Genomic DNA, 121,896 nt, shown 5'->3' on the forward strand with positions numbered 1-121,896 from the left:
GCATAGCCATAGAAATGAGTTCATTGACACTGGAAATGCAGAATGGTTCCCTATTCTATTTTCCTCTGTGCTTTGCCTGGTCCAATGCTGTAAACATTTCAAGATGTGTCTCTTCCACCACTTCCCTTGGGAAGACTATTCCACAGTTTGACAGATCCAACTGTTAGGAAATGTTTCTTGATTTGGGGCAAAATCTAGCCCTCCTTTCTCGTGTGTAGTTTCATTCAGGCTAATGGGACTGCATACGCAAGTAAAGTGAGCAGGATAGTGCCCATTGAGTCTATAGTTGCCCATCCCATCCTATTAGTTGTTACGAAGGAGAGAATTAAGGAAGACTTTTCAGCACTAACTTATTCATCTCTGATCTCAGTGGAATTCTAATGGGCAGCTGTACTGCTCCAGCCAATGGAGCTAGAGAGAATCAATAATTAAGAATTTTTAATTGAACCTATTCAAACTGTAAATTCCCTTTGGGGAATCATTTTGTTTGCACTACATAGCTTAATATCTAGACAGTGTGACTCTTTTGCGAGTTGAACAATTGATTCTTAAGAAACTTTCCTTCATTGATTGGAACCAATCTGACTTTCTTCCATAATATGAACGACTTTCTTTCTCTGAGTTTCTTTTTTACAAAGTTAATTTGAATGTTACACAGATAAAAATACTGACCAAGAAACATTTTCTTAAAATAAAGACACAATTCAGCCTGCAAGTGAGCATCGAAAAATTGTTTAAAACAAAGCATTCTTAAGAAAGAGAGAGAGAGAGAGTGAACCTGACATGACAGATGTGTAATCACGTTGCTTAATGCACTACTGGAAGGTGCTCAGATACCTGTAATGAGGGTGGCATAAGGACCAGCACAGAATAGAATATGGGGGGGAAAGTGTCAAAGGAATTTAAAATAATGTGGGTAAGTGCTGAGGCAATTGAGTGTCTGCTGGATTAATTGATGTTCCATTATGCAGGGCTCTATGGTCCCCTTCTCTCTGAGAAGAGCAAATAAGAAGAAAAGAAAAAGCCTCAAAGGTCACAGAAGTGGGGAATGGAGCCAATGTCACATGGTACCTCTAAGCCCTTCAGTTCCAATTCTGTGCAGATGTGCAGGCATTTTGGCAGAGCTGGCAGATAGCATCCCAAACAAAACAGTTTTTCTTATAGGCGGGTCGATATCTTGGACAAAATTAATGCTGCACCTGGCAGTACTATGTCTGTCTCTTCACCAGCACTCCTCTAGAGATGGGGTTAATTCACAGACAGAGATGCCAAAGGATCTTTTAGCAATGGCGCTGTAAGGAAGAAGGGGCAACTGGTACACTGCGAGAGTGGGTTGGTCTTTCCCTGTGGATCCATGGAGCTTGAAGGCAGCATCCCTGTACCCTCCCACCTCAGGGAGAATTTGTGCAATACAATCCAAGGTTCATTTCATACCTTTCTTGAACTCTCTGTCCCACTCCTGCACTTTTCATCACATCAGGGGAAAATGTGACCTACACTGATTTACCTACATGCAGAATAAATGGGCACTGCTCAAATATTTCCACAGGGAGTTGCAACATATTTTAATTAGGGATATATGAGCAAGATGTTATTACACTCCAAGAGCCATAGTCACATTAGATGCCTAAGAAATGGAAAATGCTGATTAAATAGATTGTCATTCTCCAAATAAACCATAAATTATGCTAAACTAAGAATAATCCAGTCTCATGCTTCAGGCCATAAACTGATACTTGCAGGGGTACCTACTGCCATGTATAGCACTATAAAGCTGGTCAGGTTGTTCTAGTAGGAGAGTTTTGCATTTTTCTGAACTAACAGACAGGATACCAGACCTGAGAGACAGTTTCTTTCAACTGGTATGGCAAATCTTATACTCTTTTCTTCTCCTTTGACTTAATCCTCTGTAGACCAAAGGGTACAGAGAGATAACTATTTGATATGGCCATAAGTAAAGAGTAACACTTCTTGCACTATTTGGTCACTAGTGGGACAAACACTATCTATGCTATCTATTTATTCATCTTGGATATGTACATAATGCCTATCACCATGGTGATTTTTTTTGTTACTCAGCACGTTGTATTATTCATAATAAACACAGTCATTAATCATTCCTGTGCAGAAGCCAAGAATAACTGAAGCTATGAAATATCCAATATATACTTGATGAGCTCGTGTCATGAGGCATTGCTGACTGTGCAGTGACACAAGCAGACATGATCAGCAGAGAATCTGATGGAACATAGTGTACTCAGCAGCGCCTTGACCCACAAGTTTGTAACAAACTGTGTAGGCATTGTGAGCATTAGCATGCAATAAGCCTAGATTGCTTGCAGCTGCTAAATCAGCAGAGGGAATGGATATAGGTCTGCGCACCATTAACATATGAACATAAGAATGGCCATATTGGGTCAGCCCAATGGTCCATCGAGCCCTGTATCCTGTCTTCTGACAGTGGCCAATGCCAGTTGCTTCAGAGAGAATGAACAGAATCGGGCAATTATTGAGTGATCCATCCCCTGTCATCCATTCCTGGCTTCTGGCAGTCAGAGGTTTAGGGACACCCAGATGATGGGGTTATGTTGGCTAACAGCCATTGATAGACCTATCTTCCATGAACTTATCTAATTCATTTTTGAATTCAGTTATAGTTTTGGCAAAGGGTTCTGCCGGGTCACTCTGCACTGTGCATTGTGGAAGAAGTACCGGTACTTCCTTTTGTTTGTTTTAAACCTGCTGCCTACTAATTTCACTTGGTGACCCCTGGTTCTTGTGTTACGTGAAAGGGGTAAATAATGCTTCCGTATTGTTTTCCTCCGCCCCATTCACAATTTTATAGACATCTATGAGATCCCCCCTCAGTCATCTCTTTTCTAAGATGAACAGTCCCAGTCTTTTTAATCTCTCATATGGAAGCTGTTCCATGCCCCTAATAATTTGTGTTGCCCTTTTTCTGTACTTTTTCCAATTTTAATATATCTTTTTTGAGATGGGGCAACCAGAACTGTATGCAGTACTCAAGGTGTGGGTGCACCAGGGCTTTAGAGAGTGGCATTATGATGTTTACTGTCTTATTATCTACCCCTTTCCTAATAGTTCCTAACATTCTGTTAGCTGTTTTGACTGCTGCTGCAAATTGAGCAGATGTTTTCAGAGAATTATTCATGATGACTCCAAGCTCTCTTTCTTGAGTGGTAACAGCTAATTTAGACCCCATCATTTTGTATGTATAGTTGGGATCATGTTTTTCAAAGTGAATTATTTTGCATTTATAAACACTGAATTTCATCTGCCATTTTGTTGTCCAGTCATCCAGTTTAGTGAGATCATCTGCAAACTTGGCCACTTCACTATTTACCACTTGTTTCAGATCATTTATGAGTACATTGAATGGCACAGATGTCAGTACAGATCCTTAGGGGGACCCTGCTATTTACCTCTCTCGATTCTGAAAACTGACCAGTTAGTCCAACCTTTTGTTTCCTGTCTTTTAATGAGTTACTGATACATGAGAGGACCTTCCTTCTTGTTCCATGGCTGCTTATGAACATTTGGTGAGGGAGCTTGCCAAAGGCTTTTTGAAAGTTCACATATAGTATATCCACTGGATCCTCCTTGTCCACATGGTTGTGAACCCTCCCTTTCAGAAAATTCAAATAGATTGGTGAGGCATGAGTTCCTTTTACAAAAACTATATTGACTCCTCCCCAACAAATCATGTTCACTATGTGTCTGATAATTCTGTTCTTTACTGTAGTTTCAACCAGTTTGCCTGGTACTGAAGTTGCGCTTACTGGCCTGTAATTGTCAGGATCACTCTGGAGCCTTTTTTAAAGATTGACATTAGGTTATCTATCCTCCAGTCATCTGGTACAGAAGCTGATTTAAGTGATAGGTTACATACCACAGTTAGTAGTTCTGCAATTTCATATTTGAGTTCCTTCAGAACTCATGGATGAATGACTTATTACTGCTTCATTTATTGATTCAATTTACTTCAGTAAAAAGTCTTTCAAGTAAAGCATACATGGGACCTCATACACTTCAGAAGGAAAATTGGGCCCACATTATTTCTACAAAATCTAATTTCAAAATTAATGAAAGTTTCAAACAGGTGTTTTGAAGATTTCATTAGGAATATTTTCCCTGTTTAGACATTTTGCATATGGCGTTGGTGTGAAATCGATGACTATTAAGCTGTTAAGGGGGCTTTGGGCAGGGCAGGGAATTTGAGACTCTAAAATGTCTTGAGATCCAAAGTGTATATTCATCCTCAGTAAAGTGTACTGAGGGACTGAGGAGAAGTATAATGATCCTGCAGGCGGATACAGCTTCTAGACTTTCCCCAGGAAAGCCAAATTCTGCTTCTACTGGAGTCAGTGGCAGTTTTATCATAGATTTTAGAGGGACAGAATCCCACCCTCAGTTATTTAGCTCTCCAGTCTCCACTCTACTGTGAGAATTTAATAAGCTATCCTCTCTAGTGGTTAAACTCCCTGGTAATCCTGAAATCACATCAACTTGACTTCCCCCTGCCATTCGCAAATACTTTTCCATTCACTAGTGCCAATTCCCTTCTTCTGAACCCTCCTGGTTAAGTGCTCTGTCCCACCTCCTAGTTGCTAGGGTCTTCCTCTTACTCCCCAAACAAATCCTGACTGACCCCACCTTCCAGACTTCAGAACACTTGGAGCTAAATCCACAAAGGGATTTAGGTGCTTAACTGCCATTTTAGGGGCCTAAGTCCAAAATTTAGATGCTAAAACCCCCACTCAGCAGCTGCCTAATCCTGTAGGCACCTAAAGGCCCCAGGTGCCTAAGTTTCCACTGATAAAGTCTCTTAGGTGCCTAAGAATCTGATGATGGGCATGCACACAGCCATCTAAGTTCTGATGCCCACCTCATGCCAAAACCCTGACAGGATCCTCAGACGAGGCATTACCTCACCTATCCTGCCTGAGGGGCCCTGACCCAAAAGACAGGCTTTTCTGAGGCAGCCTTAGAACTCACTTACTGGATTGCCCCCTGCACAAAACATGGTGGCAGTGGTGCACTTCTTATATCCTGTAGTCCACTGGTTAGAGCATGCACCCAGGCTGTGGAAGATTTGGCTTCTAACCCTCACTCTCTTTGAGAGGTGCAAGGACTTGAACCCTTATCTCCCACATAAACCCATCTAACCAATGGGCACTCAGGTATTTTGGGATGGATTTCTCAGTCACTCCTGCTGAAGCTGTATTTTGAATGAAATACTTAAATATTCATTGGGCTATTAGAGTGCAAGAGCATGTGAGACTGACTCTATAGCCCCGTTGTTAGGGCACTTTCTGGGGATATGGGAGATTCAGGTTCAAGTCCCTGCTCCAATGAATAGTTTATACAAACTTCAATAGCTGCAAGAGGAGACACTGAGAACAGCTCATTATAGTACACCCCATAGCACAGTGGTTTGGGTACTCCCCTGTGAAGTGGGAGACATAGATTCAAGTCCCTGTTCCTCTTAGAGTAAAGATTTGAAAGTGGGTGAGTACTGTAACCACCAGGCTATTGGATAGAAGAAGGTTGTTACTGCTGCTTCCTTATTTTATTTGTTTTTTGTGAGACAGGGATGACCTGCCTTAGGTACCTAAATCCAGGAGTGGGGTCTCAGCTATGAACCCCAAATGGACCTAGGCACCTAGCTCCCTTTGAGAGGTGGAGCCTAGGTCACACCCCTCTCCTTAGCATTCCCTACTGGCTATCTTAGGCCGCTCCCCACTCAGCATGCTGGCTTCTGTGAATCCCATTTGCTGGTGACTAATTCTCCCCATGCATTGTACGCGGAGCCTGGCTGCTCTATTGGATTCCAGCAGGCAGCAGGAAGCCTCAAGTTAGGTGTTGCAGTGTTGAGCCTCAGTCCTCTTTGTGGCTCTAGCCCTTGGTTTCTGGGTACTACTACAGGGAAATGCTAGTATGTGGTGTTGTAAGAGTCAAGGAACATCTTGTGTTATGGTTCTGACTCCAAGTCATATGTAGGGTTAAAGAGCCTCATTTCTTGGCCACAATTTCTGAGATGTATTTCTAAAAATGAGTCTATTATCACCTGCTTCAGGGATCAACTCTTCATTCCATTTATAAGATGGTGGGAATCAAGGAATATTTTAATGGCCTGGTCAAATAATTCTCTGCATCTCAAAACATCAGACAGCAGACAACCTCAGGGATTATGTAAAGCAAAATGAAATACCCATTAAATATAATAACAACCCTAATTTCTTTCATTGCTCATACCTGGGGATTTATGCTTCTTGCTGGCTGTTTCTTGTAATACAAGTTAATGCCTTTTTTGGACATGCATGGAAAAAAAGAATGGAAGAGTACCCAACAGGCCATTAAAGAAATGTTCTTTAACTCGTCATGTTACCATCTTGCATATAGTCTCTTTACTTAATCCTAGTGGGACTTGAACAGAAAGTGGATGGGAGAACTGAGAGGGGAAAATATAGGTGTCCAGTCTCTACTGCCTTGCACTTTGTGTCATCATTTACAGTAGTTCAAAGTGGCTTCACATGATTTTTGTCCTCATTTTGCACAAGTGTAAACGGTTACACAAGATTGTAGAAAATCGTCAGGCCTGGAGCATTGTAAAAAATGGTACTGGTCATTCAGAACGCAGCACTATGGTCCCTGTTTCAGCAAAATTCTGAAATATGTAAACAGCTTTAAACACCCCCACTGAAATCAATGGAACCTGCTAACATACTTAAAGCAAGGCGTGTGTTTAAGTAACTTGCTAAATTGGGGCCTCAGTCAGTGATGCCTGAGTTTGGTTTCTGGGGCACTGTGCTGCTGGAAGTTCTCTCACTAGAGTGAAAACAAGATCCTAAATGGTTTGGCCCATTAAAGATTTGATGGCACTTTTTGCAAGCATAGGGCTGTTAGCCCTAGTGTCCTGGTCGAACTCCGTTTTATTATGGCTAAGGTTTTAAAAAACAGATGCCAAAAGTTAGGCTTTTGAATCTTCATTAAGGCATCTAAAGAAATGACCTGATTTTCATAAAGGCTGAACAATCAGCAGCACTCACTGAGGTCAATAGGAGCTGCGGGAAGCTCAGCATTTTGGAAAAGCAGGCCACCGATATGTATCTTCAATAGCTTCAAACGGAGATGGTGTTGTTTACTTTTCTGTCTGTCTACCCACCTACCTTAGGTACTTGTGTGGTCCCATTACTGTAATGTCAGAGCACCTCTAACCTTTTAATCATAGAATAATAGAAATGTATGTCTGGAAGGGACCTTGGGAAGGAGTCAAGTCTAGTCCCCTGCGCTGAAGCAGGATGAAGTAAACCTAGACCATCCCCAAGAGGTGTTTGTCCAACTTGTTCTTAAAAACCTCTAGTGATGGGGATTCCACATCTAGTGATGGGGATTCCACAACATTCCCTTGGAAGCCTGTTCCAGAGCTTGACTACCCTTCCAGTTAGAACATTTTCCCTAATATCTAAACTAAACATTCCTTGCTCCAGATTATGCCCATTCCTTTTTGTCCTTCAGTGGACATGGAGAACAATTGATCACCATCCTTTTTATAACAGGTCTTAACATATTTTCAGACTGTTATCAGGTCCCCCCCTCAGTCTTCTTTTCTCAAGACAAAACATGCCCAGTTTTTTTTAACCTTTCCTCAAGGATTGGGTTTTCTAAACCTTTTATCACTTTGGTTGTTCTCCTCTGGACTCTCTCCAATTTGTCCACATCTTTCCTAAAATGTGGTACCCAGACCTGGACACAGTACTCTAGCTGGGGCCCTCACCAGTACTGAGTGGAGAGGGATAATTATCTTGCATGGCTTGCATACCACACTCCTGTTAATGCATCCTGCATCACACTATTGACTCTCATTCAATTTATGAGCCACTAGAATCACCAGATCCTTTTCGACAGTACTACCATCTAGGCAGTTATTACCTATTTTGTAGTGTGCATTTGATTTTTCCATCATGAGTGTAGTACTTTGCAGCTGTCTTTATTGAATTTTGTCTTGTTGATTTCAAACCAGTTCTCCAATTTATCAAGGTTGTTTTGAATTCTAATCCTGTCCTCCAAAGTGCTAGCAACCCCTCCAAGCTTGGTTCCATCTGCAAATTTTATAAGCATACTCACCACTCCAGAGAAACTAAATGACTTGCCCAGGGTCACCCAGGAAGTCTGTGGCAGAGGAGGAAATTGAACTCCAGTCTCCCAAATCCCAGTCTAGTACCCCATCCTCACTCTCTGTCACTACATAACACTAACCACTTATTTCCATTTACCCTAAAGGTGGTTCAATTTAACAGCAAACTAAAGCATTCCCTCCTTATAGCTTCAAAGGTAAATATGGCGTTTTGGGCTCATTAGGATGCAAGACTCTATAGTAAACCACTAGATCAAATTCAGAACCAAGTTACCACAGAGAGATGCCAAGAAGTCATGCCCACTTACAGTAGGTCTGAATTTGGGTGATAATGACTGAGTCCTGTTGGAAATCTCCAAGAATCCCTTGCTCACACATAGTTGGGGTTTTGTTTGTTTTTAATAAATGGTAGGTGTTTTGTAAAGTTGCTAGTGATATACATATATATCAGAACTCAAGGCATCTAAGTCTTCTTGTGTGGCTTCATTCTTCCTTTCTTTGTACATAAAAATAGAACCAGATGCAGAAAAAGAAACCTGAGATCAATGACAAAGATCAATGTCTTTGGTTGTTTTTTGTAATTAGTGTTCTTTATAGAACCTGACTTCATGGCAGTTTAAAACCAAAACGGAAATCATATTTTCAGCATCGTCTCTACCCTTAAGGGTACAACAATCATCCAGCACTAATTGGGTGACAATTCCAGGCTGCAGAATAACAATGGAGCAAACCTTCCTTAGGGGATATTTGAAAACAACTCCCCTAAAAAACAATTTGCTGTTTACTGTACTCCAAGTCCTTTCACTTTGCTGGACCTAACATTTCCCTTAAGAGGATTTTTTGGAATGTCTATAAGTTCCAAACTAAGTCATGTCTAAACACAAAAACAAAAACAAACAAACAAAAAACCAATCCTAACAAACTATGTAACTTTGTTTCCTTGTAATTAAGCTCTGCTGCCTCTCATCTGAGGTGAAATTTCTTGACTATAATAGAATGATTGGCCTGTCAAATGCTTGGCAGAGTTATTTATTCCTTTCTTTCACTTGTCATGTAGCTACATGCAGAGAAAAGACACGATTAGGCTAGGGTAGAGGTTGTGAAAATGTGTTTGTTCATCTGGAAACTGGAGGGTTTATTTTTAAACCCTACAGTTGGATTTTGGTTCTATTTCAAAAGCTTTTGAAAATATATTTAGGCAAACAGGTTCGTTATTTAAATAACATTAAAAGAAACTAATTAGCACTCTTTATCCAAATAAGTAGGTGGTGAAATTGTTTGCAGAAGCTTATGGATTGATGTGACTACTCCTAATCATTGAGTTTAAATGTGTGCTATGTCTGTCTCATCAAGGCTCGTCTGTCAGCCTTGTATCTGAATTGGGACCGTGAATGAAATCAGGAAATTACATTCTATTTTGATTTACCCTCTCCCTCATGTTCAGTTTGAGGGAAAACATTTCCTCCCTTATTCTTTACAGTCACAGTAATGTTCATCCGGGGTGCACAAGTTGGAGCATTCTTGATTTAACAGAGATGACAGGCTGGGTTTTTTTCGTGAGGTGTCTGAGACTTTGGAATGTGCTCCCAGTCTAAGTCTGTTGGTCTTTAGGGCATGCTACAAAACTTTCAGAGAGGAAGTGCGTAGCTTAGGGCTGGCGTGGATGGATGGGGGAGTCTGAGAGACTGGGTAGTGGCTGTCAGGAAGGTTTGTTTTCTCCTTTGCTGGGTGAGAAAATTACTGTGTTAGCATATTTTCCTTCATTGATGTGTATTTCCTAAGATCTCTCAAAGAGGCCTAAACCTTTTGTATATGCTTGTTTTAGGTGTATAATGAAATAAATCAAATGATAATAAATAAAAATACAGCTATGGAGCAGTGAAAGTCAAGAGAGGATTTTGCCCAGTGTAGTATATTGGTTTCTGTGTATATTTAATGACAACCCTAGATTTGTACACTCTCAGTATTTGGGAAAGTTTGGCTCTAAATCTAGATTGGGACAGAAAATATTACATTGCCTGTATATAAATTCATGGTATGCCCACATCTTGAATACTGTGTGCAGATCTGGTTGCCCCATCTCAAAAAAGATATACTGGAATTGGAAAAGGTACAGAAAGGGGCAACAAAAAATGATTAGGGGTATGGAACAGCTTCCATATGAGGTGAGATTAATTAGATTGGGACTTTTCAGCTTGGAAAAGAGACGACTGAGAAGGTATATGACAGAGATCTATAAAATTATGAATGGTGTGGAGAAAATGAATAAAGAAGCATTATTTACCCCCTTCACAAAACACAAGAACCAGGGGTCACCTGATGACATAAGTAGGCAGCAGGTTTAAAACAAGCAAACAAAAGGAAGTATTTCTTCACACAGTGCACAGCCAACCCGTGGAACTCCTTGCCAGAGGATGTTGCAAAGGCCAAGACTATAACAGGGTTAAAAAAAGAACTAGATAAGTTCATGGAGGATAGGTCCAACAATGGCTGTTAGCCAGGGTGGGAAGGGATGGTGTCCCTAGCCTCTGATTGCCAGAATTTGAATGGGCAACAGGGGATGGATTACTTGATGATTACCTGTTCTGTTTATTCCCTCTGAAGCACCTGGCATTGGCCACTATTGGAAGACAGGATTCTGGGCTAGTTGGAGCTTTGGTCTGACTCAGTATGGCCATTCTTATGTTCTTATTGGGATCTGAACGTTATGACCATCTCTATAATGGGGCCAAAGCAAAATCCTGGGTTTGTATACCCCAAATGTTGAGTAGGTCCATTTCTAGATCTAATATTGTAGCTTGAGCTCCTTTGTTCCACTGTGAAATCTGAATTCTTTGCAAAACCAGTCTTAGGCTTGCAGACCTATTATATTCTGACCAGAATTATCCTCAAACCTGGGAGAAAGATACCCATTTGAATGTTTGAATCCATATTTTCTCTCATACAAACACTCACAATTACTCATACATCAAGTGTTATTCATACCCAATCACTCATGAATCAACCCTTCTAGAAATAGCAGGGTTAGCTAACCTGACTGAAATGCATGCATTATGTGTGCTTCCGTAGTTCACATTAGCCATGAATAGTATGTCATTTCCCCCCACTCTTTTTACACCGAGCCCTGCAACAGGGAGCCTATTTTTCCTATCACTGGAAAGGAATATCTCTTCCCAAGGTCAATGGGAATTACTTTTATCCTGTGAAAGAAGAACAGGGCCCCAATTTTTCACATTTCAAGGGTGGGAGGCCAAAAAAATGCTGTATACAGTGTGGCATGGCTAAGCCTTGGAAAGCTGTGAACATAGATAGGCATTCTCAGCATTCATTTGAAGGGCAATCTGCAAAGCACCAGCATTGTAAGGGATTAGCCTTGTCTACCTAGAATTAGGTTTTGAGAAGCAGAGAGCAGGAGGCTAGGTATGTCTCCATACCTAGCAATGGTCCTTCCTATACACCAACATTTCTGACAAGGGAGAAGATAGAGAAGGGGGCATTGTATAGTCAGTCTGAGTTTGTCAGCATAGGGAGGCACCGAAAGATTCTTTGGTCCCATTAAAATACTGCCAGCGAGAAAGAAATTTTCATAGTCTTAATATTTGGAAATGGAGGACCACAGGAGTTCTGATGTATTGGATTAAAGTTTTTTAAATCCTGGGGCATGTTCTTCTATTAAATGTTTTAGGAAATGTACCATCCCACCCATGTGACTTCAGGCTCTAAAATTATTGTTACCCAGCATATGCATGGCATCAGAAAAGTTTGGCCTTTGCTTCCAAAATGTGCTGTCTGCACTGAGAGTAATGAAGAAAACGTAAAGTTAGTGTGACAGTGAGATGTATTGAGGCTAGGGACAACTGCATGCCTTTGACTGAACATGCTGTAGTATGAGAATCTGTTTTATGCCAGCTTCTGTTCTTTACAAGGCCTGTGACAGACTCCAGACCTGCTGCTTTCTCTTAGTCTTGTTACAAACAAGCACTGAATCAGTGTATGGCTAGAAAGTGGAAAATGTTTGTCAAAGTGCCTGATCCGGCAAGGTGCTAATTGCACGGCACAGCTCTGCGAATCCTGTCACATAGGCGCCGACTCCATGGGTGCTCCAGGGCTGGAGCACCCATGGAAAAAAATCAGTGCGTTCTTAGCACCCACCGGCAGCCAAGCTCCCCCTGGCACCCAGGGCCTTCAGTCTGCTGGTGACTCCCTGACCAATTCCTCTCCCTCCCACTGGAGCTCAGCAGTTCTGCAGTGTGCAGGAGGTGCTGGGAGGGAGGGGGAGGAGCAGGGATGGGGCGTGCTTGGGGGAGAGGGCAGAAAGAGGCGGAGTGGAGTGCGGAGCCTTGGGGGAAGTGGTGGAGTGGGGGTGGGGCTGGAGGTGGGGCGGGGTGGAGATTTGGAGGAAGGGGTGGAGTGGGGGTGGGGCCTGGGACTGAGCAGGGGTTGAGCACGCCCAAGGAAAATTGGAAGCCAGCGCCTGTGTGCTGTCAGCCCGTTAAGGGAAAGGAACTGGAGAAAGGAGGGTGTGGATCAATTAGCAATTCACTTTTCCATTTTTGAGCACAAAAAAGAAGAAAGAGCATCAATAGCAAATCCAGTAAGTGCAAATCCAGTTTCAAATATTTTTCATTTTTGCCCTAGTACTTGGCCAAATGCCAATAATCCCTTGCTTTTCAGGGACCATAAAACAAAATCTGTAGGAATGTGAAGGAAGCCATATCCATGAGATGGTACATGACGTGACAGGTGTCCATTTCAGAGGCAAGGCATGATAAAAACAAAGTCCTCTTTACCCAAAGACCTATTTGGCCATCCATCCTTCCAAGGAAAACAAGCAAACTACAGGCTGCCTCAGTACTTGTCTACATACAGTGATATTCCTGATCAGCTGGTTCTGACCAGCTCAATGTGGGAACACTCTTATTCTGGAAAAAAGGAGTGCCTTATTCCTATTTGGCTTAACCTCCTCTGATTAAATTAAACGAAACCTTTTTAAATTAAAGAGTGACTACACATAGAGCTGGTCAGCTCCACCTATTGAACTTCAAATTCATACCCTACCTTAATCTGCATTAACTTCAAGTGTAGACAAGCCTTCAGATTCAGCTGGGCTGTATTCTAATTGCTTTCATTGTGTTTCAGCCTCAACACTGTGGGACTGGAAATTCTCATTGTCTGTAGTAAGAGTTTTGAAGAGCTGGTGCAATTACTGCTCAGGTTTGGCAGGTTTCAGCTCTGGTGGCATTTGAGGTGTGGCATACTCTTAAGTGAATCATAGCATCAAAGACATTACAGCTGGAAAGACCTATTAGATCATCTTGTCCATACTTCTGTAGGTGTAGGGTTATTCCCTAAAGTATGTTTTCTAGTGCATTGAGTGGCTGTCCCACAATTTAATTGACCTCATTGGTAGGAAGATCTTCCTGATGATCAACCTAGATTTTTCCTTTCTGAATTTCATCTCCTAAACCTTTTATGAGTCTCTAAAAAATCCCCACACTCCATGCTAGATGTGGCTGCATGTCAGTAGTAGATGAGTAATCTCGCTTTACGCAGAATCTGGGATCCTTTAGGATGAACAAACCTATATTATTCTTATTTCTTTAGATGTACATGGCACTGCAAAATAGGTAAAATGGAAAGAAAATGTAGCACAATGGCTACCTGGAATACCTGATAGTAAGAATGGAATTCACTGGATTGAAACCTGGAATAGCCACAGCATAATTGTGACATAATGAAAAGGAGTACTTGTGGCACCTTAGAGACTAACCAATTTATTTGAACATGAGCTCTCGTGAGCTACAGCTCACTTCATCGGATGCAGTGAGCTGTAGCTCACGAAAGCTCATGCTCAAATAAATTGGTTAGTCTCTAAGGGGCCACAAGTACTCCTTTTCTTTTTGCAAAAACAGACTAACACGGCTGTTACTCTGAAACCTGAAATGTGACATAATTGTGTTTCTGGATGTATGTTACAGGCACTTGTACCAACTCCACAGACTTCCTGAAAGACTCTCTTCCCATCATCTTAAAACTCATCCCACCCTGCTTCTCACCTAAATGATAGCCAAAGGGTTAAGGCATGCCATCTGTCATGTGGGATTTTGTACCCTTGGGGGAGTTCATTCCTGCACTGTCATGCTTTCCATGTGTTCCGACAAGGAAGTTACAGAGTGTCACTGGACTCCTGCTAACAGAATTTGCTGCACAATTTCCATATTTTGAAGCTGTGTTGGCTAGCTCTGGGCTTCCTGGCTGAGACAGGCTTGTGGGCACTAGACAGTGCTGCTAACTGTAGCTAACTAGTGCCAAACAATGACTCGCCTCCTCTCTCAGAAAGGGCCCTATGAATAAATGGTTTAATCCTATCCTGTTTTGTTCCAAGGGTCCTTAATCCATTTTGTATGATCTGTTTTTCATGCTATTAGAGAGCATCTTCCATTATCTAGACTATGGCATACAGAGTTCATTGTAGCACCTGAACTGATAGACTAAGAGGACTGTTTTTTTTCCCCTCAGGGAGATTTTTTGTTAAATTCATACAGTAATTACATAAAGCAATCAGGGTGGCAACGTGGTTAAATAAAGCAGTCTGGGTGGAGTATGATATGCCAGCTTAATCTCTCTATATGTATAAAGGTCTTTATTCTAATGTCTTCCTCAAGGTAGGGAGAGAGGTTTTCTAAAAGACAGTGACTGCAGATAAATTTCAGAGATATCCTTGATTACTCTTCTCAACCCCCTTAGTATTTTACAGAGATCACTGAAGTGGTTCTCACACAATATTTTTGGAAAAGTTGATGACTCAGACCTGGATCATTTCTTGTACATTCAGCATGGATAGGCTGCAGCTTTAATTTCCTGAGGAGTTTTAATAATACTAGATTTGACATGTTCAAAATGCTGTACAAACTTGAACTATTTTATCCTTCCAACACCTCAGTGAAATAGTTATAATAGGTAAGTAGCATTATTAAAGTCGAACAAATAACAGTAACTTATTAATTGCCACGTTCCACCTCTTTTTCTGCAAATGAAATGTTCATAAGCAAATTGTAAATTTTTTCGGGCACTCATTATTCATTTGTAAATTTCTTAGCATATATTTTCCTCCATACTAATAGCTCAAAGTAATGGTTTGGAAAAAAAAAAGGGGGATATGCAAACATCCCTGTTCCCCCTGTTGTATTGCTTAGCTATCCAGGTCACATGATACTGTTTCTGTTCCCTGATAGGATGATTTACGTAATTAACCAACAGGGTTTTTTTGTTTGTTTGTTTGTTTTTTACAACTCAATAAAAAATGAAATTCACTTGATGGTTATTGGAGCATAGAGTTTCCTTTCTGTGTGTATATCTGCTGATAATGCCTGTAAGCTCAAATGTCTGTAAAAAGCAAACCTAAAGGTTGCATCCACAATTGACTAGAGATGCATTTCCAAATTTAAATTAATATTCATAGGAAATATTTTCACTCTTTGCTCTGCTATAATTATTATCTCTGTTTACATGCGGGAAACTGAGGCTGACTTATCCAAGGCTACAGAGAGTTGGTGCCAAAGCAGAAACTGGAACTCCAGCATTCCTGGCTCCTATTCTTGTGCAGTCCATTGTGGATCTGGAACTTGCCCCTCAAATTCAAACTAAAATTTAAAAGGGTTCTGCTGTCCCAGAGAACTAAGAAAAAGATAAGACAGGTAAAATATAAGCTTCAGCTTCTATTGAGAAGGACACTTACTATAACAGTGCATTGAAAATGAATGAGGTATAGTATGTGGCTGAACTCTTTCCCATCATGGTATCATATTGCACAATGAGGTGCAATATGAGTGTTTTCTTCTCTCTCTGAAGTATCTGGCACTGGCTATTGTTTAAGGCAGAACCTTGGACTAGAGATATGATTGATGTGTTCTGATGTGGCAATTCCTGTTTCTAAGATTAGTTCACCATCTTATGATAGTATTCAACTCTCACTGTCCCCACACCTATTTCTCTACCCGTCTGCAAAATTATGTGCAAAACTGTGGAAATTCCCTCCACTCGCATAATTTCATGCCACTTGTTTTTCTGCCCACCCACCCAATTTAACAAAACACTGTCTTTAGAGACATCCACAATTATGCAGTTTTGTCTGTTTACACAGTGAAAAAAATTCACTCGTCAACCATATTTATTTCCTCCCAGCAATTTCCGTATCAAATGAAGGTTACAAATGTGTGAAGGTTACAAATAAAAAGATGATTTTCTGAGTTGCAAACTCAGACTTGGCTATAAGAACCAGGTTGGGTTCTTTCCATTTTGTGCATCATCTCCAATAATAAGGGATGGGCCCCCTGCAACATCTCTGCAGGCTCACTGCCTTCTAGTTGGACTTTTGGAGACACCAGTGCAGTCCCATTGCCCTCAGTGGGTTTTCAGAGGTGTAAATGATTAAAGCTAAGTAAATAATCTCTCATTGTTCCACAAGAAGGAATAGAATCTAGCTCACTCAATCTTAGCTGTGTTAACTCTGCAGGGCTAATAGGAATAAAAATCTGGACAACCCTATTGTCACTAGAGTCATCAGATCTGACTCTGAAAATGAAAAAGGAGCTGTTCTGGTGAGGAAGAAGCAGAAATGCACTCTTCTAGTGGACAGCAAAATGGATTAGGACACAAGAGACAAAATTGCTGCTGGCCTGCTGGGTGACCACAGGCAAATTACTTCATCTTCTTCATCAGTTGCCCCATCTGTAAAACAAGGATAATGATACTGCTCTTCTTTATAAAGCACTGAGAGATCTCCTGAGGAAAAGTGCTATATAAGAGCTACGGATTATTATTATTCTCAGAGGAGAACCAGACTGAATGTAAGAAGACAGGCATATTTCCTCACATTAACTTACTTGGCAAAACATAACTGTTCCAAACCAGCAGTCAATGACTATGCTTCCCGCGGATGCTGTCTCTCATATGCAATGCACACGCCTGCACCTTCCCTCCCAATTCCCACATGGAACCAGCTATTACTTTAGTCACTGAAAACAAACACATGCCTATTATGGTCTATAAAAATATCATGCTTTTCATTCATATTTACTCTGCACTGGGATCACGTACTGATGGTTAAATACAGGTTGGCAGCCAAACTGCGATTGTGCCTGTTTATATACAGAGTATGTATGGTTTAGGACAGGGGTTGGCAACCAAAGATGGCACGCTAGCCGATTTTTAATGGCACGCTGCTGCCTGCCGGGTCCCAGCCGCCGGCCCCACTCAGCCCGCTGCCAAAACCAGGCCGGGACCCCGGCAGGCAGGAGCATGCCATTCAAAATCCTGCCCGCCCCAGCCTGCTCTTCTGCGCCCCCCACCCCCATCGCAGGGGCAGGGTGAAGAAGCTTGGTCCTGCTGGCTGCTGCTCAAGGGCAGGCAAGCTCCCTCCTCCCCCACCTCTTCCCCCAGCGTGCTGGGTTCCTGCCCCTCCTCCTCTCCCTCCCTGCCACCCATCAGCTGATGGCCCTTGCGAGGGAGGGGGACAAGCGGAGCTGCAGCACACTCACTGCTCCAGGGAGGAGGCAGAGACGAGGTGGGGATGGGGCCTTGGGGAAGGGTGTGGAATATGCCCTCCAGGCCCCTGCTGTGAGCCGCTCTGGGCAGGGGGCTGGCAGCACCCCCATGACCCTAGCCCACACCTCCAGCCCTCTGCCCTGACCCCTACACCACCCCACACACCTCAGCCTCCTGCCCTGACTCCTGCACCCCCCAACTCCCAGACCTCGTCCCTGACCCCTGCACCCTGCCACAACCCCAGCTTTGACTCCAGGACCCCCCACACCCCATGCCCTGAATCCTGCACCCCCTCACATACCCCGAGCCCTCTGCCCTAACCCCGGCACCCCCCACACATACCTAGCCCCCCCACACCCCATGCCCTGACTCTTGCACCTCCCACATTCTCACCCGCACCCTGAGCACCAAATGGGAGCTCCTGCACCCCTTGCACCAAATGAGAGCTGCCTAGGTAAGCACTCCACACCTAAACCTCCTGCCCCAACCCTGACCCCCCTCCCTCATTCTAGCTCCTGGCCAGACCCTACACCCCAACCCCCAGCCTGCTCCTTACCCCCAGCCCTGTTCTCAGCACACTCCCACCATCATCTCAGTGCAGAGAGAGAGGATGAGAATGGGCTAGAATCAGGTAGAAGGTAGGTACCCACTCTATGTGGGCAGGGCTGGGATCCCAGACCGGCAGTGGGCTGAGCCCGGCCAGCAGCCGGGACCCTGGCTGGCAGGAGCCAGCGGATGGAACCCCTGACCGGCAACGGGCTGAGTGGCAGCGGGCTGAGCCGCTCAGCCCACAGCTGATCTGGGGTCCTGGCCACTGGCCCCACTCAGCCCACTGCCGGTCTGGGGTTCTGGCTGCCCGGCCCCTTGCTAGCCGGGGTCCCGGCCGCAGGCCCCGCTCAGCCTGCTGCCGGCCTAGGTGAACGGAATCCCAGGCTGGCAGTGGGCTGAGCAGGCCAGCGGCATAAGATCAGCATTTTAATTTAATTTTAAATGAAGCTTCTTAAACATTTTGAAAACCTTGTTTACTTTACATACAACAATAGTTTAGTTATATAATATATAGACTTATAGAAAGAGACCTTCTAAAAAACGTTTAAATGTATTACTGGCACGCAAAACCTTAAATTAGAGTGAATAAATGAAGACTCGGCACACCACTTCTGAAAGGTTGCCGACACCTGGTTTAGTAGGTTGTTTGTTAATGGAAAGGAAAGACTTGAAAATTCATTCCCGCATGTTTGTATTTGGTACACAACATAAATGTTGCTGTCTAAGTAACAGGGGCGGCACACATCCAGCAGTGTTACTGTGCAAACAGTAACTGTCACACAGATGAATCCAACATGATTTTGGCTTCTGTTTTTTTAAAGTAGTAACGTATTTTGTGTTTATCACTGGCTGTGAATCTGACCATGCAATGCCACCTCTACTCTCCACACAGACAGAGAAAAATGTTCATGCAACAGGTGAGCCACGCACAATGCATGTGACTGGACAAAAACCCACATTTGTGCCAAAACCTGGATGAACATATGGCCTGATCTAGATCCCACTTAAATCAATGGAAAGATTCCCTTTGACTTCCAAGGGCTTTGGATCAGGCCCATACTAGGCAACTGAGGACAAAAAACACCTATTTGCACATGCAGCTAACATTTTGCATATGTAAATGTAGAGTTTTACTCAGGCAGCAGGAATGTGTGCATTTTGTTTGGCTCATCCGTTGTGCTAGGACTGTATAATTTTGGCCCAACCATTCAAATACACAGTGTACAAAGGAGGAAGGGTAGATGAGAGACAGGACAGAGAGGTCTGGGAGAGGGGAAAGAGTATGAGATGGGGGGAAGAAAGAGAAGAGGAGGTAAATGGGTGAGGGCTGGAGAGGCTATGGGTGAGGGAGAGAGGAGGGTCTCAGAGGAGAGGAATAGAAAGGGAAGAAAAGGCAGAGAGGGAAGGAGAGAGAGAGACAAGGGATAGAATAAGACACATTGAGAGAGAGACCCAAATGTGCATGTTCCACCTATTACTAAGCTGGAAAGGAAAGAGGGACAAGAGGATTATGCAAAAAGAAAAGGAGTACTTGTGGAACCTTAGAGACTAACAAATTTATTTAAGCATAAGCTTTCGTGAGCTCAAATAAATTGGTTAGTCTCTAAGGTGCCACAAGTACTCCCTTTCTTTTTGCAAACACAGACTAACATGGCTGTTAGAGGATTATGAGGCAGTTTATACCCTGAGACATACATTTTCAGGTTCTCATTACTACACATCAGGCTTTCCCGAGGTGGCAGAGGGAATGATTCCAACCACCTACAGAGAGAGCTTATTTCCCCCCTTCCCCCGAAACTCCACATAATGTTGACTTGGTTAATAACTAATGCATTCAGTATGACTCTGCTGCATGCTAGCACACACTTCTGGCTTGTGACTGCATCTCTAGTGTGCTCTGTGTAGATCTCCCACTATGCATCCCTGTCTCAAACACACATGTAGGAAGTGGTAGATGGTGGGGAGATTATAAAGTGGGATGGGCAATCTGACTACTCTGTGCAGTGCTGCAAGCTCTATGGGCTGGCCAGGGACCAAATGCTTTGATTAAACATTAGCTTAAGGAAACTGGTGGAGGCACGTGTTCTAAAGTAGAAGGGCGTTTGTAAAGTGTCCTTGACAATAAATTTGAATATCTGAAGCCATTGCGGTTTTTGCTCTGTATTGGTCTAACTTGTGTTCGGGAGAACTGAGGCAAAGCAGCAACACAGACTGAGAGCTGAGGAGGCTGAACATGAAGGTACCGTTCTGGGTTGCTTTTCTTTTTAGAAGTAAACGGCTGGGGGCCATTGTTCATCTTCCTAATGCTGTGCAGGACACAGGCTGTAAATTACATCTGGGAACAAAAGGTTGATGGGAATAGAATCAGGTGCCCAACTTCCCAAGGGAGTGCTTTGCCCTCAAGCCAAAGAAGCAGCTTCTCCAACTACTCAGCACAGACTCTGTTATTCCCTCCCTGTCAGCTCCTGGAGCCCAAGGAAAGGTGCACTCAAGCAGTGTTTGCTACAAGGAAACTTTAGGACCATTTCCATTACAAAACCTTGTTTCAGGATTAGCCATGACAATTAAAGCTAGGCTGAAATTTAGCAAACAAGATTTCAGAGTGGGAACAGAGGAGCAAAACAGATTAACCATGAATGATGAAACAAAGAATGAGTTATTCAGGTGCTCGAATGAATGGTAAAACTTCTATCTATACCATATTCCAGATGTTTTACAGAAAAGCCATTTTAGAAAAAGTTTGAGAGAGTTTAACATTTTTAGTTGTGTTATTTTTGATGTTTTTCTGACTTTGTAGCCAAGTTCTTTTAATTCCATGAATCCAACTGTACAGAGGACTGGGGGAGTAAAAAAACTCTAAGAAATATATTTTAGAAACTTCTAATATTTTTCTATAAAAATATCCTTTTGGTACCTAATAATTTCATGGGTCCAAATCCTCAATTCTGGTAAATCAATGGCATTGTGCTGATTTACTTCAGTTGAGGATCCGGCAGAGGGTTTTTATGTGCCTATGTCATGGTGTTGTCTCAGGTTAAACATAAGTGCTGCATGTTCCACTAAAACGATAGGCAATTCCTTTCTCCAATGTCATAAAGCTCCCTTTTCTAGCCATCTAGCATTGTGGACCCTAAATCTGAGCTAAATTATGATCAACCTACCCCTCAGGCCAATGTATTTTGGGGGGAGAAATTCCACATTTGGGTGGAAAAGGAGGAAATAGTTTTGTGTCAGGTATTGTTTAAAGACAACTGTTTGAAGCTGCTTAATAGTTTGGAATGTTAGAATAAGTCCTAGGGAGATGAATTAGTGGGCAGAGGGCAGGTGAGGTGGAAAAAAGTACATACTAAACGCAATTTATCACCTGGCTCTGCAGTTTATCACATGGGGTGACATCCATGTGATAAATTGCGTTTATCATGTACCTCTGACTGCCTCTCTTGAACTATGCACTAATCCATCTATGCACCTGGACTACTACTAACATTCCAAATCCCTGTACAGTCCCATACAACAATCTACCAAAGAAATATTTTCTAACCAAACCCCACCCCAATGTGGAATTTTCCCCAAAATTACACTATTTTGAGGTGCAGGATTATATTCAGTCCTGGATGAGTGATGGGTTTATGATCTGTTGCCTTGGGACCCACAGAGACTAGAAGTGGAAGCTTTATTCCAGTAGAAAGCCAAGAATTCCCATTTCCAGAGGGGAAAGGCTTTTGAGAAAGATCCTCAACCGCTGTAAATGGGCATAGTTTCTTTTAAGTCAATGGAACTCTACAATTTACATCAGCTGAAGAGCTGGCTTTTTGTTTCTAAAGCTGGTTGGGCCTTAAAACAGTGATGTCTTATGTGTAAAAACAGCTGTTTCATGTAGTTTTTTAGAGTTTTACAACACTGGTTACATGTTTTCCTTCCAATGAGTGAAGTCCAATAGACACATATGGCCAGATTTTTTAAAATCCCAGTAGGTGCCTATCCGAGAACACCTAAACCTTTCATAATCTGGCCCATAGTCCAAAGGTAGTCTAGTTTTACAAGTGGAGAAATATAGGCTATAATACACTCACAATAGGCTATAAGCCTATGAACAATACAAATTTTCTTTTGAAACAATAAGGAGTAGAGAGGTTATTTTACCTCTGCATTTGATACTAGTGCAACCACTGCTGGAATACTGTGACCAGTTCTGGTATCCCCATTCAAAAAGGATGTTGATAAATTGGAGAGTGCTTAGAAAAGAGCCATGGGAATGATTAAAAGATTAGAAAACATGCTTAAACGAAGAGAAATCATTATATCCACTCAGTGAATATGTTTTAAGTGTGACTTTGAAGTTGTAAGCTACATAAGAAACAAAACTCTGCATGATTTGAGGAAAGGCTTCCACTTTGACCATGTCCCATTAGATATTCTAGAGCTGCTGCTAAAATTGGGGCTAGCCGAGGAAGGGGGAGCCAACCATCTTTAAGTATGATTTATTAGAAATGTTTACAAAAGCAGTCACTGCTCTCAGTAGATTCATTATGTCTGCATTGTAAATACTCCCAGAACCTAACTTCACTCTGGATTTTCTATTTCATATAATGGAATTAGATACTGGAAAGACCTATTAGATGATCCAGTTCATCCACTGTCTCTCATCATCCTGGCCTAATCCAGTGCTTTATAATACACTTCCTAGAGATTTGTCCAATCAAGTTTGAAAGGTGCCCCAGATTGGGACCTTCCATCACTTTCCTTTAGAGACTAAGAGTGTCCTTGAACCCGCCTCTATTCGCCAGTTGAAAACTTACTGTTCCCCTGTATGTGAAAGCACTGGGTCTCCTGCTAAGTTTTACAGGCACATCCTGAAACACTATGTGTTATTTCCCAAATCACATTCAAAAGTGAAAGTCCTGAAATTTCCTTACTTGTGTAAAGATTTAGTGCCTGTGGCTGGGAGAACCTGTGCTCTATACTTTTCCATTGTTTATCTTATGCAAAACTAAAAATGTATATAAAAGATCTTTAATGTGTGGAACGGATGGTTCAACAGTATCAATAGTAAAATGATATAGAAACTTTAATCTGTAGGTTTCTCATTGAAATCTAGCCCTGATCAATCATAGAATCGTAGGACAGGAAGGGACCCCGGGAGGTCTTCTAGTCCAGTCCCCTGCACTCAAGGCAGGACTAAATATTATCAATAGTGACTGAAAGCCATTGCCATCTCCTCGTTGTTAAAGGTTGATGTGTAATGGGCACTGTGGTCTCTGTCCAGTGCCAAGTGAAGCGATGTCTACTTCATGTAAACCACCACTATAACTGACATCAGCTGGGATGTCGAGGTATGGATGGACCGTGAAGCGTGAACAGGACAGGGCAGGATGGCGGGAGTTTACACTTTTAGTGCCCATGTTGTACCCGCCCATGCATAAGCAGTGTCCAAGTCTTTTCACTGGCACCTTTCAACAGCATTAAATTAACATAAAACCCAACACTGCAATGAATATATGTACATATAGAAAACAAAAAATGTCAAACTTTCACTGACTCTTACATTGTCTTTTTGGAATAAAGTAAATAAGTCCTTCCCCTCTTACACCATAAAAATAAGGAATCATTGGTTTCAACCCAGCTCCCAGTGAGCATCTGATGTCTCTGACACAAAACAACCCACCATTATAACTGGTGCTATTTACCTCTCTTGTTGGTGATGTCTGCAGAGAGGCCACGAATTCAATGGGCCATGGAGACTGAGCTGTACCCTCATACTTACTGCAGTGGTGGTCTCTCCAGATCAGAACAGAGGCATGTTGCCAGAAGGTAAGTGTTAAGGAAATCTAATCTACCTGTGCTTCACCTGGACATCGTATCCCTGTGCTGTCACTGTAGTGCTTTTTCGCCAGCGCTTAATTCATTGGAAAATGAGGGAGAGAAAATGGAAAGAGAAAAATATCATTTAGAAATGTTTTTGGAGAGTTGCGGATGCTTTGGTGGGTTTCTAAAACTCAGATATTTTATGTTCTCCTGTCTCTTATAATAAAGAGGCTTTTAAACAGGCTAAGGGAGTGGATGCTGATAACAGTCAGTCCCTTTCTAAGCTAACTTGTGAGACGTTGCAGAAACTTTCCAGCGAAGAAGCAGTAATATTACACTCATGAGTAAAAGAGTCTTGGTGCCTCTTTAAAACCCTGCTGTAGCTGCTTACTCAGAAGTAGTAGCTTCCCCCCACCCCCGCCCCTTGCTCCCTCTACTTTTGTTTCGACATGGGTGTGACTTTTGATTCAGCTCCCCCTCCCTGTTATGTCACTGTTTCAATTTCTTTAGAATCGGAATAAAAACTGCAGCAAACTTCAGAGCTCATTGACTGCAGGCTGAACAAGGCTTTTTTGATTTGTGCACCCTTCAAGGATCTCCTTAGTTTTGGCAAAGTAACTCTAAGAAACAATGAGCAAGTTTTTGTTGTGTGCAACTTTTGGATTATGCTTGCTGCAGCTTTGTTTAGCAGAGACACGTAAGTAGTGTATGAATGAAAAGTCTAATGTTTGCTAATAAGTTTATGCTTCAAACAGCAGCTGCTATCCAGCCAGCCAGCTAGCAGCCTGCTTGTCACACCAGCGCATTTTTGAGGAAAGTTTTATTATCTCTATGTTTTTTTTCCAGTGAAAATCATACCAAAATATACTTGTGCTGTTTTTCTTTTTAACATGCAAGGAAAAAAAGTGCATGTTAAGTACAGCTACAAATACTCGAGAGGTTAACTGTAGATCGTCAAAGTTAAGTTTAAACTAAGAACTGAAGTCCAATAGGCAACTGAGCTTCAGCAGAGCTGTTCTAAATTAAACTGTAGAAACAGCTATTTATTTATTTTGCTAAACCAATGCTGTAAAACAGACAGTTGGTGGTGGTGGGGAGGGACCCAACCCTCCTGGCGTACAATAGCTGTATTATTAGGTTCACACAAGCTGAACTAAAGGCTAATGAATACAGGGTTGAGATGCAAAAACTGGGACAGGCATGCTGAAAAGGAACTTAACTGCTATGAACTGTGACTGAAATCTGGAAGAGCTTTATGGCAATGGTGCATTTTTCTGACCTATCTTTAAAGCTTTCTTTTGGGGTTAACTGGTGAGGTTTTAGAACAAACAAAGGAGTTTGGAGATGAGCAACCCGCTTTTTATACTTGTATAGTGTGACTACCAATACCAGAATAAATAACTTATTTTCAGAAATAAAAGCACTAAATTTTTCAAAATCGGAAAACCAGATGCCCAGGATGACAAAATGACCTTAAAATTTGATGTGGTGCAGGCACAACAGTGTTTGCGCCTGTAACAGAGTCTCATTGTAACAGCAATTGCCTTGAGTTGCTTTGGAGGGAAACGATTTATCCTTCCACCTCAGTTTTCTACTAGCCAGTTCTTGGGAATCTAACAAAATCCATTTGTCATGGACACTGTCACCTCAGTGCTTTTATGTTTACCTCTTGTTTACTCGAGCACCAGTACATGGCTCCAATTGATGGAGTGGTGTCAGAGATCTAAGATGCAAAGAAAAAGGAGAGCTGGGAATGTCATTGAGAGAGAGAGGCAGAGTGCCCATCGGCGTAGAAGTGGTGGCCAAAGTTGCACCACAAGAGGAGGTGAAAAGAAAGGGATACTATAATTTATCAATCAGTCAACGAGAGAAAGGGATCCTACCTGCCATTTAGGCTACATATCTCTTATGCAAATCTGTACGTAAAACAATTTGAATAAGCCTTTTGTGCTAGTTTATTTCAGAAAGGATATAACATTGTATACGTTGGCTATTCTCCCAAAGCTCTCAGTAACTAGATTTTAATAAAGATTGGCTTGAACTGCAGTAGTCGTTTAATGGAAAGGTACAAATCTGCCCTTAGGCTCTCTGTGCCAAGCCAACAGACTGCAGTTGGGGATGGTATTGCATTGTCTGGAGTGGGTGCTGTTAGTTCTTTGGTCAGTGGTGGCTTCCGCAGTGGCAGCATATACAGAGGGAGCGGGAGTGAGGCTTAAATGAAGGGGAGGGAAATGGCATCACAGTGCTGAAAACCCTTTAAGCTAAGCTCTCTTATACACATGGTGTGTTGTTGGGTGTAGTGTTGTTGAAGCAACTCATCATTTCAGTTAAGATTAAGTGAAGGATCAGAACCATATCTGAGATATGTCCTCCTCTGTGGGACTATGCCCTGCACTCTTAAGGACCTGGACTTGAAACATTATTATTATTAATTATTATTATTATTGCTGCTGCTATTTATATTGCACCACAAATGGACACAGGGTTCTTCAGTTGTTAGAGTGTGCCAAAAAATGCTCAGAATCCTTGTGCAGAAGAGCTTCGAGACCATACGGAACAATAAGGTGTAGACCAACATACGGCCATTCCAGCAAGTTTGCTTTGTGGAACAGATCAGTTCTCAGGCCTATTTTCAAGGAGCAAAGGGAAGTGGGTTGTTGTCCTTAGCAGTAAAATAAGATGGATAAGAGGGATGAGAAGCAGAGTCCAGAGAGAAGAGAGGTTGCAGTAATACAGCTGGGATATAGCTAGAGCATAGTCTACAGATTTGACAGTTGGGTTAAAGAGAAAAATATTTTTTGTAGACACCGGATTTGGTGAAGGTCCGGATATGAGCAGATTCACAGGCAAAAACTAGGTAGTAGAAAATGTTCGTGTTGTTGCCAGAGAAGAGATGGTTTCATGGAAACATAGTTAATTTTGAGCATGTTAAGCTTCAGAAAACATCAGAGAAAGCGGCAGACTAAACAGAGTGGAGAAAAGTAATCCTCAGCAGAGAAGTGATGCCCATAGCTTTGAAAAAGATGGAATCTACAGGGACAAGACTCTGGGGGATTCTGACAGTTTTTTAGCAGCCCTTTTCCATTCCAACTACTGTTCTCTTGTATATTCTGTGTTTCTGGCTGTGATAGTGAGTGATCCTTTCAAAATACAGAATCAGAATTGGGGAAAGGAAATCTATACCTTAAACACTTGCGTTTCCATTTCCTATATCAATATGTATATATATCTATCTATATGTAACCTAGACTTCCATTTTAATTGCTTTATACATGTCCATAATTGAATTTGCATAATTACCTACTGTGTAATGTAATTTCACAGAGAGGATAATAATGGAACAGGCACTGCCCACTGTAATATTCTTTCCTAAATTTAAAAAGAATGCAACAGTGCATTGGCCCGAGAAATCACAATTGTCCGTCACCCATAAAGAAGCAATAATCCCTCCAAAGCAAGCCTTACCACCTCCAGTAAGTTGGTATGTAATTTATAATGGCCACTGTGGCTGTTGTTACAATCCTAGTAGCAAATGTAAGTGGGGGAATGGTCGCGCTATTGTGGGGAACTTTCTGACTTCTGCACTACCCTGGTGAAATGGGCTAGCAGAAGAATCTGAGTCCTTGCTCCCACTTCCTTTACCCAGAGGCCTCCTTGCCCTCGAGGACTCCCCTTCTACTCTTCTGTCTGGGAGAGTCCTTGTAACCCCAACAAGGCTGGGCCCAGGATTCCTGGGGGGCTCGACCCACAACCTTGCTGTGGTCACCTAGGACAGGGGCTAGTGTGTCCCCACTCCGGGGTACTCTCTCTGCAGTGGACACTTCTCTGACCCACTGATCATTACATATGATTTAAAGCAAATACAATTTATTTAATCAGCAATTAGTTTAAAAAGGAATAAGAAAAATTGGAAAGGTTAAAGGAAAACACATCACCCCGCTCTGTGGCAGGGAACATTACAAACAGTGTCTCTGTAACGTCAGGGCAGTTCACAGTCTGTTCCTTGTAGGTCCCAGGCCTTCTTCTCAGGCCCTAGCTGTGCAGCAGGGATGCTGCAGGTTGGACACTTGCTCTGGTGGTGGCCACACACCTCCGGGCTTTGGGTGGTGGGACCCTTCTTCCCAGCGTCAGCCCCCCATTCGGTTAAGATCCCTCTCACAGTCTGGCATGCAAGGACCTTTGGCTGGGGGTGTCTTTCTGCGCTGGGCCCTTTGCCCAGGGTCCCTCCTTGGCTCTCCCCAGCTGCTCACAGCACCTGGCTCCAGACTGCTCCAGCCCCAGTTCCACCACTCCGTCTCAGCTCCAGCTCCACTCTAACTCAGCAGTGCTGCTTCTCTGGCCCCTCCGGCTCTGGTTGCTACAGCTCTGCTCCCAGGGCAGGTCTGCTCTCTCTGGGCTCTGTCTCTTGCTCTGTGGCTGCAGCCCTGCTCCCAGCACAGGGTCTGCTCTCTCTGGGCTGCTTTTCTGGCCCCTCTGGATCTGGTACATCTCTGCTCCCCAGCTAAGCTCAGGCCCCTGCTTTCTCCTTAGCTCAGCCCCACCCTGTCTGACTCAGGCAAATACAGCTCACATGGAGGACGGGACCCACCCTGGCCTCCTGACTCCCTGATTAGCCTGCCCGCCCTGTCAATGAGGCTGACCTGGAGCGTTGGCCTCTCCCCATTGTTCCTGGGGACTGTCAGTCTCAGGGTCCTGATTACCCATCAACCCTTCCCCTTTTAGTACTGGTAGCTAGCCAACCAAAACAGCCCCACTGAATGTCAGTAAGGGGACAACAGTCCCTTTACACAAGGCAGTGAGGGTCAGATTTGATTTCTTGTCACTTCCTTACCCTTCAAACCACAGTCTCCCTTGCAGTGGTATCAGCTAGAACAGTAGCAGCTGGCTGTGATTTTCCTGTGCCTGCTGAAGCAGACCCCACCCAAAGCATGAAAGGGGAATTTCCGCATATGAATGAATTGGAGAAGAGTAACAAGAAATGACACAGAGAAGGAGGTTTCTTAGAGGAGCTTCTCTCAAATTGAAACTCCAGCTAATTCCAGTGCATTTGGTTGATGAGTAGTTCTATGACTTGGTTTCCTTTCTAATGATGTCTGCATCAGTATTTAGGGTCTGTGGGTAGTATTAACAAGGGAATTGAACTCTCTTATGCACCAAAGAGATACAGATCATGTCTCTGGGGTTTTCCAGTCAGTCTTCGTTACAATGCCGGTTATGTTGTAAAATGCAGTTTAACTTCTTTGTGTACAACATCCTTTATCCACTGTGTCACAAAGCAAAAAAGACAGAATTAAAACAAGTTAAAGGGCAGGCTGTAATTTTATTATTCACTCTGAAGCTGAAGCAATCACACCAATTCAAAGTAAAACTCACAGGGAAGACCTGAATTTTAAATATATCCACAGCTGGAAAGTATCTAGGTTGGCTTTTTTTACTCATGACTGAAGTCATCTCAGTAGGCTTGGAATCTCTGTGATCGTTGGAACTCCATGCACTATCAAACTACGGTTGCACACTGATACGCTGTGCTGTGTGTTTGCAAAAATAATATCAGACTGTGGTAAAATTTCCATCTCTGTTGCTGCAAATAAAGCTGTTTGAAAAGCAGCTAGTAAGCAGTGGTAGTCAACTACACCAGTGGTTCTCAACCAGAGGTGTGTGTACCCTGGTTGGTATGCAGAGGTCTTCCAGGGGGTATGTCAACTCATCTAGATCAGTGTTTCTCAACCTGGGAAGGTTGTGGGACTGGTTGGGGAGGGGGAGGGGTTGCAAGTGCAGGCTGGCGTTGGGGGGTGGAAAGCAGGGCAATTGTGTGTGGCCCCATGCCTCCGGGGGCCCTGTGAAGCTAAGATACATGCTTCAACCCTGGGTGGCAGGGCTCGGGCTTCAGTAAAGGTTTACAGTAGTCTGGAAAGGTTGAGAAACACTGAACTACACCATTAATGTCTGGTTTTGTAAATATTTAAATTGCCGCAGAATAAATTACAGTCAAGTGCCTGTTATAACATTGTTTTTGGAGACAGGTATATGTTTCACTTTGGGGAGCTGCTGAACTGAGTGGGCCCCAATGGGAAATGCATTCTTGGTACTGGATTTCCATGGAGTATTTTTGTGTTATTGGATGGGTGCCTTTAAATCAATAGGGTGTGGCATATGTGGGTAGATGTGCTAAGTATGTTCTTTCAGCGTATTCACATTCAGCAGTGAGCTATTTCCAGGCACTTGGGGATGCTTAGAATGTGACCTTTATTTGAATAGAACCCTGTTATCCTTTCTGTGAATTTAACAATAATAACGTTTAGGGCTTTTCATCTGATCTCAAACCACTTTACACAGATGGGTAAGACTTAATAGCCATCATTTGCCACTGGGAACATTGTGATTACAGAGATGTGAAGTGACATGGCAACTCAGTGTCAGACAGGAACAGATCCCAAGTCTCCTTACTCACATTCCAGGCCTCCACCTACTAGATGAAGTTGCCATATTGGGAATATGAATAGTTAGCAGGGAGGGTTCAAGGAAGAGTGTCATTATGCAAATTGTAGAGGGAAATGATTCATTAATACTGAAAACAGCTAAGGTGTGGCCTGGTTGCCTCTCCCTTTCATCTTCCTTTCCCATTTCACTTTCACTCACTTTCCTGTTCCTCCTCATCCTCTTCCCATTAGATAGCTACTGTTAATTTTTCTGTCCCTTCCCTTTCTCGTGGTTTATCTGACCAGTTATAGAATGTATAGAGTACTTTAATGTTCCTCTGTTTTGCTGAAGCTTCTTCAAATTTTCAGTAACCGTTTTTGTTATTCACCCTTCATTAATGATTTTATGCATAAAATGTAATGATAGGAATAAAGAATATATTTTTAACAGGGAAAGAGAAACTATATATATTGTGAAGTCAATTCAGATTAATTTCCTCTGCAGCAAATTTGTAAAAAAACACACTTTGAATGAAGCGTTTGTCCCTTTTGTTGACATTGCTGTCCAATTTCCTGTTTCATTGCATAAATGCTACCTGCACATAATCCTAAAACCTTTCAGCTCTTACCATTCGCTGTCATTCGATTTTTCTTAAGTAGAAGTGGACACAGGTTGCAGTTTCCTATTTAAAAGTGTTCAAATCCAAGGTTTTGATTCAGATTTGTCATTTTTTTTTAATTAGGGATGTTCAAAACTATTTGAACAAAATAAGAGCTGACCCAAACCTTTGTCCCAAATTGATGTTAAAAAAATCAGTCTTAAAATTGATTTAAATTAATTTTAAAATCATGTATTTTTTTTTATTTTTCATTTTCTAGTCCAGATGACAATTTCTAGAATGTTACAAATGTAGCAGCTACTTATATTGTTTGGTACTCATGGATTTTCATGGTAAATGACATTAAAATATCATGCCTCCCCAAGCAGATTAAAAATTGCAAACCTTGTCCCTCCTAGACTGCAGACCACCATTACATGAGCCTCATTATTCTCAGTATGCAGAAACATCTATCTTTAATTTTCTGTGCTTCTTCAGAGTAACTTGCAGCTGCTGTTGGTATTCCGTTTAAGGTAATTCCTTTGTATATGATGATCCCAGAAGTCTGCTTCCTTTACATTTCTTATTTCCATCATTGTCATTATGTTTTCCTCCTTTGTTCATTTTCCCTCTCTCTGGTATCTGGCTGAAGCAATCTGACAGTCTCTGTAGGTTCCTATCTGTCTAAATAGGTAACAGAAGGTTAAATCCAATTTGTCTAAATTTGGTCAGTACTCTCGTCATCTTCAGAAGAAATAAAAATCTACCCCACCAATTGCTCTCAAGAAATGGGCCTTGGGGGACACTTGAATGAAAGGAAAGTTTACAGGAGCAAATATATTCTGGTTCTGGACTATATTTTTGTCCCTCACAACAAATATTTCTGTTCCTTTTAATTTCAGCCATCCTGTCCACGTAGCTCTGACTTGCGTCCCTGTGTTTTTAACCATACTGATGTCATTCTGGGATCCTGGCTCCCAGTGCTGTCATGAGAATGGTACTAATGAAATGTCTCTGTCTGCCAGGGCAAGAAAGATCAGAGTCGTTTTGGACACCTTTGGAGATAAGTGAAATCTGAACACTTTCAGTTTTTAGTGCAGGAAAAAAGATCCTTGTGTGAAATAAATTCTTCAATCTCTGACTTCATATGTGCTACCAACCTGTAATGGTGCCTCTCTTCATAGCCAGGATGCAGACATTTCATTTTCTAACCTGCAGGGAATAACTTTCTGGAAGTTACAATTAACCACCAGAGGAGTGCAGTGACCTTTCAGGTGAAAAGAATCCAATGCTGTTGAAGAAGAAATCCTTCTTCACCTCTAGAGCGGTGATGCTCAGACTTAATGAGCTGGAGAGCCACTTTCTCACTGAATGGAGAAACAATTACAGCAGAACATCCTTTGTGCTTTTGTGATGTGTGTGTTGTGACAGCATCATCCTACACTGAATCCAGCATCATGATGACAATAGTGGAATCCTTTGTCAGCATGTTGCACCACGCTGATTTTTGTATCTCACTGCAGTTCTCTCTTTTCCCTGTAGCCCCATTCCCTCTGTGCTTGGTGGGATGGGAGATAACCTTAGCATCGCTAATCTATTTTCTTAGTGTGTTCCCCACTCAACAAGCTTCAGACGTGTTGTGTAGCAGTAATATGAGTAGTGTTCTCCATGAGATCAGGCAGACTCAGAGGAATGCCGCACAGATCTAAGGATTCTAGGAGAGCTGCATGGAGGGCCCTACCGAGACTCATGCAGCTGTTGGGCACAGGTTGAGTATCACTGCTATTAAGTCTCTTTATAGCATCCCAGGGCTACTGAATGTAGCAGGCCATTCTCTTTTTCTAGTCTGAAACTATTCAGTATATGGATTGAGGCAGATGGCCTGGTCCCTTTCCTTTCATAAAGAGGCATGCTCCACAACTTAGAGGTTATCCACATTCAATATGTCTATAACAGAGTGAGAGAGACTGTGTCTAGTTTGTAGCACATTAGTGGTTTTGTTCTCTATTAACCTTTGACTGAGAGTACAGTTTTACCTGTACAGTTCATACCTCAGGGGGCTGGGTTGAACAAAGTCTTTATTACATTCAATGAGTATTCACTTGGAGTCAGCACTGTAGTGGTAATTGTCGATGAAAGTGTACCGTAAATACATATACTACAGTTGAGCAAACCATTGCATCTCACAGCAACCTTCCCTCACTGTGCAAGCAATTAGTAAACTTGGAAACTGGAATCCATCTTTCTGTCTACTTATACATTATTACAGTGCCTGTTAATATAGAATATAAGCCAGAGTGGCTTTCCCAGCTGCTGCTAAGTGGGCACACACTTGCTTCAAACATATAGAATGGCCACACACAATCCAAGATCCAAGACACTGTTGTGTTGATATGGGGATGCTTTGGGCTCAACAAGGGATAAGTTAATATTTACTTCATACAACAATATTTGCTGATATTGCCAAATAGATGTCATCTAACCATATCTCCCAAGGTAAATGGGCCGGAGAGCTCTAGTAGTGTGCTAATAACAGAGCTGATGGTGAAGTAACACACCCTCAGTGTATCCTATTACATCCAGAAAATGTAAACTGTACACTACACTACATGGTGCATGATATGTACTTAGCCTCACCTATCTTGATCCTCCCTGGAACCATACATCTGAAGGAAAAACGCAGATGCCTGTACTTTCTTAATGGACACAATATGATATCTCCTCAGAAATGGCTGGAGTATAGGATGCAATTTTGCTGATATGATCCAATCTGAAGTCAGCATTTGGATATTTCCTCTTTTTTTCTAGCACTATAAGTGATTCTGTGTAACTGTTACATCATTTGAGCTAGAAGGGAAACTCTGACACAATAGCAGGGTTGGGACCAGGTTGTAGGTGAATAAAGTACCAAGGAGCTTGGAATTTCATCACTTAAGTATACACATATCATTATGTAACACAACACAGATGAGCCTAGACAATGAGAAGCAAATGAATTAAACTGTTGAAGGATGGCACATCATAATACCTCTCTCTCTCTCTCTCTAATGGCTTTCCATCAGTAGAACTCAAAATACTTCACAAAGCAGATCAGTATCATGATCCCTGTTTTACAGGTGGGGACACAGAGGCACAGAGGGGGAAGTGACTTGCCCAAGTTCACCCAGCAGGCAAGTGTCAGAGCCAGGAATAGAACCCAGGTCTCCTGAAATCCCAGTCGAGTGCTTTATCCACTTGATCTATTTCTTTTGCCTGTTTTCACAGAGGACAACAGTTATGAATTCATATAGCAGCTGTTTCAGAAATATGAGAAGGCTGTGAGGAAACTTCCTCCTAGTGCTCTCAAAGTCAACAATAGCGCATAGGGCCAGGGATGGTTTCTGGAATGTGGTGTCTTAAAAAAATTCAAACTAGGAAGGAATCCAGGAAAAAGATCTATATTAAATAGATCTTTATAACCTTTTTCGTTGGCTTGATTATGCAACTCTTGCTGCATATACTTGCTGATTTCAGTGGGACTATTCGGGTGAGTAAGTTGTCCACCAATGTAAGTAATTTTTTTTTCAAAAGCAAGGGAAGTGCAAGCCGACATTCAGAAGCAACTCTACAATAACAAGCTACTGGTTGTAGACCAGCACTTTAAGTGTTAGCAATATCAGCCAGCTAAGTTATTAACAGACTTTATCACTTACACTGTGGGAGTTCAGATTAAACTCAGTTTATCAGCATTACAGCACACTATCATCTACCCACTGACTCACACAGGAAGTTCAGGTTGAACTTCTGCAAGATGACTCATTAACCCCTGAAACACACTGTTTTTTCCCAAGAGAAAGGAATATACTCAAGACAAACAACCCCCTACAAACAACAATAACCATGGTAACACATGACTATGCCAAGGTGAGACAAGGTGGGGTGCGTGAAGTAATATGTCTTTTCTTGGACCAACTTCTGTGGGCGAAAGAGACAAGCTTTCAAGCTTACACAAAGTTCTTCCTTCACTCTTTAACTTACTGGTTTGGTGCATGAAGTTGATGAATGCCCATTTAGTATCTTCCAACCTTGCAGAATAGAGTTAGTCACCTTGATTAGGAATTTTTTCATGCATCTTCACTAATAAGCAATTGTCTGAGACAGACTTTCAACATGTGTCATTTCCTGGTGGATAGGCAAATCTTTCCCATCTACAGTTACTGATCTTGGATCCTCTGGATTGATTGTTGTACTCTGAATCAGCTGTTTCTGTAGGCCCGACAAGATGTCTCTGGTTTCTGTGAAGAACTTGCCCTTGCTTTGCAAGAACCTGACAGGATCTTGTCACTTTCCTTTTAAAACTCTTTCACTGACTTCTTCTCCCCTTCAGCATCAACATGAAACTTCTTGTCCTCACCTTTGAAGCTCTTTATAACTGTGCTTGACTGCGTCTCTGTTCAGTTCCTCCTTCCCCCCAAAATCTCTTGAGTCCGTCTAAACCTCTCGCCTAACAACTCCCTTCTCCGACTTACTTTTAACTTCATGCTTTTTTCCTATTTCATCCTCCTTTACTTCTGGTGGATGTGGGTGGATGTGGCCCATTCCCAACAGTTGACAAGAAGGGGTGAATATCAACAAAGGGAAAATTACTTTTTGTAGTGCTAACGAGGCCAATTCAGTCATGGTGGATGTGGTACATGCCCAACCGTGGCCCATTCTCAACAGATACTCAGAGACTTGTCAACTGTTGGGAATGGCTAAAATCCACCCTAATTGAATTGGCCTCGTTAGCACTGACGCCCCCATTTGGTAAGGCAACTCCCATCTTTTCATTTATATTATTCCTTCCTGTATATTTATTCCTTCCTTCTATATTTTCCACTCCATGCGTCTGATGAAGTAAGTTATAGCCCTTGAAAGTTTATGCCCAAATAAATTTGTTAGTCTTTAACGTGCCACAAGGACTCCTCGTTGTTTTTAGATGAAATTCGTTGATCCTAGCATTTCCAAGGGACAACAGTGGTTCTCCGTTTGCCGATTCCTATATTTGAAGCAAATAGTACATACTCTTGCAATAGTTTCAGTGTTTGTTTCCATTTGTACATGGCCAAAACAAAATTTCTGTGCTCTCCCGGATATTTTAATCCCAATGTCCTTCATGGACAAGCATTTCCCAACATTTAAGCAGAATATTGTCATCCTAGATAATTCTTCAGAATATGAAGAGTCAGGGAGGTTAGCACTTTGTTTCTACAGCAATTCCTGATTACTTTGATCCATGTTTAAAACATGGATTGCAGCAGTCTTAGTTCTCTTTTTCACTTAGTTCACTTCCACATTAGCTGAGAATCTTGACTTAATTTCCCCTTCAGTTGTCAAGAAGTCAATTTAACTTAAAATATTGGAAAAACTAATAAAGTTTAAAAAATGAAAAAAAAAACCCTGAAATAAACAACAACCCAGCATTGTATAATTATGCCTGCATATTGTAGATGGGCAGAGGGTGAGATGGGGCTCTGTACTACTACAGCAAACCTGTACTGGTGTAGGGTCCCGCAAGAATTTTTCCATTGACCTCAGTGAACTCTGGATGAGGCCTTTATTCATCAAATTGAGCTAATACACATTATGTGATACATTATTTGTTTACTCCGCAATGCCTTTTTCTGTGACTTTCTATACTTTTAGGTCCATCAACACCAGCTGAATTCAAATCAAGACTTTTAAGCTGCTGAAAACCAAGTTTGTCTTTAAGCACTTCTATAGTTAGTTTATGCTCCATCAGCAGCCAACACTGACACGTGTATTTCACGTTTCAATTTTAAGTGGTATGCGATGTGCTTCCAGTTGTCCTAAAGAAACATCTTTGTTTCCTTCCCCAAATTGGAAATGTTCACATGACTCAGCACCTCAAATATCTTGGCTTGCTGTGGTGAGAAGCAGCTTGAATTTCAGCCCAGGCTTCGTTTTTGTGACTGCAATGGCTTGTAGGTACATCTGGAAATCAATCTTAGCTTTTCCCCAGATTCCTTTAAGACTGTCTGTGAGCTTGGTTTCAGAGTAACAGCCGTGTTAGTCTGTTTTCGCAAAAAGAAAAGGAGTACTTGTGGCACCTTAGAGACTAACCAATTTATTTGAGCATAAGCTTTCGTGAGTAGCTCACGAAAGCTTATGCTCAAATAAATTGGTTAGTCTCTAAGGTGCCACAAGTACTCCTTTTCTTTTTGCGAAAACAGACTAACACGGCTGTTACTCTGAAACCAAGCTCACAAACAGCCGTGTTAGTCTGTTTTCGCAAAAAGAAAAGGAGTACTTGTGGCACCTTAGAGACTAACCAATTTATTTGAGCATAAGCTTTCGTGAGCTACTCACGAAAGCTTATGCTCAAATAAATTGGTTAGTCTCTAAGGTGCCACAAGTACTCCTTTTCTTTTTGTGAGCTTGCGCTCTGAGGGGACTTCTGACCTTTTCCATGATCTGCACCTTGGGAAAATGCTGTCTTCCCTCCAGTATCCCGTTTGCTTATTTTCTCTTCTATGCCCAGCATTCCTGATCTCTGCAAAGTTGCCATTCCTGGTAACATGTGTTGTTAACAACAACCAGACTGCTAAATTATTAGCAGAATTCATTTCCCAAAATCAAAGGACTCAAAGTAAGCAGAGCTTCTCAGCATTACGGTACACAGACAGCTAACTGCCTGCTGCTGATAGGCAGGTCCCTTTAGTTCCAGATCAGAACTGAGCTGATGCAAGCTGAATCCTGCACCCCATAGCCACATAACACTCATGAGAGTCCCTACAACAACAACACAGTGTGCCCAGCCCAGCATTCACAAGTCGCCTTTAATAACAAACCAGCAAGTATGAGAAAACCTACAATAACAAATCAGGGTGCGTATACCATTGTTCACAAGCAGCCAGCGTATGTCGCCCAGAGCTCAGTCACAAGGCAGTATCCTCACAATAACAAACCAGTTTGTGCAGCCCAGCAGTCTTGAGTATCTGTGGGGTAATAAACAAGCTTGCAAAGATCTGTGGCCATGAGCAACCTTACAGTAACAAATCTGTGCATGCATGGAAAGAAGGGTAAATGTTTTGGTAAGAAGAAACATAGTGGTTTTACATTTCAAGCTTTGAAGGAGCAAAAGTAACAGTGAGGCGGAAAATGTCTTTTAAAGACTTGCTGATAACTTGCTTGTGTCTCATTTTAAGACATGGTATCCAGATAATATTTTCTTCCCTTCCTCAGGTTTTGATAACATTCATTTCTGGGAAGCCAGGGTTTAAACCATTAAAGGTTGTAGTGCTGAGGTGCCTGGCCATAAATCGATCCAGTAATTTATTGGACTTGTAGCTTCTCAAGTACACAAATAGAGCCATGCTTATTCCTCCTGTGTATTCTGTACGAGACAGGAATGCAAATGTTGCCATACCTATATCAATGGCACATTCAACCTAGTATTTTGTCTCTGACACCTCTGAATCTCCTGACCACTACACATATTCAGCAGGCCAGTTGTACAATATTATACAACAGAGAAGATTAATTTTTTTCCTGCCCTAGTAGGTGACCAGCATAAACCCTAATGGCATAGATAGTTTAGTATACAATTTAATATTTTTGAATGATAAATGATTATTTGATTCTCAAGTGAATTTTTTCTCTCATATTAAAAAAAATAAGGGTGAAAATTCACAAGACCTCCAGACCCCAATGCACTTCAACTTCAGGAATGTTTGGATCGGAATCTAGACTGTATCTCTCACACCCAACAAATATAATGTTGAATCTAATTATTAAACTTGGCAGTTCAATCCCGCTCCCAATGAAATCATTTGATGACTTCTATGAGAGCTGTAGCAGGTCCTAAGTCAGGACTTCCAGTTGTGAACTTGGGAGGTCCGATTGATCCTTTGGCAACTAAATTAGATCACTGGGCACCTACGTGCTCAGATGAGCACACAGATGAAGAACCAGATTCTTAATTTCAGTGGATAATTCTGTAGTAGATTGCAAGAAAATAGTACAAAATGGGTTTTGATTTCATGTCTTTATTTTCCAGACACTTAAAAATAGGAGAGAGAGAGAATCAGTCTGTCCATGGTGGACAAACTGTGTTTGGAATGAAAAATTTTAAAATAGATCTGTTGTTTTGGGGGATTATCTCTCTTCCTGCCATTACTTGTTGGTAGGAGGTCGGAATGGGTTGCTTGTCTTTTGGCATGTCTTCCTTTGTTGGGCGTAGTCTAAGCAGTCTTGCTCTACTTAGTATCAGAGGCACCAACTTCCTGAGTTCCTGGGGGGTGACTGACCTTCGCTCAGCCCCAGGCCCCACCCCCACTCCACCCCTCACCCAGACCCCCACCTCCACCTCTTCCTGCCCCTGCTCCACCTCACCTCTTCCCACCTCTGCTATGCCCCACTTCTTCCCGCTCTGTTCCATCCCCTCCCCTCCTCATCCTGCCCATGCTGGCCTACTCCTCCCTCTCCCCACCCCAGTGCCTCCTGCACGCTGCTGAACAGCTGATCATCAGCAGGCGGAAGGCGCTGGTGGGGAGGAGGGTTGATCGGTGGGGCTGCTGGTGGATGCTGAGAACCCATTAATTTGTTTCCATCGCATGGAGTCGGCGCCTATGCTTAGTATAGTTGTTACCTTAATGTTGTGTGAGTCTATGTTAATTTGCTGGTTTTCAGAATGTTTAAAAAGCTTCTTGTGGTTTCCTTTTTCTGTTGTTATTTGTGGTAAAATGGCTCTACCGTTAAAGTCAACAGACGCTTTTGTATTCAACTTTTTTTTTTTTTACTGTTGAGTTTTCTTAATAAACTTTTTAATAAACCTGGTTTTTCTTAATAAACTTTCCACTTAAGCCAGTTTAAAACAGGGAGAATGGTTATGAGAGTTTCATGTAATACTGGGAGAAAAAATGTAGTAACTAATGTATTTTATTGATTCTAGTTAGGAAATTATCCATTAACAGATCATGATTATTTAAAATTTATTGTGTCAAATTAGTGGAAATAATTCTTAGTCTCATCAACTGGAAGCACACTGCAAGTATTTGGAATTCATAATCTGTGCCATTTTAATTGGACATGTGGATCACATATCTCACATGGCATGATTCTCTTATCTGACTGAATGAGCATAACTCTTTGGTTTCTCATGTGATCAACTTATGATTTGCATGGAAAGTGGGGAGAACACAATAAAAGAGGATTTGTTTTAAAGTTCAAACAGACATTGACATGTTTTGCATCTACCATTCCCTCCCAGTTATTCACCCCACTCTAGTTTCCTGTAAGTATCTTCACCAGGACTGCATGTAATTAACAGCAACAAATGTGACCTCCCTTATTCTACCTTTGGGATTACAATTATGTTTCTTTCCTCACGCCGTTGAGTTATTCTAGTGTGAACATTCGTGATTATGTTTTGCTCACCTCATGGTGGCGTATGGCATGGTTGTCTAATTCCAGAACAATGATTTCTCTGCCTGAGCTTTTTGGTTTTCTATTGAAGTATTTGGCTCTGCTGCACAGCTGTACCACATTCTGGTGCAGGCTGAAGACTGTCATTCTGCTTTTGGGTGAAGCAACTGAAAATAAGATAATATTTAATGTAGAGAGTAAGGAAGTTAAACATGAGTTATGACAGTGTACAGACTATCTCCGGATGTTTACCACAACAACTGTTGCCAAGCAGATAAACGATGGTTGGAAGTTCCATTTGCAGCTTTTTTTGCTGCAGCAGCTGCTGAGGAGTGAAATAAATGGCTTGTTCTGACTTGTACTTTCACAGCGAGTCTAGCCTGCTCGGTTCAACGCTATTCAATTTATTCCTATTTTTAATAAAACTAATTTACTCATCTTGAAAGTTGCCAAACTAAGAGGTTGAAGCTTTCTGTCTACCTGCAGAACAGGTGCACAACAATGGCTTTGGAAGCTGGTGGGCAGATTCCCTAACGAGGGCAGACCCTATAGTCACATGCTCAAGTCTCACTCCACATTCCCTTCCTCGAGGTGGGCTTATTAAAAAACAGAATAGACAAAAGGCTCAAAATAATGCAAAACAATGAGAAATACTTTTTTGCTTTCTTTCAGCTGGACAAATCCTTCCCCTACTACATAGACCTTCCTCGCTAACACCCCATCTAGGACCATTCCTGCTCCTGCCTTCCCCTGCTACTATTTAAAAGACAGCTGTATTTGTAGCAGGTGCTGCTTGCAACATTCAGTCACATGGCCAATATCACATGCTCCCTGAATTCAGTCCCCTCAGTTTTAAAGGGTCAGGCCAGGGTGCAGAGATAAGAACATGAGAATGGCCATACTGCAGTGGGTTCCCAAACTAGGGGCGCCGCTTGTTCAGGGAAAGCCCCTGGTGGGCCGGGCTGGTTTGTTTACCTGCTATGTCCTCAGGTTGAGCTGATTGCAGCTTCCAGTGGCTGCGGTTCACCATTCTTGGCCAATGGGGGCTGCGGGAAGCAGCTCAGGCCGAGGGACATGCTGGCTGCCCTTCCTGCAGCCCCCATTGGACTGGAGCGGTGAACTGCGGCCAGTGGGAGCTGCTATTGGCCGAACCTGCGGACGTGGCAGGTAAACAAACCAGCCCAGCCCACCAGGGGCTTTCCCTGAACAAGTGGCACCCCTAGTTTGGGAACCACTGCCATACTTGGTCACACCAGTGGTCCATCTAACACAGTATCCTGTCTTCTGACAGTGGCCTGTGCCAGATCCTTCAGATGGAATGAACAGAATAGGGCAATTATTTAATGATCCATCCACTGTCATTCAGTCCCAGCTTTTGGCATTTGCAGGTTTAGGACACCTGGAGGGTAGGGTAGAGTCCCTGACCATCTTGGTTAATAGCCACTGATGGACCTATCCTCCATGAATGTATCTAATTCTTTTTTGAACCCTGTTATAGTTTTGGCCTTCACAACATCCCCTGGCAATGAATTCCACAGGCTGACTGTACATTGTATGAAGAAATACTTCCTTATGTTTGTTTTAAGCCTGCTGCCTTTAATTAAATTGGGTGACCACTGGTTCTTGTGTTATGTGAAGGGGTAAATAACACGTCCCTATTCACTTGCTCCACAACATTCATGATTTTATAGATCTCGATCATATCTCCCCTTCGTCGTCTCTTTTCTAAGATGACCTTTGCCAGTCTTTTAATCTCTCCTCATATGGAAGCTCTTGCATACTCCAATCATTTTTGTTGCCCTTCTCTGTACCTTTTCCAATTCTAATATATTGTTTTTGAGATGGGACTACCAGAATTGCATGCAATATTCAAGGTGTGGGCATATACCATGGATTTATATAGTGGCATTATTATACTTTCTGTCTTACTATCTAGCACTTTCCCAATGGCTCCTAACATTCTGTTAACTTTTTTTGACTGCCGGTGCACACTGAGCAGATGTTATCAGAAAACTATCCACTCTGACTCCAAGATCTGCTTCTTGACCCCATCGTTTTGTAAGTATAGTTGGGATTATTTTTCTAATGTGCATTACTTTGCACTTCTCAACAGTGAATTTCATCTGCCATTTTGTTCCTTAGTTCCCCATTCTGAGAGAACCCTTAGTAACTCTTTGCAGTCAGCTTTGGACTTCACTATCTTGAATAATTTAGTATAATCTGCGAACTTTGCCATTTCACTTACCCCGTCCAGATCACTTCTGATTATGTTGAACAACATAGGTCCCAGTACAAATCTTTGGGGAACCCCCTATTTACCTCTTTCTAGTGTGAAAATTGACAATTTATTCCTACCCTTTGTTTCCTATCTTTGAACCAGTTTCTGATCCATGAGAGAACCTTCCCTCTTGTTCCATGACTGCCTATTTTCTTAAGAGCCTTAGGTGTGGTACCCTATCAAAGGCTTTCTGAAAGTCCAGGTAGATTATATCAACTGGATCATGCTTGTCCACATGGTTGTTGACTCCTTCAGAGAATTCTAATAGATTGGTGAGGAATAATTTCCCTTTGCAAAAGCCATGTTCACTTTTCCCCAACATATTGTGTTTGTCTATGTCTCTGATAATTCTGTCCTTTACTACACTTTCACTAGTTTGCCTGGTACTGAAGGCTTACTGGTCTGTAAGTACCAGGATCATTCTGGAGCTTTTTCAAAAAATTAACATTACATTAGCTGTTCTTCAGTCATCTGGTACAGAGGCTGATTTAAGTGATAGGTTGCATACCACAGTTAGTAGTTCTGCAATTTCATATATGAGTTCCTTCAGAACTCTTGAGTGAATATCATCTGGTCCTGGTGAGTTATTTACTGTTTAATTTATCAATTTATTCCAAAACCTCCTGTATTGACACCTCAATTCCTCAGATCTGTCACCTAAAAAGAATGGCTCAGCTGTGGGACTCTCCCTCACATCTTCAAATACAAGAATTAATTTAGTTTCTTTGCAGTGGCTTTGTTTTCCTTGAGTGCTCCTTTAGCACATTGATTGTCCAGTACTGTGAACCCACTGATGGTTTGGCAAGCTTTTGATAAATAATTTGCTGTTTTTGCGTCTTTTACTACTTGCGCTTCATATTCTTTTTTGGTCTGCCTAATTATACTTTTACACTTGAGTTGACCAGAGTTTATACTCCTTTCTATTTTCCTCACTAGGATTTGACTTGCAATTTTTAAAGGAGGCCTTTTTTGTCTCTAACTGCCTCTTTTACGCTTCTGTTTAGCCATGCTGGCATTTTTTGGTCCTTTTACTAACTTTTTTTTTATTTGGTGTATACATATAGTTTGAGGCTCTATTATGGTATTTTTAAATAGTTTCCATTCAGCTTACAAGCATTTCACTCTTGTGACTGTTTCCTTTTAATTTCCATTTAACCAACTTCCTCATTTTTGTGTAGTTAAATGGTATTGTGTTGGGTTTCTTTGGTATTCCCCTCCCCTGCTAAAGGATGTTAAATTTAACTACATTATAGTCCCTGTTATAGAGTGGTTCAGCTGTATTCACCTCTTGGACCAGACCCCATGCTCCACTTACAGTCGCATGCATGCATGTGCTCCAGGGTTAGTACCCTGGTACAGGCAGGGCTGCATGGGAAATGGTTTTCCTGTCCCTGGAGAATTTTTGAGATATTGAAACATTTTCCCATCACAAATGGGACAAAAAGTTGACATGTAAAAAATTTCACAAAACAATTATCTGATAACAGTTTCAGCTCAGGTCAATTACAATGTTTTTGTTTTGATGTTCAACCTTTATTTTTAAACCTTTTGTTAGTATACATTAACAAAAATTTCTAATTGAAAAGTAGTTTCAAACTGAAAAACTTAACTGTTTACTTCTGAAATGTCAGAACAGGATGTTTTTTCAATTTTGGAACTTTTTTTCCAAAATGTTTTGAATTGACCCTTTCCCACAGTTTCAGTTTTGACAAATCAGCATTTTCTGCTGAAAAATCCGTGACCAGGTCTAATATAGACTTCCTTAAACTCATCACACTAGTGGACCCAACTCTGTCCTGGTGAGACCATCTTCAGGGTAGAAAGGTAGATCATTTTACAGGCTTATTAAGCCTGGACGCTTCTGGCAAGACTGTTGTGGTGTTTTTTTCTAGTAGGTACTAAACTGAAACCTACCAACTCATTACGCTGAATCACTATGTAATACGCTAGATTGTCTAACTGATGTTGCCTATCTGTTTCTAGATCCATGGAGAGGATAAGGGACCTACATTTGTTATCTGCTAAAGGAGATCTCCTTAAGTCTAAGCGGTAGAATTCAGTGATTTTGGAACTAAAGGGACAGAGTTCTAGAGTTGACTCCCCAGGTTTATACGTATGATTTACGTAGTAGCTATGCAAGTTGTCATCAACATGCCTAACAACACTCAGTCCTTAATACTGACTTGGTTTGGATTTGAACCAATCATTCAGAACAAAAATATCAAACTTATATAATCCCTCAGCCATCTAAGGAAGCTACTCTGTTATGTGTCTATCTGAGAGTGGAAAATTCACAGGCTTATTTTTTGTTGTTATTTTTAAAGCTTAGGAGTTTTTCATTTTCTTTTGAATGTGGGTTGCATGCTTTTCAAAGATTTCCGTGCCTCATCTCATCTTGGCTGTACATCTAGCACGGAACAACGTACTGAAACCCAGTAAATCTGGTACCTCTTAGAAGTCCAACAAATGGAGAGCATCTCATGAGTAAAATATGGCTGAATTGGCACCTACTGTACAAAATCTTTGCAGGGAGCGCTTGGACTGCTTAACAGTACTTTAGTGGGGCCACTCCCTAAGGAAAAAGCTAAACTCTGCTGGGCTCCCTTTAGAGCTTGAAAATCATATAACTTCTGCTTCTTTGAAAGAATCTTTTATGTTGCTCTATGATATCAGACTGGTATTTCTCTCTGTCTCCCATTCTCTATTGTCTAACCTTCTGCCCAGCTTTTTCCTATTTATTATTTTTCCATAATATTTTTATTTTAGTATTTTGACTTTACCTAGGTAGCTCCCACGCTTTTGCTCTACAGGCAAGTATGAAGACATGGTCCCTGCCCTAATGAGTTGCAATTTAAGTGTAATCTTGCTGTCTTCTTGGGCTAGTATATCACTGATAGTGTTGTTAAAAGATGGTCTTTCTGATCACACAAAGGACAGAACTTCTTGTGTCTTGGTGCACATATTTCACCACTTTAAAGTGCTGATTTAGCAAAGCACTTATGCACCTACTTAACTTTAAACAGACAAGTAATCCTTTCTCATCCCTCTTCAGCAATGCATTTTAGTGCGTGCTTAAAATTTATTAGGATTTATGCAAGTGGTTTAACCATGTGCTTTAAGTGCTTTGATCAGGTCCTAACTCAGCCCCATGGTCTTAGGTAAATTTGACACTCTTGTACTATTTTGGTGATACCAGTACTGTACTATGCCAGTCATTAACTGAGTCACAAATATTTGTGAAAGGTGTATTTCATCATAATAACAACACTGCACTGATATAGTCCCTTTATTAACATTAAGCCTTACAACATTCCTTTGAATTATGTTAATATTATTATCCCCGATTTTTGGATGGGAAAACTGGGAGAGAAGTTAAATGCCTTATCAAGCACACAGTAAGTTAATGGCAGAGGTATGGGAATAGAACACACATCTCCTACCTCCAAGTCATCTTCACTGTCCTCTAGGTACATTTTGTTTTTGGCAATAATATGTAAATATTATTATTACTTTTCATGGGGTTTTTTAAGTGAGTGTAATGCTGGTGAAAGTTGACAGATGTACGGTCCTAGAATTGAAGATCTCTGTTTCTCTTCAAATATCACAGTGATGGGAGCAATGTAAAGATCTAAACAGAACAGAATAGCTACAGGCTAGGTGCAGCATAGATAACAACAGTGAAGCTTCCCACATATTACCCTACTAGTGTGCCTGTGTTGTCTTCTCGAAGGCATCTCTCGGAGTCAGCTGGTGTTTCAATATTGAATCAGCCTTGTAGTGAGTAATGAGAAAGGTGTCACTTGTGGTGAAGCTGAATTCTTACCTGGACACCAGTCCATCAGTCGCTAGATGTAGAATGCCAACTCACTTCATATAGGCCCCTCTGAGTCCTACAATGAACTGAACCAGTGACCTAGAGATTAAAGCCTCCTTAGGCCTACCCCAAGGCACCTTTAATTAGTTGAACTGAAGTCAGGTACTGAATCTATGAAGGGTTTCTCTATAAAAAAAGTTCTTTGAATTTGTTCCCTTTTAATTCTGCTCTGCCACATTGTAGATTGGCAATTGGGATACTGGGAAACACTGGGTTTTTTTCTGTTGCTGTCCCGAATGACAGTTTAATTACTGATCATAGATATGAATGCCAAACTGTTCACGCAAACAAAGCAGATTATATTTGTTACATTTTTAGTGGCTGATAAAGGAAATCTGCTTCTTTGACATGTCCTTGTTAAATTATTGTGGGTTCTGCAGAATTTGACTTTTTAATGTTGATCAGAATTTATTCATCCTAGTAAATTATTTCATTCATCCCACTATAGACTGTAGTGTTCCAACTTTCTTTGGCCACAAAGCCTCAAAGAGTGTCCGTGTTGGTGTGGTTTAAAAACATGGACTCTTGTCTACTACTAACTACTTAGACTAATGACTCATTTTGCACAACCTGACAGTCATCAGTTATTTTTCGGGCACTGCTGACCTGGGCTTTATTCTAGCCTCTGACATAGAGGTGGAAGCCTCTGTATTCTATTACCAGTTGGCTGAGCCATACATTCCTCTAGTGCATATGTTTTGATAATATAATTTAAAGAAATACTGTGTTACTCAGGAAATAATAAGGTAAAAGGTAGTGAAATGTCATGATGTGACCTTGCCTTAACTCCACATCTCAGTCTTTCTGATCTTAGTGTATTAATAATCACTGACTGATGGAGTTGTTTGTTCAGATTCTGCAGGAAGACAAAACTAGCTGACTTTAGAATCTCTTAGTGTTTGTGTTCTAATAATTCTTTGATTTTTTTCCTTAAACATCTAATACATCCAAATAACATGAGATCCCGACTTCCAATGGCATTTCCACCAGGTAGGTGTGAAATAACCATTTTAATTTGGTTCCATAACTGATTCCCTGGTGTATTCTGACATTGTATATACCCTTGAAAAATATAAACACAAATTAGAGATGGGCTTGAACTGGGAGCTCCGCTCTGAATCCTGAAAACTCTGGGGAAGTTTGAATCTTGTCTGGCCCCATTTCTATAATTGGCTGGAGAGAAACCCTGGTTACAAAAAAATTGACATTCGAGGAAGTCTGAATATGGATCCAACACCCCATTTTGCACTTTAAGTCCTCCACTAGTGCAAATAAACACAAATACTTGAAATACAAATGTGAAAGCTGACCCCGTGCATCTTCCTTCTAGTATATGAGAACAAAACAAAATGATGTAGGGTACTATAACAGAAATGAAAACAATTATTCTCATAAGAATTTTGTATTTTTTTAAATAAAGAGATGATATTTGAACATGTGCAGAGCTGCATGCAATGAAATAACACAATCAACACAAGGCCTGTTTAATAACTAAGGACAACATTTGTAGCCATAGAACCTGAATCCTCTTGAAGTGTGTAGAAAGAAAATCATTCGTGCCATCAAAACCCTTGCTTCATGTCTTCTCACAGTCTTCATTCATCACGTCCTGGTTACCTGTCAATCATCTTGAACCACAAACCCAAAAAAGAAAATCCCCAAGAGAACAGTGAGCTGAGCACTTCCTGATTCTCCATGGCAATAAACATTGTGGTTTTACTGAGCAGACTTCCTGAAGACCTTGAGTGTCTAAACACCGTTTTACTTCAAGGTTTTCTGTGAAATGAGGCAAAGTTCCTGCAAATGGGTTGCTGCTCCTAGTTGCTTCCATGTGTCTGCAATTATCAGCATGATGTTTTACAGTATTAAACAATATCCCAGCTGACTATTACACTGACAGGAAGTGCATCTTGAACAGTAAAAGCAGAGAAAAAATAAAACTTCTACAGGATTATCAATAGGCCTTATGGAAAAGAGACTACATCAGCTCACTTGCATGAGGAAGTGCTACTCACGGTCAGTAAGGGTTGTGAAAACAGGCTCAGATGTAAGATTGAACTTGGTTTGGTGGTTGACTGCAGCTAAAAAGCCTGTGGTACGAATGACTTGGAGGTATATCAAACCATGAAAAGGCAGAGCTCCTTAGCCTAGCTCAGCCCATTAGATCACTGTGGTGGGCACTGGATAACAGTGTGTGTTTATGGCTTCGGCTAAAGAGGTTCAGCTCTCACTATGGGCAATTGGTTCCAGAGATAAGCAAGCAAGGCAACTGCTAAGTGAAAGGAACAAGGCTGAATCAGATATAAGTCTTCTTGACAGGGTATGCTGACATATGGAGTGACAGGAGTGGTTTAGATTGGGATGGGGGGTAAGATTAGGAGAGGAGGGCTGATTAGGGAAGAATTTGCAGCTGCTTTCTCAATGCCTGTGGATGACAAGCAGAAGACAAAGGCTCCCAGGAAAGGCAAGGAGAAGAGTATCTGAGAGGTATCTGTGTTAGTCTGGATCTGTAAAAGTGGCAAAGAGTCCTGTGGCTTAACAAACGTATTGGAGCATGAGCTTTCGTGGGTGAATACCCACTTCCAAGAGTGTGTGTGTGTGTGTGTTAATGTTTTCCATGCTCATTAAATCAGAAACATCCTTGGGGCATTCCATGTCTTCAAGTTGAGTCACCAAAGTCTCGTGGTCTGGGTAAGATTAATGATGATGACAATTAAGGCATGTTGTGTAATTTTTGCCTCTTTTAAGAATGATTATTAAACAATATTGTCTTTCAGCTATAGCACATCACATGGGTGTCACGGAAAGAACGTGGTCATGCCAGCTCTGAAGGGCAGAGTGAAAGGAAATATTTTGGTATTGATTCTGATCCTAATGTAAGTGGGTTTAGAATCAGACCCTTTGAGACTTTAGGCAAGTTGAAAGTGTTAAAAGTAGTTTGATGCACAGCATGAGTTACATGTTGGTTGGGTGGAAGTGGGCTAGAACTGAGGGCAAAATTCTCTCTTGGCGCAACACTGGTAAAGTCAATAGAGTTTTACTAACAAAGAATTTGACCCCAAAACTCTGGATCTGAACAGCCCTGAACTTTGGAGAAGGTGGAATCTCTAGATTTGGGTCTGGACTTGGCATTCCAGACTCTTCTTTAGTTCACAAGTAGACTGGAATCTTTCTCACCATTAAAGAAAGATAAGGCCATTGTGTTGGTTTAGTTTAGAGCCTACATTTTATTTTCAATAGGGTTTTACATAGGCTAGTACGAATAGAAGCATTTTTATTAAATCAATTATTCGCTACATAAAGGGCAGCATTATCTAGAGATTAGGGTTTAGGATTGTAGAACAGGACCTGCTGAGCTCTATTTCTGATCCAGCCACTGACTTTCTGTGAAGCTTTGGGCAACCTTTGGTGTCTCCATTTTCCCATTTGTAAAATGGGGCTAATAATATTGACTTCACAAAGGTGTTAAGATAAATTAATGCTTGTACAACACTGCAAATGTAAAGCATTATGTGAGTGCTAAATATTGTTTGTTTCATGCATAGTGTCTCCTGGGGAGAGATGTCTGCAATGCTAAGTAAAGTTGGTCTTCCCAGCTGCTGTAACAACATATAGAAGAGATACAGCAAAAGTAATATGGATTCCATTATGGGAAAGTTCTTTAGAAGTTAATAGGGATGAAAACAGTCCTGCAAATACACACATGAGTAACTTTAGGCATGTGAATAGTCCCGCTAAGTTGAACTGGGTAGTTGTTTGCAGGATCAGGGTCAAAGGGTTTCCAATCGGAATGAAATGAGTAGAGTGTTTAGCAAAATGAGGTTCCAAACGTAACGGGGGCTTCTGGGTGCTACTATAATGTAAATAATAATGATCTGAAACAATAAATTAGCCCAGATTTGCTCACATCTGGGCCAAGGTTCACACCAAAGAGCTGTGACTTTACCCAACATTTCCGTGAGGCTAAGCTGAGTTTCAGGTTTGTAGCACAACCCAAAACCAGGCAAGTTTTATGTGATTTCTGATTTCTTAGTGAAAGTTTCCTATAGCCCCAGAAATGAATCCAAAATTAATAACTAGTTCCAAAATCTCCAGGTTTGTTGTTCTTAATCTCCCTAATAGTTCTGTAGGATATAATAGCCCAATTTATTAATGAATCTTAGAGTTGATGGAATGTGTATTATTCACAGATTTAGCTAGCTCATTTGTGGAGGAAACAACTATAATTCGGCAGCTTGTGCGACAACTCCCCAAATGCTTTATCAAGTTTTGAATCAGGAGCCCTCAGATCCAAAGCTCCATGAGCTGATTGCAATCGTAGGCTGTTGCCCTCTATGTGGGCCAGTCACTAAAGGGAGATGTAACACACACTTTGTGTTACGCCTACATCCTAAGAGCTCAAGGGGTAGAGTGGCAAGCAATGCCATTTCCCCTGATCACGCTGAAAGAGGCATTTTTCATCTGAGTGGAGTGAATGGCTATGGCCACATCTCTTGTTTTCAGCTGGCCTCAGGAATCAGCGCTGCAGAGCACCTGGGGAGGCTTTATGCCTGTTTCTGCACTCTGTAGGAGTAATGCCTCTGACTGCCACTTCTAAGGCAGCCCCCCAGCTTCTCCCCTCCCAGCACAATTCAGGTGCCTTGAGCCATACTGGGAAAACGTCTTTGCTTCTTCTCCCAGTCTGCATCATATACAAGCGCTCATTCTTGCCATCAAAGGCCCACACATCATGGCTACCATTAAAGCTGGTTACAAAAACTTACATGGAATCATTTTCTGTCAGAGAATGCAGTCTGTCAAAGTTGAAACAATGCAAAATCATGTCTATTTTTGTCATTATTTCATTTATGAGAAAAACTGATCAAAATGTTCCGACAGTGTCGAAATCTCTTGTTTTGATGTTTTCAGTAAAAATTTTTTGAATTTTTGTTTTCAAACAACTTTTGGTTTTGAATGTTTACAACTTTGAATCACATATAATATAAAAATTAAAAAAGGGAGAATTGAAATAAAATACTGAGATTGAACTGAAATACATTTTTTTCGGAATTTTCTGTTGGGGGGAATTGGAACCAAGACAGGTATCAAAATCTCAAAATCCTTCACCAAATGGAATTGCAGTTCTCCACACAGCTCTAGCTGCCATTTTGCTCTGATCTCATCTCCTTTCAAGTCCTTCTGCTCTAGCCAAGCTGAATAGCAAACCACCATCTTTGTTTGCTTCTCCCACTCTGATCGTTGTGCCTCTTTCTGGGTAGGCCCCTGAAATCAGCTTTTTCCTGACTAGTCTGCCATTCCTCCAGTCACCCCTTCCTGCTTCAGGTCTAACTGAAGAAACCACAATGCCTTCTTGTTAAAAACCACATCCTCCCTTTCTCCACCCCCTCCTATCTCCAGGATTTGGTCCTAAATTTATACATGAGATGAAACATGTACTACCTGGTGCAATGTCTGCTACCATAATTTAGTCCCGCTGCCTTGGTAGTAAGTGTCTGCAGGATTGAGCCCATAGATTCTAAACTCTTCAGGTCAGGGACATTGTCAGTGTCACGTACCTTTATGGTGCAGTTACTCTTGTATAAATAATAAAAATCCTTTTACATACATACAGTCTAAGTCTGATTTACTGTTCCATTTGCTTATTTGTTTCCAACTTCCATATGGGAAGAAATATTCCATGTGGTTTACAACAGTGGTGATTATGCAGTACCCTTTGATTACTATCATTTATTTTGATGTGTGTGTTTATAGAATAACATCGGCTGTCTAGCTCATGGCAAAAGACAGGAGTTAAAGGAGAGTGATTGCCAATATATCCAGAAGAGGTGAATATACAAATGTTTAGGGCTTGCATTCTGGAGCTCATAGGGGAGAGATTATTATGTGGTACCTTTTAGTTTTGTAGGCACCAGAGAGAAACAACATTGCAATGTGTGCAGGAGATTGGATCTGTTTTCTCCCTATGCATGTTGGAACTCCCACTAATGTTAATATGAATCATGCCCTGCACTTCACTGGGAAGAATAAACTGAGTTTTTGCATGATCTGGGATTGTCATTTTAGTCTGGGGCTGCAGTCAAGTTTCCTCTTGAAGGAAGGGTGGGGTCGGAGCTGAGTTAATTATTTTTTGCTTTGAAGTATATCGAGTCTTTCCCCACCTTCCAGAGCTGTTATTTTTTTCCACGCTGTCAAAAAAGCAGTTCATTGTGTATGTTTGCTTTCTTCTTCCCCTCGCTCCTTTTGTTGTTGTCTGTGGGCATTCTTCGGATCATACAATCTTTTCCGCGCTTTACCATCCATACCGCGAAGGCTCTAACTTGCCAGGCCGAAGAGGAAGGGAGAGGTGTTCTCTTTAGAGCCGCTCTAGTTTTACGCCTTTCGCCATCTCATGCAGCCTCTACAGCACAATTTGAGGCACTTTCCTCCCTTAGGAGCTGAATGTGCTACTTGTTCAGTGGTCCCAGGCCAGAGGAATGATCGAGGCTTTTAGAAACGGATACCTAAAGTTAGGGTCTTACATCCATATTTAGGGACCTAAATAAGTGTCCTCATTTTCAAAAGTCCTACAGTACCTCTGAAGCCAGTGGGAAGTCAACAGTAGGGGAGACTGAGTGCCCACAGGAGAGATTTATGTTTGTTTGAATTTTTTTATTTTTGTTGTTTGTTGTGCCATTAGGCTTTCAGACATTTAGATCAAATTCAGAGGTGAGTCTAAGGGTTTGCCTACATGAGAAAGTTAGCGTGCAGCACGCTAAATTGTGACTTTTAAGTGCACTAGCTACTCCACACTAAGTCCCCGTGTGGACACTCTCGCTGTGCATTAAAGGGATGTCTATACTTGGAGCTAGGGTTGTGATTCCCAGATCATGTAGACACACTCACTCTAGCTCCAGCTGAGACAGTGCGCTAAAAATAGTAGCGTAGTCACAGTGGCATGGGCAATGATAAGTGGTGGTGCTGGCTAGCCTCCCTGAATAGAAACCCGCCTGGACCACCTGGATACGTATTCAGGGCAGCTAGCCTATGCCAACGCTACCCCTGCAAGAGACACTGTAACCACACTACTATTTTTAGCATGTTAACTTGATGAGAGCTAGTGCGATATGTATACATGCTCTGGGAATCATACCCCAGCTCCAAGTGTAGACATAGCCTAGGAGTGCTTTTGAGCTTAACACATCGCCAAAGTTCATTAACTAAACTGCACAACGGTACTCTTAGTGAGCAGTGAGAGGGTCCACATGGGGAGCTAGTAAGGAGTCGCTAGGCTTACACTGGCTATTGCAGCCTTTTTCCTGTCTAGACAAGCCCTAAATGACCCTCCCTTCAGACTAGGTTGATATAACTTAAGTGCTGAGAATCTGGAAGAAGACTTACATTGCACCAGAACTCACTCCTGACTTTGGCCCATTTGAGTTGTCACATAACAGTGGCACCTAGATTTTTCAATAATACATAATTGTTGTTGATAAAATTACTTAGTTCTAGCGAAATATAGTGCTTTTCATGGGCAAAGCGGTTTATGATATTATTAAATTTTTAACATCCAGCATTCTTTACAATATTAGTTACATTGTTGTGTTGTATGCTGACATTGATATAGTGGTTCACAGTAGAAAACCACAGAGATGTTGACCATATCTCTGAAACCAATGTCCATAATGTGCTTCCAAATGAAAGTGAGTTAGGTGTATTCCAACCATTCCTAGCTGGCTGTATGGTTCCTTAGAGCTTGCCTGCCAGGGTATATTTAGCAGCTCAGCACTTTTATAGTTAGAAATACTGTTGCACACTGCTTACTTGCTGTCTACATCAGCTGTGGCATATGATATCAAACTAGTCTAACTAGTCTGCCCTGACCTAATAGATGCCAAAAGGAACCTATTCCTTGTGCTGATGCTAAAATAGTTTCAGATGTTAGTTCTGCTTTGATGTATGTTTTCATGAAAAATGTTAAACCCTGAAACAAACAGAATGAGGTCATTTAATACAGGGACTGTATATTTCAGAAATGGTTAAATTATAACCATTTTCACCTTTTCTTGTTTATTCCCTTTATGAATGAGGTACTTAGATGGACCTGGATGGTTGGACACTGTTTCCTTAGATATAGGACTATGGCTGCAAAGACTCAAACAGTGTACTTTCTATATACTTTATACCAATGTCAGTGGAGCACCACTTATTTATGTGAATCTGGCACACATTGTATAAAAACTAGGGAAATCTGCAAGACTGCAGTTTTGAATGTGGTACATATTTATTAACAGGTTAGTTGCTAACTACAGCAGTTTGGAAAATTTCATTGACAAATGTTTACAGTGAAGCCAAAACTTTTCCAGACAGATGTGTTTCTAAAATATCTTGGCAATCTTGTCCCATTAGATCTTCTGCACCAAATTGTTGTTGTTGTTGATGATGGGGTTTTTTTGCATGTTCCCAAAAGTGCTAGGCACTTCACAGAAACACTATGCTACTGTTCTTGGACATTAATGTGATGTTTGAGCAAAAAGGATCTGAGTGTAGTTTGGAAAACCAGATTTATTGTGCAAGCCTTCTCCCCTAATGAACTGGCGGATGTTGATGGTTCTCTGTAACTTCATTGTACTTGGAAATGAAATCTTGCTAGTGTTTCAGTGAAACAGCATGTATTATCATTGTAATAATTTCTGGTTTTTTTTCAATCAACAGAATTTAATATAAGTTGCAGATATGCAGGGGTTTTCCATGTTGAGAAAAATCGTCGCTACAATCTCACACGAAGTGAGGCAGTTGAACTCTGCAGAGCTCTCAATAGTACCCTGCCAACAATGGACCAGATGAAGAAAGCTCATGAATTAGGATTTGAAACTTGCAGGTAAGGAAACTCTAAAGAAGATAATATATAGTGAATATGTATAGCTATCTGTCTGTCCATCTGTGACGATGTGGTGTGCCAACTGCAATTACTTTTAAGTGGCTATTAATTAGATGGTCTATGAGTAGAAAAGGATAACTGAATTGTAGTTGTAAATGAAGTATCATAATCAAGCAGGTGTATTTCTAGTGGGATCCTGCAGGGACTGGCTCTTGGCCCTACACTAATTAAATTTTTTCAATGTCCTGGAAGAAAACATAAAATCATTATTGATAAAATTTGCAGATGACACAAGGATTTGGGAAGTAGTAAATAATGAAGTGGGCAAGTCATTGATTCAGAGTGATATGGATTACTTCGTAAGCTGGGTGCAAGCAAACAATACGTGTTTCAATACAGCCAAATGTAAAGTCCTACATCTAGAAATAAAGAAAGCAGGCCATACTTATAGGATGGGGAACTCTGTTTTGGGAAGCAGTGGATCATAGTGGATAATCAGTTGAACATGATCTCCAAGTGTGGCACTGTGGTGAAAAGGGCTAATGTGATCCTTGAACATATAAAGGGGTGAGATATTGAGTAATAGATTATATTACCTCTGTATTTGACACTGGTGTGACTGCAACTAGAATACACTGTCCAGTTCTGATGTGGACAATTCAAGAAGGATGTTGAAGAATTGGAGAGTGTTCAGTGAAAAATTGCATGAATGATTAAAGGATTGGAAAACATGCCTTATAGTGATAGACACTAGGAACTCGATCTATTTAGCTTATTGTGAGAAGGATAAGGGGTGAATTGATTAGTCTATAAGTACCTACATGGGGAACAAATATTTGATAATACAGGACTCTTCAGTCTAGCAGACAAAGATATAACAATAGGAAATGGCTGGATGTTGAATCTAGACAAATTCAGATGGGAAATAAGATACAAGGTTTTAACACTGAAGGTAATTAACCATTGGGACAATGGATCAACAGTTGTGGTGGATTCTCCGTCACTGGAAATTTAAAAATCAAGTTTGGATGCTTTTCTAAAAGATATGCTCTAGTTCAAACAGGAATTAATTCAGGGAAGTCCTATGTATGGTCTGTGTTATGCAGGAGGACTGACTAGCTGAACACAGTTGTTCTTCCTGGCCATATAATCTATGACTCTATGAATTATCCAGGTTATCCCAAACATGCAGCTGTAGAAAGGAGACAAGATTCAAGTGCAGCAGGCGCAGAGGGGATTCATTGTCAAGCAGTATAGACTCATAGCAATAAAAATCTTATTTAAGTCAAATGGATCAACTAACTTCAGTGGGATTTCAGCTTTAGTAGGAAGTGAGTAGGGATTTCAGGATTCATCCTGAAGTTTATTGGGGTAGAAAGCTCGGTGGGCATCTCTTCAACTCTTTAAATTTTGCCAGCTTGTACTTTTTATCAGTCCTCTAAAGAGAGTCCTAATATTTACCACCAGAAAAATTAAACCAAATGACACTGTTTAAAGTTATTATATGCGAAGGTGGAATTGTCTGTTGTAAATTTGACTCAAGGCTGTTTTGTTTTTCAAAAACCAGTCAGAGAACACTTCAATCTCTTTGGTCACTCGATTACAGACCTAAAAGTGGCAATTCTTCAACAAAAATCTTCAAAAACAGACTCCAGTGAGAGACTGCTGAATTGGAACTAATTTGCAAACTGGATATAATTAACTTAGGCTTCAATAAAGACTGGGAGTGGATGTGTCATTACACAAAGTAAAACTATTTCTCCCTGTTTATTCCCCCCCCCCCCCGGTTCTTGTCAACTACTGGAAATGGCCCACATTGATTATCACTACAAAAGTCACCCTGCCCCCCCTCTCCTGCTGGTAATAGCTCACCTTTTCTGATCACTCTTGTCACAGTCTGTATGGTAACACCCATTGTTTCATGTTCTCTGTGTATATAAATCTCCTCACTGTATTTTCCACTGTATGCATCCGATGAAGTGAGCTGTAGCTCACGAAAGCTTATGCTCAAATAAATTTGTTAGTCTCTAAGGTGCCACAAGTCCTCCTTTTCTTTTTGCGGATACAGACTAACTCGGCTGCTACTCTGAAACTTGTTTTTCTCAGTCTTTTAACTGTTTTAATTTCCTTCCCTTTGCATTAGTCTGCAAATTCATGAGAAATCGGTAAAATTGCTTTCATGTTAGTGTACTATCGGCAAAATCATATCTATGGAAAGTGATTAGTTTAATTAGTATCAAAGTAATTAAATTAGTTCATGTTTGTGCAGTGCTTTGAAAATGTTTAGTGTGATGCTGTATAAATGTCACGCACTGCTAATATTAATTGCAAATGCGTGGGCAGATAATCTTTAAAGATCTCCTGCAGCCCTAGTTGCCCTTACACCAGGACTGTGCCCTGTGCTCATTCACTGGTATAAATCAGAATAATATGTGTGCCTCTGCAGTGGGAGAATGATGCTCGCCATATTCCCAGGGAATATCAGGCAAAAATTCCCGATGGTGAGCGTTACATAACAGTCTCCCAAGTGAAGTGGAGGGATGATTTAAAATGCTGCCAAATGGAAGACTAGACTGGGACAGTCCTGCAGTGGTGGGGAAAGTATTGAAAGACCAAATAGGCATTTTCTATCTCTAACTTTTGAGTCTCATGCACTGGACAGAGTCTCTTATAGGTAAGATGAGAAGAAAATGGAAAAGAACTTAAAGGGTAAAAGAAATAGAGGGAACTATTTTTCACATTGGAGGAGAGCTGTGGTTTTGCTTTCACTGCACTTTCTCCCCTTATCCATGAACCTAGAAGAGGACAGATATGGAATTTGAGATATTTTTTAATAATTTGTGGGTGCTGTGTATTTGTATTCCTCTGGCACAGTACCATAAATCCAACTGTATGGGCTTGAGTGGGAGACAAAAAGAACTAGTACGTTATATATAATAGTCAAAGCACACCAGGAGTAGAGAGTGAATATGAATGAGTCAGCAGGCCATAAAACAAGAAAGATTTTTATTATAACGCCGCCAATATGATAGTCTTAGCAATAGGATACCGGATCTAGGACTAATAAAAAATATGGCTGTGCCAGTGAAGTAATCTATTGTTCCACCCATATTAGAGATTTAGAATTGCAAATATCATTGCCATGATTTGATCCAGGTGGATGGACGTGAATCATGGATGTGGACTGTAACAGGGCTTGGGGAACCACAACTGAGACAGAGTCCAAGCAGCTAACATACCACACCTGCCCCTCCCTGACAAGTAGCAGCTCTTAAAACAATCCCCAAACCCTAGGGCTTTTTAACATTTAATCACCACTCTCATCTAAATAGATTTCAGGGAAACCAGTACCTTCACAGGAATTAGTCATTTGATATGAGATTGCAAAATCGTAATAACTTGTTACATAATTTTGTTAATCACAAGCTCACTTGAAATTTCAGCCTGATTTATGTGCCCCATACTCAAATAGCAGCATTATTTGCAACACATATTATCCAGGGGGATATTAAGTATTTTAGCTAACATTCTGTAGGCGAAATATTGCTACATTTGAACACTTTATTAAAGTTTTGCACTTCGCAGAGACTGGCATGTTATCAATCATCGCTGCACATCTTTGCTCACGATCTCCATCCATTCTTCAGATTTGTGGCATGCAATTCCAGTGCAAAATGGTACTGTGCAATTTATTAGGCTAGAAGTAGTGAAAATGTAGCTCAATGAAAGAAAATCAGAGCCTTGATCCTCTGTGTTCTATAATACACAACCCAACTGAACGAGAAGTGTTTACCCTTTTTATCCTTCATTTTCATTGCATCCCCATGCAGAGCAGTTGTCTTATCGAATAATTCACACTGCATTGCAATGGTTATTAGTTCAGAGATTACATGCAGAATGATTTTGGAGCTGGTTGCTGGTGATGTTAATGTGGATGTAAAAAAGGAGTAATCTCCATGACCAGATTTGGGATTATTCTTATTTCATGATATGAAATGCTCTGTCTCCTATTTGGCCTATTTGGCGGTATTGAAAGTCCTGAGGAAAGTATCTGTTGTATGCTGTGATACATAACATGGTGTTTGTCCGCCACCGCACATGGGGGTCAGATCTGGTGGTGGACATGCCAAGGGTCAAAGCCAGAGTCAGGAAACAAGCAGGGGAGCAGGGCCAGAGCAAGGAGGAACAAGGCTGGCACAGGAGCGATTGCAGCTTTGGGCACAAGCTGTTGAGCAGCCAGCGATCTTCTGATGTAGCTGGGTTTAAGAACATGCCCGCTGGTTCCCCTCAGCTAGTCAGGCAGGTTGATCAATCAGCCAGGTCTGCTTTAGTTGTGGTCATTAGTCAGCCTGGAGACCGAGCTAGCAGGCTCAGCTGCATGCCTTCCTTCCTGACAGTGTTGTTCACTCTGTATTCTTCACAGGTATGGTTACATAGAAGACAAAATTGTAATCCCACGAATCAAGCCATATTCTCTTTGTGCAGCAAATAACACTGGAATTTACATACTCACTTCAAATATAACAGACCGGTATGATACATATTGTTATAATGCATCAGGTAGGTATTTGCTGTACTGTGTAAGTGAGAATTAAGATATTTAACAATAACATATGCTCTCTCTCCTTTAGATTACTCGAACCAGAGCTTCCATATTAAATTGTATGTGTATTGTGGTCTTGTTTTCGCATTTGAAGATAGAACACATTTTGCCAGTCACTGGAGCTGCACCTGCTGATGCTATCAGTGACTTTGGCCCATTGTATTTTGAACTAAAAAAATGTCTGAGTTCATATTTAACTTATGATTCTAACCTCAAGAATTGTCATTTTAGTAGGGAAGTACCACAAGTATGGATCCAAAGAACACAGAATTGTTGAATGTGATGATTTCTACTCCTCACATTCTTTTACTCACATGTTTTTAGAGCTAATAATAGTGAAGTTTACAAGCGCTGAAAGATCAGGGACCCTGAAGACTCTTAGCTTGCTTTCTCTGCTTGCATGAGGCCCCTGGCAAGCACAAATTCAGGTGTTGCTTAGCTACATTAATATTGTAGGTTCAAAGGCAGGCCACTTCTTTTGTGGAATTCTTCCATTATATGGAGTTACAGTTCTTAATAATAATTTTAAATGTTTCTGATTTTGTTTATTTTTCTATGCCACATGAGGACCCCTGCAAAATTAAAATTTTCAGAGTCAAATTGTCAGGGAGCCGTGGATAATTTTGCTCAGTGTTTGTGCTGCAATAACTGGGCACACGAAATGTGTTAAGAGTAAGAGACTGGCTTGATTGAGTTGCCTAGATTTTGTTAAATTAATTGGTCATATTCAGAGCTGGTATAGATAGAGGCAACCCCACAAAAATCCTTAGGCCAAATTCAACGGTGATTTAAATAGAGGTGACATTTTGAAATTACAATTTGCTTTGACATAGAATATCTGAAGCTTTATTCCACTCTCTGGAACTCAAAGGGCTTAATCTTGGGTTGGGGTAGAGAGAGGCAAAGGGCTCTGAGCTACCAGCTCTGATACTGGAGCTGTCGGAGGGAGTCAAACTGGACCATAGAGGAATTCTAATTTATATTGATTGGAATGATCCCTAAAGGACTGTTCCGCCAGCCCAGGATTAGCTTTGTATTCCGTAATAGATTTCCAGTGTTGCCTAAGTGCTCTACCCTGGAATGCCCTCAGTGCAGAGGAATCATACAGTCCATCCCTTTGGCAAAATGGGGACTTGTCCTGGGTTGAGGATCTGACTCAAATTGAGAACACTGAGAGTAACTTTGTGAAATTTGATTAAAATACACCAATTTTGTCCCTTTAAAAATGTTTATAAAATTCTTAGTTTTCTCAAAGCCACTTTCAGACGAGACCCCAAGAAACTTTTCTAAGAAGTTGTTGATAACACTATGAATCTAATAAATAGGGCAGAAAAGAGTGAATTTTTCTCACCACCTTTTGTCAAATTAACTAATTATTTTCTTCTCCTTTCAGAAACTAGGGATATGGCATGTGAACCAATCATAAAACTAAATGATTCTTGGCATGATAATCAAAGCCGAATAGGTAATGTATTGCATAAGTGAATGATTTAGCATTGGTTCCATTTTCAGCTACCAGGTTTCTTTTCTGTATGTGAGTAATGCAAATGTTCAATATCATGCTACACATAAGAAAAGCAAGTCCAGAGATGGTAATATACTGAAAGTGAAGCAATCAGACCTCCATCTGCCACCTAGAATTAGGCTATATGTGACAGCATTTATCTTGAGGTGGTTCTAGCGTAGTAAATTTTCCATATTGACACTAGATTGTTTTTGATAAATAGAGGACTGATGTTGCTTCTTTGATGAGAGAGCTTTGTTGAAGCCTTCTATGTCCTACAGTTATTATGTACCTTCCACATCATGCCGAAGCCTGCTAGCCAGGCAAGGAACTAGGGATGGAACCGGGCTCTCAGGATGAAATCCTGGCCTCATTGGAGTCAATGGGAGTTTTATCCTTGACTTCAATGGTACCAGGATTTCACCCTGAAAGTTAATCCAGACTTTGGCCCACTTACCAGACTGGGCCCATTATGCTGATGCATACACAAATTAGAACTACAATAGATAGATCAGTGAAGGATAAAACAGACAGACAGAAAACAAATTGCTTGATATCAGGTCTGACTACAACTGTGGCCATAGCCCTTTAGCCTCACCCCACAACTCCAACATTCATGATGCCTCAGCTATTTCAATTGATCTCTTTCTCCTTCCAACAGTCATAGATAATGCAGATGGCTCACGTTACGCTGATGGTGTGAAACAGCCTGACCCAACTCCAGTTACAGATGGTAATCATGTGGGTAGTGGTTCAACATATAACGGAGATACAACAAACCCCACCATCATCAGAATTCACACGGCTGGTGCCCCATATTATGAAGATACAACCCCAGATGCACTGTCAACAGATTATTCTTCTGTGTCGGGCAGAAAGGAATATCATTCCACAAGTACCAGTAAGAATAATGGATTATATACTATTGTAGCTTAACTTGTCCTCTTAAAATAACTGTATGAAAACATTGCACTGTGATTCAATTCTTAGAATGCTAAGGGGCATCACTGGTGGACACAGTGTGTCTTAGGGCATCAAAATCTGCAATGGCTTTGTAACCACTATAGCCATGGAAAAGAGAGAGCACAATCTCTGCCCCATATTCCTGGTGCTCTTGAGAAAGAATTGGACGGAAAAAAGTTGTGTGTCTTTGTGATCATAGAAACTTTTCACTTTCCAGAGACATTTCATAATAACATGAGAGTGTAAAGCAATCACAAACCAAAAAAGTTCTGCTTTTCTTCCTCCAGGAATAATTTCACAGTATGTGTGATGATAGATCTTTCTAAGAGCCTGGTGTTGTGCCTACTGCAATCAATGGGAATATTATGGTTGATTTCACTGGCAGAAGGATCAGGCTCAATGAAATCTAGCAAAACATTATTTGTATAACAAAGAAATATCACAGGTGCAAAGGATGAACATAATTAAGTATTTTACCAGAAGAATCTGGAAAAGTAAGTGCAGAAAGATAGGATTTCAATACCTAGAGATCAAGCTGGAATAGTCTTACCTACCTAATAGTCTCCGGTATGATCATATTTGTGGAGTCCATATTAAATAATACATGCATAAGAAGAGATTTACAGTACAAATGCAGTTGAATCCCTTCTTTGCAAACCGTATGTTGTAAACTGTATTTGATAAGCATATCACAATATGCAAAAACAGTAAAAATGTTGGTGCTGTCAGCCTTCCGTTTATGGCTTTTCTTTTTCCAGGAGATAGGGAAGGGCTTTCTGTATAGACCAAAAACCATATTCTGCCCTGAGCTACATCCGGGAAGCCCTAGAGGAGACAAAATTGGGTCTGGGTTAACCATGGAGTTGTATAGGTGTGACCTAGGGCAAAATTTGTGTAGGTGAATAGAAGAGAATTAAATTGTTTCATTTTCTTGGTTTTCTTTTTCTTTTGACTTCAGGGCACATGTGGTAGAAGATTTTCTATTTAATCTCTTTATGTTGATGGTTAAGTACCTATTAGCTTTCATATTTGTAAGCACTTACATGGCCCACATCCTCAGAGTACGTGCGGGTCTCACAAATACTAATAAATTTGCCCTCACAAATTGGGAAGTGCTGTATGTTCTCCATTTTAGAGAAGAGGAACTGAGATACAGGAAAACTAAGTGACTTGCCCAAGATCCCACAGGAAGTGTGGATTAAGCCTAGGTTTCCTTAGTCCTGTTTCAGCAACTTAACCACAAGATCAGCCATCCTTCCTCTGTAGCAGAGAGCATTCCTCTGGGCTGTGGACACAAGGTTTTATTTAACCGTTCACTAACCATTTACAAGTAGAGGATACCAAGAGATCATGCCATTGTCCTACCCATCGATGTTTAGTTAAAATGTTTAGTTAATTGTTTGTTGAGTGGAAGTGTTAGCAGAGGATAAATTTGATTTGCTGGTGGTACTGTACTTGTGGGACTTTGGGCCTGCTTCTCCACATGGCTTACCAGTGACATCAAAATACTATGGCAGGGTAATGGGAATTAATGTTGGAACAACACTCTTCTCAAATTTCATGAATTGTCTTTCCAAGAGGAAATTCTCCTCTTTTCTGCTTACAACTGTAGTCTTTGCCTGGACCAAAGCTCATAATACGTAAAAATAATGGCAGCATTACAAACGGCCTCAAGCACTTTTGTAGGTTCCAGATCCAGAGTTGCCACAGCTACAAGAACATAAATCCAGGCTTCGGTGAGCAAGTTGTTGTCTTTGCCACCTTAGCTGCCATGCTTATTATCATTGGGCTGCTGCAAATTCACACTCCCGTGAACAACCAGTGTTAGTGATTAGATACCAAGATTAGAAAATCAATTATATTTAATGACGAACTAAACAAGGACCCCAGTCTCCTCTCCTTTTATCCTTCCACTGGACCAACAAATGAAAGACCTAGGCTTCCTATAGTGTGAAAGCTCTAACAATGAGAACAGCAGGAGTGGTGGCTCAGCAAATGAAAAGTTACAGTTGATTCACCCTTCATCACACAGATGATATTGCGATACCTTTCGATGACAAGCGGGGTGAAGATTCAACCATGATTTCACTGATAACTGATGGTGCTCCTGGAAAAGACAGTGATCATCTTAGCAAAAGACAGCATCCCACAAGTACTAGTAAGGCTAATGAATTGTAATAACTTTGCCAACTGCAGACTGTATTTAACCTACTCTCTTATTCTGGCAGGATATTATGATAAGTAGCCAAGTACTTATCTTCAGCATTGGAACAACATTTCAGAACAGAGCTTTCTGGGGTAGTTAAATCAGAAATGAGATCTACAGCAGTCACTGGTGATCAGAAGGGACAAGTGGAGACAAGGGTTGCCTTGTTACCTGCGTTTAAAGTTAAGAAGTGATTCGTGGACTCTTTGGTGCATATCTCTCATGTTCCATTTCATCACACCTATTCACCCTATACCAAGCAACATAATTTAATTTGTTTTGGGCTACAGGTACCTCTGTGCATCATCACTTGCAGACACTGTATATGAGAATTAGAAGTGCAATTTCTGCCCCTTTATGCAGCATATGTGTGCTTTGATACTTGATTCATCAGTGTGTGGTTTTAACTCATTCATGGCTGTGAAGTAGGTAGCACAGATCAAAATCCTGACTTAACTCATTAAGGAGGTACTTTGAGGGAGTGACAGAGTTAAGGTTGGAGATGCCATCCTGCTTGTGCACTGCATATAGGAATAGATTGTATTTCCAAGTGCTTGTTGTCATTTGCAGCATGACCACAATGGTTCTGTGCTTACCAGGCTTCTTGGGCTTTGGGATACTTGAAGAGACATTAGGTGGTGACCTTTCCTCTAGTATTCAGTAGAACTCTAGCACTGTTTCCTGCCCTCTTCCTGAATAACTGTGCTAAGGTGTGTAAAAAGCAACTCCCTGTGATATCTTCCTCCAGCATCCAGTGCACCTGTGCACCATGGGGTAGGATCTTATGAGTAGTGGGACAGCAACATTAAGTAAAATCAACTTAATTTTTTTAAAATGAGTCTTTAAATATATTTGATGGAATTCTTCATTTTAAAGTTTTGGGATTTTTCTTTTGTGTTAAGAAAGTTAGGAACCATTAGGAAAGGGATGCCACAATGCCACTATATAAAGCCATGGTACGCCCACATCTTGAATACTGCTTGCAGTTTTGGTTGCCCCTTCTCAAAAAAGATATATTAGAATGGGAAAAGGCACAGAGAAGGGTAACAGAAATGATGAGAGGTATGAAACAGCTTCCGTTTGAGGAGAGATTAAATAGACTGGGACTGTTCAGCTTGGAAAAGAGATGACTCAGGGGGGATATGACAGAGGTCTATAAAATCAAAAAAGGTGTGGAGAAAGTGAATAGGGAAGTGTTATTTACCCCTTCGCATAACACAAGAACCCAATGAAATGAAAGGCAGCAAGTTTAAAACCAACAAAAGGAAGTACTACTTCACACAACGCATGATCAAACCTATATAGGGTGACCAGATGTCCTGATAAACTTGGGACTGTCCCGATATTTAACTCTTTGTCCTACATCCCGACCAATGTACGATTGGGATGCCATTTGTCCCGATATTGTAGGGTTGCCAGGCATCCGGTTGGTGCAGGGATGGCAGGCTCCCTACCTGGCTCTGCGCAGCTCCCTGGAAGCAGCGACATCTCCCTCTGGCTCCTAGTTAGAGGGAAGGCCTGGGGGGCTCTGGATGCTGCCCCCACCATGAGCACAGGCTCTGTAACTCCCATTGGCCAGGATCTGTGGCCAATGGGAGCTGCGGGGGCGGTACCTGCAGATGGAGGCAACAGTAGCGCATGGAGCTGCTTGGCCTTGCCTCCGCCTAGGACCCAGAGGGAGATGTCGCCATTTCCGGGGAGCCACCCGAGGTAAGCACACCTGGAGCCTGCACCCCCTCCTGCTGGGGGCTGGAGCTGGGGCTGTACACCCCTGACACGGGGCTGGAGCTGCTCGGGCCAGCCGGCCTGGGGTTCCTCTGGTACTGGGGGTTGGGTGGTTTGGGGTTCCAGCCACGGAGAAGGTAGGGGAGCTCAGGGCTCCTGCCGCGGGAGGCAGGACCTTGTGTAGGCAGGGGCAGGGCCATGGGGGTAGCCTTCCCGAAGGGGGGAGTCCACCCACCACCCATGCCCACCCATGTGTCCTGATATTTTATTCTTGCGATCGAGTCACCCTACACCTCTGCAACTCATTGCCAGGAGATGCTCTGAATGCCAGAAGTATATGTGGGTTCAGAAAAGAATAAATTCATGGAAGATCGGTCCATCAATGGCTAGTAGCCAAGATGGTCAGGGATGCAACCCCATGCTCTGGGTGTTCATAAATGTCTGACTGCCAGATGCTGGGACTGGATGACTCAATAATTGGGGATGGATATTCGATAATTGGCCTGTGCTGTTCATTCCCTCTGAAGCATCTGACATTGGCCACTGTCAGAAGACAGGATGCTGGGCTTAATGGACCATTGGTCTGACCAAGTGTGGCCATTTGTATTGTCTTATGTGTCCTTGGAAGGACATAGATGTTTCTGGAAGGGGAAACGAATGCAGTATAGGAGTTCTTGTTGAAATTCCCAAAGACTTTTTCCACTTGGCTCAACCAGAACACTGTGTCCAGTTCTGGGAGAACACTTTATCCAGTTTTATGGAATAAAAGAAATCAATTCAACTCTGGACTCATCACTAAGGTTTCTTTATTCGCATACAGTTAAACTACACTTCAGTTGATCAAGCTCGAGAGTAGAGGGCGGGTACAGGGTATACCACAAACCCAAGATACATAATCATGAATTAGCTTATCGACATACTTACACTAAATACTATTTGTTAATACATTATATCATATATTTTATGATTGATGCACTAATTTTTATAATTGATCCTGGTACAGATCATGAATTGTCCAAGAGCTACAAAGTATGCTAGTAAGCAAAGCTGCAGCTACAAGCTTATCACATGTGACTCTTCTTACAATTTCTTTATCAACTACCTATATATTATTGACAAGGCCACTTGTGAACTTATGCTTTGTCCATTGTTAACCTCTGTTTCCTTACCTCTCTTTCTTCATTCCTTCTTGCATTGTTCATGCAAGGCCTACATTTCTAATGGCTTTCTGTGGTAAACACTGGGACTGGTGGAAAAAGAAAATAATAGAATGATTTCTTTCTACCATCTCTTGCTTCACATTGATGCCAACGGAACGTAAGCATGTACCTAAAGTTAAGCATATGCTTAAGAGCTTTTCTGGACAGAGATAAATGGATGAAGGAGGCGCTGATCACCATAGGTATGGCAGATATTTCCCCAATCACACAGGTAATATAGCAGAGTTAGAAGAATAGGATTCCTTATAGTGGTATTAAAAGCTTTATGAAGATGGGGAGGCTTCTTATGTAAACAAATGTGACCTTCTGCCTGAGAAAATGTGAAAGAGGTTCACACCTTATGGACATCCTCAGATGGAGACATAAAAGATCAATAATATTCAAAATAAGAAACATGACAGTTAATTTTCTAGTTGTAGGTTTGGATGTGGAGCAAGACTTTCTCTACAGCATGGCTTCTGGAAACCTTAGTCTTGCTAGGGCCTAGTAGGGAGAAAAACAGTTCCAAAATGGCATAAAATCTTGACTTGTTTTGCAATTTTGTTGTCTGGTTGTTTCTACTGGGATTTTTTTCTTCTTGGTTTCCTCTTTCTTTGCATGAATAGTTTTGTGCTGTTGCAAAATCTGTGTATAATCTTGGACAGGGGCTTCGTGATGAACGTGTGGTTTTCTTTTCCTTAATTGTTTATGAAATGCATTGATACTTAAGGCTGATGTCTTGCTCGTGTTCTCACACTCCTCCTTCACTGGCATGACAAAGTTTTGGGGTGAAAGTTAGAGTGGAGTGAAGTTTCAATGAAAAAAATGATAAAAAAAATTCAACAATTTTGTGCACATGTGTGTGAAAATATGTTGCTATTTCTTGATCAGTTGTCGTGTGAAAATATTGGCAGGATTGCTTAGTAATATACGGTGATGCAGTAACTCTTCAGGTAAATCTGCTGTGGGGATGCCACTTGTGGATTTTCCTGACAGGAACTATCATCCATTGTTCAACAGCATCTTCTTTAACTGAGAGCAAGGCATTGTGCGAATTATACCAGCAGGGATTTCATTTTACTGCATTACAAACTAGCAAAACCAATTTCAAAATAAATTGTTACATTTATGCTATCTATCTCCCTGAACAATCTTCTCCCAGATAATTCTGTGACATGGGAAAAATGACAGTTACAGAAGAGAAATCCAAGGATTGGCTCCCATTATGTAGTATTCAGATCACGCAGACACTGAGGCTTATTCCATAACCACGATTAGGGTCCCAGGGCAGGATCTCACTGATTGGTAAGTAAATCACATGGCTTAGGGTAAACAAAATGGGATCAGCTTTATTCCCATTAGGAGTTAAGCCCCAGAGAGAGCCAAAATATAGTTCTTAGGTAGGATGGGAAAATCGTAGCCTAGATATCACAGTAGCTGTATAGATACACGAGAAAGAGAGACCGAGAACATCGCAGGGCTAGCCAACAATACTGCATCAGTTTAGCTAATCTGAAGGCTCAAACCCATACAGTTATATATGGGTAACAAGTCACACTCTAGCTCTTCCAAGTGGATCTTTACAATGCATTTGAAATGGCCTGCCATTATTGCTGCTATTTCCTCGTCTGTTGCTGCAGCTGCATTGCACATTATCACTGGGATGTCCTCCATCAGTTTCACAACCCTAACCTCAGGATGTCGTGAATGAATGGATGAGGGAAAAAACAGTGATAGTGTTGAATAGAGCAGAGGGCTCTGTCTGCTGTCCCCTTTCTTTGCCCTTTGCACAAGAGAAAGAAAACGACCTGGTGTAAGAGGAACAAAGAGGTGAACATATTGTGAATAGTGGCTCATTAAATAAAATGTCGATAATTCATCCAGCCATCATCACAGCAGATGAGGACTCCCTACGTGGGGCACATCATGAAAACTCTACTCAAGGTCAAGAAATTCCTGGATTTATTCCTTTGCAGTGGCACTCGACAGATCACAAAGAAGAGCATCCCACCACTGCTATCAAGGGTAATACATTATAATCATTTTATCTAATGTACTTCTGTAAGATCTGTTAAGTAACCGGTGGAAAGGAACCTGGCAGACAACCAGCTTTTCTCTTGCTCACTGAGTTTACCATCTATTCCCAGGTTTTATTTCCCATTGACCAGATTCTGAAAGGAACAAAGCATCCACAGCACTCTACTGAAGACATTCTCCCATCATTTTCTCTCTCCAAGCCCAACTAGGCCTTTTGCTGGATCCTTTAGGGAAGTCATACTCTCCCTGTGGATGCGCCAGGGTATCAGGATAGCCCGGCTCTGCAGGTTCAGTGCCTTCACTGATCTCCGAGTTAGAGAATCCATTGATTGCTGCTACTGATTTTTTGCTTCCACTTTAAGTAGACCATTTTGTGCTCTTGTAGCTTCTTCCTTCTTCTTTGTTCACAATATTTCCCACAAAATCATGTCACCGAATAAAAGCAGCTTATCAAGTGCTGGTATGATGGTAGGCTCTCTTGTATATAAAAGAAACCCCTAAATATCGACTGACTGCTAAGCTAAATAAATCATTGAGGTCTGTTGTTAAAACAAAGAGTAAAGATGAGAATTATGCTTTGTGTTGGTACTAACTCAGAGGAAAAGTTCAAAGGAAATTAGCATATTACAACAGATGAGACTCATATGACAACGATGCTGCTGCTGAACACTCAGTACAAGAGCCACTAAAACCTAGGCTCTTTCCTGAGTGGGACAACAATGAGAACGATGATTATTAGTGAGGATAGTGATTAATTGTCCATTTATCTCCTATACTTCATTTAAGCCCTATAGATATAGCTTAGTGAAGAGTAGCATTGGGATGCCATTCACAAAATTTACCATATTTGGAAAGATGACATGTGATGGATGATGGCATTTCTGGTGATGCTGTGCCATTGCAAGACCATGACTTTGTGTGGCACTAATTTCAGGAATGGCATTAGCAACATATTGACCCCTATGATCGCTCACGAATGGGAACAGGGAATGAACATCCCTGCTCTACACCTGGTTTTCAGGTTTTAAAAAGCATTATATTCAGAGTTCTGTTTTGCTGGGTCCCCTACTATAGTGCACCATTTACATCATTTAAAAGAAATATATCAAGTAATTATCTCCTCTGTGAAATTATGTGTTCCTCACCTGAACTTGAAATGGGAGATGGGGTGTTCAATAGATCTCTACAGATCTTTATATATTTTCTTATATTTTCTTATTGTCTGACGTTATGGACACCAGATTTAATGAATAATTAGGGCTTATGATTTTAGGATTTCACTGATAAATGCTGATAAAACATGCCCAATGCAATCAATCAATAGGTGTTTATCCAATGAACATGGGAAAAACACCAGAAATGGTAACTTGAATCTCAGGGCTTATCTAGACGGAGCTGTAATGCGTCCTACAGGGGTCTGATTTCTAAAGTGCACGAAAGTGTTGCACATTAATTGGTCCATGTAGACCCTACTGGTGCTCAGTAAAGGTTCCCTAGGTGCTTTAACATAGTGCTGTTTGAAATAGTACCACATTAAAGCGCACTAGGGAAAAGCTTACAAAGAGATTACTCATTACAGTATATACAAAGAAAGAGCCCCAAAACATCCTAATTTTTGGACATCTACATGAAACTCAAAAATTTTCTAAAAAGGGCCCCAAAAAGAAAATAATTAAACCATGATAAACAGAAGTCCGATGAATAGAGTTAGGTTTCAGAGTAACAGCCGTGTTAGTCTGTATTTGCAAAAAGAAAAGGAGTACTTGTGGCACCTAAGAGACTAACCAATTTATTTGAGCATAAGCTTTCGTGAGCTACAACATTGCATTCGATGAAGTGAGCTGTAGCTCATGAAAGCTTATGCTCAAATAAATTGGTTAGTCTCTAAGGTGCTACAAGTACTCCTTTTCTGAATAGAGTTAGTAATTAGTAGAAATGGGCCTCAGGACAAACTCCAGATCGCAACCCCCTGTACATTGGTGACACATGACTCCAAGAACATATCCAAATATGAATGCCCTGGTTTTCCCCTCTCTCAGTACTGGGATGAACCAAACGCTGCATACCTCAACAACCCTGCAATTTGAGGAAGTAGGGATCTGTAGCTAAACATTGCCACTCCAGCCTGTATCTCATGGCTATTTGGGTGATAATCCTTCGCACTGATAATGAAGAGCATCTGAAAAGATAAGCATTTCTATATGAATTAATGTGATCTCTTACTTAAGAGACTATCGGTTGCTAAGTGTCCGTGTGGGTAGCATCACATGAAAGGAAGGCCAATAACTTATGAAATAAGAATTGTGGTTTTTTTTTTTAATGTTGATTGCATTATTAAAGTTGATTTTGCTGGATTAGGGGTGTGCATGTGCAGAAAGTTTTTCTCTCTGTCATTGGCATCATAAGACTTAATCAGGACATGGTAGGAGACAAACATCTAATATTACTAGAGACCAAATTCCGCTCTCCTTTCTCAGTTATTACCAAGTCCGCTGATATATTTTTCCCTGAGGAAATGAATGCAGGATTTGACCCTAAAATCTTACTTTGCTTTGGCAGTTTGTTTGCATAACAGCTGGGTGTTTCTGGTGGGAATTCCCCTGCTTCATCTCTCTTTTGGCAATTGACTTTATGCCCATTGCCAATATCCTAGTCAACCTCTAAATCATCCTCTGGCCAGGGGCTTTTGTTCTCCTTACACTTATTGTTTATATAATAAATTAATACCAAAGGCTCATGTCCTTTTAACGTTCAGTGCACTACTGACATTATTATAGGCCAATACATAAAATCAAAACTTCAGTTGAAAAGCTGTGGTGGTGCTTCTTGTGACTTTGTTTTAGAACATGTCTGCAGTTCAAAAAGAAGGAAAGAACAAGAAGAAACAACAAATGGAGAATGAAAACAAGAAGTAACAACAATGGTTCCTTTAATGTAGAGCAGGGTTCTGTCTTTTTTACATCAGATGAGATATTTTATTTTGTTGCATCATAAACTAGATAAAGAAGTTGACCCCAATTCCAAATTGTTCTGAATGATCTTTTCCCAGATAATTATGTGATGTAGAGAGAGAATGTCACAAGTGAGTAAACTAGTGGTCAAATCCCATTACATTGCAACCAGATCATGCAATCTCTGCAGATTCAATGTCATTCCTTAACTATGATTTGGAACCATAAGCAAGTCAGTCACAGTGCTCAGAGTATTTTTCCTTTAGAAGCTCACACAGAGACTTTTATTTCCAGCACACATCTTTGAGATAGGGATTATGGAACTTGTAGCCTGGATAGCACATGTTCCTTTGCAAGTGCATAAGAAAGACACACATGGCTAGAAAGCTTAAAGACACATGGATAGGGAACTCCACAATAACAATATATGCACTTCACTAATTTGCCCCTTGTGATATGTAGAATAAACAATTACCCTCCTGCGCTCCCAAGTGACTCTTTACAACGTGATGGAAATGACAAGTTTATGCTGCTGGTTGGTCTATTGCTGAATCTACTTCCTCTTCTGTTACTACTGCTGCTTTGCTTATTATCACTGGGATGCTCTCCATCAAATTTACATCTTCTCATCCCAAGACAATGTGTCTGGATGAATGAGAAAAGAACAGTGGTAATGGTAAACAAAACCGATGGTCTTCTCTACTATCCTCCTCTTTCTTCACAATATTCACCAAAGAAGGACAAAGACTGTGGGTTTGACCGTAGGGGGACAATCAGGAAGGTTAATCCAAGTTAACTAAAGGAGTGAATTGAAAATGGATTAGTTAAATTGCATTAAACCCCTGTGTGGATACTCCCATTCAGAATTAATGTGGCCTTAATTTGGTTTAGTTTAATTTATTTAATTCTGAATGAGTGTCTGCACAGCAGTTTAATGCAATGTACTTAATTCACCTTAAATTCACACCTTTAATCAATTTGTCTTAATTTTCCCAAGTCTCCCCCATGTAGAGAAGCTCTGAGTGTCAAAAGAGCAAAAGTTGAAAATAATAATGGGGTGGTCTCATAGCAAATAATTCATTAACCCATCATCACAGCAGATGAAGATTCACACGATGGGGCAAATCGTGAAAACTCAACTCAAGATCATTGGATTCTTGGATTTATTCCTTGGACATGGCACTCTGCAGATCACAAGGAAGAGCGTCCCACCTCTGCCAGCCAGGGTAAAACCTTACAACAATTATAACTAATGTCCTTCATACAGAGTAACTTGCTAACACTGATAAACAGCAGCACATAAGAATAAACTCTCCACTGATAGGATCTGGCAACTAATCATCTTTTCTCATGTTATCTGAATTGTCCATTTATTCCCAAATTCTGTTTCCAATAGGTGAGATCCTGAGAGGTGCTGAGCACATGTAATGTCCCACTGAATATATTCTTCATCATTTTTCTCCCTCCATACTCTGTTAGTCCCACTTTCTCACACCTAAATTAATTAAGTCCAAGCAGGACAGCTAGGCTTACTGTAAAAACAATAGATAAGAATTAAACCTTTGGTGGCTCAATAAATAAAAAGTTCTTAGTGTATTTAACTTCACTGTGACAGATATAGACTCACACAAAGATGGTGCAGCTGGTGAAGACTCAGTGCAAGATTTATTAAAACCTGGATTTTTTCCTGCAGGGGAGAACTAGATGATAAGGAACAGCAACCGCCTCATAGTAGTAAGGATAATAATGGATAATCCTTCTATATAATGAGTTTTATTTTAAGTCTATAGATATAGCTAAGTAAAGAGCCACACTGGAATTACGACACTATCCTTGGAAGGATGACGTATGCCAGCTGGTCAGCCTTTCAACTGATGGTTTGTCATTCTGGATCAGGTGATTATGTTTGCCATTGATTCCAGAAATGGATTAAGCAGCATGATGACCTATATGGTTGCTCGGAATAGGGAACAGGGAAGAGATTTCTCTACTGTAGGGTTTTCATTTTGGAAAAAACCTGTATTCAGAGTTCCAAAAGTTTTCAGAACTTGCGGCATCTAGCTTTACTGGTGCACCATTAACGACATTTTAAAGAAACTCTCAAAAATATTTCTCATAAAACCTTATTGTGGTTCCTTAGTGTGACCTGAAGTGGGAGACAGGGTATTCACTAGATTTCTACAGACACAGCAGGCATTTCCTTTATCTCTGAGTTTATGACCACTTGATTTCATGACTAATGTAGTTAAGAGAGGTGGGAACCATCCAAACCCTCAAATCTGAACACCTCTGTTTGGTGAAATTTGATTTCAGAGTGGGTTTTAAATCTGAGCTTCATGGCTGACTTTTATCTGTATCATCAGCTTACCCAGAAGCTGTGTTCCAAACTTCCCCAGACTTTACTGGAGGTCAGATCTGAAATCAAGCACATTTTGACTCAATATCCATGAACAGACTATGATACCATATTAGATTTTCTGGCTCTGAGAGGAGCAATATACTCTTGGAGCAAAAACTCAATAACATATCAGGTAAGGCAAATGTGATTTTTCTTTATTGTTATGTTAATACATTAACAATGTGGCTTTTGCTGAGGTAGGGTTTTGTGGAAACTGTAAACTCTCGCTCTGTGTACAGATCTCTGGCAACACAAATGTTTAGGATTAGAAGATGGAAAATATATTTTAAATACATTAGGGTATTTCCGATATTTTTGTTTTCTTGAATTTATTGGTGTTTGTGGTGATATTTTCTCTGGCTAAACTTCAGTTCTAGCAGATGGCTTTATGCCCATTGCCTATACTCTAGTTCAGCATGGTATATATTCTCTGGGCAGGGACTTTTGTTTTCCTTGCACTGGTAGTCCATTGTACCCTAGCTCATGTCTTCATCCTGCTCTCATAGATATGGCATGTTACTCTTGCTACTTGATCTGCCATTATTACTGCTAGTCCTTTTGCTGCATCAACTTCCTTTTCTGTTGTTGCAGCTGCTTTGCCCATTAGTGCTGGGTTGTGCTCCATCAATCTCACTCCTCCTGATCTCAGGATGATGTGACTGAATTGATGAGAAAAAAAATGAACAGAACAGAAGGTGCTTCTGGCTGTCATCCTCTTTCTCTACTATGTAGAAAGGGAAAAGACAAAGATGTATAAGAAGATCAAAAGGTGAAAAAAGTATTGGAGGTGGTGGGTCAGTAAATAAGATGTTCAATGATTGATTCATCCAACATCGCAGCATACGAGGACTCTCATAATGGAAACTCTACTCAAGGCCAACAGATGCCTGGATTTATTCCTTCATGGCAGCACTCTGCAGATCACAAGGGAGAGCATCTCTACACCTCCACTGCTGGCCAGGGTAATCCATTATAATAATTTTATCTTATGTGCTCCATCTACTGCCTGTTGAGAAACCTGAGCAAAAGAGGAACTCCAAACGGCAAACTCCTTGATGGCAAATGGCAATTAATCAGCTTTTCTCATCCTATTTGTGTTTTTTATTTATTACTAACTCTATATGGAATCCCCTCTTGTTGGAAGTTTTTAAGAACAGCCTAGACAAACACCTGTCAGGGATGGGCTAGATGTACTTAGTCTTGCCTAAGCACATAGGGATGGACTAGATCAGTGCTACTCAAAGTGGTGGTCCATGGACCGGTGCCTGTCCATAAGCCATCGGCTGCCGGTCTGCGTGCACATTGGAAAAAAAAATTGCCGGTCCACCACATCAGATAGCTTGAGAAGCACTGGACTAGATGACCTCTTGAGGTCCCTTCCAACCCTATATTTTTATGATTCTGTGATTCTATATTCTATGGCCAGATCCTGAGAGGATGCTGAACACTTGTAACTCCTTAATGTAGGTCCTCAGCGTCTCTCAGGATTTAGCCGAGTACACGCAACCCAAACTTTATCTATACTTTTATGTTATCACCCATTCGAATTAATATGGTGAATTCATCATTAAAGGGATTACTCAAAAGGGGATGACTCATAGACAAAAGTGGTATCTCGGTACCATAAGCAATTTTCTTTATTAGTTTGTTTCTGGCTGAGTGAAGAAATATTTTGTTAGTGGATGACTTGAATAAGTGAACAGATTTAGTCATTTTAAAAAATTGTAAGTTATAGTAAGGTATTTATTATATTTATCCTGCTGAATCATACAGACAAAAAGAGAGGAAAATTTGTACTTGGTCTGCACGGTGGGTTTTTTTTTTTTTAATTCTCTGTCATTGAAGATATTTTAGTCATGTATTTGTCCCTTCCAAGCTATTCTCTCCTCCTTCTTGATCCTACAATTAAATCTTCATAATCCTGTACATATGACAACTGTCATGACTATCTCTTGACATAAAAATCATAATTATGCCACAAATTCATCTTTATTTCAGAGAAGGATCAAATCCAAGGAGGCATTATTTTGACTTTCTTTGCTAGTAGAATACAGTAATTTCTGTTACTGTGAATGCTTCACCATTATTCAGGGATAATTTCCAGCAAATCACAATTTCTTCCAGTAAAAGCATAAAATCTGTTGTAAAAACAAGAAGAGATGAAGATATAATTGTCTGCGTGCTGGCTCATTATCCAAAAGTTCATATCAGGTTTAACATCATCACAGCAGATGAGGACTCACAGAAGAATATTACACGTGGTGAAGATTCTAGGCAAAGTCCCCTAAACCGTGGCTCTCTTCCTGAAGGAGACAACAATGAGGCGAAGGAAGGACATCCCACAAGCACCTGTAAGGATACTGAATTATAATCCACTTGGTTAATTGATTTTATATAACTCTTATGGACCAAATCAGCTTTAAACTCATAAAAATAGCACTAAGCACCACATTTGTCTATAATAAGCATAGGACCAAATCCGAAGGATCTTAGTCTATTTTTTCTCAGACCTTACTTGGGCAAAAATTGACTGATTTTATAAGTCCCCACCCTTGACAAGATGTCAAAGGCCTCTTCCAAAGTACTTCTGGTGCAGAAGTGTCATTCCTAGAGAGATGACTTTGTGCTGTGCTTAGTCCAGAAGTATCAATGGCAACACAATGACAATTAGGGTTATTTATATTGGCAAGCAGGGAGTAAACTTCTCTGCTTTTTACCTGGGTTGACATTTTAAAAACCCTGTGTTCAGAGTTCCATAGCTTTTCTGAACTTGTTTCGTCCATCTCTGACATGCACCATTTGTAACATTTTAAAGATGGAACTATAAAATGATTTTTTGTGTAAAACATTGTCACCATTTTTGAGAGAGTAATTCTGTAGAAGAGAGTTAAATTTGCCACATCTCCACAGATGCCGGAGGTATTTATCTTAACAGTTGATCTTTATTAGTGCCATATTTTTAGCTTGGTGGTATAAATCTCAACTGTAATTAAATGGTGTATGAGGAAGGTGCGTCTCTCGACTGAAATCAGTGACACGCCCTGCTTCAGAAGCTATGTCTTTTGCTGAGTGTTGCTGAGAAAGTCCGTGACACTGTGTTTAACTCATTTCTAGCTGTGAGAGGGGCAATAGCAGATGAAGGGTGTAATAAGTGTCTAGCACACAAGTATCTTCGTAAGAGACTGGTTTTATTTGCTGGCCTCAGTCACATGATATAGGTCAGGTTTACATAGCAGAGGTGGGAATGCCATGAGTCCACTGCTTCATGTTATGAGTGGGATGGAATGCATAAAAAAATCTGTAATGTTTAAAGTCAGATGCTGTTCAAACTTTTTTTAAAATTGTTTTTAAAATACTGAGTTTGATTTTACTGGCATAGAGTTATGTGTATGGAGATGTGGGTGTCCAATTTTGCAGTCTGGTCTTTGACAACATAACTTGAAGGGAGAAAATTATCTAAAAGAACTAAAGGCCAGATCTTGCAGTCCTTACCAAAGTCAGGGGCATCTCGCTTACATAAAGACTGCAGTATTTGGCTTTAAAAGTGTAACTTTGGGTTTTTTTTCTTGGTTTCTTGCTGTTTTGTGGTGGGAATCTTTGTGTCTTCATCTATCTTTGAGCTGATGGGTTTGCGTACAGCACTCTTCGCACATACTGTATATTCTCTGGGTTTCCTTGCACTAATCTTTTACAACATGCATTGATGCCAGATGCTCCAACCTTTATCTTGTACTCATATTCATTTCAATATTGTCATATTTATTGGCCAGTTCCTCTTACCATTTAATTCAGTGGCTGAACTTGTATTGATTTCTATTGATTTCAAAGGGAGCAGGATTAAACCCTTTGTTTTTTGATGGAAGTGTGCACAAATTTTTAGCTTCTATATGTAAGGCTGATATATTGGTAGTACTTTTGTACTTTTTCCTGATAAGCATATCTCTGTCATCCAGTAGTGATGGTGCAGTGTTTCTGCTATACTTGGAAGGTTTTCATTTCATTAGGTGACAAACTAGCTGGAAAAAATATGTTTTTTTGAATCTTTTGAATTTTTTTGCATTGCAGAATAAACACTCTTCTGTCTGCTTGTTAGAATTGGTTAGCTGTAATTACAAAACAGTAAGTGAAATACCACTGTGACTTATAGTGATTTAGTTTTTGAAAGCAATACAGTTTCAGTGTCGTTAACAAAAGATGAGTTAGAGGAACAATCAAATAACAGAAAGGTTGCTGCTATGTGGTCTGCCACTGCTGCTTCTGTAACTTCCTTTGTTCTTGCTACTTTGCTCTGTATTACTGGAAGAAATTCCAGAAAATTCACATTTCCTGATACCAGAAGTGGATGGATGGGAAAACCAGTGATACAGCTGAACAAAGCAGAGGGTCATCTCTCTTCTTTCTCCACTATATACACAAGTAAAAAACAAAGCCCAGGTGTAGAGAACAACAACGAATGGGAATCATGTAAGTTAAGACTCATCAGTGAAGTGCTCTACATTGATTTTACTATTGTCCTAACAGCTGTGGATTGCCACCATTACACACATCATGAAACCACCACCCACGCAAAACCATTTTTTTCCCCATGGTGGCATTCTGTAAGTTCCAAGGAACAGCACCTGACAACTGCCAGTAACGGCAAAGAATTTATATAATTTCACCTAAGCAGCTTTGCTTAAAGTCTGTTGATAAAGCTGAGTAGAAGGCAGCATGGAAGTATATATGAAGTGGCAGCCAAACAGCCTTTCTGATACTGTGTTGGCTTCTTATGTGTTTTTCCTGTTTCTGTTTCCAATAAGAATAACTCATTCTTTTATATTCACTATGTATTCACTGGAACTAATCTGTTGCGTCTTGAGGTCCTAATCTAGTGCACTTTTATATAGCATGTGCAAAGGGCAAAGTTTATTGGAAAAACACAAGTGAAAATGTGCATACTAGATAGCTAGCTGCTGGAGTGATAAAAACATTTAAAATGTGCATAATAATAAATATCTTGGCTTTAGAACGTAACTTATTTTAAATGCATATGTGGCATATCTGTAGCAACATAAACCCTTGTTTCTTACTGAGAAAGAATATATTTTGTTGGTAGCATCACAGGAATAGAATAACAAATATGATTATGTTTACAACTACAAATTATGTGAAAGGGATTTCTTAAGATTTCTTAATTGGAACTGTCACATTGAAATAGAGAATATATATATTAAATGTACTTGGCCATTATTTTCCTTGGTTTCCTAAGTTAATTTTTTAAATGACAGTATTCTTCCTCTAAGCCTGGATTCTCCATTGGCTTGATCCTACACTGAAGTCACCATAATCCTATACTTGTTACATCAAAGTCAGAGCAGGATTAAATTCAAGGAAGAATATATGGGTTGTACGAAGAAAAAATCCTTGATCAATCACAACTAGTTTTTAGCATAAGCCAAGATCTATTAGGCTTTGTTAACAAAGGGCCACATGCAGAACAAGTAGGGCTCTCAGTGACACCCGAGAGTGTATACTGATAGAGAAACTTTTCTGGTTGAATGACATCAGCCATCTCTTAGAGTGATAGGCTTCTACCTATGTTGACTTCCATTGTTAGCAGGATGCTTTCTCTTATTGTGGTTTATTGGTGGAGGAGTTTATAGTGATTTTATGCCTGGTGAACAAAACTGTGATGTTAATGGATGTTTTATAAAAAAGTTATGTGTGCAGAAGCTATTTCTGTGCATAAAAAGAAAGGTCCCCAACTTTTCTTCTCCTCTTATTAGACATGTACCATTAAAAATGAGACCATTGTAAATGGCAGGAGAAATACAAATGAAACTGATAATGGGTAGTAGTTTGGCAGATGAAAAGTTCACAGTACATTTAACATCATCACAACAGATGTGAACTCACATGACGGTGGTGCAGATGATGAAGATTCAAATGAAGAGACTTTAAAACCAATAGTACTTCCTGGATGGGACATAAATGATGTCAAGAACGAGTATCCTACAAGTACTAGTAAGGAAACTGAAATATATATCTGTTTTGCTCTATGTGCCCTATTCTTTATAGCTATATTGAAGAAAGAGTGGTAATGTTTTCAGTAGAATCCAACTCTGGAAAGTTGTCCTTTGGAAGGAATCCACCTGAAAAGAATTTCTAGTGCTGCATATTCAGGACAAATGACTATCTGTAGAATGAACAGTAGCCATCGTTGCTTGGAATTGGGAACAAGATGGAACATCTGCATTCTACATATGGATTTCATAAAAATAATACTGTGTCCAGAGAAGTACAAATATTCTGAAGAGGTCCTGAAGTCTGCACAGTTACTGTAGAATTATATGATTTCTACAGATGTGCATACTTGACTGGCATTATAGATCAAATGGGAGAGGAGTGATTTACAGTAATTTACATGATGCTCTGTATGAAAACGTATTTCCTTTTTAAAATGTTCATGAGATCTGTATGGAATAATGATAGTTTATGTCTTGCTATTGGAGGACAACATTTTATGCATTGCATCAGCCAGAGGAAAAGTTCAATAACTTTTACTAAAAAGAGTTTGTTTCTGAAGTGGATCTTGCTGGTGCTTGTTTGTGTGCAACGTGGCTCTTGCTATAGGCCTGGTCTTTGGTAACATCAGCTTAATCAGGATCTCCATGGACAAAGAAGCTAAATTAACACTCAGTTTTCTTGTGGGACATTTTTTCCCTTTCTCTTATCTGGATGGTTTTTTGTTTGCTTGGTTGGTTGGTTGGGTTTTTTTGTTTTTGTCTCTGTTGCTTCATCTGTTCTTGTGCCGGTGCTGGTTCCAACTGTGCTTTTAGTCACACTTATGCAGCCCAATGCAGACTACATGGACTTCTGTCGTGTTTGCAAGGACATGTAATTGATCTGGGCCACTGTAGCTGAGCACTGTGTATATTGTTGGGACTGGGACTATTGTTTTTTCTTGCAACTAATCAGTTAGCAAACGCACTGATACCAGAGTTTTATGTCTTTAACGTGCACTCATATTCAGCTTATTGGCATGAGCATATTTATGGGTGAAAGTGTTGATGGATTTTAACTTTGCAAGGAAAAGGTGGCTCAGCACATAAAAAAGATCACCAGTGATTTAACCATAGTCTTAGCAGCTGTGAAGCCCATTTATGAGGAAACCTCTACCCAACCTCACTGGAATCAATTTGCTGACTCGTGGTGGTGGTGGTCCCATCCTGACCACAAGGAACAGCAGCCTACTCAGGCAACAGGGGGTAAAGATTTTAAATATTAAATCATGTACTTTGTCTACAGTCTGAATAAATAGCAGCACAGAAATACCAGCTCCACAAAAATATCCAGTCACCATGAATTTGTATTTCTGATGCCATATGAGTTCCATCTTTAATCTTAAATTGTATTTTGAATGGGAAAATATACACCCCACCCTTGCCTATAACCTGTAATATTACCCAGATGACCCTGGAAGACTTGGTTTTGGCTATGAAGTAGTCATATCTTAAAAAGAAGGAATTCTGTATAAATTAAAGTGATATTTGGACTTCAGAAGTTCTCTTCTTTTCATTGTTTGTGACATGCCTGTGATGATTTTTTTTAGCTTATTTCTAGCTGACAGGATAAATATTTTGTTCATTGCATGAACAAAGAAACAGAAATAGTCTTTTTTAAAATGTACATTGCAGTAAAGGATTTAATCTGTTTTTATATGTCGACTTTCACCGTGAAGATGATTTGGAAAGAAGAGAGCATTTATACTAAACTAAATGAACTTGAAACTGTACTTTTCTGCGACCCTTTGTTATTCAAGATAAAACTCTTTTGTCCTATCACCTCCACTGTAACCCAAGAGAATTAGGCCTTGCTAAAAACAAGACTATATACATCCCTTTAACTTTTATTGACATCTTGGAATATTTGTTCATAGCTCCAGAAACAACTGGTTGTGTTGGTTTTATGTCATCAATTATCCCTGATTTTAGGGGAGCATTTAAATGCTCTTGATTAGTTTTTACTCCCATAATCCCATTTCTTGTAGAACACATTTCCTTCTGCTGTTGTGGCTGTTTGGCCAATTGTAGGGGGTAATAATCTACATTCAGAACATTGTAGCTGCTAAGGGAAAGTCTGATGTTACTGAGCAGTTTGCCAGATTGAAAAATGGGTGTTTTGTGCATGAGAAAGAAAACCCTGTCCCCTTTGCTACATTTCTTTAAGATGAAAGAGCTGACATTAGTAAAGACAGGAAAAAATAAATTTGAAAATGATGTGGATGGTTGCTCAGCAAATGGAAACTTCATAGTACATTTAACATCATTATAACAGATCTCAGCTCACATGATGATGGTGCAGATGGTGAAGACTCAACACAGGATCCGTTAATACCAGTAATTTCCCTCGGAGGGGACAACAGTGATGACAAGGAACAGCACCCTCCAAGTAGCAGTAAGGATAATGAAATAATATCACGAATTTAGACCACAAATCAGCAAAGCATTTATATGCACATGCTTAACTTTTAATATGTGCTTAAGTCCCATGGAATTCAATGGGAGTAGTCACCCTCTTGAAGTTTAGTATGGTGAACTTCTGTCCCATTAAGGGAAAAATTCTAAACTAACACAAACTCAGTTTCCTTTGGGATTTTTCTTTCCTTAAGGTCTGGAATTTCCTTTTGCTTCATATCTCTCTGTTCCCATGTTTAGTGTACATTCCACATGCTTGGCCAACTCTGCTCTCACTCTTACCCATGCAATTTGTGTGGACTTCTTTGGTGTTCTGTGATGATTTCACAGGCATGTAAGTAATCTGGGCTATTGGAATTGAGCATTTTGGCCTTAAATTTCAAAAGTGACTGGTGATGGGAGGTTTCTCGATTTTTCGGTGCCCGATTTCAGATACCTTAAAGCAACCTGATTTTTAGAAAGTGCTGAGCACTTGCCCATGCAGATCAGACCCCTGTAAATTGATACCCAAACTCACTAGACACTTTTGAAAATTTAGGTCATGATGTCTTTTTCTGGACAGACTATTTTGTTTTCTTGTACTAGTCTTTACACATGAATTGATGCCAATTCTGCACACACATTCATGTTATTATTGGCATGATTCTACTTTCAGGTGAAGGTGTTTCAAAGCTTTCAGCTTTGTGGTATGGTTTTGGTGCTGTTACTAGTTGGATTTTTTGAGCATTATCTCTTTGTGGTTCAATAACTGCACCTTTAACAGGAAACGTGGGATGTGCCATACTTACAAAGTATTTTACTAAGCACTGGAATGAGATCAAATTACATTTTCCCTCTCTATGTTCCTGAATTGGCTAACTACCTAATTCTCTAATATAGCAAAAAAAGGATACAATTACAAAATTAAATTAATGTCCCCACCTACAGTTAGATGGATCAGTGTAAGAAAATTCTGTAAGTTCATTGGCTACAGTCAAACCTCAATTAAAAGTGCAAGTTGTTGCTTCTGCCTGTTCAGTTACTGTTGCTGCTTTGCCATGAAGACTGTGGTATTCTGTAGCAAGAACCTACCTTCCAATACCAGGATGATGTGGAAGAAGTGGATTAGAAAATCGATTAACCTGTCAACAAACCAGAGTTCCCACTTGACTCTGCTCCAGTTTCCTTGCAATCTGTATATTTGTAAAAGAGATATATTGGGTATAGAAAAGAGAAGAACAGAAGCTGAATATATTTAGGTTAGTGGCTGAGCCAGTAAAAAAATCACAAATGATTGAACCATTGTCCTAACAGCTGTGAACCCGGATCATGGTGCACATGAGGAAACCTCCAGCCAACATGAGGGGAATCCGTCCCCTGACATTTGGTGGTGGTCCAATACAGATCACAAGGAGCAGCATCCAACCACAGCAACTAAGGGTAAATCATATGTCTTTTTAACTACTAGTGTTTGATTAAGATCATCCAATAAATTAAGTAATAAGCCACTTTACAATTCAAATAATGACCTATTGATGTCTGGTGGCTGTTAAACAGCCTTCTTAATGCTCCATAAGGGAGAATAATATATTTTCCTTCAGAGTCTACTCTCTTAGAGCAGGACTGTGTCTGGAATGCACAAGTCCACACTGGGAAAAAGTGAAGTGACACTCCCCAATGAGAACACCTGAATAGACCCTTCCTGATGAGGCACATACCCACTGCTATTCCCGTGCTCTTGATTTAGAAATCTCTCTTTGGCACATCACTTGTTCACTCCCAGAAACTCTGCAAGGTTTATGTGTTCAGTTAACCCTGATTCTATGCTCCTTTTTATTTTGACCCCCCTTGTTAGCAGCACACAATATTTTTTGCCTTAATGGCCCCTTGGTCCGTTATAGATGGAAAAAATTACAGAAATCTCATGCCTGCTAAATAGAATCATGATGTCAACAGATGTCATAATGACCTGAAAACCCAGAGCTGGCTGAGGGTGAGATGACTTTCACTTATTGTGTCATGTCAGAATTACATTGTGGGTTCTTCAGGGAAGGGAGCATGTCTCTAATTGCTTTATGAGTTTTTGGCACATTTTGGGGTGCTCAATCATAAATGCTATAAATAAGATAAACAATAATAATAATCATCATCATAAACAGCAACAGATTTTCTTCCACAAAGAATGTACCTCTATCACATTCTTTCTTCTTTGCTAAATAAATCTCTAAAAAAGCACAGCCTATTATAAAGGCAAGAAAGAATAAAGATGAGAATTATTTGAGTGATGATGGTGGTGGGTCAGCAAATGAAAAGTTTACAGGCGGTTTAACATCATTGCAACAGATGAGGATTCACAAGAAAATGAAACAGATGATGAAGATTCACTGCAAGATCCATTACACTCTGGATGGGACACAAATGATGACACGGAACAGCACCCTCCAGTTACCAATAAGGGTAATGAATTCTAATAGTTTTATCTAACTTACTATATTTAAAGCAAAATGACATACCTCAGTAAAGAGTGGCATCTGGTGCCATTTGCACAAGTAAGCTAATATGTCACATAGACCAGACAGCTCAGAAATCTGTCAGGTGCCACCAGAAATGCAGCTATAGTCTATCAGTGTTTATGGAATAAAGGGATGAAACATGCCTGCTGTAAATCTGTGTATTCAGTTATCTACTGTGCAATATTTACAACAGTGTAATGATCATCTATCACATAATTAGTTCTCCTGTACTGTCCGTACTTTATGCCATGAACTAGGAGATGAAGCTTATATTTTACTGGGAGAAGACAGGAAAGTATAGGTGTTGAAAATAAAAAGCTCAGTTATGGTTATCAGTAAAGAGTTTTGTTGTTTATTTTAAAGATCTTATCAATATTTGTGTTTCTGAACTTGGTTTAGGTGTGTGGAGAGACTTTCAGTGGGTTCTTTTTTCAGCAGGGGATTTCATTAGGAATTCAATAAAGAATGCCTAATGAAAAACTCAGTTTGCTTTGGGATTTTTGTTGTCTTCATTGGCCTGAGTTTTGGGAGTTTCTGGTGTTATTTATTTATTTATTTATTGCTTCATCTCTCTCTGTGCTGACTATTTATTATATCCTTACTACGCCTTCTGCCTTCTGTGATTTCAGTGATGGTTGAAAAATTGTGTCCCATTGCAACTAAGAGCTGTATTTAGTCTCTGATCACCTTGCATTGACCATTTATAAACTGCATTAATGCCAGAGGTCTCTGTCCTTATCTTATGCTCAGATTCCTCCTAATTTTGGTATTGAGCTATTGGTAGATTTTAACTCTTTTGGCTAAAGTTGGTGGTGGCATGTAACTTACTGACTTTTTGTTGACTGCATAGCTCTCTGGCTTAACAACAGAACGTTTCACACTAATCTCTGAGCTCAGTATTAGCACTTATGAAGGATTTGGATTTGAATAATGGATCCTTGCCGTTATTTGTTGCAGTATTATCCTTCAAACTTGAGTTAGAGGGGCAAGTTGTTACAACAACTGCATTAGTTTTGTCACTGTTTCTGCTGTAGTTTATTCTTCTGTTGCTATTGTTTTTCCCAATATCACTGGGAAACTTCATAGAAAGAAAACAGCTCCTGAACAGTGGTGTGATGCAAATGGATGGATGAGAAAACTAGTGATACTACAGTAAAAACTATGCATCCATCTTCAATGCTCTTCTTCTACACTATGTATATTAATAATATATTACTGATGCATAGGAAAGAAAAGCAAATGGCTAATTGAGTGTGGGTGGTGGCTCAGCAAATATACATATCCCCTTTGAGACATCCATTGTCCTAGCACCTGTGGATTCCTGACATGCTGCAGTCCTGGAAACCTCCAGCTACCCTATTGAAAAAAATCCTCGTACATTTCCATTATTAAATGTCTGTTATAAGATCAATATAAACAAATGGTGAGCAAACGTGGTTGGTGGCTCAGAAAACAAAATATTTGCAATTATCCAAACAAATTTGGGTTGTCCATTACCATTGATATTCTTCTCAGCCAAATCATACTTCCTGAACAAAAGAAGATCTTGTTGGTTAGGATTAAACCAGAGGGCACCTTTTACTCTTTTCTCCTATCCATTGCACATTACACATATATAACTACAGAGCTTCTTGCAGAAATAACTGGGACAGGAGTTGAGAATAATGTGAGTGTCAGCTCAGCAAATTTTAAGTTCACAATCTATTTCAAACATACCCTAAACAGATGTGGATTCCCATGGTGATCCCAAGCATATAGAATCAACCCAAGAGCCTTTGTTGCATAATGTTTATCATGGATGGGACAAAGATGAGGACAAGTATCCCACAAACACTACTGTGGATAATGTGAAGCCTGAACTTTTCCCTACAAAGGAAAGAGATCATTCCTCTTCAAGTGAGATGGTGAATAATGAAATAGGACTCAACACATCTACTCCTACAGGTATCAGTTAGAATAATGAACTGTAATCATTTTATCTCCTTGTAGTCCAAACTCTGGGCCCAGATTCTCAGCTGGTGCTAATTGGCATAGCTTCATTGACCATGATGGAGTTATGCAAGTTTAAACCAATTGAGGGTCTAGTCCCTAATGTCCATAATTGCAAAGTGGACTTTTTTGTGAAAGAGACTTTTGCCAGACTAAGGACTGACTATCAACAGAATAAAGACTTTAGGACTCTCGTCCAGTAGTAGCAGAGATCCTGTTACTTTCACATCCAAGTCATTATACTACAAGATGTTAATTAAGTTTATTACTAAATTTGGGTGAGGGAAGTACTCAGATTTCATTTGCAGAGTTTCGGCCTCTAGAATCGTATTTTGAATTGGCCTATTTGGTGTTAGTGATGGTGCTATGCCAACCTTTGGCATATGTCTTTCAGTAAGAGTAACTTCAGAATCTGAGCATTCTTACAGGTGTTCAGAAAAGAGAGTAGAGGGAAATGTTACTACCTGAGAGTCTGCAAAAACTCCACGTTCTGTGTTCTTAGATACAACTGAACCTATTTGGGTTGTGGCTTTTGTACACTTTTTGAAAAATTTGATTGATGAATTTCAAAAAGCTAATTATCAAGATCATTCAGTATCAAAATCCCAGCTGCACTCTGAATAGAAAAGTAACCACAAGGTCCTATGTTGTGAGCGTATACCTAGTCCCTTATTCTATCACCACTACTATTAGCTTGGAAGCAGTAACCAAATGAATCTCAAAGATCAGCAAAAAGGAGGACTTTCTGCATCTATCCACATGTTCCTCTTCCTCAGAAACAGTTTCTTTGGCTAATTATACATGAAATGTCTGTCATCTGATAGGTTGTTCTAGGCTGTGAGATGGTCGGCATCATATGAATTGCATCAAGTGAAAACAGTGTGCATTTGATAATACGTTAAATATGAAGTTGTGTGATATATTTTTACTGTATTATTACAGTTACTTTCTTTTAGTGAAGGTTGTGTGTTTGGAAAATGCCTCCTCTATGGTGTCTTGATTGCTGACAACATTGTGCCGGCTTAGAGAGTGAAGGGAGAAAAAGATCTAAAATAACCAAAAATACACACTTTACTGTGTGATTTGTTTGTGTGCTGCTTTCTTGACTCAAGGTTATGTTTGGTGGGATCTTTTGTTGTCTGAATTTCTCTGGTGTGATTTTCCTGCTTATTTCTTTCTGCTGCTGCGTGGGTACCTAACTGCATCCGGTGCAGTGGACTTTTATTTTTCAGTGGAAATGATTTACAAAATGGCTTTGTAAAGTGCCTTCTCCCTTTACTCTGCAATCACATTTAACTTGCCCTTGCAATCGTGTTTTCTGGTGAAATTGTTGGTGGTTTATACTTTTGACATGGTGGTGGTGCTCATGGACTTTTCTGGCTGCTTTTCTCTGTGGTATGTTTAATAAGGGGTAGGACACTTTCTATATTGCCTCAATGATTGGTTTATTTGTCTATATCATCAACTATGAATAAAACTATGATGTAGATTTTCAAATCTTCCCTCTTTTCCCACAATGCCTCAGCAAAGTAACCTCTCTGTGTAGCACAAATATGAGCAGCTGTACGATAGTGAAACCGATACAACAAAAAATCAAAAAGTTGTTGGCACATCCACTTTTACCAATCCTTATCAGGGTCCTGGAAATGGATAATTGAGATGGCGGTGATGTGGCAGAGCAATAAATAGGGCTTTACTCCTAAAAGGTGCATTAAGGAGACAAGAACTGAAAGTAACGGTAACGGTGTAAGTGGTTCTGCAGATATTAAATTCAAAATTGATTCAACCATTTTTACAGCAGTTGTGGTCTCCAATGAAGGTGCCAAAAATGAAGATGCAACCGAAGATCCTTTCTTGCATAATGTTTATCTTGGAGGGGACAAAGATGAGGACAAATATGCCACAAACACTTCTGTGGATAGTGTGAAGCCTGAACTTTTCCCTGCAAAGGAAAGAGATCATTCTTCTTCAAGTGTGACAGTGAATAATGAAATAGGACGCAACACATATACTCCTACAGGTATCAGTCAGAATAATGAACTGTAATCATTTTATCTCCTTGTAGTCCAAACTCTTGGCCCAGCTTCTCAGCCTGTGCTAATTGGCGTAGCTTCATTGACCATGATGGAGTTATGCAAGTTTACACCAGTTGTGGGTCTAGTCTATAGGCGGGAAAACTTTTTGGCCTGAGGGCCCCATTGGGTTTCCAAAATTGTATGGACGGCCGACTAGGGGAGGCAGTGTTTCCCCAGATTTTCAGGTGTGGCCCAGCTCCCGCCTCCTATCCGACCTCCCCTGCTTCTTTCCCCCTGGCAGCTCCTCCGGGACTCCTGCCCCATCCAACACTCCCCTTTCCACTTATGGCCCCCCGGTACTGCTACCCCATCCAACCACCCCTACTCCCTGTCCCCATCCAACCCCCCTGTTCCCTGCTCTCTGACCGCCCCAACCCCTATTCATACCCCCCGCCCCCTGACCAACCCCCTCTCCAACTCCTCTGCCCTCTATCCATCCCCTATGCTCCCTGCCCCCTTACCGCTTTACCTGGAGCATCGGTGGCTGGCGGTACTACAGCCACGCCGCCCAGAGCACTGGGTCAGACCACGGCTCTGCAACTGCGCTGCCCGGCCACCCATAAAATTGTGCCGGTGGATCAGTGCGCGGGGGTTGTGGGGGTAGGGAGACAGCGGGAGAGAGGCCAGGAGCGAGCCTCCTGGGCGAGGAGCTCAGGGGCAGGGAAGGAGGATTCCACGGTCTGGATGTGGCCCACGGGCCGTAGTTTCCCACCTCTGGTCTAGTCCCGAATGTCCATTACTGCAAAGTGGACTTTTTTGTGAAAGAGACTTTTGCCAGAGTAAGGACTGACTATCAACAGAATAAAGACTTACGACTTTCATCCAGTAGTAGCAGAGATACTGTTACTTTCACATCCAAATCATTAGACTATACGATGGTATTTAAAGTTTATTCCTAAATTTGGGTGAGGGAAGTACTCAGATTTCATTTGCGGAGTTTCGGCCTCTAGAATCACATTTGAATTGGCCTAGTTGGTGTTAGTGATGGTGCTATGCCAACCCTTGGCATATGTCTTTCAGTAACAGTAACTTCAGAATCTGAGCATTCTTACAGGTGTTCGGAAAGGAGAGTTGAGGGAAATGTTACTACTTGAGAGTCTGAAACATCTCTGCATTCTGTGTTCTTAGATATGACTGAACCTATTTGGGTTGTGGCTTTTGTACATTTTTTTCAAAAATTTGATTGATGAATTTTAAAAGCTAATTCTCAAGATCATTCAGTGTCAAAATCCCAGCTGCAGTCTGAATAGAAAAGTAACCACCAGGTCCTATGTTGTGAGCGTATACCTAGTCCCTTATTCTATCACCACTGCTATTAGTTTGGAAGCAATAACCAAATGAATCTCAAAGATCAGCAAAAAAGAGGCACATTGTGCCGGCTTAGAGAGTGAAGGGAGAAAAAAAATCTAAAATAACCAAAATACACACTTTACTGTGTGATTAGTTTGTGTGCTGCTTTCTTGACTCAAGGTTATGTTTGGTGGGATCTTTTGTTGTCTGAATTTCTCTGGTGTGATTTTCCTGCTTATTTATTTCTGCTGCTGTGTGGGTACCTAACTGCATCCGGTGCAGCGGACTTTTATTTTTCAGAGGAAATGATTTACAAAATGGCTTTGTAAAGTGCCTTCTGCCTTTACTCTGCAATCACATTTAACTTGCCCTAGCAATCATGTTTTCTGGTGAAATGGTTGGTGGTTTATACTTTTAATATGGTGGTGGTACTCATGAAACTTTTCTGGCTGCTTTTCTCTGTGGTATGTTTAATAAGGTGTAGGACACTTTCTATATTGCCTCAATTATTGGTTTATTTGTCTGTATCATCAACTACGAATAAAGCTATGATGTAGATTTTCAAATCTTCCCCCTTTTCCCACAATGCCTCAGCAAAATAACCTCTCTGCGTAGCACAAATATGAGCACTTGTACGATAGTGAAACCAGTACAACGAAAAATCAGAAAGTTGTTGGCCACATCCAACAACTTATCAGGGTCCTGGAAATGGATGATTGAGATGACGGTGATATGGTAGAACAATAAATAGGGCTTTACTCCTATAAGGTGCATTAAAGAGACAAGAACTGAAAGTAAAAATAACAGTGTAAGTGGTTCTGCAGATATTAAATTCAAAATTGATTCAACCATTTTTATAGCAGCTGTGGTCTCCAATGAAGGTGCCAAAAATGAAGATGCAACCCAAGATCCTTTCTTGCATAATGATTATCTTGGAGTGGACAAAGACGAGGACAAGTATCCCACAAACACTACTGAGGATAGTGTGAAGTCTGAACTTTTACCTGCAAAGGAAAGAGATCATTCTTCTTCAAGTGAGACAGTGAATAATGAAATAGAACGCAACACATATACTCCTACAGGTATCAGTCAGAATAATGAACTGTAATCATTTTATCTCCTTGTAGTCCAAACTCTTGGCCCAGATTCTCAGTCTGTGCTATTTGGCATAGCTTCATTGACCATGATGAAGTCATGGAGGTTTAAACCAGTTGAGGGTCTAGTCCCTAATGTCCATAATTGCAAAGTGGACTTTTTTGTGAAAGAGACTTTTGCCAGAGTAAGGACTGACTATCAACAGAATAAAGACTTATGACTCTCGTCCAGTAGTAGCAGAGATACTGTTACTTTCACATCCAAGTCATTATACTACAAGATGTTAATTAAAGTTTATTACTAAATTTGGGTGAAGGAAGTACTCAGATTTTATATGCAGAGTTTCGGCCTCTGGAATCGTATTTTGAATTGGCCTATTTGGTGTTAGTGATGGTGCTATGCCAACCCTTGGCATATGTCTTTCAGTAACAGTAACTTCAGAATCTGAGCATTCTTACAGGTGTTCAGAAAGGAGAGTAGAGGGAAATGTTACTACCTGAGAGTCTGAAAAATCTCTGCATTCTGTGTTCTTAGATGCAACTGAACCTATTTGGGTTGTGGCTTTTGTACACTTTTTCAAAAATTTGATAGATGAATTTCAAAAAGCTAATTCTCAAGATCATTCATTCTCAAAATCCCAGCTGCACTCTGAACAGAAAAGTATCCACCAGGTCCAATGTTGTGAGCGTATACCTAGTCCCTTATTCTATCACCACTACTATTAGCTTCGAAGCAATAACCAAATGAATCTCAAAGATCAGCAAAAAGGAGGCACTTCCTGCATCTATCCACATGTTCCTGTTCCTTAGAAACAGTTTCTTTGGCTAATTATACATGAAATGCCTGTCATCTGATAGTTTGTTCTAGGTTGTGAAAAGGCAGCATCATATGGATGGCATCAAGTGAAACAGTGTACATTTGAAAGTAGTTTAAATATGGAGTTGTATGAAATATTTTTACTTTATTATTACCATTAATTTTAATTAGTGAAGGTTGTGTGTTTGGAAAATGCCTCCTCTATGGTGTCTTGATTGCTGACAACTTTGTGCCGGCTTAGAGAGTGAAGGGAGAAAAAAAAATCTAAAATAACCAAAAATACACACTTTACTGTGTGATTAGTTTGTGTGCTGCTTTCTTGACTCAAGGTTATGCTTGGTGGGATCTTTTGTTGTCTGAATTTCTTTGGTGTGATTTTCCTGCTTATTTCTTTCTACTGCTGCGTGGGTACCTAACTGCATCCGGTGCAGCGGACATTTATTTTTCAGTGGAAATGATTTAAAAAATGGCTTTGTAAAGTGTCTTCTCCCTTTACTCTGCAATCACATTTAACTTGCCCTTGCAATCGTGTTTTCTGGTGAAATGGTTGGTGGTTTATACTTTTGGAGGATGAAGTTGATATGGTGGTGGTACTCATGGACTTTTCTGGCTACTTTTCTCTGTAGTTCAAGAATGGCATGTTTAATAACGTGTAGGATACATTCTGTATTGCCTCAATGATTGGTTTATTTGTCTGTATCATTAACTACGAATAAAACTATGATGTAGATTTTCAAGTCTTCCCTCTTTTCCCACAATGCCTCAGGAAAGTAATCTCTGTGTGTAGCACAAATATGAGCACCTGTACAATAGTGAAACCGGTACAACGAAAAATCAGAAAGTTGTTGGCCGCATCCACTTTTATGGATCCTTATCAGGGTCCAGTAAATGGATGATTGAGATGATGGTGATATGGTAGAACTATAAATAGGGCTTTACTCTATGAGGTACATTAAAGAGACAAGAACTGAAAGTAAAGATAACGGTGTAAGTGGTTCTGCAGATATTAAATTCAAAATTGATTCAACCATTTTTATAGCAGTTGTGGTCTCCAATGAAGGTGCCAAAAATGAAGATGCAACCGAAGATCCTTTCTTGCATAATGTTTATCTTGGAGGGGACAAAGATGAGGACAAATATGCCACAAACACTACTCTGGATAGTGTGAAGCCTGAACTTTTCCCTGCAAAGGAAAGAGATCGTTCTTCTTCAAGTGTGACAGTGAATAATGAAATAGGACGCAACACATATACTCCTACAGGTATCAGTCAGAATAATGAACTGTAATCATTTTATCTCCTTGTAGTCCAAACTCTTGGCCCAGATTCTCTCTCTGTGCTATTTGGCATAGCTTCATTGACCATGACAGAGTTATGCAAGTTTACACCAGTTGAGGGTCTAGTCTCTAATATCCATTATTGCAAAGTGAACTTTTTTGTGAAAGAGACTTTTGCCAGAGTAAGGACTGACTATCAACAGAATAAAGACTTTAGGACTTTCGTCCAGTAGTAGCAGAGATCCTGTTACTTTCACATCCAAGTCATTATGCTATAAGATGTTATTTAAAGCTTATTGCTATATTTGGGTGAGGGAAGTACTCAGATTTCATTTGTAGAGTTACGACCTCTAGAATCGTATTTTGAATTGGCCTATTTGGTGTTAGTGATGGTGCTATGCCAACCCTTGGCATATGTCTTTCAGTAACAGTAACTTCAGAATCTGAGCATTCTTACAGGTGTTCAGAAAGGAGAGTAGAGGGAAATGTTACTACCTGAGAGTCTGAAAAAACTCCACGTTCTGTGTTCTTAGATACAACTGAACCTATTTGTGGCTTTTGTACACTTTTTGAAAAATTTGATTGATGAATTTCAAAAAGCTAATTCTCGAGATCATTCAGAATCAAAATCCCAGTTGCAGTCGGAATAGAAAAGTAACCACAAGGTCCTATGTTGTGAGCGTATACCTAGTCCCTTATTCTATCACCACTACTGTTAGCTTGGAAGCAGTAACCAAATGAATCTCAAAGATCAGCAAAAAGGAGGCACTTTCTGCATCTATCCACATTTTCCTCTTCCTCAGAAACAGTTTCTTTGGCTAATTATACATGAAATGTCTGTCATCTGATAGGTTGTTCTAGGCTGTGAGATGGTCGGCATCATATGGATGGCATCAAGTGAAACAGTGCATTTGATAATACTTTAAATATGGAGTTGCGTGATATATTTTTACTGTATTATTACAGTTATTTTTGTAGTGAAGGTTGTGTGTTTGGAAAATGCCTCCTCTATGGTGTCTTGATTGCTGACAACATTGTGCCGGCTTAGAGAGTGAAGGGAGAAAAAAAATCTAAAATAACCAAAAATACACACTTTACTGTGTGATTTGTTTGTGTGCTGCTTTCTTGACTCAAGGTTATGTTTGGTGGGATCTTTTGTTGTCTGAATTTCTCTGGTGTGATTTTCCTGCTTATTTCTTTCTACTGCTGCGTGGGTACCTAACTGCATCCGGTGCAGTGGACTTTTATTTTTCAGTGGAAATGATTTACAAAATGGCTTTGTAAAGTGCCTTCTCCCTTTACTCTGCAATCACATTTAACTTGCCCTTGCAATCGTGTTTTCTGGTGAAATGGTTGGTGGTTTATACTTTTGACATGGTGGTGGTACTCATGGACTTTTCTGGCTGCTTTTCTCTGTGGTATGTTTAATAAGGGGTAGGACACTTTCTATATTGCCTCAACGATTGGTTTATTTGTCTATATCGTCAACTATGAATAAAACTATGATATAGATTTTCAAATCTTCCCTCTTTTCCCACAATGCCTCAGCAAAATAACCTCTCTGCGTAGCACAAATATGAGCAGCTGTACGATAGTGAAACCGATACAACAAAAAATCAAAAAGTTGTTGGCACATCCACTTTTACCAATCCTTATCAGGGTCCTGGAAATGGATGATTGAGATGGCGGTGATGTGGCAGAGCAATAAATAGGGCTTTACTCCTAAAAGGTGCATTAAGGAGACAAGAACTGAAAGTAACGGTAACGGTGTAAGTGGTTCTGCAGATATTAAGTTCAAAATTGATTCAACCATTTTTTTAGCAGTTGTGGTTTCCAATGAAGGTGCCAAAAATGAAGACCTGACCCAAGATCCACTGCTGAATGGGGCTCATTCTGGATGGAGTGATAAAGTCAAGTATTCCACAAATGCTACTAGGGATGATGTACTACCTGGAGTTATTCCTTCACGTGGAAGTGAACATTCAACTACAGGTATCAGTAATTAAGTGAGAACTTGAGAGTTTTTCTTTGGCATTGAACATTATTTGTGCTTTCTGAACTCAGAGGCTAAAGGCCAATAAGTTTATTAGGTGTGGATACTCCTACGTGAACAGGAAGCATTGTTCAGGTGTCGCTGCATGGTGATTAAACAGGTCTGAGTTATAATTAGGTTTAAAGTACAGCTGGGTCTGAACTGTAGAGTTTGGAATATTTCAGATACATTGTTCCATTTCTTTCCATTAAAGAGAGACACCCAAATCCACAAAGTCTGGATCCAGAACCAACTTTCTGTTTCTATTTATTGTCTGTTTTAGGGACAGATGATACCAGATAAGCAGTACTTTTTTATGGGGCTTGTGGAGAGCCATCTCCTTCTCTCTCTTCCCCCAGCTTCCCTACTGGAAGTTTGGGGATTAATTGTAACTCATACAATCTGGCATACAGAGAGACTGTGCATGCTGCACCATCCATTTAGATGTACATGAGATGAGTCTAACATCCTGATAGCTTCCTTTTTGGTTGTGAGATAGTAAAGTTGCTTTTTTCTGGAAGTGAAGTATTATGTGAGTGGCATCAGGTCGGACAACTACTAGAACAATAAACTTTTCAGTGAGGATTAGTGTGTCAAGGTTTATTTTGTAAATATTTTAAAGCTGTTTTATTCTTAGATTTTAAGGCCAGAAAAGACTGTTATGAGCATCTTCTTCTTCCTTTGGCATAACAGAGGACATAGAATTTAGCTCAGTAATTCCTGCATCAATCCCATAATATCAGGGTAAACTAGAGCATTAGTCAGGGCAGGTTGTGTAAGTGTAAAACGGCCTTCTCTATGAGCATTGTATTGCTTGCAATGTGGAGCTTGTTTAAGAATTGAAAGAATAAATGCCACCTTCTCTAAATAAATAAATAAAATCCACACTTTCTTGGGTTTAGTTGGTGTACTTTGCTCTTGCTGTCGCTTTGTGCTGATGGTCATTGCTTCTTGCAAAGGGTTGTCTATAATTTTTTCATCCTCTGGATATGGGCCCTTATTTAACCATGAGCGTTTCACTCATGGAATGCACCGATATCGAAGGCAATATTCTTAGACTGTGTTCTAAATCATCCTAATCTTACATACATCATGTTTGCCAGTGTGTTTTCTGAAAGGCTTTTAACTTTGAAGGGTAAATCTGGTGTGGTGGTGGTGTTTCAAGACATTTCTGACTGCATCTCCTATGTCTAAACAACAGCACCTTGAATAGCGAACAAGACAATTCATTTACTGTGTCAGCTGACATTTTAATACAGCACAGAATACCAATACAAATATATTTTCAACTTCAAATGTATATACACAAGTACTCCAAATATCCAACCATAGTATCCTATACCATTCTCACAAACAAAGGCAACTGGAGCCAAATCTATAATTATTCAGAGAAGTAGAGTAAATGGTGGATTCTCTGTAACTTGAAGTCTTTAAACCAAGATTTGAGGACTTCAGTAACTCAACCAGAGTTTATGGGCCTATTACAGGTATGGGTGGGTGAGGTCCTGTTGGCTATGATGTGCAGGAGGGCATCATGATGGTTCCTTCTGGCCTTGGAGTCTATGAGATACTATCTAAAAAAAATAATGTCCACTTATATGAATCCAGAAGCCACAGACTCTGCATATTAATTGGCATCTATCAAAGATGAGTGAGAGAGGTACAAGTTGTTGTTGTTACTTGTTCTGCCACTGCTGCAACTCTGACCTTTTCTGCTGTTGCCAACTTTCATTGGGACAATCTCCAGCAGACTTAAAGCTTGTTACTTGTATTGTTGTAGCACTTAGAGCCCCCAATCCCTCCAGAGATTGGCCCTATAAGTACTAGAATACCTAGTTTAAAATCTATTGATAAAGCTCAGTTTAGCATGTCAATATGACCTGGTTGCATGGAATCATCAGGTCAAAACTTCCAGTTTTTTGGCTTATTTTGATTATTCAGTTTATTATTTTGTTGTGTTTTCTTTTGGGGTTTTAAAGGTGTTGGTATTTTCTTTGGCTTCTCCGTGCTTGCTGAATAGAATAAACCAGGATTAACAAATGTTAGCAAAAATAATTATTCACCTGAAAATTCCCACTGGACATTTATTATTTGCTATTCATTTGACCCACCATTTGAAAGTTTCTGTGATCCACCCTGGAAACAGAAAGAACACCATGTGACTTATAGCCATTGATTATTGACTATTTTTTGTGTCATGTGGTTTGATATTCACAAACATTTCATAGATTCATAGACTTTAAGGCCAGAAAAGACCATCATGATCATCTTGTCTGACCTCCTGGATATCTCAAGCCACAGAACCTCACTCACTCAATCCTGTAATAGACCCATAACCTCTGGCTAAATTATTGAAGTCCTCAGATCATGATTTAAAGACTTAAAGTTATAGAGAATACACTGTTTACTCTAGTTTAAACCAAAAGTGACCCGTGCCCCATGCTGCAGAGGAAGGTGAAAAACCCTCAGAGTCTCTGCCAAACTGATCTGGGGGGAAATTTCTTCCTGACCCCAAATATGGTAATCAGTTAAACCCTGAGCATATCAACGAGACAAACTGTAATCAGAATAGGATTAGTTCAAACAATTCAATTAATACTTAAAATAACTCATATATTTGACAGGTTTCAGAGTAGCAGTTGTGTTAGTATCTATTCGCAAAAAGAAAAGGAGGACTTGTGGCACCTTAGAGACTAACGAATTTATTTGAGCATAAGCTGAAGTGAGCTACAGCTCACTTCATCGGATGTATTTATTTGAGAAAATTGAAATGAAATGGCTTGTCTCAATTGTCAGAATCTGCCTGTCTGGAGACAAGCACTGTAATATATATAAAGCACTGAAATCCCCAAAAAAGAAAAATTATTCTTCCCTGCCATATTTGTGATTCAGTCTTCATGCCATGTAACTGAGCTCAAACCTGAGTTACAAAGGCAAGCTGATGCTGCTATTTCTTCTCTTCTCGCTGTTGCTTTTACCTCTGTTGTCAGAGGATTTCTGTTGAAAACATTGCCCCTGAACAGGAGCATGGCCAGGGATGGTGATAATGTTATCAAAAATAAAAAGTCCTCTCTGCTTTTCTGTTCTTATGCTCTAAAGCCCCATTCAGCAAACACATAAGAAAATTCTTAACTTTGAATATGTGAGTAGTCTCTCACTGAAGTCAAATAAGCACATGATAACATGTTTGCTGCAACACCACCTAAATACAGCAGGAATATCAAATTAAATATTGGCCATTTCGTTCCATCATTTTCTTACATGTTGTTATGTGCCCTTTATGTTACAGAAGCAGGTTTTCTCCCACCCGTGGTCAGACTCTACTTGTCTGGAGGGAGTGTAACTAAATAAAACAGTGAAATCTTGAAAGAGAAAATTAATAGTTGTTGTTAATGAGACATAGTCCTCATTCTGAGTGTCTGATCAAACCTGAATTATGGGACCAAATTCTTGGAGCTACTTCTTCTTTGTTGTTCTTGCTTCTGTGCCCATTTCCACTGCGTTTATGGTCAGCCAGGACACAGTCTTGAAAATTAGCATGGTGTTGGTAAAAAGGTTTAGAAAACTATTGATGTATCTTGAGTCAGAAGAGCATTTAAGTGTGAATTTAAGTCCTCTTGATGTCAGTGGGACAGTTTTCTGAACTGAGATAATAAAGAGGAGCAAAACCTTTATACTCCTTCTATACTACTAAGTGTAGTAGATATATAAAAGGATGAGGCCTGTTTTACAGAGAAGAACTGAAGAGGAGAATAATATAGTGTGGTTCTGTGTGTATTAATTTCACAATTGCTTCACCATCATCATAATAGCTGTGGTCTCCAATGGCGGGACCAAACATGAAGACTCAACCCAAGATCCACTACTGCGTACTGTTCATCCTGGTTGGGGCAATGCAGACAAGTATCCCACGAATGTCACTAGGGATGATGTGCTGCATGGAATTATTCCTCCAAGTGAAAATGATCAGGAAAAGGAATCTTCTCATACAGGTACCAAAAAGAATAATTAATTATGCATGAGAATTTCAAAAGCACTCTGCATTGACCTAAATCTGCTCTCATTGAAATAAGTAGGAGTTTTACTATTTGACTAGAGAAGAGTTTACTATTTTACTATTTGACAAGAGAAGAGTTTGACCAATGCTGAATTCTTTTCAAAATCCCACCCTATAGTCCATTTACTCCCTATTTGGAAGGAATAACACTACTTCTACATCTGTGTAATTTCATTATGATACTCTATTGAAAGTCTATTGATAAAATTTGGTTTAGAGTGGTACTGTGATAATCATTAGCATGGAATCAGCTGTCTGAAATTTCCTAGGTTGTGATTTCTTGTTTGCATTTTTCTGAGGTGATGGATTGGGGTTTTTTCTGACTATGCTGATTAAAGCTTGCTGAATAATGAAAAATAAGATTCACACATAACTTATAGGTAAACGCGAAATCCCAAATGAGAAAATTATTGGTCACTGTCATATTAATGGTCAGTCCTCAAACTCAGTAACTGAGCTAAGACTTGGATTACAAAGGCAACTTGCGGCTGCTATATCTTTTCTTGCCATGACATCTATCTGTGTTATCAGCATGGATAAGTTCAGCCACATCATAGTGCCCAAACAGCAAGATGGTGTTGGTTAAAAGTTGAGAAAACCAATGATAATGTGGAGCAAAATAGAAGGTCTCTGCTTTCCTTCTCCTACAAACTTAATACAGTAGAAATATGAAACTGAATCCTGCCTCCAGATAATCAACCAGGATTGGGCAGTGAGGAAAAATATCCTATAAATACCTCCAGGGATTATGTCATACCTGAAAATGAAAATGAGTCTTATACAGGAACCAGTAAGAATAATGAATTATATTCATTTTACCACCTTGTGTGTAATGAGACATTATTTCTTCTGCATACGATTTATTCACTCTCATACCTTGTTGGAAATCTAAATTCTCAGCAAAGAGGTGCATTGGTATATCTTTTTGACCTTATTGCATGGAAACAGGTGAACAAAAATTTTTACTTTTTAAATGTTCTTCTCTCTGTTTTTTTCTGGGTCTGTATATTGAACTTTCCTCTAGCTTTTTCTGTGTGCTGACTAGACCATATTGAATAGTGAAAATAAGATTCAAAAATGTATTTGTGAATCTGAGACTTGAATTGAATTTGATCGTATATTTTGCTTTCTCCTTATTCTGTGATGACTAGGGATTCACCTAAACCGGAGAAATCCCTAAATGTCTTGGCAGGTCAGGTTGCTAGACATATGTTGAACATAGAGCCTGGTAATTCCAAAATCCCATTTTTTTAATCCTATACTACCAGCAGCCTAAATATTTTCTGTCTCGTTGTGCTTTAATGACATTCTGATTTACGGAGATAAATTTGGTGAGGTGCTGCTGTATTTGTGAGCTTATCTGACTGCTTCTCCCATTGGCTGAGATCAGACCTGAGTTCTAGGGACAAGTAGATACTTCTGCTTTCCCTGCTCAGGCTTCCATGTCCATTATCATTAGGGTTCTGTTAAACCACAGTAATCCAACAGTATTGGTTGAAAAGGTGAGAAATGTGGATCAAAAGCATTCTGTGCTTCTCTCCTCTGATACTCTAAATACAGCAGAAATTTTAGAGCAAGGCCAGGCATAGAGGCAAACACTGAAGATGAGACTAACGTGGCTAGTGCTTTTGCAAATATTAAGTTCCCAATTGCTTCACCATCGTTACAACAGCTGTGGTCTCCAATGATGGTGCCACACATGAAGGCTCAACCCAAGATCCATTGTTGCACAGTGTTCATCCTGGCTGGGGCAATGAAGACAAGTATCTCACAGCTACCTCTAGGGATGATGTGCTACCTGGAATCATTCCTCTAAGTGAAACTGAACATAAAAATGAATCTTCTCATACAGGTACCAGTAAGAATAATAAATTATAGTCTTGTTACTTCTTTTTTGGATGAGATCGTTTTAATTGTTATTTCACCATTTATAATATGCTAAAAGTCTTTTGATAACTCTTAATAAGTTGTGGCATGTTGTTGTACCTGATTACAGGAAATCAGCTAATCAAAAATTTCTGTAATACTGTGAAATTATTTTTTGTTTTAGTTTATTCTTGACTTGTTTCTTTTTGTGTTAAGAGTTTCCTCTTTGTGTTGTTGGATTGGTACATAATGAGCTTACATGAGGGCTATTCTTGTCTCCTTAGGTAATGCTAGGTGTTCTAATAATCATTCTTCTTAGCACTCTATCATTTTGCAAGTTGTACAGCTTGGTTATGCCAAGCGCTCTCATTTTTGATCTTGCATTCCTGTTAACCTTTAGATTATCATCTCTGAGTTTATATTCTGGTGCGCTTGTAATTGTGGGATATAAATCTGGTGCGGTGATGGTGTTTTTGGTGAGATTTTCTGTTGGCTTGCTCCTGTGGCTCACCAGTAACCTCTTTATAGAAGAGCACTGTCTAGAGGATCAGGGACAGGATTTTACAAAATAATTGCAATATCATAAATGCTCCATGCCATTCCATCAGACCTTCTTATGTTGCATGCGTCTTTTATGTCACTGAAGCCTGTTCTAAGCAGTATCACTTAAGGACAAGAACATAAAAGAAATTAGTGAAATTTCTAAAGAAAAAATAATTGCCATATTTATTGGACATAGTTCCAGTGCTCAGCATCTGTAATCACTCCCGATCACTCCTGGCTGCTTCTTGCTCTTGGGTTTGTTTTTTTTTTTGGGTTGTATTTTTTTGGTGGTCTTGCTTCTGTGTCCATTGTCACTGAGACTCTTCTAAATTAAATCATAACCCTGAGGAACAGCAAGAGGGTGTCAGTTAAAAAGTTGAGAAACCAGTGACAATGTGAAAGAAAGCAGAATACCTTCTCTTCTTATGCTCTTCTTATGCTCTAAACACAATAAAAATGTAAAAGATCAAGGCCTGTTGTAGAGGAAAATAATGGTGGTGGTTCTACAAATATTAAGTTTAAAATTGATTCAAGCATCATTATAACAGCAGTGGTCTCCAATGATGGTATCAAACATGAAGACTCAACTAAAGATCCACTGGCACCGAGCATTCAACCTGGAGGGGATAATGAAGACAAATATCCCACAAACAATCCCATTGATAATTTGATACCTGGAGTTTTTTCTGACATTGAAAGTGGACATGGCAGAGGACCAGCTTCTACAGCCACCAGTAAGAACAATGAATTACAATAATTGTATCTTATCCTTCACCCCTTTTTTAATGTCTCTGGATATAAAGGTAAATTTGTAAAGTATTGGGGGACATGTTATGATCCAAAAGTTTTTTCTTTTAATTGGAGTTTTGAAAGCTAGAAAATAGCCTCCTACCAATGTGCATGAAAGAGAAAGTGTTTTAATTGTTTTAATTTAAGTGTTTTAATTTAATTAACTATGTGGAGTGGGATGATTTAACTCTAGTGTTTCCAGCAATCTTTCTTCTCAGAGAAGATGAGTAGCATTTCTTCTTTTCACCAACTCTGGGGAACCTCTCTAGAACATCAGAGAAATAAATGCATAAGAAAACATCTGATTGCAATTGCTAGTGTTCCATTGTCAAGCTGTGGAGATAGTATTTTCTATACTAAAGACTCAAACCACAGAACATTTTGTTCCATCTTCCTGATCATTTTATTTATTTTATTCTCTGTCATCCAACGGCAGTTATTTTGAATGCTAGCAAAGTAACACTTAGTCCAGCCAGCCCTCACCCCACCCTCCTGATATTATGGACATGTACCATGGAAGATAATTTCCAGTATGGCTTCCACCCTCCCCAGTAATTTTTGCTGTTAAGTAACCCATCAGTGATTATTGACATCTACGGGTGCTAGGAAGCAACAGGCTTTTCATTTCTCAGCTGCTTCAGTTTTAAAAGCTTGTTTCTGATAGAGCTAGTTTGCATAAAGAAATAACATGCACTGATCACAGTGTGAATTTTGTTGTTCCATGTTGCAACATGCAAGTAATTATTTTTGAAAATTAAGAGGCTTTCCTTGTGCCCAAATGTACTTTTCATTTAAATTATCAACCCAGAGGCTAAGGTTTTCCTAAATGGTACACCTTCTTATTCATGCTGCATCAAATTACCTGCTGGTATAACTCCATAGAAGTCAATACAGACATGCCAGCAGAGACTCTGTCCAACAATCTACAGCCATTTGTTGCACACAACCAAGAATATGAACTTGTATTAATACCACATCTGTCATCAAAGTATTTTAGAAGAGAGTCATGAAACATTAATAGTTTAAAAGAGTTAGAATTTGCATCAAATGAACTCTTTAATTTGATTTTGAAAGGAGCTTTGAATATGAAAAATGAGTTGGTTCTATAGTGGAGACACACTGATTTGGTTTCTATAGTTTCTGGACTCTAGCTGGGTTATATTAAAGGTTCTGGATGTTACTCTCGTCTCACACCAGTTTTACACTGGCATAATTCCATTGGCTTTGGTGGAGGCAGTGTTATTTACATTGGTTTAAGTGAGATCAGAACCCAGCCCTCATCTTTTCAGATCTTAATGAACAACATGATACAAACTCAGCAAAATAAACCAGATCAAAAAACTGCCTTTAGAGGCCAAATTTTGTAGAGTCTAGATGCCTCAAGTATTATAAATTTAACAAATATCTTTTGAAAACTGCTATTTTATTTTTCTATTCGTAATATTTAAATGTGTAACTTGCAAAGGAGAACTCATGTGTCCTGACTTCCAGTCCCCCATTTTATTAGGCCGTCTCCCTAATTTACTGTGTGTACATTCGACGCTGTGTAGAAGGGTTTGGTTCCTTTCCTTTTTTGAATATGTAAAATCTGACAGAGCTGGTGCTGAGGTGACTTTCTGGGATCATCTGCTTAGATTCTTAGCAGAATCAAAGATGTGACGTTAACAGAGCAACGGAGTTCATGAGACCCAAATTTTCCCAACATTTTTCCGGCATGGCATGCTGTGTCTCTGTTTCTTTTAGTGCTGTGGCATCATAGCAAAGCAGAGCGAATGCTAGGTCACAACTCTACCACAGTGGAAAATGTGTGCACACATTGAGGGAGGGAAGGAAGGTCTTTTTTTCATAAGATGGGCCCTGCGAAGCATGAATGGGATGACAAAGAAAGTTCACTTCACGTGTTAATAGAACATATTTAAAGGCTCATTCTGAAGAAATTCTTTGTTCAGTCTGCTATGCCTCATGTTTTGACTTGCTTTCCCTCTATAGTCATGTTCAGCTGTGGTCTGACATCATACATATGACTGATCTTTTGCCCAAAAGCCACAGTGGGATAGTGAAACCATGCACTGAAGAAATCCAACTACATATTTGATTCTTCACAAAGAAAGAATGTGGTTAAGAAGTCATAAGGTGAACCTCACAGAGGTCCCTAGAGCCCCTGTCTGTCTACTTACTGCAAATGTCTCCTATGGAGTGGATAATCTGGGCCTGTGATGTTAAGTTGCATAGTTGAATCCTAGATATTGTGAATATTTCTGTGGTGTTGATAATATAGTTCTAGACAGCTAAAATCTTTAGTTACTATCTGGGCTTTATTGCTAAACAAAAGTTAGCTGTTTAGTTCAAAGGGGTTGGAGTATCATGCTAGGGCCCCTGATCAGGTAACTATGTCTCTTGAAGTCTGTGGGTACACAATCCACCATAATAGTCTAACCATCTTTGTCTGTTTTCTTGGAGATCAGGTCAGCTCTCCCAGTTGCTAAATTCAGTGCTCAGTTCTTGGTGCTGAGCTATGAATTTCCCATGAGATAGCATGAAGTAGCCCATCAGACATAAGTAAAAACATCTGGATGTTTCACGAAGAGCCTGTTAACAGCAAGAAAAAAATGTGCTTCTTAGCTCTGTGTTTGCCAGCTATTATTAGGAAATGAGGTCAGAGATTCTGGCCAGAGAGGAGTCATGAAGTGCCTTGAAGGTGAGGGAAAGTTTAAACAGGACAAGAGAGAATCTATGAGGCATTCAAAGGGTTTATAGGTGTATGTGGCGGGGTGGCTTGACTGGAAATTGGCACCAATGTGGGGATAGAGATGGCCAAGATGTTACCATACTCAAGAATTAAGTTGATCGGTGCATGGCCCAGCAAATGTTATTTTATGAGAAATAGGTCAGAGTGGGGGTATATGGTTGAATTGCAGACCTAATCCAACTTCACAACTCAATGTCAAGACAACTTGTCTTCCAGAGGGCTTCACTTCTGGAACATGAAAATTCTGAGAACTGTATCCATATTGATACCTAAACAGAGTCCCTAGGGTCTAGAAGGACCATTCATAAAACCAACACCAACCGACACGGTGATGTCGTGGTTCAGCACGAAAGAGATACCTGCTCCAAGCTTAGCCCACTGGACCTATCTCTATAGTGTGATCAGTTGATGTCAATATAGCAATGTTTGTGACCTTACAGATTGATTTGGCTAACCCATACCAATGTAAAATCCACATGTAGCATGGATTATAAACTTACTCTGGTCAGTAAATTGCTGTGTGGCTGACTCCACTTGATTCATGAAATCATGGAATCACTTGGGTCCTAGTACATCCAGTTCTTCTTTTGCTCCCCAGACAGAAGGCTTTGAGAATGCTGAGAGGACCGCGTGCTTGGCCTGATTGGAGAGAGTACCTAACACCTTGTCCAACAGCATATCAACTGGTTGTTTAAGGGCAGAGTCCCATCCAATATAAGGCCAGAAAATAGTTGTAGCTGCATGATGGTGATAAAAAGACAAAGGGATCTATCTGCACGTGGCAGAAGACAATCCTTTCATTAGAAACAACATTCTGATGTTTGAGACCTCTTCATGATAGTAGCTATCAGATTTAGAGCTGGCCAGTAAATGACAATTCTGTTTCATGAACATTTGAGGTTTTCAAATGTGTTTTTGTTGCATATTGGAATGAAAACAAAACCTTTAGAAAGTTTTCATGGAACAGATTTGTGTTGAAACCTCCATTTTTGGATCAAAAAGTTCAGGATTTCAATTTCTCTCTGTCTCTGTCTCTCTCTCTCTCTCTCTCCTTCCTGGACCTCAGAAACCTTACTGTCAGAAATTTCATCAAAATCAATACATTTCTGCAAAACATTTTTATGTCAATGAAACAGCATTTTTTCCGTGGAAATTTCCTGACCAGCTTCATATTTTAACCCATGAAACAGTAGCATGATGAAAAGTGAAAACCGCCCAAAAACAACAACATGCTATTGTTGAGAAAAATGAATCATATTATTCAAGATAATGAGGCCAGCCCTAGTTATACTGATTATGAACGTATTTTGATGAGCTGTGGGCTGTGCAATGTTTTTCTATGCTACTTTAGTCTGAGATTTTGCAGGGTAAACTCTTTGTTTCTGGACTCAAGGTGAACTTTGTAGTCATATCATCCTTTTAATTGTGAAAGGGCAAGTCTGTAGTGTATAGCTTCCTGTTAAGTATCCTCTAGGCTTGTTGGTCATAATGGATGTTTTTGTTGTCTAGGTTCTATAACTAACAAACACGGTGGCAGAAGAGCAAATCCATCTGGACAGGTCACATCACCAAAAATAGCTTCACAGCCGAGATCAGCCCAAATACCAGGTTGGTATCTGAAGCGATTGCCTTTGGCAGGCTGATCACAGAATTAAAGAAATGGAAATGAAGAGGTTATTATGGGAGATCATAGCTAATCCACACTCCTGTCAATGCATTCAGTTCGTCAGCTCTGAAGCAAAATATTCAGGACAGCTGGAAAGGTGAAAATAGAGATCTAGAGCACTGGGAGGTTCTGCATATGCCACAGATGCTTTTTCTAATGTATTGTCTACAGTGTGTATGATTATGTGTTAGAAAGATATCATACCAGATTCTACTCCCATTGTATCATGCCTAACACAATATCAGTGGAAGTGATCCCATAAAAGTAGCTTCACTGCTGGGCCTAATTTTGATCTCACTTACATCTCCATTGATGGAGTGGATTTACTCTCAATTTACACTGGGGTAAATGGATTCAGAATAAGGCTCAGAATTTACAGTCAATGTCAGGTTCTCATGTACTAGCTCTATGATGCAATGTTTGGATTGTAAACAGTGTAGGGGAATTTATTTACTGGAAACAAACAAACAAACAAAAAAGCCAAAATATGCTGTTTCCATATTTCCATATTGCTGCTGGTATGATCCATTTTTTCTGAAACCAAAAACGGAGGGCAAAGTTTAGGATCTCACTTTAAATGGCAAAATGAAGAAAAGTGTAGACCCTCCACTCTGCTTTTAAGTCATCTCTGCATATTGTTTCAGATATCTCAAAACCAGGCCCCTCTCTCCCACTGAAGAAGTAAACAACTAATGTAAATCCTTTCCCTCGCTATAGGCCCAATCACTGTCTCACAGTATAGAGTTTCCAGATGTTAACAGTCAGCGACAGTTTCATTTAATTTGACATGCACATAATTAAATGTATTTCTCATTCACATGCTCGGTAACTATCGGTAATATCTTAGCACAGTATTACTTGCACTCTTGTGTTAGTACCGTATTATATTTACATCCTTGCATATTCGAAAAAACCCTGACAATAACAGGAGAGGTGTATTGTAAACGAATGCAAAAGTGTCCAAGTTCCTGCTATTGTGTCAAATTGCAAATTAGAATAGAAGATAAATTATTTCCCAATTCCACCCACAGAATGGTTGATCATAGTGGCTTCTCTTCTGGCACTGACATTGATTCTGGCAGTCTGCATTGCTGTCAACAGTCGGAGAAGGTAAGGAAGCCCATTTCTAGCTTTGGTTAGAGGAGGTCATTGTTGGAGAGCATGCTGCCTTGCTGTCTTTATTGTTGGGACATCTGTGAAGCTTCTGGTAGCTTTGGAAAAGTACAGAGAAGAGTTTCTGCCAAAATGGCAATCTCTGTGAACAGCACACCTCTTCTTTTGTAATAAACAGTAGTTATTAGACATTGCTGAAGTTTGAGGCTCTGGTCCTGAGCACTGTGAAGTGAACCCTTGCACTTAGGTGGAGCCCTATTGAAATCAGTGGGTCATTATTGTTCATTTTCACAGTGACAAAAACTGAACTTATGCATGGCAGAGTAAGGGAATAATTTCTCTCTGTGTCTTACATACTAATGGCCTGATCCTGCTTCTTCTGAAGTTAATGAAAGTTAATAATATGCTAGATGGATGTGAACAGAAGCATGTACAGTAAATAACAAGCTGGTCCCCAGGTTAACTAAATATAAGCTGATGATGTGCATTGTATAGGCCACAAGAGTACAGTTACGCTGTGTGATAAGCTTTATACACCCCATCCAGAGGACTGTAGAGACAGGATTCACCTGCTCCCACTAGCTAAAGGAAGGGTCACAGCTGCCAATCCTGATTGCAGGAGTTTGCCGTGAGCCTGGCTGGATCAGCTGCAGAGAATCAATTCCCTAGGCCCTCCAGCAGACTATAAAGGGGTTCTGCTGTGGGGAATTTGAAGCTGGTGCTGAAGGAAAGGTTCTTTAGTTAGAAAGCTGGAACTGGGAGAAGAATTGAATGGGAGGAGGGAGAAGGAGGTCCTTTGGATCTTGGCTGACATGAGCCACGGTTTTGACCTTTGTTTTAGGAGTGGTTGAGGGAAACCCTGTAGAAAGCAAAGGGTCTAATAATTTAGGAGAAATCTTTTAAGTATTCAGAATATTCCTTGGCAGTGTCAAGTTCACTACTTTTCTTCCTTGTTCTTTTAGCTTATACTGTCATTTCTACAGCACCTTCCATATGAGGATCTCAGAATGCTTTTACAAACATTAGTGAAAATATCCTCACAACACCACTGTGAGATAGATAAATGCTATTTGCCCCCATTTTACAGATGGGGAAACTGGGGCACAGAAAGGTGACATGACTTATCCAAGTTTAACCAGGAAGTCTGTGGAAACCAGGTCTCCCTATTCTAAGTGCTAAACACAAGACTGTCTTTCTTATCTTAGTAAACCACAGAACAGTTACTAATATTTGTTAGTAACAAATTGCGACTTTTATTTTAAACCTGAACTTTTCATCAGTGCAAATATTCCCATACACTTTTGTCATAGTACACAGTGAGCTAAATTAGTTCCTGGTTTACACTGGCCCTCCTCGAAAGCACTGATTACCTCGCCTCTGGGGCCTGTATGCCCAAGAAAGTGAGTGATGCTTAATAGGGAGGAGATATAGCCAGATTGGCCATTGAAATGTGATCTCCACTAGCAGGATACCATAGTGTAAATTAAAGCTGGAGGGAGGGAACCTTTGGTTAGATCCTGCACCAGACTAAAGCAGGCTTATGTGAGGCAGGGAAGTACAAATTGGGTGAACTCAGATTGTGATTTGAGGGTCAGGTCCTCAGCTGGTGTAAAATGATATAGTTCTGTTCAAGTCAACAGAGGTGGTGCCGATTTACACCAGTTGAGGTTATGGTCCTATGACTATATCCACATTAAATGTGCTCCTTGGATAGTTTAGAGTAGCAATTTCTCTAGACTATGTCACATGGTAAAACACACAAGAATCTACAACCTCCCTCTTGTTAGTTGATCTAGAAATTATAGTGTGAATGTTATGGTTTATTGATTTGTGTCACTCTGCTATGTCTACAAAGCTGAGACTGCCTTCTCCCCTCCTCGCTCCCCCCCCCCCCCCGCAAATCACCATAGAAACAGACAGGTCCATCCATGATCCAATACAGATTGTTTGTTTCATTTCTGGACAGATTCTATCAGAAAGCTATAAATTATGAACTACTTTTTTTTATTAAAACATATTTTAACTATGAAATTCAGGGACTTAAATGATATGTACAGCATAACACTAGGTGGGTACACACGCACACAGCCCCCTGCTAATTTGTACTGACTGGGAGGAAAATTTTGTGAAATAGAAAGTAGGGGTCTGCTCCAACACACATTGAAGTGAAGGGGAATCTTTCCATTGACTTTAAGGGACACTGGATCAGGCCTTACGTTAATAAATACAGGGTTTTAAAAAAGAAAAAAAAAAAAAAAAACATGGGTAACTTTTTGCTCATCTATTTGACAAGTGTAAATTAGTTTTAATTACTTAGTCATTTATACTACCTGATAAGTATACTGTAGACTATTTTCCAAAAATTATAAGTCTTAGAAATATGAAAATAGTAATTTATGATCTCACAATAGCAACTTTGTTGTGAGATCTTTGCTGAAAAGCAGGATGAGGTAAACTGAGGGTTTCGTGACTGGGTTGTTAGAGAGTTAGAAAGTAGAATTTGGAAGGCTTTCACACATATATTTTTAAATGACCAGCTAAATTATGATGTGTTTCCAATACTTAATTGAACTTTTAACCAACCAATCACATATATTTTCAGTCTCCTCCTCATACACACTGGTCAGGATGGGCCCAGGAAGTATATATTGTAATGCTTCAGAATCCAATTTTCACAAGAAATCTTTGACTTGCCTAAAGCACCGAAATGTTTGATTCATTGCTCAAGAGACTGAGCCTCTCTAGTTGGGAGGTTTATGTGACACAGAATGTCTTAGAAATTCTAACCAAAGAAGTAGATCATTTTGGCGAATAGGGAATAGCTTGATCTTATTTAAATTTTCCTTTTTTCACAATTCCTACCTGGGTTATATTTTGAAACAGTGTGACCCAAGGCCCAGCATGGCCCAACAAAATGAATGAATATTTTATGTAAAGAATCCACCTTTCTAGTCCGAATAACCCCTCCACAATATTCATGGATTGTGGAGGGTCCTTCCCTCCACAATCCATGATGGGATGCAGCACAGTTTAGATATCATTTTGGAAAGAAATTATGCTCTGCCTTACATCCCATGGAATCCCATTACTGTGTACTATTTTCTGTATTGGTGTTGTGTGGGTGTAATTCGGGGCTGAATTTGCTCACATGTGTTGCATAAAGTAAACATAGTGAAACTGAGACAAGGCGGATCTGCTCTCTGTCACCTTGGCTAAACAGCTGTCGTATGTCTGTCTGGCAAAAATATATATATATACTTGATTCAAACTAAAGATGGAGAAATAATTTAACTGCCAAATTAGTAGTTCAAATGGAATTCACTTAGCCAAAGCAGGAAGCATTTTAAAAGATGTTTGCAGAAACATTGTAGTTGTTTTCAAAGAATAGTGCTGCGTGTGTATGTCTTTAATTAATTATATTTAGCTGTGCACATCTTATACTTAACTGTGCATCATAACCAGAAAGCCAGTTTAACCAGCTCCATGAGATATCCCTGAATGGTATAGAACCAGCACAGCTCGCTTCTATGCCACTCCTCCTACAGCATAACACAGGGGTGTGTTAGGGGGAAGCAGTGACTGTTCCCACCCCCTTTTTCCAGAGTTCTGATGCATTATAATGAATGTCAGCTGACATATCAACCCCTTGGGGCCATAGTCTGCAGGTATAGTTTGTAGCTGTACTAAGGCTGCTCAGAACTACATGAGGGATTGGTCAGCATAGAACCAGTCCCAGGATCAGAAAGCCTCAGATGACTTACTTGTGACCTCACCCGTAGCTGCATCCAGGATGCAGCTAAGAATCTGAGGCATAATCTCTAAGCCCAGTCTTTATTTTCCATCCTCAATATAGCCTTTAACAAGCTAAACTGTTGATGATAGCATTGTGACCCCTTCCATAGCATGGTCAGTCCAGACACACGAAAAAGAGAACAGAAGAGAAAAAATGATCCTCTGAGATAACTGTAGATAGGTTGGAACCCTGGATTGAAATATTACCAGTTCCAAATGTTGAACCTTCAGACCTAGTTCTAAAAATAATTGAGCAATATATGAAGGAAGGGATTGTCAAAAGAACTGTGTTCCCACTTAAGTCAATGGGAGCAGAATAAGGGCAGTGGTGGATACTTTTGGATATCCCACCTGAAAAACTTAATATATCCATTAAAGACAAAAGCTTTATGTATTATATTTTAGCTTTTCTCCGTTGACAGACTCAAGTTTTATTTCCTTTGCCCCCTTTCTAGAAAATCTACTCTGTATGTTGTGCTTCCCAGTTCCATAATCTCCATTTGTGTTGCTTATTTTTTCTAGATGTGGGCAGAAGAAAAAGCTAGTGATTAACAATGGCAAAGGGTCAGTGTCAGACAAGAAGATGGGTGGACTGAATGGAGAAGCCAGCAAATCTCAAGAAATGGTGCACTTGGTACATAAAGAACAGCCAGATAATCGAACAGGACCATGTGATGAATTCCTAACCACAGATGAAACGCAAAATCAGCAAGAAGCTAACATGAAGACTGGGATGTAGTAGTGTTGGGCCATCTTGTAGATCGAGAGTTGGGGAAATCAAAATCACATGGAACTGGGCCTGGAACTCACAGATGCAATGTGCTACTGATGTCTTTTGAGCATAATTAAGCGTACATTTTATTCTTCTTTTTAATATTTTTAAAAGTCAGGTCCAGATTTTTAAAAATTGACATTGCTTTCTGATATAAGTGCCTGAGACTTGCATAAATTTGGCAGTTCCCATTTCCTACCTGGAAGACACTTATATGTAAGGAGGGATGCTAGCTGAAATAATATTTTCCCCAGTTGCAGCACCTTCACTAAGTGAAAATACAGAAATATCTAGTCACTCCATCTCAAAGGCATTTATGGTAATAAATGTCTAGAGAAAAATAGAGTTAAAGAAAAAAAGGGCTTTGGTAGAGTCTGTATTACACCAGAATCTTTTAAAATCACCTTCCAGCCCTGAGGAGTTTGTCAGGTGCATTCAGGATCTGCAGGTATAGGCAAACTGTGACATTTTAGAATGATTACAACTAGGGTTACAATGAGAAACCCCAAAAGGACAAAACTATTTATCTCTGTTTTTTTAAATGCCCATGGATATATAATGCCAATAATTTTTATTGGAGTGAGTGGGAAAAGACACGAAAACTTGAGCTGATACATAATAAATGTCTGTTCTTTATTATCTTAACAATCTGTGCAGTTATCCTTCAGTTTCAAAACTGTCTGTTGCTGTTCCCCGATCAATCATATTTTGAGTAAGTTCCCTAGTGAACCTTGTTAGTTAAGTTGACAAATAAATGCAGTGACCACAACTCAAACACATATTTCAAAACCTAGCAGTAGGAAATGATCAAACAAGATGGCAATATTTTGTTTCTTACAGAATAGGGCTCTATCTATCCCTGCTCTCAGATATTATCGTAAGATGTTGAGCTTAGCACAACCTGTTTTTCCCCATACTTGTTGCATGTTACATTATCTTGCTGATATTTTAACAGTCAAATTAAAATTATGTGATGTTCTCTTTTGGATTCCATTTCATCCATCTTTTTGTTTAATCTCTGCTTCTTAAAAATGCCAAGAGAAATGTTGTTCACTTGTTGAAACAAGAAGTTGGAAAACTATATAAAGATCAAAGAAAACTATTCAAACAACATAAAATAGCTGCAGCTGCATTGCCTCATGTTTCCCTCCCCTTTGTACACCCCATTTATGTAAAGTATCTGTGTAAACTAAGATGGCGTGCAGTAAGGTACACTGAATTGATTGTACATATTATCAGCAAGAAATTGAATTACCAGCAATAGTCTATCCAACTTCACTTTAAGGAAAAATCTAAGTAAAAACAATTCATTATGTAATTATGATCAATGAGGACCCTATGCACCAGGGGATGGGAATTGTTAAATGGTTAGTCAGTTAAGCAAAATAGTCCCATTCACTGACCATGGATCCTTAATGAACTGAGACGAGCCCGCTAAAGTCATTTATTTTAATTCATTTTTAAAGAAACTTCAGCAGTTAAAATTTCAGCTAGAATTGTCTAATATTTTGCTTTATTCATACCACTATGCATGAGATTGCTGAGGTTGTGTTTCTCAATGTAGATCTTTAGCAGCTCACCGTAAGTGTTTGTTTTAATGACATACTGTAACATGGTAAGTTTTCTCAGGCAGATTGACATTGATGAAATTCACCCTTGTGCAAGAGGGCCAGCAAAGCGTGACTTATTTTGACTGCTTAAGTGGCATATGTGCTGGCCCACTGAACAGGGATGTTTCACACATAGAAAGTCACACGTTCGTGGGCTGAATATGATCATACGCTTTGAAGTCAATGGAGTTATACCTGTTTACATCATCAGTAAATATGGTCCAATGTCAACATTCTCATCCTGTCATGAACATACATAACTCAGTTATGCTGTGGGAGATCTGTTTCCTTCAGGCATTTTTCATTCCTGAAGTAGTTTTTGACAATGTTTTCCATCAGCCATTGTAAATCAGAATGGTTGGTCTCTTGAAGGATGCATTGAAATGGGCACTGTGCATAAAATTTGATCAAAGCAGAGGTTCAGAACAAGGCCTCTTCACCTCTTGAGTCCTAGCTGAACATAGGGTCTCTGAAAAGACCTCTTTAAGTACAGGCTTTGGCATGTTACACATTAGAATTCTTACTCTAAACAGGAGTATACCTATTCAGATATTTAATCGGGAAATCTGCCATCTCCTTCCCAGATTACTCAATTTCAGTATCTAGTATGGCAAGGATATCATGACTTGACTTCTTTGGAGGGGTTTTTGGTTTTGTTTTTGTTTTTTGATAGGGTGGCATGCAATCTCTCCTACAGAAGCCGTGCCATTATTTTATATCTGCAAAAGTGATTCTATATTAGATGCCATGTGCCACATGTGTAATTAATTTGCATTATAGTTTCATGCATATAACAATCGTTTGTACTGAGGTGGGGTTTTATTGTTTGGGGACTTTGTTTATTACAGAGCACCCTTGGTATATTTGTATATTTATTAACAGATTAATTAGAAGGAAGAAAGAATCATCTCTAAATTGTAACCAGAAACCTGGGGGGAAAAGTAAATTGTAAATTGAGCTTCCAAAAATAAATTTAATTCTAAATTAAGGGAAAAGATAAGACTGGTATTATTATTAGCTAGGGTTTTTTTTTGTTTTTTGCTTTGTCCCAATGAGCCACAGATCTATTTACCTGGTTGTAAACACTAGGCTACACCCAGCAGAAACTCAATGTACTCTTGCATGCTTTACTAACATTGTGTGTGCGGTTTCCAAGCATTCATTCGTCTGGGGGAAAAAAGTCAGCTTGGCAGTTTGAAATGGGTGGTTTGGCTTCTCTAGAAATTGGATGATGAGTCTAATTCTCATCTCACCTAGAGCTGAATCCTGTAAGATACTGACCTCCCATTGAAGTCAGTGGCAATTGAGGGGGCTCAGCACCTAATGGAATCAAGCCCTTACATCTTTGTCTCACCAGTGAAATTCCAGTAACTTAGACAGATTTGGTGTGTGCATGGACCTGATATTTTTTGCTGGCTCTACTTAATTTTCCATTGGGACAGGTTTAACTCAGAAAAAGCAAGGGTAGGGCAGCCTTGTAAGCAGCATATGGTGTTAAATTACCTCAGACAATGCTGAAAATAAGAAATATAGCCAATACTTGAATTTACATGAAAATATCTAAAGCACCGAGTGTATTAAGAGTAAGACGTGGCTGTAATCTCTCTCTTTCTGATCAATGACTTCACCCCTGTTTTCTGGATGATTTATAAAGAATGGTTTATTGAAGCAGAGAAGTGAGAAGGGTTACATTATGTTAAAAAGCTTTATGGCAAGAGAGTGTTTTAATATTTTCCACAAAGTCAGTGGGAATTGGAATTCCAGTATGATATTTCTATGGTTTTTTCTGGCATCTCAGGGATGTTCTGTGTGTGTAATTTGACAGTAACACGAACCTACCCCTGTATTAAGTAGTTTGGAAGGATTTAGCATGCTGATGGAGACTTCCAAGGAGATCATTACCAGGGACCTGATTACTAGAGAGTAATGGAGCTGTGCAAGACAGAGTCTTGCCCCTTGGTTAGGGGAGTGCCTAATTATCCTTTCTATGGCTCCAGGAAAGTACCTATTTCCCTCTCAGAATTAGCTGTTGGACCCAGGAGACTTAGGACTTGTCTACACTTACTGGGGATCAATGCTGTGGTGTTCATAGTGAAGACCTGTTAAATCGACCACAGATCGCTCTCCCATTGATGCCAGTACTCCATTGGAAGAAGAAGAGTAAGGGGATGCTCTCCCGTCCACATAGTGTAGTGTGGACCCAGCGGTATCTAAAGCTTTGTCGACTTGAGTTACTCTACTAACATAACTCAAATTGCGTAGCTTAGATCGTCTTTCCCCCATAGTGTAGACAGCCTCAAAGAACTTAATTGAGCCAGCGGTTGTGGGGACTATTTTGATTTAGATTGGCTTCTTGGAGGAAGTTATTCAATATTGCAGCCAAAAGCTTTTACTTCATCTTAGTAAGCTACTCATCGCTCCTACTACTCTAGTTGAAGGCGATTAGATTGAATTAGATTTGATACTTTATATTTATCTAAATATAGACACAGGAGATAGATCTGGATATTGATTAGCTTTCTGATGTAGGGAAGAAGATGTTGAAACCCGAAGTTGCCCGGGGTGAAATCATGCCTCCATTGAAGTCAGTGACAAGTCTCTCATTCACTTTAATGGAGTAAGGTGTTTTGGGGAACAGAGCTTAACATGATGAGGATGGGAGAGAGAATGCTTTAGGCAGCAAGAAGTTTGTGAGAGAGTTAAGAGAAGGGGTGCAGTGAGAGTGAAATCTCTGTGTTACTCACTAGGAAAGTCCCTTCCCCAGAACTGGTACTTAGCATCTGACATTTGAACATGTTGTAATTCTAGGCAAAAAAACCTGAACTGATCTTTCCCAATGAGCTTTCCTCCCACTGTTTGTAAGCTGAATGTGAGATCTCTCCCACTCACAGCTCATCTAGTTATTACTATGCCAGGTGGCAAGTAGTACATACCCAGTGCACATGTCTGCTGTTAAGAACTGCTTTCCCTACTGAAAGTAAAGAAAACCAGAGTGTGAATTTGGCAAAGAGGAACAATGATGCCCGTTAAATATGGTTCAGATTATACTTTTGTCTTCATTATCTCTATTTAAAGCTATTGTTAAAGATGTACTTTCCCAGTGCTTAACACGAGGCTTCTGGAACTGTCCTATTGGCACCTATTATTATGTTTTTAAAGATTACGCAGGCTAAGCAGGTTTGTGGTTGTTGGTTTTTCCCTTTTCATGGAGGAATTATGGATTTTACCAGTTAACATGGAATGAAAATCCACTTTTGTATGCAGGTACATTGCTCGCTTTCAAGTCAGCTGTGAATATTGAATATTTTCCAGTACTGCGATTTTTGGAAAGTAGTGATGATAAAAAGTTGCTTTTTATCAAAAGTGTCCTCAGTCAGAGGTGGCCTTCTGTCCTCAAGAATGCTGATTGTTTTTTCAAGGGGAAAGGCAACTGAAGTCAATGAAGTTCTACTTTTGCCCTTACAGTCAGCGTGTGTTCCATGGTGACCTGGAGAATGTCTAACCAGTGGTATTTGCACTGCTTAAAGGGAAGTCACCATTTTATATTCTAACCTTTTCCCCTCTTTTCAAATTTTCTGTGGACAAGTGAATCCCTTTTATCTAATTTTGAACCCACTGGAATATGGAGGTTTGAAAGTTTGACTTAAAAATCACTGAGTTCTGCTTAGGAAAAAAGGAACAGAGAAGAAAATCCAATGATAAAATGAAAGTGAAAAATTGAAAACCAAAGGCAGAGAGACTGACATAATGAACGAAGAGGGGAATGAAAAAAAATTCTCATAAAAAGTAGACATAGTTTTAATGCCATATATAGGAACCTCATTGTGCCAGATTATATTTTTGGAAAGTTCCTCTATTCCTTATACATAGCACAGGCTTTCCTCTACCTAGGAAACAAATAGTTTCAAATAATTGCAGCATCTCTGGAAAACAGCATGTATTTTAACTTGCAGAGAAATAAGACTTGTGAATTAAAATAGGTTTTGAGTACCTTGTAAAGCTCAGTACAACTGTTTAAAAATTTCACAAAACTACTCTCCATAATGTTCACTAATCCCTATTTCTAGCTCAACCATAAAAATTTGTTCTGGACAGAAACTTGCTGAAAAGAAATCCAGAGACAATTAGAAGTTCTGCTTATTCCCCCACAAGCTTTTGAGAGGAAAATAATGTTTTAGCAATTTTAAGATAGAATTGTGAAGTTAAAAACCATATATATTTTTGTACGTATTTTAGCAGTTTGTTTCTTTTGGATTGCTCAAAATAAAATGTATTATTTCTTCCAGTAAAAAGGCCAAATTCTGATCTCGTTTAGGCCTTGATTCAGGAAGGTATGTAAACATTTGCTTAGCTTTAAGTGAAGAGATTTAAGCAGATTCTGAAAAAAATAGTTCACATTGAGCTTAGTTGTGGAACTGGACAGGTGTGTATGAACTGGGGATGGAATGAGGCATCTAATTTCTTCCTTACTTGGTTCACCTATTGCTAACGCTGCCGTAAAGAAGGAACTAAGCTCCCCTGCCCTGTGTAGCTTTAAGGGTCTAAGGTAAAATAAGATTACAATACCAGGCATGTTCAGAGTTCATGCTGAAATAATGGACCATGGAATAACAACTTGATAAAATTGATCTATTATCATTTATTCACTCTCTATACACCAGAAATGAGAGCCTGGTTCTAGCTCTGGTTCCTTTATACCAAGTAAAGGGCCAGTGTGTTGTAAAGGGGACCTAAAAGCCCTGGTTCTGTCTAGGAAAAATTTGTCTGGTGCAGAAACTGAGACAGACAGCCGTAAGGCTGCCCACGGGTGGCCCTCTTGTAAGTCCTGGCATAGGGAGCATAGTGGAGTGGGTTTGGAGGCAGGAGAGGTGTATTGGGAGTACAGATTGCAGACATGGGAGGGTGCCAAAAGTTAGACAGGCCTCTAGGGCTAAATTATGTTTGGGGGGGCCCCTCCAGCCCTCAGAGCAGCTCAGGACCAGGATGGTGTGAAGTTCACTTTAAGCCATCTTAGCTTCACTTCCCCCTGGGTTGTGAATTCTGTGCTGCTCCTCTTAGAATCTCTCTCCAGGACACCAGTTTAGTAGTAGGTTCCAACTTCCATACATACCAGAGCACAAGCAAGTTGGGATAAGGATAGAGTTTCAGCTGAATTTTCTTGCATTTGTTGGTTTAATTGGAGCCATTGGCATTATTTTCTCACACGGTTTTCTTGGTGCTTTGTTTGTTTTCCTTCACTGGCTTAACCTAGAAAACACTTAGATCATTTTCAGTGACCCCATTTTCTCTGCAAGCAGGACAGTGAACGCAGGCTTCATGCCTTCTTTCTACCCAGAGCAGCCAGGGCTGAACTGAATACTTTTTACTCCTGTTCAAACCTTTAAACCTGGGGCTGTATTTACAGCTTTTGTCCACCTCTGGACAAACAGAAAGCACTTAGCTCTGGAATAGAAAGCACTTGGCTCAGGGCTGCTGTTTCAAGTTTCTGTCAGTGCCCTCACAGTGGATCCTGGGTGAAAAGTTTCCACTCCCAGTTTGTGGAATGTTTCTTCCCCACCCCCAACCCCAAGTTGACAGTGCTTGCCTTGGGTGGAAACAAGCCTCTACATCATGCCTTAGCTTCCTTCAGTGTCCCAAGTCAAAATGGTCCCAACAGACATTTGCTATGATTCCACAAATCCTGGGAGTGGGAGAGAAAATTCTTTTTTGCAAGTGCTCTGGGTTAGAACCCTAAATGATGAGAGCCTCACCACAAAACTCTAGAGCAATGGGGTGGTTTGTTTTCCTTTTCAGATCCACAAGAGATTCAATGTTTGGGCTTCAATCATGCAGTGATGCTTTGTGTACAAAACCTGTACTTGTCTGTTGTAGTTTGCAAATGTGGATGGTTTTTTATAATAAATGATCTGTTCTCAAATTATTAATTAAAATAAAAAGCTGGTTTTGTTTGACTGAATTGGCTCATCTTATTCACCAGAGGAAAAAGTGAAATTTGCAGCTAGAAGTCTGTTTCTTTTTCTCCTCTTTCCTTTTCTTCTTCTTTCTTTTGCGATTCGTTTGCTAATAACACATCTTCCATTAGCTCCAAAAAGTTGTGAATGAATTCTGTTTCATTTTTCTAAAAGCCAGTGATATAAACAGCAAAGTAGGTCAAAAATCACTTGTTCATAAGAGATTAAATTCACCTTTGTGCAGAGGGGCAATACAAGGCCTATGTTTCAGTTAGAATTTCTCTTATGTCCTGAAAATAGGGTGTAAATAGGATTTAATAATGGTAACACCACCTAGCTCTGATGAAGTGAGCTGTAGCTCACGAAAGCTCATGCTCAAATAAATTGGTTA

General features: G+C 40.1%; 1 protein-coding gene across 10 annotated transcripts; it reads left to right on the forward strand.

Moving 5' to 3' along the window:
• The first annotated feature begins 20,351 nt into the window (after window positions 1–20,351).
• On the forward strand, window positions 20,352–121,510 carry CD44 (CD44 molecule (IN blood group)). Of its 10 annotated transcripts, none has more exons than XM_075129507.1 (21): window positions 20,353–20,492; window positions 23,965–24,064; window positions 55,325–55,490; window positions 59,914–60,050; window positions 61,487–61,558; window positions 62,259–62,498; window positions 64,593–64,718; window positions 83,393–83,512; window positions 84,826–84,951; window positions 85,855–85,968; window positions 87,750–87,968; window positions 89,812–90,033; window positions 92,239–92,460; window positions 94,329–94,550; window positions 96,387–96,557; window positions 100,410–100,589; window positions 102,327–102,506; window positions 103,612–103,797; window positions 108,111–108,209; window positions 109,299–109,377; window positions 113,695–121,510. In XM_075129507.1, exons 1-21 carry the CDS (start codon window positions 20,487–20,489, stop codon window positions 113,909–113,911), a joined length of 3,204 nt encoding a protein of 1,067 aa, XP_074985608.1. In that variant the 5' UTR covers window positions 20,353–20,486; the 3' UTR covers window positions 113,912–121,510. The 10 variants fall into 10 exon arrangements, with proteins under 10 accessions (XP_074985616.1, XP_074985608.1, XP_074985613.1 ...); XM_075129512.1 differs by having other exon boundaries at window positions 103,615–103,797; XM_075129508.1 differs by having other exon boundaries at window positions 96,390–96,557.
• Window positions 121,511–121,896: the final 386 nt, after the last annotated feature.

Source organism: Caretta caretta, chromosome 6, assembly GCF_965140235.1.
Source record: "Caretta caretta isolate rCarCar2 chromosome 6, rCarCar1.hap1, whole genome shotgun sequence".
In the NCBI taxonomy this organism is placed as follows: Eukaryota; Metazoa; Chordata; order Testudines; family Cheloniidae; genus Caretta; species Caretta caretta.

Coding starts and splice junctions, on each gene's coding strand:
- CD44 (XM_075129507.1), top strand. Junction 87,969..89,811: donor CAACACATCTACTCCTACAG/GTATCAGTTAGA, acceptor CCATTTTTACAG/CAGTTGTGGTCTCCAATGAA. Junction 92,461..94,328: donor CAACACATATACTCCTACAG/GTATCAGTCAGA, acceptor CCATTTTTATAG/CAGTTGTGGTCTCCAATGAA.